At 40.9% G+C, this 126729-nt stretch overlaps 9 protein-coding genes across 13 annotated transcripts in view; 3 read left to right on the forward strand and 6 right to left on the reverse strand.

The window, feature by feature from the left end:
* Positions 1-2416: 2416 nt before the first annotated feature.
* On the reverse strand, positions 2417-3208 carry LOC113160030 (transmembrane protein 271-like). The gene has a single exon (XM_026357054.1). It carries the CDS (start codon positions 3206-3208, stop codon positions 2417-2419), a length of 792 nt encoding a protein of 263 aa, XP_026212839.1.
* A 5748-nt stretch (positions 3209-8956) lies between these two features.
* Positions 8957-12967, reverse strand: fnta (farnesyltransferase, CAAX box, alpha). Its single transcript, XM_026358680.1, has 9 exons — positions 12793-12967; positions 12273-12358; positions 11915-12029; positions 11402-11506; positions 11137-11263; positions 10743-10891; positions 10400-10462; positions 10002-10194; positions 8957-9905 (listed from the first exon to the last, which is right to left on the reverse strand). The coding sequence occupies exons 1-9, from the start codon at positions 12918-12920 to the stop codon at positions 9750-9752; spliced, it is 1122 nt and encodes a 373-aa protein (XP_026214465.1). The 5' UTR covers positions 12921-12967; the 3' UTR covers positions 8957-9749.
* Positions 12968-13735: 768 nt separating this feature from the next.
* On the reverse strand, positions 13736-21561 carry aup1 (AUP1 lipid droplet regulating VLDL assembly factor). Its single transcript, XM_026358477.2, has 12 exons — positions 21285-21561; positions 19951-20088; positions 18818-18968; positions 17991-18178; positions 17212-17284; positions 16559-16632; positions 16111-16177; positions 15892-15994; positions 15642-15779; positions 15303-15439; positions 14991-15079; positions 13736-14117 (listed from the first exon to the last, which is right to left on the reverse strand). The coding sequence occupies exons 1-12, from the start codon at positions 21323-21325 to the stop codon at positions 14072-14074; spliced, it is 1245 nt and encodes a 414-aa protein (XP_026214262.1). The 5' UTR covers positions 21326-21561; the 3' UTR covers positions 13736-14071.
* A 913-nt stretch (positions 21562-22474) lies between these two features.
* ctsf (cathepsin F) lies at positions 22475-28393 on the forward strand. Its single transcript, XM_026358407.1, has 14 exons — positions 22475-22852; positions 23569-23679; positions 24271-24352; positions 25143-25204; positions 25333-25405; positions 25603-25716; positions 25842-25990; positions 26126-26222; positions 26345-26425; positions 26611-26730; positions 27010-27074; positions 27240-27330; positions 27484-27542; positions 27747-28393. The coding sequence occupies exons 1-14, from the start codon at positions 22604-22606 to the stop codon at positions 27819-27821; spliced, it is 1428 nt and encodes a 475-aa protein (XP_026214192.1). The 5' UTR covers positions 22475-22603; the 3' UTR covers positions 27822-28393.
* Positions 28394-28835: 442 nt separating this feature from the next.
* eif1ad (eukaryotic translation initiation factor 1A domain containing) lies at positions 28836-31906 on the forward strand. Of its 3 annotated transcripts, none has more exons than XM_026357074.1 (5): positions 28836-28987; positions 29341-29459; positions 29576-29684; positions 30134-30242; positions 30330-31906. In XM_026357074.1, the coding sequence occupies exons 2-5, from the start codon at positions 29370-29372 to the stop codon at positions 30547-30549; spliced, it is 528 nt and encodes a 175-aa protein (XP_026212859.1). In that variant the 5' UTR covers positions 28836-28987; positions 29341-29369; the 3' UTR covers positions 30550-31906. The 3 variants fall into 3 exon arrangements, with proteins under 3 accessions (XP_026212859.1, XP_026212858.1, XP_026212860.1); XM_026357073.1 differs by having other exon boundaries at positions 28836-29008; positions 30330-31905; XM_026357075.1 differs by lacking the exon at positions 28836-28987 and adding an exon at positions 29006-29126.
* A 2185-nt stretch (positions 31907-34091) lies between these two features.
* On the reverse strand, positions 34092-38266 carry LOC113160147 (N-acetyllactosaminide beta-1,3-N-acetylglucosaminyltransferase 2). Its single transcript, XM_026357220.1, has 3 exons — positions 38158-38266; positions 37751-38031; positions 34092-35615 (listed from the first exon to the last, which is right to left on the reverse strand). The coding sequence occupies exon 3, from the start codon at positions 35609-35611 to the stop codon at positions 34211-34213; it is 1401 nt and encodes a 466-aa protein (XP_026213005.1). The 5' UTR covers positions 35612-35615; positions 37751-38031; positions 38158-38266; the 3' UTR covers positions 34092-34210.
* A 3923-nt stretch (positions 38267-42189) lies between these two features.
* nrg2b (neuregulin 2b) lies at positions 42190-80682 on the reverse strand. 2 transcript variants are annotated; one of them, XM_026357021.1, is made up of 12 exons: positions 80261-80682; positions 60533-60695; positions 59709-59827; positions 59432-59555; positions 52997-53055; positions 50446-50469; positions 48102-48204; positions 47513-47642; positions 46743-46870; positions 45128-45343; positions 43147-43330; positions 42190-42781 (listed from the first exon to the last, which is right to left on the reverse strand). In XM_026357021.1, exons 1-12 carry the CDS (start codon positions 80670-80672, stop codon positions 42305-42307), a joined length of 2139 nt encoding a protein of 712 aa, XP_026212806.1. In that variant the 5' UTR covers positions 80673-80682; the 3' UTR covers positions 42190-42304. The 2 variants fall into 2 exon arrangements, with proteins under 2 accessions (XP_026212806.1, XP_026212807.1); XM_026357022.1 differs by lacking the exon at positions 50446-50469.
* A 3661-nt stretch (positions 80683-84343) lies between these two features.
* On the forward strand, positions 84344-87459 carry purab (purine-rich element binding protein Ab). The gene has a single exon (XM_026357775.1). It carries the CDS (start codon positions 84443-84445, stop codon positions 85286-85288), a length of 846 nt encoding a protein of 281 aa, XP_026213560.1. The 5' UTR covers positions 84344-84442; the 3' UTR covers positions 85289-87459.
* Positions 87460-96349: 8890 nt separating this feature from the next.
* Positions 96350-126729, reverse strand: part of psd2 (pleckstrin and Sec7 domain containing 2) — a 32053-nt gene continuing 1673 nt past the window's right edge. The window contains exons 2-15 of one of the 2 annotated variants that reach the window (XM_026358163.1): positions 120599-121179; positions 118740-119507; positions 106744-106941; positions 105567-105647; positions 104833-104945; positions 104154-104212; positions 102505-102594; positions 102341-102384; positions 102006-102196; positions 101798-101868; positions 101235-101392; positions 100045-100189; positions 99509-99652; positions 96350-99133 (exon numbers count right to left, since the gene is read on the reverse strand). In XM_026358163.1, the coding sequence (XP_026213948.1) occupies positions 98903-99133; positions 99509-99652; positions 100045-100189; positions 101235-101392; positions 101798-101868; positions 102006-102196; positions 102341-102384; positions 102505-102594; positions 104154-104212; positions 104833-104945; positions 105567-105647; positions 106744-106941; positions 118740-119507; positions 120599-121095 (2790 nt within the window). In that variant the 5' untranslated portion in view covers positions 121096-121179 and the 3' untranslated portion in view covers positions 96350-98902. Of the gene's footprint in view, positions 99134-99508; positions 99653-100044; positions 100190-101234; positions 101393-101797; positions 101869-102005; positions 102197-102340; positions 102385-102504; positions 102595-104153; positions 104213-104832; positions 104946-105566; positions 105648-106743; positions 106942-110960; positions 111268-118739; positions 119508-120598; positions 121180-126729 lie in introns of those variants that run through there. The other variant, XM_026358164.1, reaches the window with a different exon arrangement.

Consider the following 126729-nt stretch of genomic DNA (forward strand, 5'->3'; position numbering starts at 1 on the left):
TTAACCAGACTTGAAAATGGAAAACATCTCTACTCCTACAACCCTAAATCCAAACAAAACCAATGAGGAAGATCCAGTCATTTAAAGAAGGCACCGTTGTACCATCAGACAGCAGCTTCATCTGGAGTTTATTTCACCACATGAATTTGGGGTTTACATTAGGTTCAGTCTACTACAGATCCTATTAAAAAGCAGTGGTACAAAACTAAATAATATCTATTTACCTCCACTTTTTCCAATCTTGTTTGGACTATAGCTATTTAATGTTGGGTCATTTTTCATAGGTAATAAGCTTTATGGACGTAAGGAAGTGAAGACGCACTGCTTCACTGCACCCGCTCTCTGACATTTTACTACGTTTAGAGGCATTAAGAGCGAAGTCGCAGGGCAGCAAACATTTTCAAACTACTTTGTGTCAAGATAAAGGAAAAAATCTGAAATAAAAAAGCTAACCCGTTACACCTGGTGTGGTACAGCTGACTGGGGCACCGGTGCTCCAGGTTGAAGACTTGCTTCTGGCAAGGGCACGCACCTTTACATGTGCTGCTGGGTTTGCCCTTTTGCTTTGAAACGGTCTGAACCTAAAGTCTTGTTTTCTGTCAGAGGACACAACCACAGCAGGTGACTTTTACAGAGCCTTTACCATTAGCTTGGTTTGGGCCCTACTCCACAAAACTTTCAGGACAGCAGCTCCTTGAGGACCTCTTTGCATCACTCATCAGATGCTGAGTTAATCTTAGGTCATAGCTGTTTTTTTACACGCTATTTCTAATTTTAGGAGAAAGACAGGAGCAGGGTTTGTTTTTTCTTCTCTATCTGGCATTCAGCTCTGGCACACACATCCCAGGCTAAGTAGAATGAGTAAGTAGAAAGCATCATCACACAGTTTGACAAGGATAAGAGGAGGATTATTACATTGACATATTGAGTACTTTTTAAGGTTTTTCTGTCTAAATGCCCCAGGAGAGACATTTGGCTGTGGTCGATCATTTGAGATCTTCGGGATAGTTTCCCTTCAATTTACAACAGAGCAGAATTGTCTAAAGGTGGACGCATAATGACAACAGCCAAATCTATCATCTTCCTCTGTCACTGTTCTAGCTGCTAAGTGAAATTAGTAACAGTGAGGCTGAAAAGGTTTTGCCGGTCCAGGGAGGATCCATGCTGGGAAGTGATGTGGTTATTTGTGTGTGGTGGAGTTATTTCCAGTCAACTCAAATGGAACAATATGAGAAGCAGAGCTGCACAGTTTGAATCTTTTAAATTGGAAACAGTGCAGGGCCACTACAGGTCTGTATCACAGCCGGTCAGCCTCCAACGTCAGCCGGTGCATTAAAGGACTTCCAAGAATATGGATTTTGTATCATTATCTTTCCTGCTCCTTTAAAGCAAATGCATTTCGGTGTGTTCAGGTACAGGCTGTCCCTCTGCTTCCTCCTAAGCCCCGAACACTCATTATCTTTAATAACAGCTATATGAATCTCAGCAGTTTTACAGGGCTATCTTTCACTTGCTGTGTGACTTTGACAAAACTGAAACTCAGTCTTCCAACTTTACTCATCAACTTCACTACTTGTTATGTGGACTCTGTCTGAACAGTTGAATGGTGTCAGCTCTCCAGAACTAAACTCCCTGATAATGGTCGCAGACCACAGAGCTGTTTATGGTTTAGAAGCTAAGGATGCCTGCAGACCAGGCGAGGGACACTAATGGTGGTATCAAGTTGCATGGTGGATAATGTAGGATCTCATGTTTGTGCAGCTTGAACCCTAACAGGGACTAATCACGTTTGGCTTAGTTTATGTTAACTTTATAAAAGTGCAGCATGTATCAGGACAGTGTGTCTTTAAAGTGGACACCACACACACGCGCTGATCATTTCACTGTCTGCCTTGATTTATGGAGTAAAGAGAACTGATGGATCGGTGAATTGATGGATGATACAGCAGCAGTCACACTCCATAATACCAACGATTTGACTGAACCCTCACAAATGAAGTTTAGACCGACCACAGCATCACTAGAATCTCTAAACTAGACGTCAGATGAGGTTAAATACAGTTTTTATTCACAAGTAAAAATGTTCACAGCAAACATTCAGAACACAAACTCTGCTTTAGTTATACTAGCAAGCTGTTGCGTTTATGGGCCTTGATCTGGCTGCACTGTCTGGGCCTGCATCACTTTGATCTGTTCCTTCACATCAGTCTGACTGATGGCAAGCTACCAGGAAGAGTATGAGAAAATATCAGCATGAGAAAGAATGAAACCCCTCTTCTGCTGCTGCTGTCCTCCTGTGTAACTTACTGGTTTTTGGTGGGAGTGTTGGAGGAGTGGGAGAAGCGGGGTTTGTTTAAGCACAAAGTCACTGATTGTCACAGCAGAGGGAGGCGCTGCTGGAGCTGCTCCAGAGCGGCTATGTGTTGCATGCCTCAGCGGGGAAAATGTCCTCGTATGCGGGCGGTAGTTCACTGGGGAGCGGGTATGAGAACGGGAAGCAAAGGTTGAGCTCCAGGTCCGTGGGCGAGTATCCCGGCAGCTCGATGGACGGATGTCCCCCGCACTGCACTTCTGCACCTGTCTCGTCCAACACGTTAAAAACCCCCAGATTGATGTAAGACACCGGCTGGAAATCCGCCGATGAGCAGTCCCGCTCCTCGCTGAAGATGATGGCCCCGGCGCTCCGCCTCTGACACTGTCTGCTCCTGGACAGCTGCTCCGTTTTGTACCTTTTGATGATCACCAGGTTGATGAGCCCGAGCAGGCACTCCAAGGTGCTGAGAACAGTGGAGACCACCAGACTCCGCTGGTAGTCCCTCAGCTGTTCGCACGCAGGGTTCACAACCACAGAGTGGAAGCAGTAATGGGAATATTTCCTCTCCACCAAAGAAGCAGTGTCCCCGTCCACCACCGCGCCGGAGAAGGCGGTGAGGACCCCCAACAAGAAGACCACAACACCGAGGAGAAAGAAATTCCTGCAGCCGGGTTTCTCCATGCAACAGAGCAGCGCGGAGCCCAGCAGGACCTGCCCGATCCCCACAAGTAGCCCGGAGTAGAAAGCTCCGGCCGCGGTGCCAAGATGGAAATGCGCTTTCACCGTAGATCCCAGCGAGACGCATCTTAATCCAACGACAACTTCGCTCAGGGCGCACACGAAGAGGAGGGTGCTGGAGAACACGGTGCACAGTCCTTTCCCACTCAACTTCATTATATTCCGCCTCTGCCGCTCTCGAGCCCTCTCCCCACTTCTTCATCCTCCTTCGTCCTGTCCTTCGTCTCCTCTGGAAGCACTCTCACATTGGGACATCATCTGCCGGTGACTCCTCCGGTTCAGAGCGGGCGATCCACGCCGCTGTGGCGTCTCTCTCGCATCCCCGCCGCTTCACAGGAATATATAAATAATTAATGGCAGGAACGCACTTATCGATCATCCATAGCCCACACGACTGATGATCACTTCAGCTCCTGATCACCCAGCCGCCCATTAGCCTCCTGAAGCACTCTCCTCACCAAACTTTTCCTTTTTTCCTCCTCCTGAGAACAGTCTCATCTGCAGTCCTCCAAGTCGCCGGGTTGAATGGCGTGGGGCGTTTTTGTGGCAGAGTAGGAGGCGGCTGCTACATCCTGAGGTGCCTGAGGGTCCTGTGGACCAATGACCAGTGACCCACGGGCCCTCCAATGACTGCAACACACCTACAGAGGCTCTAATGCGTCGAAAGGTGCCCTGTAGTGAGGTTAAATGGAAAGGTGGGACAACGACCTCATCTTAACGGACACATTAACACAGGCTTTTAGGGATATTAACGACCCCCAACCCAGAAACTCTACTCTACTACTAATAAAAGACTGTAAATACCGGCTTATATCATCCCTGTATAACTGTTTGAGTCGAGTCTGATTGGTCTGGAAATCATAAAGCAGAGCAGCTCTGCTGAGGCTGTGCGCTGTCCGTGGTGCTGAAACCACCCGGACTGGATCCTCAACATCTTTCCTCCCAGCGAGTCCTAAAAAATCCACCAGGCGTTTGTAGTAGAAACTCTCCTCGTCACAGATTCAATAACCTGCTATGTTAGTGGGGACACACAGTAACTGGTGGTGGGGGGTGTATTTTGGTGACCTTGGCTAAGAGAAGCAAAAGACAGGCAGAGGAATCTAAAGGAGCATTAGGTATGATCCGGCAACTTGTGCTCTGTTATTTTCTCCCCCTAAAATAAACCCAGAAGGACACGCGTGACTCATCCAAAGTCCAAGCTGGAACATGGCTGATGCAGCCCACAGTCTAAAAGTAAGCGCCTGAGTGTGAAGTCCAATATGGTTCCTATTAAAAGACAGCAACAAGCAGATGAATGGGATTTTCCTTCATTTGCTGTGTTGAAAGCGTTTAAAGAGAACGATTCCAAAATACAGAGATGGTGCGTCTTTAGTCTTTATGTGAAGTTAAAACAGCTGAGATGAGACTCAGAATACAACTGTATGACACATGCTTTGAGCTAAATGTTGCAATCTGTCCTCTAGTTGTTCAGCCACTTCAGTCTGGATCAACATTGTCATCTTTAAAAGTAAAGGTGTGTCAGGGAACCAGAGCTGAGAACATTAGAAAAATGACTAAATGAGTTTCCAACTTAAGAGGCACCCAACTGAAAAACAGTTCAAGGATGTGTAAAATGACTCCAAAGCGTGACCTGCTGGCAGAATATTGTAGGCCGTCACGTTCAAGTTGTTTCCAATTCATTTACCCTGGATGTGAAATCGTTTAGAGGACGGGTTTTTGACTTAATGAACCAAACACTGATGACTGCAGGTGAGAGAATTACACCAGGGAAAGCCCTCGTCCAACCATTCATCAAAATGAGCCACCTCATTGACTGTACCAGTACAGCTGCCAGTAAGTGCGTGTGTGTGTGTGAGTCTAATCAGGTCTTAACTACTTACTCCATAGGTCTGTAGATAAGAGAAGTGAATGATGAGTTGATGATTTGTTGATTGGCACAGTTGCTGCCAGTTCATTGGTGGATCTGCACATGTCAATATCATCACCATCACTGACTGGAACCAACACTTCACGTCATTTTGACCCAAACACACCAGGCTTCAGCGGTGGGGGGAAAAAACCACAGCTCTGAGTCCCATCCTTCTGGTACAGTATTGTATAATGTCCACGCTTTGCTGATTAGCAAATTTGTTGTTTCATAATGTGGGCGTAGAACTGAAGCTGTGATTAAGAGCTATACAAAAAAAACTTGGACCAGGCCAGCTCAGAAAATGTCTTTAGTTAACTCACAGTGGGAGCAGTCACAGGTACGCAGCACGCATTTTAATCTCAGAGACAACTGCTGAATTCAATCGTCCGACAAATTTGATGAAGCAGAAGTTGTTAACAGCATATGTCTTTCATGGGGGTACAAGGAGAGACCTGCTCACCTCCATAACACAGACTATTTCCCTGTCATGGTCACAAACCTGGATGATGCTGCCACTGAAGAGGAAAGTAATTCCCATCCTAATAGGTAAGATCACCCCTCACACACAAGGCTACAAGGGCGGAAGGCCGTCAACCACGGTAGAATTAAAAGTGATGTCATTTCAATGTGGACGACATTCCCAGCAGCAGAATGTAAAACAGTCTAAGCAGTCACATAGTGAACAATGCAGATACTGTAGTGTGGTAAAATAGCTTTTTTAACCTAAATCACAAGTCACTGTGTGTGTGTGTGTGTGTGTGTGTGTGTGTGGCTCCGCTCTGCCAAGAGTCAGCTGTGAAAGGACTGCTCCGGCATCTGAGATGCAGTTTTACAGCAGCAGTTACAACAGCGGTGACAGGTCAGCCTGTAAAGTCCTGTGTTAGCCTATAAATATTAATGAGTCTAAAGCAGTCTGAACTGCTGTTGGCTGGACCTGGGAGGGACTCAAACAATGTTTATCCCAACGAGGAACTGACTTAGAACTGTACAGAATCAATAGAAAGGCAGAAGACCTGTCTGGCCTGTAGAAGTCCAGAGACAGGGTCTGGCAAACGCACCGGACTGTGAGGAAAATGAACAAAGAAGCACGGCGGTCTGGAGGCATGAGTATTATTTAAAGATGCACCAATCAATGTCTGATATCAACAATGGATCAAATGATATGAACGTGGAGGTGTTGGGTGTAGTGACTAACCCACAGAAATTCATCACCGCAGTCTGAAGTTTTCCTCAGAGCTTTTAGCCCCTTTTAGCTAATTGTTTTAACTTTCTAGCCCACAGTGTTTGATCTCGTCGGTTTCATTTACAGACACAACAGGTGCTGTACAAAGCAAAATAAGCAATAAACCCACTGAACACTATGTGAATGATGATGTGAAGAGAAAAGACGTAATATGTCAGTTCCAATCTTTTGAGCTTGCTCTGCTGCCCTCTTGTGGCCACAAATAAATGAAAGCAGCTTTAAATGAGCTATTGGGATAATTTGGCCGAGTTGGGTTAAATATAATCACTGATAATGTTTTTATGGTCAAAGTCCTCATTTAATGGACTAATGTAATTTATTTATTTAAGTATCGCATATACAACAGTTTCTAAACTGGGTTCAGTGGAGCATCAATAGTAAAGTAACTGTTGCTGTTTGAAAGGTGGATTCACATTAATAACACATCAAATCTTTGCAGCTTTTGTTTTAAAATAAAATATATTTTGTGCTGCGTCTGTTGATTCATCCTATTCATTTTATTTTGTTACGTTACAAATGATCAAGTCAACTGCAAACTGTCCGTCAGACACTCACAGCAGATGCAAGAAGTTGATTAATATATTTTTTTCCACATTCATCATTGTTTTGATTGTTTCTACAACATGTTCAAGAAGATTCATTGTGGGATTTGTTTAACAGATATCCATGTGGTTTTTGTAACTTTATTTTTCTTATTGCTTTCCACAGTAGTGCTGGGATGATGATGATGATGATGATCAGACTATTACAACAGTTCAGTAGTGAGCTATGATGACGATCACGTGTGTGACACATGTAATTTTCAGCCCTGTTTGAGGTGCTCTGTCTTTATGCCACTGGTTCTTCCCACAAATGTGAAGCTTTTAAAATGAAGCAGATTTTTTTCTTTATAAAAGCCCCGATCATTTCCTTCAACAGCAGAGAACTGCAGATTTTGGCAATCATCATTTGCTGGGGACTTTTTAAAGACATGGATTCATTCACATTTGAAGCCCCGTGTGCAACTGGCTTTAAACTGTGCGGCACAATAATGGGTTTTTAATAGTTTGGAACAAAAATGGAGGTACATGCTGTCGAACTTTGGTTGCAGAGACAATTCGTGTAAAACATGTTCAAATAAACAAGGGCCAAATTACTTGTTTATCCAATATCCAGCATTTAATTTAATGTACTAATAATTGTATGGAACATTTATTTTTCTTGTAGAACTTTTTGCTTTGTTATACAAAGGATGAGAGGAGAAGCCACTCTGAATCTGTTGTAATGTTGCAGTAGTGTTGAACTGTTTGGAATTTTTTAATTATACCATCAACCTTATTTTTGATAAAGCAGGGTCTAGCTCCATACCCATACACAGGATCTTATTTTTTTCAGATGTTCAGGCTGCTGGAGAAGAGGATGGGGAAAATCAATTCACTCCTGTCTTTCAAATGTGTTGGTTTGTTTGAGTGAAACATGGGAGTCACGAGTCAGTTCCTGCTTCTGCCAAACAAACCTGCTGGTTCCCTCCCTGTGAGCTTCTACTGGTTTCTGTGTTGAACTGCAGTGTGGAAATACAGTATTTATACAATTATGCGCCCCTTTAAAAAATCATATTTGCTGCTGTTGTTCTGGCACCTCTGCTGACGTGTGGCTGACTCTATGATAAATGGAGAGACAGCAGAAACCCACACAGGATTAGTTGCCTTCTCCACCATTTACAAGAAACAGATGTCTCAGAATTAAACTGGATTTTGTCCAGGACTTAACACAGATACACCGGTCTCTTGTTAATCCACTGGGTCTGTGTATGCATCTTTAAAAAGTAGCCTGTGGCACCACAGAGCTTCATCATAACTGCAGCTGTGAACATCACATATGGACACCTGAACAGAAGACAGGTTTTTGGCTTCCGTCTGCCACCTTCACCTGTATTTAATAACTTCCCCAGCCTGCAGACTGCAAGTGAGCCTGAGTGGATTGTTTGTGGACTTGTGCAGGGTTTAATTAGTATTTTAATTATAAACTGTCTGACACCCTTTGTTTTTTGTTTTTTTTTTTGTTCTGGGTTAAACCACTAGGGCGCACTGCCCTCCAAACAATGCTGGAAGTGATGCAGTTACCTGGTCTGTTTAGTTTAATAAGTTCAAACAGTCGTCGCACTCGCACAGCAGCCTGCTGTTATGTTTTACGATACAGATGACTCCTGATCATTCACACTGACACACTGCATTTGCTGACGTTGCGGTGTCATGTGGCCTTCGTGCTCAGGGATGTCATAGCTGCTGATGACGTGCCCGTGCACATCACAGCGACCTCCACTTTAACGAGGAAAAGCGGAGAAGAGCGAGCTTTGCTACATTAATGTGAAGGATCCAGGGAAGCTGTAATTACACACTGCTGGCACTCTGGCTGCTTGGTTAGAAACTGGAGGGGATGGATTGTGTTGTAGTGTCAGCAGAAGTAGGACCAGCTGCATCTAGTGCAGCAAATCAATTTCCCAGCTCCAAGGGAGTCCAGGACATAAGGCTCTGTGTCAATACATGTGCTGTATGCACAGCAGCTTGTTAGTTCAGTTTTGCCCTGGCAGCACAGGTCAAAGGACCAAACAGGACAAACCCTGGCCAACAGCAAGAATGTGGCCCTTTTACCGTCACTGATATAGATTTTGAGGGGTGGAGAGTTGATGCTGTGTAGCTCATTGATCAGAATGCAGCAGTAAACTGTACCGCTGCGTTTTATCTGTCATCTGCTTATCACTGCTAACAAATGGTTGTACAAACCGCTCTCAGTTTTTATTTAGATGTTTCATTATTTCGCTGCATCAAAGCAGTGAATTCTCAGCCAGCATCACCAAACAATAAGAAAATGTTCCAGGATTTACATGCACATAATACTCCATTTACAGTCTGATTCAGAGTCACTGATTCATGTCCATACAAACATAAATATACACTTATAAACAAAACACATTAAGGATTTAACATGTCAGAACGCTCCTGGTTGAATAGAGATTTATTCTCTAATCAGATATTGTGCATGATGTGCGCCTGCCATTACTGAAAGACTAGAAACTGGTTATTAATGTGCATGGAAATACACTCACTGCAGTGTTACCAGTACCTAAAGCATGAGACCTGCTGTCATACCCAGCTCAATACATGTAGAAGAGAACATGGTTGATATATTCAGATACAAAGAAATGGAGTAAGAAAAGCCACTCTAATAAATCTAAAGGGTGCTGATAAACTGGTTACATGGTTTTAAATTCCTGACATTTGACACTGACTGGTGTGTGATTATCTGGTCAAACGGGAGTTTTAATGTTTAGAACGGAAAGCAACTTATCCTTTGTTTAAACCATCTGATGCAACTCTTGCTTAGATCTTAGATTTTAGTACAAGGGAAAATGTCTGATGTCACTCTCAGTGCCTTTCCCTAACCGACTTTAAGAAAAACCTCAGCAATATACATTATAGCAATTTACAGTAATATCAAACACTGCGAGTTACAGATGTTACGGATGAAGCAGGCTGGGAGTGGAAACGGCACTCGTCTGCTCAAGTCTAGCTCATCTCCTGCTGTCCAGATACCGGGGACGAAGGCTCAGGGTTGTCTGGCAAAGGCTCGTTAGAGCCATATCTGCTCTTTAAAGATCGTGCTAAAAACAGCCAGTACTCTTTACGGATCACGTCCTTCTCCTGCGCCAGGCTGTCACAGATCTTCATGGAGGGATAAGAAAACAACAAACGCAAAGTCAGAATCACAAACAATGTCTAGAGTTGTATTTAACAAAACAGAACAGTTAGAGCACTTACTTCTAGGGCCTTTCTCAAAATGTCCTTTTGTTCCTGTTTGTCCACATTTTCCTTTTGGCTGCTGTTCTCCAACGCATCCTCGTAGCAATCATACAGAAATGCTAGAAGGTAAGGTGAACAGTGTGTCTCCTTCAGATCCAGGATTCTCTCCAGCAGCCCAGGCTGAGACGACAGACCTCTGTCTTGCAGCATGCTTAGGAAAAAAAAAAAAACAGGGATATTGTCAGGGAGCTTTTCTATTTTTAATAACCAAGTCTCCAATTGCTTTTTTCCCCGAAAGCATATTATATATTGAGAACGTCTCCATGAGGGCACTGCACATAAAAGATGAACATGTTATTCTGTTATTCACTCCTTCCAGCTCTCCTACGTACATAAAGGTACGCTTTACATCTTACCCTTTGAGATAGTTCCATACACTTTCATTGTGAGGAGCCTTCTTGATCTGATTCAGACAATACCTTGTAAAAAAAAAAAAAAAAAAAAAGAAAAAAGAAAATAAGTCACCTACATTGAACATATGCAGTATGAGCAGAATAAAGACATACAGCACAGTACAATACATACTCACTTTGGTAAGCATTCATAAGAAAGGCTCTTCTCCATTTATCATTAAAGCACTGTATTCTCTCAACACTTAAAACATTTCTTATAAAACATCCAGAGATAAACTGTTTATAGTGAAAAATGTTCACATGCACTTAAAAAAAGATGCATATTAACTGTGTCCAAACTACTCACTGAATCTCTCTTTCCACTATGGCTGCATCAGAGAAGCCTGTAGTGTGAGAAATTACAAAATGCCTCTGGTTCCATGCAGAATTATTCCTCACATCTTCTTCCAAAAGACTCTCCACAAACTCCAGCTCGTTGTCCCACAGTTTGTACTCCTGAACATTGAGCAAAATCAACGTTGGCAACAAATCTGTTTATGTAATCATGCTGTGTCTTTATTGGTGGCCCTGTAATGCTTAGAACAAATACTGACTAAAGACGCACTGAAACAACACACCAACAAAGCAACCAAATCAAGAAATAAAGGAGCCAGCCTGGCAGAGTGGCTCACTGTGGGCAGAAAACTGGATCTCAGTCCTCCATTTTGAAGCCAGACTCTGCTCAAAACTCAAACACCTACCTGGATGACCCACTGTCTGTGCTGCCAGGCATGGTAGTTCTTTGCATCTTGGCTGAGAATGTCTGCAATAAACTCCAACTCCTCTGAGGGGTCATTCAACCACTCTACCACCATACGTCTGTGGTGCCTGGAAGACAAGTTTGGAAACCCAACCTCGTTTTTGACATTTTCACTAAACTGCACTGTCTTTTCTCTACGTTTTTAAATTGTGATCTTTAATTTAACAGATAAAGATGTGACCTGGAATTTATTTGACAGCACTCACCAGACTTGATAGTTTTTGGGCTGGTCTTCGATGATGGCAGTAATGTACTTCATCTCCTCCCTCAGGTCCTTTGATAAAGCTTGCAATAGTACGCGCCTATAGTGCCTGCACATTCCCACCCCCAAGAACTGTTAGACAGAGGATACTGACACGTGTAAGCACAACAAACAGATGCACTAGTGCTTCTCTTTTTTATTCAGAGGGCACATTAGACATCATTAAAGTCCAAATACACAGTGAGCATTTGTTCATTAAGGCAGCCCTATCCAGACACCTCCTGAGAACCAAAGATAAAACGTTTGACTGAGGAGCTGCAGCTTTTATGAGCCACAGCCCAGCATTAGTAGGAGGAATTACTCTTATTTCAATTTTCCAAAAATACAATTTTGATAGGCTACTATGTTTTTTTTAACTGAAAATAAACTTTCCTGTTTAGGTTCCACACCATCATATGAAAATGAGACATTAGCAAACTTGAAAACAGTACTTTTCCCCACATTAAAATGTGCTCACCACACTGTGTAGTTGGCAGCATTAAGCTCAATGGCCTCAGCTGTCAAGGCGAAGGCCCTCTCACTTCTTTCATCTTTCTTCAGGAGTGCACGGAAATAATCGTAAACATCTGAGACTGTTAGAAGACATATATGCACATTTATTAAAATTTGGCCAGGACATGTCTGTGGTATGCAGAATATAGCCTGCGTGACATCTAGCACCTGGTTATTGGTGTTTCTGGTGTGTATATAGCTGTTTGCTAAAAACAACAATTAACAAGAATTAAACATATGTTCTGCTCATTTTAAGTATTTTCTGTAGTGTCTTCTAATACTTTTTAACTCTAATTACTTAGTATTAATTATAACAAGCTTACACTTATCGGAGTAGGCGATCTTCACCACAGGATTTGGTCCATCATCCTGCGGGACAGGCTCCAGGTCAGCCCACTCCTTTCTGTCTCTGAAACACAAAACACAGCAGCTGATTCACCTGCAGTCCCGCCTGAAGGTGTCTAATGTGGTAATAGCATCACGGTGCTAAACACTGCAGTACAGCCATAAACATTATTTTCTATTACAGTATTATTAATATTGTATTGCAGTGATCACAAGAGGTGTAACACTGAGTCAGCACACTGCATTTGTACATTTATTTCTTACATTGGCCCATTTGTGGGTGTGGATGGAAAACTTACTTTACTATTTAATTAACACAGAACTAGTTCAGCAAATAGGCATCAACAATTGCATATTGTTTGATAATGTTGTGCAAAAATAATTCAGTAAGTAAATAAACGGGTATTAGGGTGAGATTTAAAAGAAAACTAAAGTTAGCAAGCTAGCTACCGTTAAAGCAAGCTAGCTATCTAAACATTGAAAATAACTAGACGCTACCTGTAAAATATATATCGAGTATGATCGACAACAAAGCCATCCCCGAGGTGGTCTTCAGCCTCTACATCAAACTCTGTGTCTTCTTTAACTTCTACGGATTCACTTGAAGTTTCTTCGACACCTGACATTGCTAATTTGCTAGCTTGACTCAATCGCGTTTCCGTTTGTGAGCGGAAGAAAGAAAACGTAACATCCGGTGTGGCTAAAAGCTGCCTTCAGGGACTGCGGGAAATATTGGTTTTAATTAACGATTGACGTTTTCTTTGGAAAATAGTCATTAAAATATAAAATTACTGGCAGAACAAAGCATTGGTAAAATTTCATATTTTCTCTAATAAGGAAATAAGGGTGAGTTATATTATATATTCTTATACCATTCTGTATTTAGCAGAGTTTGTCACACATTTGTTTAGAAATGACCTTGGGAAATGTATTTAGGCTGTTCTAGAGAAAAGCACTTAAAACCAATAGAGATTACCTATATACAGTAGTAGTTGGATTTTTAGCCATAGCACTGATAAGGCTGTTTTCCAGGACTACGCAACCCTCTAAAACTGTGTCTGTGCTGGAATGACTCAATGTTAAGCTTCACATTTCTACATTTAACAATTTCATATAATCGAAGAGAGTCGACCTTACACACCAGTAGCAAATCTTGTGTTTGTGTTCATTTCTTGTAACACTAGAGAGAAAAGACAGGACCCCAGCCTATTTTTCTCAACAACTGCTGTGGGACTACTAATCTTCAGTGATACAAATGACTTGCTGGCTCCATCTGATGGCAGAATTTAGTAGTGCTGCAACTAGGGAAAGAGGAAAACGTGTACTGCAACAGATCTATTCAAATACTATCAAATGCAACTGAAATGTAAAACCTTTCTTGCAAAAGCCAGTTACTCCAATGCCAAAACTGTGTGAAAACAAAAACCTTACGTGTTGGAAATAATGTTTTGAAGGCAAGACCAAGCTGTACTTTATTTTCATCAACGGGTCTGGACATTATAAAAATAAATAGATGATTCACAGTCAGGGGATCGTAATACAAACTGTTATCAAAATTATGTACCAGCCAGAATGAAGAATTTAACACATGCATAATAACAATTTCATCAACTTATACATGTTTTGAATACTTGTCTCCATTATTTGCAAATAACAAAATCTGTTTTATAACAGAACTTGTCGACAGAATATAAAATCACCATTCAAATTAGACTGCTATGCAAGTTGAATATGCTTCCTTCTGACCAGTTGTCAATGACGGCGTGAAAAAGTTTTTTCAGTGACTTTCTTCTTGATCCAGTCCGTGTTTTTCAATGTAGCGTCTGTTAGAGGAAAGCAGGTAAAACAAACAGTCAGTGTTCACTGCATTTTTAGTTAGACAAGTTAATACTGATACAGTTTGCATAGATGGTGAATATCAATCTGATTGTGGACATTTACGTCTCAATGAACTTTAAAATGAAACTGTCCCACAGGGTTATATTAGTCATGTAAATGATCATTTTAATGCTGCGGTGAAACATGAACATTTCTGCACTTAGGACAACCCCAGCGCTTTGTCATGAGTGTTTAGCAATGTGCAATCCAAATTTTCATATGCAGCAGTACACAGAATGAGCCAAGTCAAATATTCACTTTTAAATTGATTTAATCTATCACTAAATCCAGACACAAGTTTAGTTGCAGACTGTTCACTAGGTCCCAGCTGTTGATCTGTCCTGTACACGACCCACTGAACGTGCCCGGTTGCTGAACAACTTCAGAAAAAAAGCGGAGTATGTTGGTTCATCATGAGCGTCACTTTACAATGGCTGCCCACTGTTAATCTTATATTGATTGTCACTAAATGTACTCTGTCTATCTTTGTCCAGTCTCGTGTAATGGGTATAGATCAATAACGTGTGAACTTCACTCTGGATAACGTCAGTGTTCTGTACTATCCCACTGACAGTGCTTTTCAGTTGCTGCAAAACTGCTTCTTTATGAGGCGTCTTTTTTAGCATAAACTGAACAGATGGAGTTTTCTCAATGAGTCCAGAAACATTTTACCACAACAAATGAGACTAACAGAAAGTTTTACTGCATCACATATGGCCGATCTTTCTGCCACTTTCGCTGTAATATTAACATTAATGCAGGTTTCAAATAATACAATTTTTTTATGAGAGGCAATTGCTAATACTTGAAAATCTCACCTTCTTGCAAAATTATACAGGGCTTCTTTTCTCTCTTGCAGAGACAAATGTCTGTCAGCTGGTGATTTCCCAAAACATTTGGCAGCAGGCTGTAGATGGGGGAAAAAATAGACTGAACTTAGTGAAACATGCTTGTGTTGCACAAATTAATTACTTCCTATGACAACAGGAAGTGATGCTACCCTCAAATTCCCTAAAATTTCATTTATGAATCCCAGGTTATCTGGTGAAAGTAAATTTAATGTTTTCACAGAAAAGTAATGGTAACTTATAAATTCCCCATATGAAGAGCTCAGACACAGTAGCAATAACCTTTATGGTGGGAGCAGAACCAGAAGAGCAGGAGCTGATCTTAGACCCAAATGTAGATGTCCCAGTTGCTTCCATTGGAGTTTCCTCCTTGTTCTCTAACAGATTTGTTATAGTGGTGTCAACACAATTGGTTTTCACTGTCAACAATGAGGAGAGAGATTTTTAAGTGCACAGCAACTTAGACAATCATCAGGTTTGTGACAGATAGGTTTAAAATACTTTTAAATACCCTGTTGAGAAAGATTGTATAGTCAGAGATGTGGTAGAGCAGAGGGCAGAGTGGCAGTACTTTATGGAAATGGTGTCCAAATGTAAATGTTTGGTGAAACTGTGCCCTACCTAGGTCCTTTGTGATGACATTCAGTGGAATATGAGGCAGCACATCCTTCACTTGTTGAGCCATTTTAGCGATTCTATGGTCGTCTGAGCCCAGACTCTGGACCATGAAACCAAGTCCAATAGAGCCAGGCCTGACACCTAGGGTGAGAAAAAAAACAAAAAACTGACATCTCCAAAACTCAAAAACAATTACGTGGAATCTGTAGATTTAGCGAACCAGATGTGTTGTGGGTTTATGTAATTTACTCACCTGTAGATGTTTGTGGTACAGTGTGTCTTTTCCTTTTGATGTGCTCTGCCTTATCAGCCTTAGTGACCTTTGTAGAGACCAAGCCGAGTTCACCTGCTAGTAGCTGTAAGCGGAGGAAATTATAAAGCTGATTATCAACTTTTATCTACTATTATTATTATTATTATGACTTGTCAGTTGATTCCATTTCACTAGCAAGGAGGGCTGACTGGATTTTACCTCCTGGACTTTGTTGGCAAACTCCTGTGTGGATTCGCTATCTTGTTTGGACACTGTTGGGAGCCAACTGGGGTGCAAAGAAAAAAGCAAAAAATGTTAACAAGCAACAATTTTGGCAACAGAAATGTTCAAAATCAACAAAACACTACTAAAAAACTGAAGTTGGAACATGAGAACGTTAAAAAATTACTTACAAAAGCAATTTTGTTTAAAAACTACTGAAACTTCTGCTCCTTAATTAACACCCTGCTGGTTAGAGAAAATGAGCCTGGAGTTGTTACTTGCGCTAAAGCAAGTATTATTATTTTGTACTTAGCTGATCTAGTTTACATAACCTACATCTCTACAAAACTAACCTCATGTTTGCTAACAGAAAATATTGGCTTAATATGGCAGAATAAGATGGTGATAAGTGCTGATAGAAATAATGATAGAAGTTATTTAGTACCTTACATGATACACTGTACATGGAGCAAAAAATGTCCACAACAGCTCTATCAGCCAACTGGACTCTGGTGTGCTCTGTGAACAGACAAAACACAATAAACTCAACTATACTGATATAATACAGTGCAGTGTGAAATGCCCTAAATTCTGTCTGCAAGGACAGTCACAGACAGGATATGGACAATAATAGCTGTAGTGGTGACCCAAACAATCCAGTAACTAATTAAAAATATCTCCATTGTAAAGGACCAACATTAGCCACTGCTGCTCACAGCAACACCAGAGCAAATCATTCTTAGCTGGATTGGATTTAACCCATATACACTAATCAGCTTTTGCTGCCTCAAGGAGATTTTACCCATTTTCAGTTTTCATAGCCTGGAAATGGTACATAAAATGCAATTTACACTATGAACACTATTATTTCTCCACATTGTTTTCAAAATCTACATTTTGTATGCAAATCTAGTTAAGTGATTCTTTTTAGTTTGTCACTACCAACCACACCAATGAATCTAGTCACTATAGTTGTTTTATACATAAAAAACTATAAAAACACAGATAGAGTATATGTGGTTAATACAACAAATAATCAACAATGTGATAATGATATGTGTCTTTCTTGTTTAATCAGTCAAGTTCAAATGACATTACCAAAGCAACCAACGGTCTGGTTACCCTTAAGGCCACAGGCTGAATGGAATCTGTCAGTGAGAAAGGCCAGGAACTGAAAGTAAAAACAAATAAAATATATACATACTACATTAGTTAGAAAGCAAAAACACATATGAATAAGCAAAACCGGACTTAAAGAACAGAATTATGTCCAATTATTGGACACGTGTATTTTATTAAAAGTATGTAAGTAACTACATCATTAAGAAGACACAAAGAAATATATGTCAGTGAAGATTCTCAGTCATCCAAGTAACTTCTTCAGTCTGAAGGAGCTACTTATATGAGTAGTGAAACGTTTCGACCTAACAAGAAGGAAGTCAAGTTGCCACGTCTCAACTTTCAGCGAGAGAAACATAAACACCCACAGAGCTGGTGGCATGTTCTGTACATTGCACCAGTATTGTGTAGTGAAAAAGCTCAGTTTCCTTTGCATCTCCAGGAGACTTCAGCTGAAGATGCAGCACACTTGGTTCTGAACTACTCAAACAAACTGTAGAAGTGAGTCACGTTTGCAGCTGTTTTCACTTCCTTACACCAATTTCCTCATAGAAGTCTAGAGGGAAATTAGTAGGGAGAAACAACCGCCAAAGTAATTCCTCTCAATCTGAAAGCGTTGTGGAAGAGGGACGATAATTTGTGGCTGCCTTGATTAAATGAGTTTCTTTTTTACAACCACAGTCATAAGTATGAGGCCTTATCAGATGGATCCTAAACTGCAGTGTAATGTATCCTAGAAGGAAAATGTCTGAACTAACCTGAACTTGAGCAGGCCTGCACGGCCGTTTGTGGTGTCCTCCTCAGGAAACAGGAGCAAAGGTGGGGTGCCTTCAGATGTGCAATATCTCTGAAGAGTCTCTTCTATTGCTCCCTGGCCAGATGCCGCATGGATTTCCATAAAGCCTCTGGCCCAGCACACAAAGCCTTTGGAGCCCTCTAGTTGAGGCTAATAAGCAGAGAGAAAGACCAAGCTCACTTACCAGTGCATTTGTTGTATTTAACAGTAAAATACACTGCCCGTCAAAAAAACAAACAAACAAAAAAACAGCACACTAATATTTCCTTGGACCACCTTTAGCTTTGATTACGGCACTTGGCAGTGGTATCACTTCGATAGATTTCTGCAATATCACAACATTTATTCCTGTCCAGAGTTGCATTGATTTTTCACCAAGATTGTATTGATGATAGGAGAGTCCGACCACTGCTCAAAGTCTTCTCCAGCCTGTGCCATCAGGGAAAAAAATATCCATTGATGGAATAACCTGGTCATTCAGTATATTCAGGTAGTCAGCTGACCTCATTCTTTGGACACATAACGTTGCTGAACCTAGACCAACTGCAGCAACCCCAGATCATAGCACTGCCCCCCACAGGCTTGTACGGTAGGCACTAGGCATGATGGGTGCATCAACGTTAAATTTAGGTGGTGACTTTTTTGTGGTCGGGCAGTGTACAATATGCTGCATTGGTTTAACAAAAATAGGCAAAAGTAATAGACACACAGAAAAAGAGTTTTGTCACAGGGATGTTCACAATTATATTAAATCGTTCATTATATTACAAGATTATGTCAACTACTTACAGTATTGCAGGGTGTAAGGAGGTTGATTATGTTGTGGTCAAACTCTGTCACATGATTGCATATGTACAGCTTTGTGTTTTTGTCTCTGGAACGAGGGTTTTTCTGTCTCACGTGCATCCCCAGGACTGAGCACATAACCCTCACAATAAATCTGAAAGCCAACAAAAAGGAAAGTGGATGTAAACAAGAAAAATAGTTGCTTACAAGGAAGTCACTACAGTTGTGAAAAGCTCAACATTTTAAGATAACAAGCAAAATGGTATATAGCACATTTTCAAAACCACGCCTTGCACATAAATTAATTATTTATAATTATATGTAGTCAGCCGTTCTCAATAAAAGAATTTTGTTATATTATTTATTAATTAATTGGATTATATTCTTTTATAGAGCACCAAATAACAACAAAAATAATATTGGTTAAGTTATATTCTCACTACAGTATTTGTAACAACAATAAGTTACAATTCAGGCTGAAGAATTAGTCATTTTCAATCACTGTCACAATTTAACAGAACAGAATTTTTAAATCACAAGCTGCAATTAAAAATAATTGTATTTTGAACCCCAGTGGGGGAACTAGACTGCCTATCAGCGTGCAGGCATCACTGGCCGAAGTGTTCAATAGTCACTCTCCATACAAATGCAAATCAAAACACAGGTGGGAAATTATTTGGGCAATAGACGAGTTTAAAAAGACATGACACCCCTTAAAACACTGATAAAAGTCTATAGTGAGCAAGAGCTACAGACAATACAGGAGCTGCATGTAGATCATAATGAATACTAAATGTTTATTATTGTGTTTATATAAATGTATGTTAACATAAAAATTACCCGAGTAAGGTCACATTTACAGGACATCACTGTGTAAAAGATGTCTACAATCAATTGTTCTAAACAGCCATTTATCTTAATAATATTTAATGGGGTGCCTGAGTTTAACACTTCATAGTAGATGAAGGTTATTTTTATGGGATAATTTGTGTTAGGAGTAACTGTCAACACCACCACTACTACTATAACTACCACTACTGTTAGTTATTAACTACTGTTTGTAATTAATTCATTATTAATGAATTAATGCAAATAATCTAGATTCCTATAGACAGTTAAGAAAAAATTATACTTACCTTCTCACAAAACTTTCTGGAAGTGCACAGCTGACCAAGAACACGTGAACACCAATAAAAATCCGTATAAACATCAAACAAATGCCCACTGGAAAGTAAATCAGCAACATAAGGAGAACAACTACATCTTTGGGGAGCCTGCAAAAGGAAAGAATCAGACTTGTAAACATCATTTTAAATGCAACTGTTTCATATCAAAAGGTAAATGTTAATGCTGGTGAGCTCCTGCCTGAGCACCTAAGTCACACTAATAAACAAACTTTACTTGAGCAACAGAATAAAAAAATCTAAATAAGCTAAACGTGTACCACATTCCTTGTTGCTTTAAGTAAGCATGGGTGGATTAGTGAACAGGCAGTTGCAGTTAATTTGAACTTACAATACTAGTCAATCAATACTAGTGCTTCTATGTGGATGTGAATCACTTTGAATTGCAGAATTTTCTAAACTGACTTGACTCAGTAAAGAAACATGTTTGAGTATCAATGTACTGCTGGACATCATCATACTTCTCTCTTGGTGAATAAACTACTGGAGTAATTAATGACTCCCCACCTGCATGTGCCCTGCATCTTCTGGAAAACTCCTGAATTATTAATGTCTCAAGTAATTACAATTCAACAGAAATACCACTCACTTAACGATAGAGTGAGTGTGCAAGTTTCTGTCTTGTCTTTATACACAGTCACCAACTTTATTACACGTGTCACTCTGAGATTGATTCATAAATTATGAGCTGGAGAACATCTGGGGATGATCAGGAGAGTTGCATCTATAGGTCTCCCACACGTGAGATAGTCTTGTAGCATGTGACGGAGGCTTAAGTGTCCACATCTGAGGTTAACAGTAAATGTTTTTACTCCACATTCACAGAGATATTTACGTTACCTCAGTTTCAATAAGTTAGCTTTAACGTTATTAAAACCAATATGAGCCGTCTAGAGGAATGTGCTTTTGTGCTGATGTTTTAACACGTAAAGCTCAACAATCGTCCAAGGTTGGGCTAGTTAGACTCAACACATAACGTCTGTTAGTTACAGCTGATGACACAGCAATGTGTACACTAAAATTAGCATTGCACAAGGTTGCATAATAAATGTTAGCAAGGCAGCGTTTACGTTGACATCCCCACCAGACAACTAGGTTAGCTAACTGTATGTTTTCTAAAAATGTCTGCTACTCCTTCATGTGGCAGCGCACAGCAGCTAAAAATGACACTGGTAACATTAGACTGCATGTGTTGAACGCGCAGGATAGCTGTGGCTAATTAACATTAGCTAAGCTAACTGCTAACTGCTAACCGCTAACTGGAAAGCAGTCGTTAGCTGACTTACCGACGAAAGTCAAACATGTCTTCAATCCCCCGAGTCTCCATGTCTGCCTGTCAGACCTTTGCTCGCAGGCTAATGCTAAGAACACAAACTTACTTCTAAAAATAAATAAGTCATAACGTGCACAACAGCAAATTTGTCATCCGGTTAATAAATTGAGAGCTTGGGTTACTGTTCATCCGATGAAAACGTTTTGTGGCTGCAAGTTTTGAATGTTAGCAACAATCTGCCCGCGGTGCTAACTGCGCTAGGCTAGCTCCTACAACAGCAACAAGAGCACTTCCGCCCAGGATCCTCGAGAATAAAATGTCTACAGAAGAAGTCAGGTTAGGTAAATGAAAACGAGCAAACAGTATGTCTGTCTGCCTCTTCTGACCTGGGATGATAAAGTCTGCAGCTGTGTACATCTTATATCTTTACATTTGGTAATATGGCCAATTCAGCTTGCTGTAACAAACACAGACTCTATATGTGTACAGAGAGAAGACGGTGATGAAAGTGTTCCCCTCTCCCAGATCTTTTCACTATGTACTTTAAGTGGACAATTACCACCCGGGTATAATAAAGTTGTTATTGATTGATTGATTGGTTGATTGATGTTTGGCCTGTAGAAAGCCCATGTGATAGTGTTTCGTACTTTCAAAATAAAGGTCTATGGGAATAATTACGGTATTCTGTCGCCATCTAGTGGTTGTATGTGATACTTGCACGCGTTTTGTTAGATTTAATGTCAATTAAATTGTTATTCTTAACCAAATTAAAATGTTATTTTATATGTTATATTATTAATACATATAATAAACTAATATACCTGAAAATAGAAAATCTGTTCATACTATAGTGTAGGGTTTTAGTTTGCAAATGAAAACAACTGAGTCTGTGTGTGGGACTGTACTGGAGCAGTAACTTGCACATTTCCAATTTACCACGTTCAGAGGCGTAGAGAGTCTAATATCAACTACTAATCTCACTAATAAAACCGATTCTGATTTTGACCCAGGCTCAGAAAAAAAACGAGCAACAATCCACAACAAATGATGACAAACTACAATATATTCTTTAATTTCTTTTCTTTTTCTTTTTCTTTTTTATTTTGGTTACACTGAAGATTACTAACGTCTGAGCCTCATTAAAGACTGCGATCACACACACACACACACACACACACACACACACACACACTAATTCCTCCAGTCTCCTCCCACAGCCTCATCCCAGCAGCAGCAGCACTGTAACGTTGCCTCTTGTATAATCGAAAAACAAACACCCCCTCTTTAAAGCGAGCTCAGACCAGACAGCATCCCTCTGTCCTTCGGGCCAACATGGAGACTGGATCCCGCTGTTGTCCGGTAGTCCTGTGCCTGGCCCTGGTCGCCGTGCTGAGCCCGGTTCTCGGGCTCGGTGAGGACCTCGACCGGCCTCTGTTCGGGCCTCCCGGCAGTCCTGTCCCGCTGCATGACTCCGACCCCGGCCTGAAGAAGGCTCTGGAGTTCGCCGAGGAGCGATACAACCGGGGCTCGAACAGCATGCACCTCCGCAGAGTCAGCAGATTCATCTCCGCAACCAAACAGGTACAATAAACAGACTTTAAACAGGACTTTATTTATTCACAGTGTTGTCTTATCTTATTTTGCCGCATCGCACTGGCATGACTGCAGACTGTGGGTTAATGGACGTTTTATTCCATCCTATTTATTCCAGTAAGAGGGACAGGGGCTCAGTAAACAACAGTGGGACCTGGAGCCATTTAAAGCTGCGTCACGTTAGCAGGTGTTAGACAAACAGAGACCGGAACACTGGCGACAAGCCTTCAAAATAATGGCACAAATAATCACTGCAATGTTAAAAAGTGGCACGCAGTAAAGATAGCCGAGTCGAGATATAAACCTATTGGATTATGTTGGCACTTTCTAAAAGGCTTACAAAATGTTACAGGCAGCACATTGCTTTTTAGGTGTTCCTTGTGTGTGCCTTTTCACGATGGCCGGAAGTGTTTGTCCTCACGTGTAACCTGGCTTGACACGATCATTACATAGTCTCAGTGCATTCATCCATTCATCAAACAACACATTAAGATTCCAAACAGGTTTAGTCTAAGTCATTCAGTGCCATTCAAATACATGTAAATACATGTAAGAGTATCTAGTATACCACTGTATACTATATACTAATATATACTATACTACACAGCAACAAGATTAGAATTAAAATATGCTTTAAAGTGGGCATGATTTCCTGTTTGCACATTTGAAATTGTTAATGTGGCCTGTGTGTGTTTGTTTTTCAGCTAGTAAAGGGGATCCGCTACACTATAACAGTGGAGCTGAGTAACACCCAGTGTAAGAAGTCTTCCATGCTCAGGACATGTGACTTCTATCCCGAGTCACAAAAACTCAAGGTATGGTGTGTATGAGACAGAGACAGAGCAAGAACATAGAGCAATTATAATAGTGATTTCATTTAATACTGTGACATATGCCAACATGGGAACGTGCTAGAGTGTTTATCTAACTGTGCATCAATTTTGCAGCAGTGTAGTTCTGTTTGCGCAGCACAGATGTAACCTGTCATCTGATCTTGTGACTTGAGCACCAGGCACACATTTAGCTGACGCACACGCTTCTCTTTTGTTGTTGTTGTTGATTCTGTGCTTTTCTGTTATAAGACCTATTTACAGTTGAAAAAAAAAAAAACGTTTGTATCTAAGCGAAGGAATCGAAAGATACTCAATATTGAGCAGTGTAATTCCTGTAAATGTAAAAATATACAAGAATCCTAAACAACATGTCTACTTCCTGACTTAGATTGGTTGCTTGCTTTGAACCATACTTGTAGGTCATTTTGTATAAAGGTGTCTGCCAAATGACTAAAATTACACATTATTCATCTTCTTGAACACACCACATTTATATTGGTAATGTAATCAGGCAAATAAAACATTTCTAATTAAAATCCCTCTCTCTCTTTCTGTATGTTTTTGTCGTGTCAGACGGAGGTGTGCGTGTTCGAAGTGTGGGACATTCCTTGGCAGGGAACTTCAACTCTGCTGAAACAGAAGTGCCAGCCCAGAGGTCAGTCATGCGACAAAAACATTAAACATCTAACATGCATGGTCTTCTTGTTAAACCTGTAAATCCTTTTGGATACATGAGGACACAGTGACTGACTTGAGTTCTAGTTCACTTGTATACCTGTTACCCCAGAGGTCCAGATGAAATCTAATCACCTCTGACCTCTAGTTTATGTGGTTTCAGTGCTCTCCCATGATAGTTTGCTTTCTCTCCAATAGCAGCAGTATTTTCCAGGATCATGCTGGCCTCATCAAACTAGTTAACACCATGTATATCTAGAAACTGATCTTTAAAATGGTTATTACACCATAGTTGTACTGAATAAGTACCAAGTTAGTGCATGAACTCAATATCTTGTTGAGTTTGGATGTTGAAATACAAATTGCATGTGGCCAGAAAAAGTTCCAGACTTTGACCTTTATTTCTTGTTTATTATGTAATGGCAGTATTTACTAACCTGGTTGATAAGTAATACATTATACCAAAAAGAGAATTAAGGTAAAAAGTTAAATACCCAAAAATACGTGATTTTTCCTGGAAAAACCTGTTTATACTAGTATATTGTGTCTCTGTTGCACCTCCACAGTCTGTAATAAGTCAGATATAAGATGTTTATTTCTTATGCTGAGGCAGTAATGTTAGAATTGCTCTATACATTGTATGTATTTCTATTTGCTTGGCTTACTTAAAAGCTGACAGTCAGTGCATACAGTATTTGAAAACATGAAACATGAATCAAAGTGTTTGCACGTTGACACGTAACACGTTTTTCTGAATATTTTCTCTGCAGCTGAACCTCACGTAGAAGAAACTGCTAAGTCGGGGGAGCCATCCACCAGCCAGCCTGTGGAGGTAAAAATAACAATAAAAAAAGCTTGCTATAGCCTTTAACAGGACTGAATTAATTTAAACTTGAACACTGAGCTTGGTTAGGGTTTGTGGTATTGATTGTGTGTGTTTGTCTCCTCTTTATCTGACAGGAACCGGTGGAGCTGCTGGGCCAGTTTAAAGAGTTCATGGTTAAATACAATAAGGTTTACAGCAGCCAGGAGGGTGAGTGACTGATGTGTGTATTCACAGGGTACATACCAAACATGTAGGTGCATTGTGTGTTGAATTCCTTTCTTTACACACTGTGATCACACAAAATCAGTGCTTACGTGTTGGTTTACATTCAAGATTACGCATTCCTTTAAACACACAGTAATGAGCAGTAATACAGTGTTAACAAATGTGACTTGACCCCGCAGAGGCAAATCGTCGTTTGCGGATCTTCCACGAGAACCTCAAGACTGCTGAGAAGCTCCAGGCTTTGGATCAGGGTTCAGCTGAATATGGAGTCACGAAGTTCAGTGACCTAACTGGTGCGTTTCTGTGGCTGTTGTGTGCTAATTCCAAACAGTTTCCTGTGTAGAAACACGTGTTCTGCTTTTCACTGTTTCTTCAAAAAATCAAAAAGTTGAACCGTTCTCTTTCTCTCTTTGTCCAGAGGAAGAGTTTCGCTCTGCATACCTCAACCCGCTGCTGAGTCAGTGGACTCTCTATCGACCAATGAAACCTGCATCCCTTGCCAGAGGTCCCGCCCCTGCCAGCTGGGATTGGCGCGATCATGGCGCTGTCAGTTCTGTTAAAGACCAGGTACCAAAAGACAGAGTTAATTAAACTGAGTCAAATGATTCCTACTGCTTACTTCATGTCAGCTCTGTCTCTGTGTGTGTGTGTGTGTGTGTGTGTGTGTGTGTGTGTGTGTGTGTGTGTGTGTATTTCTTGCAGGGAATGTGTGGCTCCTGCTGGGCATTTTCTGTTACAGGCAATATTGAAGGCCAGTGGTTCCTGAAAAATGGAAGCTTGCTATCACTTTCTGAACAAGGTAACAGAGACACAGTTACCATCAAAAAACAGATAATTCAGTAACATTGTCCTACAGAAAATATCACTTTAATCAGAAACAGACAAAAGCCATGATTTCACTGGTGTATTTGTCGCTCACAGAGCTGGTTGACTGTGACGGGCTGGACCAGGCATGCAGAGGAGGACTGCCATCAAATGCTTACGAAGCCATTGAGAAGCTGGGTGAGAATTAAATGAGTGGAATAAGAACACTAGGACTTTTTGCATCCAATCCAAAGAAATAACAGCTATTTTTTATAAAGATTGTATAGATGTGCATATGTTTTGAGTTATGCTGTTAAAGTATGTGGATTGAAAACATGGGCAAGCTTTCACTTTTTAATTCTTATCTCTCATGTGTTGTAAAGGTGGTCTGGAGACAGAGACTGACTACTCTTACACCGGTCGCAAGGACAAGTGTGATTTCACCTCCAGGAAGGTGGCAGCCTACATCAACAGCTCTGTGGAACTCTCCAAAGACGAGAAGGGTGAGTGAGCTGGATGAGAGGGGTTGAAGAAGAAAGGCCAAGTATATGTCAACAGAAAATCCACTTAAGCAACACACAGGTCTGTATGTGAAAGTGACAATACAGAAATTAGCTATGAGATTAGCTATAAGGAATGACAGAACGAGATAATTGCAGTTGGTTTTCATTTTCCATCCACAATAAATGCTGCTTTTCCGGGTGCATTTATTGGATGTGGAAGAGTCAGTGTGAGTCAGTCAGTCTTAAACTGAGGGCTGAATTTAATTTTCTTTGCCTCAGAAATTGCAGCCTGGCTAGCTGAGAATGGACCAATCTCTGTTGCTCTAAATGCCTTTGCCATGCAGGTAAGCACCAGTGCTGTTATTGAAAGTGAACATACATAACTATCACCTCTGTGTGTCATCAAAAGATAATAACAGGTATTGTGTCAAAATACTTATTATTTCTTCTAGAGTTGAATCATCAGCTTACATCCATATTAAATTCAGCTCTCTTTTGAATTTGTGTAGTTCTACAGAAAGGGTGTGTCTCACCCTTTTAAGATCTTCTGCAACCCCTGGATGATCGACCACGCGGTGCTGTTGGTGGGATACGGAGAGCGTAAGTGTTTTTGTCCTCTCGTTGTTCACTCAGTTCCTACTTAGAATCAAAACAGACACATGTTTGTTCTCTTTATCAGGACAATCCGATGATAATTATGTGAATCAACATTTCAACACACACTGTTATTGAATTTATACTTTATGTTTTCAGGTAAAGGTATCCCATACTGGGCCATCAAAAATAGCTGGGGAGAGGATTATGGAGAGCAGGTAAGCACAGTATCATAAGCGATGTTACATCTCAGTGCTCAAAGGTCCACAGTGGAGTTTTTGGTTTGTCCAATACTGTAATAAAGAACTAGTATTTTGTATCATATTGACTCATGGTAAAAGTAACTTTATTGTTTCCCATATAAAGTTATCTGTACATGTGCATTTTTACAGTCTTTTTTTACTTTACTTTCTGTCATACAGGGTTACTACTACTTATACAGGGGGTCCAATGCGTGTGGGATCAACCGGATGTGCTCTTCTGCTGTAGTCAACTGAACCAATAACAACATGTTCACAAACACACACACACAAACACCATCATAATACATATACCATAGCTGACCCCATCTCCATACTAGTCTGACACACACATTTGCTCCACAATGCATTAAGATCAATCAAAGTCAAACACAAAATAAGTCCTGCTGATGTTAATTCACTGTTAAACCAAACTAGTGTTCTACCTTCATACCTATATCCACTTGGTGTCAATTTACCAAACTATACCAGCTCTACTAAAGCTAGCTTTGCTCAGAAAATTTAAAGTAATTTATGATTTTATGTGTGAATTTAATAATTGCTGTGTTTTAGCAATATTGCTTTTAACTTTAACAGTAACTGAGCCCATGTTTGACAAATGCTGTGCACTAATAGCCGTTATATTCAAGCTTGTCAGTTTTCTCAGCATTACCTGTGTTTGTTCTAGTGTCGTCTAATAGCTGAGAGTGGTTTTTCAAAAAATGTTTGCCATATTGGTCTGACAAAACTACATAAATGCAATACAATTGAAATAATTGTTGTGAGACAGTGAGGAATGAGTGAAGGGTGAATAAAATGGTGGAAACCTATTCTTTGTTTGTGGTGTTTTTTTTTACTGAAACAGATCAAAATAACAGAACTAAACTGTATCAAATGAAACATGAAAGATCCAACATTGTCTTATGTTTATATTTAATCATATACCACAACGAAAGCTAAACTATTATTTCATAGTGACCTCTATGAACAATTTCATTAAAACACACGTCTGCTGAACACGAGCTATCTTGAATGCAACTTAGAATGAGCGACAGCAAACTCTATTTCCCACAATGCGACAGTTCTGCTACGGAAGCAGTAAACTGTGACGCGGTGGTAGACATTAACAAACAAATGTATGTTTCATACATGTATTAATTAATAATAAAATCTGACCCTCTGATACTCCTCTCTCCTCTTTATGTGAATTGTAGGCTCTTACTAGAGACCTTTTTCAGGTAAAAAAAAAAAAGATGGACCACTTGACACCGGAAGTCAATGTTTGCTGTCGCTGGAGTTTTTCAGAAAACACGAACGCATGTGCTTCGTATTTACTTACAAAACAACTCTTCGTGTCTTTTCCCACTGGATTCTTAGTTGCTGTCAAGCTGTTTAGAAACATATTCTGCTTCGTCGAGACACAAGTACTTTCACTTTTCTTCAAGGTAGTTATGTAACATGTCTTGGAAAACCACTGGGCTACTACCAAATAGCATTGGACCTGTTAGCGTTAGCTAGCGCTAACTCACTGCTAATTGTGAAGAAACTGTCTGTTAGCGTAGAGTAAGTATACTGAGGGGATGTGAAGTGTTGTCATTCGTCCAGCATTCACTGAAATGTCAGAGTTACGGAGTTAGTTTAACATATTAAAGATGCGAACTGGTGATTCACAGACTTCTCGAGCATAGCTAATTTGCTGTGGTGGCACAAACCTCCCAGTTGTGCAGCATTGATTGAATTTCTGCACTTTGACTCTTTGATTCTCTTTGTTTCTCAGCTGGCGAAGAAAACTGAAGTTCACCGTTTATGATGTCGCAGGCCACTAAACGCAAACACGTTGTTAAGGAGGTCCTCGGAGACTTCGTCACTCCCACAGAAAACCAGCAGATTGTGAAGGTCAGCTGAACCCCCCCCCCTGTGCCACTCCCCAGTGGGATTCAACAGCACATGCTGCAGTAAACAGCGTGACACCTTCCTGACTCTGTCTCCATCCTCACTCTGTGCACTTGCAGGTTATCAGCAGCCGTGGTAACAACCTTCATGAGGCTGTCACGGCTCAGGGGGAGACCTTCCTGGTGAGCATGCCCACCAAGTTCCGCAAGAACATCTGGATCAAAAGAGGTAAGAGTGTGACATGGAGGTTGAATAGATGTTGAAAGTGCAAAGATTGTGTAAATGTGATGTGTATGCAGTGAGATGATGTATCTGTGAAAAGCTGCGTCTACGAATGTGAAGCAATTTCAGAATAATGTTCTTTAATGGAAAATTACAAAGACTTTAAATATAATATCATCTACAGTTCAGAGACTCTGGAGAAATCTCTGTAAATCTCTTGTAGACAGGCTCTAGCCCAGCGTTTTTAAGATGTGTTTCTGCGATCAGTTTCAAAGTGGCCTTATCAAATTTGTATCTGAGGAAATGTACTATTTGGGGGGGGGGTTCTTTTGTTAATAAAATGTGGGTGTCTGAGATTTGCTAATCATTACATTCTGTTGTTATGCAGATTTTACACAGCCTCCAAACTATTTGGAAATCGGGGTTGTAAGATTGTCTGTTTTCTGATTCTCCAGGTGATTTTGTGATTGTGGATCCTATTGAGGAAGGAGAGAAGGTGAAGGCAGAGATCAGCTTTATTCTCTACAAACATCACATTCAGTACCTGCAAAAAGAAAAGCTCTGGTGAGTAAAGGCACACACAGAAACACAATAAGCATCATTTTGTGTGTAACAAAGAGTGTATTGTGCTAATGCCTTCACTTCCTCCAGGCCAGAGGGTTTTATAGAGGACAAGACAAACAAACAGCAGGAAACGGAAGAGAGAGATGAGCAGGAGGAAGTTAGTGACTCTGAAGATGATGAGAGCGACCTCTTTGTGAACACCAACCGCTGTAACTACCAGTACAGTGAGAGTGAGGAGGAGGAGGATGAGGATGACAGTGAGGAAGAAGATGAGGACAAAGAGGGAAGGACAGAAAATGGTTCATAGGGAAGAACACTGACCTGGGCAATAGAGACATTGTGCACTATTGTGCTTCTATTATCACAGATGGGATGAGGTTTTGAAATGATGGCCTTCATGAACTACCTTCTTCTGCAGTTTTTGTTGGATAACGGCTGAAGTCGCTGAGTGACACTGATTCCAGAAAAACCTGTACACATCTGTTGACACTTGACTGAACCTGATTTAGACTCCAGTGATTTCTCAAGTCTGGTTGAAATTCTCTGTGATAAATTTATGCCTTCTTCTCTGTGACTCACCACAAAGTCAAGCATGAGTTTCTACTGACCTCTAGTGGAGCCAGCACTATAATTACATCAAATACAGTCTTGTCATGTTTGATTTGTTTTCTGATAATGTCTTAAATGTTTTCATTTCACACCCAAACATCTGTCTTCAGGCAATAACTGTGCAATAGAGATATACAGTAATAAAAATAAATGCATTCCAACTAGCTTATGTCTAAATTCCTATGAAGTGAGAGAGCAGCTTTTCCTGCCAATGGAACCAGTTCTACAAAAACTCTTGCTCGAGCACAAAAGTGTGAGGGAAACTTACCAACTAAGTGACTGCTTATGTTTTTAGGCAAGAGGTTTGTATGTCTTTAAAGCCAATAATGCTTTGAAATAATTTGATTGAAGTAATTTCGATTTATCATTTGTGATTTTTAAAAAGATTGAAGGTTTGTGATGGTGCTACCAAGTTTCTACAAACTCTAAAAAGTAATGTGAAATGTTTATAATCCCTACTCAACAATTAGATGGATTACATGTGGTTTCTACGGTGCCCACAAGGAGAAAGTGGTAGAAAAAATGTTTTGGTGGCATGGTAGAAAAAAAGGTGATGTTCACAAATAAAACGGGTACGGGATGTAAAACATGACGAGGACCTGCAGCTATTATAAACCTAACGCATACAAGTAACTATTCACATCTAGAGGCGTTTTAGAGTCACCAGTCACCTAGCATGTTTGTCTTTGGGCTGTGGGAGGAAGCTGGAGGAACCGAAGCAGACTCCTCACAGAAAGGCACCCATCTGTATTGTATTGTAATGCAATGTGAATTCATATATATAGTCTGTTGGCCAATGTCCACCTCAGGGCTGTCTCTCCAGCCTGTTCAGTGTGTACGCAGGAACTGACGCCTATTCCACTAAATATTTATTTCTAGCGTGTGAACCCTAGGGGGCTGTGTAGGTTTCAGTGGACAATCAAACAAAGATTTTCCTGAAAATTGTTAATATATTATACCTCCTATATAGTTTGTTCCATTTAAATATCATGTACCTATAGTCAGTGATTTAGGAAAACATGTACTTTCTATCAGCTTTAAACTTGACATTTTATATCTAACTGTTAAAGGCTGTGGTTATTAATAAAAAAATAAATAAACTAAACCTTACACACTCTTCATTCTCTGAGAGCACTTTATACTGTTCGCATATGTGGATGAAGGCTGGTTTGCCTTTATATTAGTACTAGGTGCTTTACTCTATTCTGTTTGCAGTAAAATGCCTGGAGTAAGGAATGTAGAAATGGACAAAGTATGTATGTTGAGAATTTATCACAAGATTGATTGATTGTCAGGTTGTTTTCTGTAACAAGTGTAACTGGAGCGCAGCATTTCCAACCTAACACAACACTGACGAACGTCATAGTGGAGACAGGGAATTTCAGCACTGCAAAACTGGCTCAACAACAGACGCTACTTTTAACAGTTGCTTTATTAATATACTGTTTACCTTGACTTAAAAAACATACAAACGTAAATTGATGGATATATATCATAGCTAACATTTAAAGCAAGACCGGCAACCCCTTTGCTGCTTCAGCTGTTCCAGTATGACCATGAGTTCTGTAGCCAATGTTAGGCTAACTTTAGGTAAATGTGTCTGTTTATAAAGATTCATTGTGTTAGGTCTTAAACTGTGAAGTTTACCTTTGCTGTGATTTGGCTCTACATAAACAAACTGAATTGAATTGTATAACTCAAACTATTAAGACACAAGATGCCCCAAGGGACTGTAGTATATTTTGATGTATACTTATATACTATATGTATATATATATATAATGTGTACAAATATGTAAAATATACAATAGGGTGTGGTATGAACATAAAAGTATAGCCTTCCAAATAGCGTTCGGGACTCAGACACAGTCTCAGTGTTTAAGTCTAGGCTGAAAACCTACCTATTTAGTCAAGCATTTGAGTAAATAGATCTGGGAAGGACTCATGGACGTAGAGCATTATGGTGAACTGGTATGTTTAGATGCTGTCTTCCCAACTCTCACTGATCACTCGGGTTTGTTGATGGTGAAGTGTTTGGTTGCTCTACATCCCAGTGCGCCCTCATGTCTGTGTTTTCTTCTGAACCCACCCTTTTAGTTAGGCTGTCAAAAATAGTCCTGCCGGAGTCCCTGCTGCACTACACTAAATATACATTCACCTCAAACTTTATCTGACTGTGAATACAACTAACTGCAATCTCTCCTCTTCTCTCTCTGTCCCTCTCCCTCTCTCTTTTCCCTCTTCCTGTCTCTCTGTCGAGCTACACGTCATTCCACCCTTTGCCCTCTGGACCTGTCTGACTCGTCCTGATGCCCAACTTCTGGCTGGAGATCTCGTCGCCTGGATCCACCGTTTGCCCTTTGGGATGCGTTTGGAGACTGGATTGGTCACAAGCTACTATGATGTCGGTCCCGGCCTCGGCGGACGTCGGAAGCTGTTTCTTGGAGGTCTCGACTCAACGCTCGATAGTCAAGGAATGGAACTAGTCTGCCTGCAATAACTAACTGGACTCCATATTAACTTAAAAGACTTTAACTGTTATCCTGGACTGCTGCCTACACAGCATGTAATCACCCATATGAGGATGGGTTCCCTGTTGAGTCTGGTTCCTCTCAAGGTTTCTTCCTGTTGCCTTCTCAGGGAGTTTTTCCTTGCCACTGTCGCCCTCGGCTTGCTCATCAGGGACAATCACATTATTATGACTCATACACATACACTGTTCATGTACTGTTCTTTGGTTGTGTAAAGCTGCTTTGTGACAATGTCAATTGTAAAAAGCGCTCTACAAATAAAATTGAATTGAATTGAATTGAATTGAAAAGTAAATACAGTTCAAAATTGTACTTTTTTAATTTGTGAAAAACTTCATTTAAGACCATTCCTTTCAGCCTCATGTGACAGTAATCTTGCACACATGAAACTTGCATGCATGCAGTTCATATGCTATCATGCTATGGAGTTACAGTAGACTGAGTCAGATAACATCATGGTGATCATGGGTTACAATCTTTAGTCTCTGCAGGTTTTTTCCATAGCACAATGAATGACAATCAATGGCTTGAATAAAAACACATTTAAAAGTACAAAATAACTAGTTGTAGTTGTAGTAAAGTAATGACATTGTTTGTGTCTTTTCTGAGCATGTTTAATTTGAAGTCAATGGACCAAAACATCCTTTAAAATATTGTGCAATATGTATGATTAACGGAGGTTAATCATACATATTGCAAAAACTAAACACTGTTTAGTGTAATGAAATATAATACAAATATAATAAGCAAATAAATACAGACATTAGTTTGACCCATCACCATTGTGCAGCTCTGACAGCAGCTGATCACGGAAAAAAAAATCTTTACTTAAATCTCTGGGGATAGTTCTTCAGGCTTGACTTCTTCTTTCTCGTCTGTATCCTTCAGAGTCACGTTCCAGCACTGTGCCTGTGTCTCTTTCAAGTCAGCCCACAGTTGAATCACCTGGCTGGGGCTTCGTTTGTGGACCAGCAAGATTGTGTGGTACGAACACAGCTCCTTGGCTTCCTTTTCAGAAAAGTCAAACGTAAGGAAGGCATAGTGGTGGATGGGGAAGGCGTTAAGCCGAACCATACACATCCCCACATAAACATCATCAATAGGGAACAGGTGAACCCTTTTAGACATATTGTGTAGGCGTTTGGCCAAAAGGCCTGAGTACACCACCCCTCCCCCACCTGCATATGCAGGATACAGACCCTTGTAGAAGCTCTCTGGGATAAAATACTTGGAGTTGTTGAGACGGCTGGGTGTTGCTGCACCAATGACCTCTCCAATCATAAAGCTGTTCATGGTCTTTTCTGCTTCTGGATTCTTTAGCTGGTCCTGGAGGTAAGTTATCATCTTTGGGGTGTTGACAAAGACGTCATCGTCTCCTTTAAAGACAAAGTGAGTCTGGCCACAGAAGCGTGAGAACCAACTCCAGAAGAGCACATCCTTCAAAGTGAGGTTGAAAAATGTGTCCTTGAAGTCCCACTGCAGAATGTCTCCATAATGTTTACTCTCCAACTGCAGTAACTCAGAGAATTTCACTTGCTGATTGTCATGGTTTTCTGTACCTAGCAGGAACACCCTGCGGATGTACCCTCCGCTGCTGCTGCCTTCCTGCCCTGCTACCCATCCTGTCTGGCCCCAAGTGTGACGAATGGCCTGCCTGTTCTCAAAGTTCAGCTCCGTTGTCTTGATGGCCAGAAGAAGCAGAGGAGGCTCTTTCTCATCTTTTGCCCCAGCTCCACACACCAAATCTGGCTGGATAAGGGTTGGGTAGTCCCTCCTATCCATGTGACTGACAAAGTCTTGTATCTGCTTAGGTAGTTTGTCAAAGTTAGTTCTCCTGCTCTCCAGGTCAGTGACCTTAGAGAAACTTTGTCTCAGTAGGGACTCAGAAAATCTAGTATTGCTAAATTCTTTCTTTTTCTTGTTGAGGTGCAGTATGGGGCTGAAATAGTGGTCGATGGGCAGCTGGAGACTATTCCAAAAGGCATCCCCATTTTGGTGTAACTCCCAGAATTTCTTAGGTATAGAGGCAAAGCTTTTATTCCTTAAAGTTCCTGGGGCCACAAAATGAGTTGTTTCAGTTGTCGGAACAGCCACAGATGATTTGGCATTCATCCTCATACACACCACGAGACCTGCGTAAAGAAATAGCAGGGCCATGATGATGCACGGGCTGCACAAACAGATGCACACAGTACGCCAACGCCAGCGACGACAGCGACATGATGCCATTGAGCTGCAAATACACAAACCCAGAGTTAGTGTGTAAATACTGTGACACACAGAGTCATGAGAGAAAGACGAGGGTGGGGGAACAAGATTGACAGAGAACAAGACTATATTTGAAAATTTACAACAAAATCTTATGGAAAGTTGACTTGTACAGTTGCAGCTGTCGTGGAGGAAATCTGAATATGTTTCACGACAACTAAACTAACTCCATCTACTATATAAGACTGTGTAAATTGACTAAAACCACCAGATCAACCACTCAGTGGACCTGGCCAGCAATTGCAGTAATAAGCATTAACTCACAGGTAAATAAAGTTAACTGATGAATCTACTAAACATTTACCAAATGTTAATTATGGTATTACTTTATACATTAATGTTTTAACACCCACTAATAGCCTTACTTAATGTAGTTAATGTAGTGATAGTGATTGTTAAAAACATTTTAGAAATGCCAAAGGGAGACAAACATATTCCTCCAGGGATTCAAGAGGATCTCAGTGTGTCAGTAGTAATTCCCTATCACACTAATCTATATCTGCATAACTAAGAGATGGTTCAGAGTCATCGGAGCCATCTCTAACTATAAGCTTTATAAAAAAGGAAAGTTTTAAGTCTCCCTGAACTGGGAGCTGGTTCCACAGGAGAGGAGCTTGATAGCGAAAGGCTCTGCCTCCTATTCTACATCTGGAAAATATGGAACTATGAGTTCTTTAAAATAAGGTGGAGCCTGATTATTAAGTGCTTTATATGTGAGGAGAAATATTTTAAACTCTATTCTGGATTATACAGGGAGCCAATGGAGAGAAGCTAATATCATAGAATAATATGGCTGGGCATCATCTGCATAGCAATGGAAATTGCTAGAGTGTTTCCTAATAATATTGCCTAAAGGGGACATATATAGTGTGAAAAGAATCGGCCCAAACACAGAACCATGTGGAACTCTGTAACTAACATTTGTGTGCATAGAAGACGCATCATTAACATTTACATTTACGATATAATCTATCTGATAGATAGATAGAGATAAGTGCTTTGTTGGATGCTAATAAAAGATCGTTATTGACCTTTAGTGGAATTTTTTCTGAGGTGAAGTAATTTTCAGTGCAGTAAATGGAGTCTAATAGTGAATTAAATGCAGTGTTGAGGCCGTTATTATCAACATAAATATATTAAAATCAGGCACTATAATGACTTTATCTGCACTAAGAACTAAATCAGAAAGATAGTCTGAGAATTTAGTTAAAAACTTAGAGAAAGGGACAGGAGGACGGTACACAATAACTAATAAGACTCAATAAGCTCTCAATAAGCTCTCAAATAAATTCCAACTATGTTTAGGTCTGGGGTTGATTAATAAGCTTGAGTGAAAGATTGCTGCTACTCCTCCACTCCTGTGCTTCTAGGAACATGATTAAGTTATATTAATTAATATTAATATGACTTGGAGGTCATATTAATATTAATTAATTCATATGAGTTGGGGGGGAGGGGTTTGACTCATTCAGATGGAGCCAGGTTTCAGTAAGACAAAATAAATCTATTTGATGGTTACGTATCAAATGATGATTACTAAGGATAATTTAGGTGGTCGGCGAGCAGACCTGTCTCTATGTGGTTTTGGTAGTTTTTGGGGGGGTGATGGCCTTAAGGAAACTGCAGAGAGGTGTGTAAGACTTCGTCCTGGCTCCACTCTGAGGTGTGAGGGTTTAGGTCGTCTAGCTAACTCAACCAAGCCATATTTCTACACGGTAATGCTGCAAAGTGAGATATCTGCCATCTCTTCTAATCAGGTTTTCCCTAAAATGTTTTCCAATTGTCAAATAATAAACAAGCGAATGATTGTCAAAAAGTAATGTAGAAATGAACCTTAGTTTTTTTAATAATGAATGAATACTTTATTAACTTTATTAACCTGTTTGTTAAAGCGAATTACTGTGATAAGGCTAATTACTGTACCCTTTTGTGTTACCCAATTTTTCTGGATATAGTTATACTCAGGTAAAATTAGCATTTTAATAATAACAATAATAACAGTAATAACATACAATAGCCCCACACTATATTACAGTAATAACAGACATCCTCTGATCATTTTAGAGCAGGCTACTGAAATACCAACAAAGGCTTGCTTACCTGTTTTAAGTGAGAGCTGACTGATTCACTGGATCCTGTTTTTTGTTTTGTTTGTTTTCTTATAAGCAGATACGGTGCTCCATGTTAGTACATTTTAACTTCTTCCTTAGTAAAATGGTAAGCATGGATGCTCTGTTCTAGCTGATGAGACAACAGTACTTCCTAGAGGTTGAATGAACAGTGGCACAAACATGTCCAGAGATGTTTGGTAACGGGACACACCCAAGACCAGGTAGGAAACAACAATGGCATGCTCACTGCTCACTGGTATTGCTTCATCCCTGATGAAAGAAGAGATCAACAATGAGTGTACATTTACATTAAAATACAAATATAAGAAAAAGTTATAACCTTCATTATTTGTTATTACCTTTTCAAGTTGACATCAATACATTTGATCATCTTACCTAGCAGTTGTACATTTAGCAAAGCAGACGTCTTTCTTCATGTACCATCCTTAATACAGTAGCTGTGCTGAGTGAAACTGGTCTAGTGACAGATGTGTCTGTCAAACGCCCTTTCAAACTTGAACTGTTTATGATGCTAATGCCATCAGGTCAAACAGGAAAAGTGAGAAAGTCCTCGTGCTTACACAGCATGTGGCGTATTCTTGCAACACTTGTAACAATGCGAACCATGAACCCCACAGGGGGGGTTACAAGCAACAAACACTCTTTTGGCGAAAGACGCCACTTTCTGTGTTTTGAGTTCAACCTGCTCCACCCATCAGGAAGAAATGTGCCAGCAGCAGCAGTGTTACCTTCTGTGTTCTTTGTCACTTCGGAGTGACTACAAAAATTATTTCATTGGGAAAATATATGAACATGTGATCATATTTGTATTAATAATAATTATGAATACTTTATTGATCCTCTTGGGGAAATTGTGGTTGGAAAGCTGCAAGACAGTACATGTTGGTGCTACTACTGGGTTTCAATGTCTTGTTCTAGGACACCTCAGCAAGTAGCCAGGAGAAACTGGGAATCAAACCCTGGGCTTCGTAGACTACTGATCTACCCCCTGAGCTACTGCCGCCTAAAATAGAGGTTTTGAACTCAGGGCGGCACAGTGGTGTAGAGGTTAGCACTGGTACTTCCTCTTACCATCCAAAGACACTCATGTTGTTTCTTGTTTTGTTTATGATAATCTGGCCAGAAAGTACCCAACCTTTCGCCCAATTCCAGTTGGGATAGGCTCCAGCACTCCCGTGACCTAAACAGGCTGTACTCAGGTTATTATTGTTACCATAGTGGTAACAACAGTCATGTAGGGATACATAAACCTAAATGTAAAGACTCTGAATGGTGTGTTTCAGATACCCTAGTGGCCTAGTGAGCTGAGGCGCTGACTATTCCAACTATATTATAGTATATATGGATTCTGATGTGTCATAGGAAGAAAATCACAAGTGTAGTTAATAATTGCTAGAGGCCCAAGAAGACATAAAGACAAATTAGTCTGTACTTACTGTAACATTATGTCAAATTATATGACCATACAGATGTTCCCATTATTCATATTGATGCTGCCATCTAGTGTTCCTCTCTGTGCAACTCGGACACATCTGTACTTACTTTACATTTGGATTTATTACCTGTACATAAAAAAAAACAAACAAGAAATGGTTGGTTACAAAGATGACAGGACTGTTTCAAAATGGTAGGAATAAAGTTTTATTTTTCATATGAAGGGGTGGTTTTTGGATTTTTCTTCTTTTACAAGTAGTATGTTTTTGATAAAACTTGCAAAAAATCTTCTAGCATATTCCAAGAATGATGGACATGAAGAGAAGGGGACTTATTGCTGAATGTTAAAATGAAGACACATTTTTATTTTTTCACCCAATGGAAAAACGATTTGCTTGCTGCTTTTTCCATGCACCCAACTACCAGTACCACTAGGACATGCAGGGGAGGGATGGGGGTCAGGGGGTGAGAGAGAGGAGAAGGGGGAGGTTGGAGGGGTGGGGGAGAAGGGGAGAGGAGTGAGGGAATCGGTAGGTAAAAAAGACGAAAGGCAAACTGCTTGACAAACACAAACATGGAAGGGCTTTGTGAGTCAGTGTGTGACATGACGGTTTGTGTTTGTGTGTGTGTGTGTGTGTGTGCGTGTGCGTGTCTCATTGTGTGCTTCATTATGTGTGACGTCAGCATGTATGTGTGACATGTGTGTGCGTATATAAAGGGCAAGGGGGAGTGCAGGGTGAGGAGAAAGAGGGTGGGGGGTGTTAACAATTCAACTAGCTCTAGAAGCACACTACCCTCACTTGCAGTATTTCCGCATTGCAAATCCCAGATTGATTACAGTTATAGTAAGACAAAACTAGCCAGACCTTTGGGTCACGAACCCAAATAATATTTTTATATATTTCTAGTATGATTCCCCTGGATCTGTGGGGGTCTTTGTCATTTTTAAGATACTTTCTATATCTGTGATCCATGCAGCTCTTGTGTGAACAAAACAAACAAGCAAAAAACAGAAAGATCAACTCTACGTATTGGAAATTGACTCTAATAGGGACACGAGTTGCCAGACACAGTGGAAGCCTACTGTTAGTTAGCTGTTTAGTATTCTTGTCCGGGGATGGGGCCTAAATTCATCCACTAGTTGCTTCTGAAGGTCAGTAAGGGGACAAAAAAGATGTGAAGGTGAGGGGTGAAGTGGGGTGGAAGGGGCCAGACAGAGACAGACACATATGTAACAGATCATTCAGTCAATATGACCAATCAAAAAAAGTTCAATTAAGAAAAATATAGGAATGCAAATCAAGGATGCAGTTATCAGTGTAATCATATACCACCGGTTTGGCTGTCAGCTAAAGAAAAAGTTGAATCATACTCTGCAACTCGCTTTCTAGCAGTATGAACCTAGACACGGAAACTCACAAGCATTTTTTTTCCCCCAACGGAGCAGTACCATCGCTAGTGGGGTGAAAAGAGTTGGTGATCCTAGAAGCCCACAGCTGGACAGGGCTCGTACAGTTTCCAGTAGGATTAAATTAATAACCAACAAGGAAACCCAGAGTGATATCCTCCTCTCGGGGGCCTCAGAAATCCTAGCTACACCCCTGCATCAGAGCAAACAGATGTGGTCTCTGGGCAATTTTTTTTGTTGTTTTTCATCATATTTATCGTGACCCACGCAAAATGACATACATGCTCACGTACACACATACACACTACCTTGGAAGTGAATGAAAGCAACTTAATCTCCCTCCTGATTTCAAGATGTTCCACCCACACTCCCTTCATCACGGGGGACCACAAGTGAACGCAACAAACCTGACATGGACAAAAAAGAGAGTGAGGGGATGTGGATCTGGCCTGCGGACTGAACTGTGACTGAGGTGACATGCTCTCGCTGCTTTGAGTCTTTTGGCTGTGATGTGATGGGGAAGTCCTGAGACACAGTGCGGCTCTAAGCTGCTGGCATAGGAAACGGGCGGGCTGGGCAGTCCACGGGAGGCCAGAGTCAGGCTGGATTACAACTGGATTGGTTAGGTTCGGTTTGGATTGGCAGCTCCCTGGCCAATGACTGCTCACGGAGGGAGGTTCTTACAGTGCAATGGAGCTTCTGGCAGCGTGAGGATTGGTGTGAGGAGCATGTCAGTCAAACGAGAAACCACAACCTCCAAAGTGAACGAAGGCGCCAACCAAACAAGACTTCATGAGGTTTAGATAGAGGCATGCACACGCACAGACACACACGCACACACACACACACACACACACACATGCTGCAACCACCACCAGTGTCATGGCAGCACCCTGAACACCTACACAGGAATTTGGAGTCACTTTCCCTCAACAACTCCCTAACACTTTTTCACTTTTCACAGAAATAACAACAAATGACTAACAGGTAGCGAACGAGGACATAAATGGCCGATGTGTGTTCATTTGGAAAGATTCACCCAAAAATCATCTGAGAAAACTTCACTATCCATCTGGTTGCGTAAGTGGCTAAATGTCCCTGTGAAACGAGCACATTGTGTGAATCATACTCATGTAAACAGACACCTTTTACACAGGAGGAATCGATATTGCATGATGACATAATCAGATCACAGTTCAAAAAGAGGAAGATCCCAAATCAGAGAAAAAACCAAAGCAAAAGGAAGGAAGAGGGTTGGTCTCTATAAAAACGAGGAGTCTTTATAAGAAAGGCTACAAAAACTCAATGGGACCTCCGACTTCAGCATACAGCAAAAGGCACCACAATATTATTCTATTTATCTAACTCGTGAAAAAATTGGCACGTAATTCTCTTATTTTTTCATCTCTCATAATGCTGTAAATCAAAAAACTTTACATATAAATATTTCCCCCCGTTATAAAAAAAGTCTTTGCTGTTAGCTAGTAGACAATTTTTGCTGAAATGAAAATAAATATTTCATTTGTTTAGAATATCTGTCTGTTATACAAAATAAAAATATTTCTCCTAGGTGCAGGTCTCTAGTCCACTGGTTGTGTGTAGGAGGAGGGGGAGTGTGTGATGTGGAGGGGGTGGGAGGTGGCAGAGGTGTATGGGTGGCTGCTGGGGGCAGGTCAGGTCTTAAAGGGGCATGTTGTCAGCCTTGGAGCGCTGTGACTGGGAACCACGGCTCTGCCCGTTGCTGCGTGTTCCCGGCCGACTCAGCCCGCGGTGAGTCCGTGTGTCCGCACCGGATGACGAACGGAACCCTGGGATGGTTAAGGGCGGGTCCACGTTCATGTTCTGCATACTAAGGAAAGGTGTGCTCTCCCCGTGAGCGTCCTCTTCCTCCTCCTCTTCTTCTTCCTCCTCTGACTGGCTGAAGCTCTGTGAGCTGTAGTCCCGTAGGCCCGCTGAACGCTGGGAGATGTGTCCATTGAGGCGGTTGCGTCTCGGGCGACGCCTGCTCCGGATGGGTTCCCGTGATGAGGCGTACTCCTGTGTGGTCTCGTAGGCCTCTTCGTCAGGGAGATGGTAGGGGCTGGATGGTAGGCTTCCTGTGCTCTCCGTCAGGTAGGGTCGCCTCGGACGACGCGGCTGCCTGTATAAACTTCCATCCTATAGTGAAAAATAGAGTGGAGGAATTGTTCAGCAATCACCACCATCACACTCAATTGTGTTTATGTTGAGTGTGTATGTTTGCTTAAAGGAACTCCAGGAGAGATTACCCTATTATATGCTATAGTTTGCTTATTGTGACCAAATCCCAAGAAAAGAACCAGCAGCACATAATGTTTATTGATTCACAGCAACAAAGGCAGTGCTTATTCCTGTCTGACAAATATTAACTAAAAACTGCACAGCCATGCTGTTGGGAGAAATGATTTAGGCCTTTAATATTGACCAGTAGTATAAATTTACGAGCAGTTTTCGAAGATTTCTGCCTTTAGTCATGTGTGAGTATGTAAAGTACTGTGACGTACATCAGGGCATCGTAGCAGCGGCTGGTCGTCATCTGTGTGGTAGGCAGCAGCAGCGGGGGGAAGGGAAAGCGCGTGGCTTGTGTTGGGCGAGGTGATTTGGAAGGTGGGCACCTGGGGTGGCAGAGGGGGGTAGTGGAACTCTACTGGAGACAGACGCGCCGGAGTAGTCAGCGCTGACACGTACCTGGGTGGAAAAGATGACAACTGATTATTAGAGTGTCTGCACTAGAAGAATTAACAAATAATTTAATACACTAACACTAACTGCACTCACAACACTGTACAGTAGGTCAGTAAGTGATGAATTTACTGTTCAGCTACTGTGTTACTGTTTACCACCAAAGTATGATAAAGGAAAATGAATGAGTGTCAGAACACAGGTAAAAGTCTGCATTTCACATGTTTTTCAATTTTGCTCTAAGGTATGGCACTTTGAATACCACAGACTTTTCTGTACACCTAAAATAAATCACTGTGGCCAAAAGTGGGGGATGGGATGCACCTCTGTGATGCAGACATATTTTATGTGATAGCAGTAGCTAGTATGTGTCAGACATTGTCAGTGAGTCCCATCCATCAGTTTTCTAAACCACTTGTCGTCTTCAGAGCCAGGGGATTGGAGCCTACCCAGCAAGCACTGGGCAAGAGGAGGGGAAATGGACATGTCGTCAGTCAGTCACAGGGTTAACACACATATACTGTAGGTAAAAAACTACACTGACAAGTCCTGCAAGTTTAGTGTTTCCAGTCCACCTGACCTGCATGTCTTTGAACTGTGGGAGAGGCGCTGAAACTCAAGACGTGAACAAAAACACTGCAGCCAATTGGCTCAGGCTCACATACAGAACACTCAGTCACTCCTTCAGTCCAGTCAGTCATAGGAATTTCAGAAACATCGTTGTACAAGAGTGTACGACTGCTGCACCTCTGTAGCTTGTCTTAGTTCTAAATAAACAATGTCTCTCCACAGCAGCGACTGACTGTTTAGTACCACAATTATTTCATATCATCATAAATGACATACTTGTTGCATTCAAATCTTCTCAAAGGAAACTTTAAATTACTTTGAGGTAAGTTACAACAGGAACACACAAAACAGACTGGGTTGAATCAAACACTAAGTTTTGTTACAAGAGTAAAGAAAAGTACTCTTTAACCTCTGACCTTCACATATAGCAACAGCAGCAGCTATAATACCTATAATATATATATATATATATATATATATATATATATATATATATATATATATATATATATATATATATATATATATATAATATATGATTACTGTGTACTGTGGCCATACCACACACAGGGCCAGGAGCCTGAGAGGTCATTAGGGCCCTGAGACAGAGCATCTTTATGAAGTGAGTGTTCAAAAATCTTTTGTTTTAAAGTTACATAGCTCAGTTAAAGAATAGAAAATAACAAAAAATAGACAGTAAATGACATAAATATACCTAAATGTATTGCTTAGATGTTAAAAACAATTAAAACAAACAAAACAAGATTCAAACCCACCAAAACAGATGCCAAGCCAAACAACAGCGAGAAAAAAAACACGCACAGATGTAAAACTACCAGATAGAGACACAGACGAGGACTGAAAATAAATGCACAATGAACTAGACACAAAAAGAGCAACAAGACACATACAACTACATAAACTCTGTCAGTCAGGGCGTTCTGGAGGGGTGGGCCTGTCTGTGTCTAGGGGCCCATTTTCTCATAATCAGCCCATGCATTTACGTGCCAGGACGACATTGATTTATAAATTCACATCTCAGTCAACAGTGTCTAGGTGATGAAGTCCTTAACACATAAAAAAATATTAAACACTCAAACTGCCACTTGGTGTCGCCAAAGAGTAAAGCAGCCTGGTGTGACCAAAAACAATAGAGCAAGTGTTGCAAAGTCATGGGCAAAGAGGCAGAGTTTAGCACCTTCCTCCCCGCCGGTCACCATCACAATCACCTACCTGTCACTGTGAGGTGAGTCTCTTAGAGAGTCGTAGGATTCCCCGTACTGCAATCCCGGTCCAGACGTGTCGGTACAGCCCCAGTGAGCGGCCCTCCTCGCCATGCATGCTGGACTGCTGCACTTACTGGTTCCCACAGAGCTGGACAGGCCTCCTGACTGGCAGTCTGAGTTCATACTCTCTGTTCGCTCCATGCTCCACGTCTGCTCCTCGTGTCTGCAGTGTGGGGGTTAGCAGAACAAGTGTAAGGGTAACAGCAGCACTGAGTGAATGCTGGGTAAAGAAACTCTGTGTCAAAAGCACACACATGTCATTTTCATATAAATAAATAGCTGAAGGGCCATCAAAGGATCATTTTAGTAGGGATGCATAATCCTGCATGCTGAATCTGTATTGATGGGAATGTTGACCCTATTAACTGGCTTGTGTATTATGCATGATGTGGCTGATCCAGATTGAATCCATTTTCTGTGTCAATGTCATTATAGTGTTTCCATCATTCAATCACAGCAGGCCACCAACACCAACTTTTAGAAACAAGCAACCCACAGACAAATGTTAGCTTAAATAAAAATGATTCACAGGGTTACACAGTGAAATGCGGGAAAGGAAAACACTGGTATTAGACCAGTACTCGTCATCAGCTGATCCAATAAGATAAAGTTACTGAAACTGGTATATAGAGCGCAAAGGTCGAGTAGCTGCATGTCTCCTTTTTTAAAACCAATGTTAGTTGGATTCATTGCAGGACCATCACAGCCACAACTAACTTTACTTTACTTTATTGGGTCAAATTTGTGTGCAACACATCAAGGCTGGGATGGCTCACAAGAACCTGTCTCTATGTCTACATAGGCTCCATCTATTGCTAAATGTTCTTGATTGGCTCCCTTTTTTGATTTTGCACTGTCTCTTGTCTCCAAGTCAAATCAGTACGCATTGCTAAGCAACCTGAGTCCGCCATGCTTGGTCGCAACCAGCCAACAACACCAAAGCAAGCGGCCATGTTGTCGGATGAGAATGTTTTTCCTTCTAAAATCAGAAAATAGCTCCACCATTGCTGTATAGTGTAAAATACTGCAGACAAATCTGAGAAATCATCTACAAGTAGTTCAATAGTAAGTAGTGTTCTCTGCCTCAAAAGTGAGATTTACTCGTTTAAAGCTTTGTTGCCCAGTTTAAAACATTTGTTTGAAAAGTAACGTGTTACCTTAGTTGAGATAATTCAAATAGTTACATTATTCATTACATTTTAGCAGCATAACTAGCAATCTACAGTATAAAAATAAATTACATTTCTAAAGTAACCTCCCAACACTGGTCGACAAACAAACATGTCAACGTGACAGCCCATCATTAAATTAACATGAGTATATATTTCTTAACATTTGTGGAAATATTAGCCACACTAAAAGAAGTTGTACTACTCTGACAACAAAATGACAGCAGCTTACTGGAGGGTTTTATTTACCCATGTTACAAAAACACATTTTCCGACTTTGCCTTGGTAAAATCGAACAGCTTTAATCATGTCTGATATACTGTATCTCCCACCGAAAAACCAAATTGTGTCTGTGAGATCTTTAAAGTGTGTGTGTGTGTGTGTTAGGTCTACCTGGAAGCATGTGAGGCAGTGGTAGAGTGGTGGGATCGGGTCGACATTCGGCTGCCTGCATAATTGCCTGCACCCTCAGCTCCGTGGCTGATCACGCACTCTGTTGTGGGGACACTTTTGGAGATGTACTGCAATAAACACACATAGAAACACATTTTAATTCTCTCACTGGGTTCTTTTAAAACAACATATGAATTATGGACACAGTATACATAAACGTAAGTCTAAACAAATTAATCAAGACACCCCACTTTAAGTGGCATGACCCGGCCGAGGTTCAGGTTCTGGGAACTGTTTATTAATGAATATCTGAGGTGATTCTGAACACTTTATAGGACAGTAACATTTTATTAAGAGCACTGATAAATCAGTCTTTATTTCAGCAGCACTTTTCAGAATTACTATCTTGGTACTTATTGTCATTGTCAGATATCAGAGGCTGAAACAAAATCACAAATATTTGCCTCCAGTGCAGCTTGGAAACTGACCAGCAGCCACCAACTTTATGCTTGACCAGCATCTCTACTATAAAAACATATTAGTATAAAACCTGTCCCTCTTGTCAATAACTGACATTTTTCCTATTTTTACCTTTATTCTGGTCAGTTAGTATTTATATTTTTTTAAATTGTGGTTCCTTTTTTTTGCCTTTACAGCAGCTCTACCTCTGAGAAAGACAGGGGCGTGTCGTCATGTTGCAGGGGATCAACTTTACTTTACTTTATCTCCTGCACCAGTTTGAGCTGTGTGTTTCTACTGTCTGGACTCACATCGACCATGGGGATCTCTTCAGGACCGGGCCCGGAGTGGTTGGGTCCGTTGGCCAGCATGCGGTTGGGTTGTTCCACACACTGATTCTGGTTCTGGTGTAGGTGATTCTGCATTTTCTTTCTCTGCTTCCTGGACAGAATGTCACGATCAAGAAACAATAAGTCATGTGGGGAACAGTGACTGATTTTTACAGCTTTACATTTATCAATTCAAAAATAATGTTTTTCTGTCAACATAAACTAATCAGCAGTTACATAGTCCCATACGCAGTCCATTGATGTGACTGAACTAACCATGTATGTATGTAAACAAACAACTTTTTTTTTTCACTCACAGCAAATGGTAGAAAAGTATTTAATGCAACTGCATCTACACAAGAATTGTACTTAGAAATAGTGTGGCCTTTTGATTAAATAATACTCCACAACTTCCCTCCACTACATATACTTAACAACAATAATTACTAAAGTAAAGATTATTAAATACAACACATCGTTAGATGTTAAAGTGGTTTTAGTGGTTTGTCTGGTTGTTTTTCGTTAAACATCATTGATTATCTTTGATTAACTATTCCTCAAAGACACGTACTTGGTTTTGCAGTAGGCCACCACACAAACGATGCCAACCACCAGCAACGCCACGCAGATGCCCGTGATCGTCAGCACTCGCCTCTGATAGAGCTCCTCAGCCTCTGAGGATGGAAACACGTGCACATACAAACACGCACATGTTCAGGTGCACGCACACATTCATGATTTGCAGTCATACACACAAAACAGACAAAAATACACACACATACATCATGAGCGCTACTCCTTTGATGGTAACTACAAAACACAGTTTTCTCACTATTATCTACTGCCCTCTTATCCCCTGCTCTGCATGTACAAGTCCTGCGCTATCATCAAACTAACTTTCAGTATTATCTATACTGCAGTTATATTGTTCAATTACATATAGATGTGTACTTCTACAAGCTCATGTAAAAAAGCAGAAATGTGAACCTACATCCTGACATACACTTCCTGCTGTCCCTATACAAGTGTAATTACAGTGGCCATGAGGATGTAATGCTACAGGTGACAGGGCTCCTAATGCATCATGCCTGTACAGATGGAATAAAGAAAGACAAGTTGTGCAGATGAAAAAAACAGTGTTAACACCACAGTGATTTGGAAGAAAAAGTTAAAGTTTAGTGTTCACAAAGCTCACCACAACTGTCACTAAATTTAAAGATTTAAAGATCGAGATGTGCTTTTTTTTAAATTCATGTTTTATTTCAAGGTTGTTCAACCAACCTAAAATACACAATTAAATTACTTCAAAGTAGAGTTAAGCATATTTTTACTTTGCAAATCTATAAACAACCTTTTTGTATAAACAACCTTTTTTGACATACGTTCACAAAGGAACTTGTTTTAAATGTATGTCACACTTCACCACATGAAACACATTACATTTGAACAGGTTTGCGGTGAGGCCATGTGAAAACTACACCACCTAATGAAGGTGAATACAGACTGGAGGAGTGCTGTGGTGTAACACTGTCAGAACTGCAAATGCAACGACACAGTGACAGAGGGAGCAACAAACAGATCAGGACATGAGGGGACGAGGGAGGAAATAAAAAGGGATAAGCAAAGTAGTGAGGAAGGAAGAGCCACATAGACAGAGGGAGAGGAATTGGGCTGAGAGGGAAGCAGGGACGTGTCCAGGAAAAGGCCTGGGGAGAAACTAGTCCCCAGAAACCAAAGACGGGCCTGACTGTCCCCTTATCAATTATAACTGGATTATAGGAGTCCTTGGATCGTTAGTTATGGCCAAATTAAACTCCATACTGGCTAATAATAGCTTTTCAATGTCATATACTTTGTCAAAGACAGATATTTGTTACTTTTAATGTTTGTTGGTAATTTGTACAAAACTTGGAGCAGTACACCTACTAACAATGAACAATCTGTAAGGAAAATTATCTGTGCATTTCAGATGTCCAAGTTTATTGGTAACATTTCGGAAATGTTATCAGAGTGAAAAAGGGGGCTGATAAATCAAAGCCTGTCCTAATTCTACACCTCACCTTTCCCCCTCTTTCCTCCCTTGAAAAGCTCTAGACACGCCACTGAGCAGGAGGGAAGGGGGGTCGCGGGAGGGGACGGGAGAGGACGGGAGAGGGAGCGTTTCTAAATAAAGGGCCTCTGTAGGGATTGACAAGCCTACGAGAGCCTTGGCCCGGCAATTGTGTGTGTGTCACAGGGTGCTGATACAGAAAGGCAAAGGGAAATGGGAAGGCGAGCTCGCTGGCACAGTGGAGCCAACAGCAATCGTGATTTAGGACAGGCGAGCTCTTGACTCTGACACTGAGTCAATCAAGGGCAGAATAATAAGCACAGACTATGTGGTCAGGCCTTTTGCTGTTTTTTGGCAATGCTCTGCAAGAATACTCGCAGCTTGCATGTTTTTATTCGACAGGCTGCTGAAGCTAATATGCACACTGCCAAAGCCCAGAGGACGAGCCAGATACTTGTATTTATCGATGATGTGAAACATTCACTGATTTTTGGACAAAGACAGGAGCTTTCGCCCCAAAATGCTGTCCAAATAAACACAACTTTGATTTGTATCAAGGCCCATTAGACTGTGAACTAATGCACCTCTGCACTTTCTTTCATTAATAGTGTTAATCAGTTAATTTGTCTCTTTCTTCCGTACCTACATGTATCATCCCAAATTCGTCAGAGTAAAAGAAGAGAGCATGCAGAGGGGGGGAGGTTACATGTCTTAAAACCAGGTTAGTGGGCAGGGGAAAAAGAAGGACAGGTTGAGAGAGACCCAGTTGTTGGTTTTAGAAAAAAGATGGCACAATAATGTGTGACTGTGAGAGGATCTTGGCAAACCCTTTAAGCACAGCAAAATAAATAATAATGTTCCATACCCATAAATTCAATTCTGAGAAGCTCTGCCAGCGCAGAAAGTTGTCGAGGTAAAAGGAAAGAGACACATAGGGTCAGGTGTAATGTCCACTTTGGAGCAGATGTATTATTTTCATGTCCTGTATACACTTAACCAGGATATAAGTTAATTAGTGTTGTCAGTCAAAGCGATTGATATGTATACGTCCAGTAACAGACATACAACTCAGACAGCCTCAGCTCCGTGACCCCCAGATATGACAGGGAAACAAAAACAACCCATACCCAACAGAATCAAAAGCGAAAGGGAGAAAATGAACCAAAAGGCAGTAGGAAGAAGCCAGCAGGCAGGAAAAGGCATGCAGAGACAGACGGACAAAGACAGCAAGACAAGAAGCCACATCACTTACTGCTATATTTACTAGACCTCATTTCTGGAGTAAACAACATTGGACAGAAATATAAAATGAGAAAAAAAAAACAAGACAAAAAAGAAAAAAAAAAACAAGAAAACAAAAGATAAAAAGCAGTGAGTTACTCTCCAACATAAAAACACAGTACAGTCGATGAGGCTGGCACAGCAAATGGGGGTGAGTGCTGTAACTCGTTTGACTAATGGCAATTGTGTGCCTTTGTATTGATTACAGCATACCTCTTGTAATGCACTTTGTCCCACTACTGCTGCATACGGCTATTATAACCTTTCATATGATTTACACAGAAATCATCTCAGCATCCCCAGTTTCCATGGCTTTGCATGCATTACTGGCCATGAAGAGGAGGAGAAGTCAGCCAATCTCCTGTCCAGCCTAACTTTAACTGCCCTACATTAACAGTGCTTTATGTTTGGATCATTAGAGAAGCAGGCGGTCACAAATCAACATGGACTTAGAACAACAGAAGGCGTTTCTTCAACTGAGTGCCAGAGAGCATCACGACGCAAAATAAAATCACACAAATTCAGCGAGGAGACAAGACTTGATGATGGGGTCAAAAATAAGCAGACATTACACTTCTGAGGATGGAAAATCTGTTGTAGGTATGAGTTTGACATTATTCTTCGTGGAAACATCCACAACAGACAAACAGCAAAGCAAGACGACATGTAGCAACAGTGTTTAACCCCTGGAAACAAGAAGAACAGGGTCATTTTCATCCCTCTGTTTTATTCTCTGTGATTGCCAGGACAGTAGTGTGATGTGGCCGATGGAGAGAGGTACAAAAGTAGCAGATCCAAACAAACTCTGGTGCATTGCCACATTTTTATGCACGTTTCCTGTGATTTTCATCCAACAGTGCCAGTAGTGACTGAATGTGTTTCAGTGTCGCTGCCAACGCAATCACAGATAACAAAACATATCTACTTTGCAGAATTTAAAGGAGCAGTTTGACATTTTGGAACAACTGAAACCTCCAGGTGGATTTAATGTTGTGGCTGATCAGTGCACTAACCAGCAAGTAAATATATTTCGCCCAAATGTCAAACTAGTCCTTTTAATGCAATACTTCTGTGATGAGAAGCAAAACAAGCGGCATCACTGTGGAACATATTAGAAGTCAACTTTAAAAGATTTTAAGAAGCATTTAGACACATGCCACAATGAGAGCATTTATCAGATGATCCATGGATGCTCAGAGCTTAAAAGAAAAAATAAATAAGAAAAACAGGTTATTGCATTCACAACAGTGGGTTTCATCCTGATCACTTTATGTCAAGAAACTCAATTTAAATGAGAATCAATATGACAAAGGTACTGACCCTCCGATGAATAACCATGAGTGATGCTTTCAAATCTCATTACCTTAAGAACTGAAATGTTGAACACAGTCAAACACTAAATCTTATTCCCATTCACTTGCCAAATTACGTGGATCTTGGACACACTGTAGCTTCTAGTAATGACTGGCAGTTGTTCAAAACAATGTCAGAAGGACTTATATTGTTCTCCATATAAAGCATTCAATTGTCTCTACTCCAAAAAGTTAAATCAGTGAACAGCACAGCCCAGAGTAAGGACTTAAAACCTTGTATTAATTGTTTCTATCCACATAGCTTTGCCACGATCATTTGTTTACTGTTCAAAAACTAAGCAGCATCCATGGACCATCTACAAAGAAGTGTGACAAGTGTTGCAAAAAAGTTGAATTTTGTGTGCTGCTTATCTCTGTCTCCTCTGTTTCTTTTTGTGCATTTCTCTGGATGAAACTGCAACAGAAAGGTTTGATGTGCAATTACCAGCTTAAAAATAAACACCTTAAGAATTTTGCTGCTTTCCAGATCTAGAAAATTTCAAGCAGACGAAGCAGTGTGATAAAGATCTTACGTGAAAAATTAGTTTACCAGAGGAGCACCACAGGGGAACCAGCGGAGACAGGGAGAAGAAGGGGTGGACACAGAAGCAAGCCAACTCGCTCACATACACACATACTGTATGTTACCTTACAAGAAACTCTTCAAAGAAAGTCTGCACACACTCAAACACACACACACACACACAGCCCACACACCAACGCTTCCAATGTAGCATGCAGCACCTCGGTGGAAAGGAGACAGACAAGAGCAAATGGACATACTGTAGAAACCGGCCATGACGGAGTTTTGACAGCGGTCCCCCGTATAGTCATTGGGACACCTGATGAAGGGAAAACAAGACACAGAGGGGGGGAAAAGGGGGTGGGGGGTGTTGGTTAAAGATACAGAGGGAAGAGAGAGGATAAAACAAGAGGAAAGAGAGGAGAGGTACACAGAGACAGAGGGAGGGAGAGAGGAAGGGAAGGAGGGAGACATAAGAGAGCAGAGAGATGAGGGATTAGAAACAGCACAGTCCACCAACTACAGAGAGAGAGATGACCTGCATACCGTGACATCACCGCCATCAATATGACATCACTGCTACAATTAACAGACGTTATCACAGTCATGAGGGTCATGTGATGGTGGTGCAGAGAGTAGGAGGGGTCAAACAGCTGTTGACCTCCAGCCTCTCTCACGCACAAAAACACAGATGTACACACACACACACACACACACACACACACACACACACACACACACACACACACACACAATTGTCTTTTTGTAGATTCTAGACTCTCTCATAGTGCATCCATTTATTGATCTCATCAAACGCATGATTAAACAGAAGTGGTATGTAGCAAAGGGTATATTTGTGAGTGCATATTCAAATTGTCTTTCTGTCCTGTTGGTGATCTTTTTTAGCCAAGTGGGAGAAATGCAACAAGTTGTAAACACAGCATTTCCATATTAATACTTTTTTTAAGCATGTCATTAGGAATTCATTTAGAGTTACAGTATGTGCAACTAGAATACAAGTTGAATATTTACTCTTCCTTTAGCTTTTAGTCCAACACCTGGAAAAAAAAACTGTAACTTTTCCGGTTTATTACCAAAAAAATGCAGGGGAAAAAACTCAGCAAACATTGTGTGTGTAATGATTTGTTTAGATTCAAGATTCATGATTTATACTGGCTGACAAGCCGTCACAAACTTTTAACTACCAAAAGGCCTAAATCACCTGTAGTCTTAATATTTATTTAAATTTATACTAAACACATGTAAAACTGGCAACTTTTTTACAATGATAAAAGTAAAAGAGTATGCACACACACACACACACACACACACACACACATACACATACACATACACAAACACACACACAGCCCTCCACAGTGTGTGAGCATGAAAATGGTTGGAATAGGTTAGAGTATTTCTAGGGCATCAACAACAGCAGTAGTTTACATGCAGCTGCAGAATGTGATGTTTTGTTTCCGGATGGGTGGCGAACTGTCAGCGATACCACAGGCTGAATATGATTCATATTCTGGCATCAGCCATCAAGCTCACAAGACTGAAACTAACAAGTCTGCTCCTCACTACATCCTAGCACAACTTGAAAACTAATCCACATACATAATCAAGTATATAGTCATAAACAGCGTGTTTTTTAGTACTTTAGTCTGCATTTCCAACATGCATTTCAGCTAAGCAGTTCATCTCACCTCCAAAAGCCTCTCTCACCAACAAAACACATCATACATGTCTCTAAATAAGCTGATTCCTCCCCAACACTGGCAACAAGTCTCACGCAGGATTCAAACACTAATGCTCTCAGTACACTGAACTACAAAAAACTAACAGAGAGCATTACATAAACTATATTTTATCTTCAAAGATTTCCATATATCCATATTTCTAAAAAACAAAAAACAAAACATTCAAAAGCCATCCCCTTATCTGCTTGCTAATCAGTCAAACACGATGTCAATATTTTTGATATCATTTTCTGTAGATTTCAGTGTGTTGTTGTTGTTGATTTTTTGTTGTCTGCAGTTCTTTTCTCTCTCCTCTTTCCACTCATTCTAACCAGTTGAGGCAGATGGCCGCCCACCCTGAGCCTGGTTCTGCTGGAGATTTTTCCTCTCTCTGTCGCTGAGTACTGATCAGTACTGCTCAGTACTGTTATATAAATAAACTGAATTCATTTGAAATCTGTTTTGTTTTGTACAAAGCATGCATTTGAAAAATGTTCTGTAAAAGTATAGTGTTTTGCAGGAGGTGGTCTCTGACTGAGAAAAGAGTTCATGAATTTTGGTAACTGTGGTCACTGAATGCATTTTGCATAGAAGCAATGAAAATGGATTCACAGTTTGCTCCACATGAACTTCTGTTTTGCTGGTTGTATAAAGAGTTTTGACAATGTCACTTCAGTTTGGACCAATGCTTGATAGCAAAAAAAAAAAAGAAACTGTAATTCTTATCAGCTCTTTAAATGAAATACTGTACAACCTCATTTTAACTGAGAAAAAAAACGTTTTTAAGAGAGAGGTTCCAATTCTGAAATGTCTTAAGTTGTGTGTTATATTGGGTGTCACAGCTTTTACCCTGCCAAGCACAATTGATTTAATCTTTTTATTGCTATAATTGATAGTAGATCGGCTTTTACTGCAGTCAAATGAAAAATAGGCATGTTACAGAAAATCTGATCCAACTGCAGTGCACGTTATACTGTAGATGAATCACAGCAATTGATGGACCACAGTTTTATGCTCCTATGGGAGTGGCCCCATTACCATCATTATAGGACAACAGAAGCTCTCTGGCTTTAATAAGCACTATCGATTTATTACAGTGATCTAGTTTCTGGTCAACACATTTGTCCAGTTTAAAAAGTAAGGACCTTCGTCTTACCTAAGGTACCATCTTGTAACTGACTGGGTATCCTTTTCTCCTCTTTCTCACCACTAAAGAGACAACTTGCATTTTGAATCAATTACCGCAAAAACCCTCGGAAGAGCCCACTCAGCAATTTCCCATAGAGTTATAAATAGAGCAGAAGGAGAGAGAGAGAGAGAGAGAGAGAGAGAGGTGGGAGACACTCGGAGCAGAAGCAGCCCTATGCCGGCAGAGCTTTTACTGTATATCATTTCTTTTCTTTTCTTTCGTCTTCTCTCTCCCTGCTTCTCATTTACCCTCTTCTCTCCAGCCTCTCTTAATCTGCTCATGCTTCTTTCCCTTTTTTTTTTCCTGACTGTACTGTTCTCTCAGTCCTGGGAACAAGCACAGAAAGGGAGGGAAATAAGGCAGCACACCTTTTGTTCTAAGCATTTGAATGAAAGCAAAGCCTGCAATTCATTTTGTTATATTCATTATACAAAAGCAAATCAGCATCAAATTTAAGAGAAATGAAAACACAGACAGCCACAGACATTCTGTGCAGGCATCAATACTACCCTGAACTCATGGCATTTCTAGATTAGATCAGATTAAATTAACTTTATTGATCCATGAGGGTAAGTTTGGCATTTTCAGCCTATAGCTGGGAATACAGGGGCTAATGTTTTCTGGTGGCTGTCAGACTGGACTTCACTAACGATGAGCAGATAAATCAGACTCAAAGAGATACTGCATCTGCAACTCAGAAGAGAAAACTGTAACAGGTTGAGAGAAACACAGAGGAAAAGGGGAATATCTGTACGTGTTTTTCTCAACTTCAACCTACAGGATCTATTTTAAAAATAGCGTTACTTACCCCTTTTTATTGCCTGATTATTTGTTTCTGTGGATGGAAAAGGGCTCGCAAACACCACCTCTAATTTCAGGGATATCATCAATGATTGCTGCCCGCCAGTGCCAAACAGTTCACTGGTTTGGATCCGTGTGTGTGAGGGACTGGTTGTGGTGGTCGGGGTCTACATATCTCTGAAATGAACAAGCGGCGCAGACAGTCTACAGACAGCAGTCTTATTTACATCCTGTTATTCACTGGCCCCAACAGACAGGCCAACAAAGGATGACAAAGCTGAGAAGCTACAGTAACTCTCTGGGCCCTGCTGGCCAGTCTACTGCTACCTTACTGTAGTTTCTTTACTGATAACAGCGTGTTCATATGTAACATAAGGATGCACACAAGGTTGTACAATCCTGTACCCCTAAACTGCTACACACACAGCTTATAAAGTCTATAGTATATGCACCCTTGCAAACAAAGTTTTCTGCTTGTCAGCACCATGAAAAAAAAGTCCTGATTTATCCTTCAGAAATGACCGGAAAGGTTCATCAGATGCGAGACAAAGAGAAAGGTAGAGAGAGTGGAGGAGGGGGAAGAAAGAGACAGAAATGCTGAGAGAGAGTGAGAGAGATGGAAATAAGGAAACAAAGAAACAAAGAGTTCAGATCCGGAACAGACGCCAAAGGATCTAAGGATGGATCTCTAGCAGATACATCTAATTGTACAGGAAGCATAACAACAAAGCTCTTGATCAAGCATGGCTATATACGCCATCTGTTATCTACAGTGTCACGGGGAGTGTTTGTTACACATCTACAAAATGACCCAGTGTGCAGGCCAGTGCAGCGAATATACATTTCACTAAGTGGAAATCAAAGCTAAATTCTTAGCTTAGGTTAGCTCAAAGACTTTGGTGGAAAACACTGCATTAACCTTCAAGTCACACTGTACCATTACACATATATAAGAGATGCATATTCACCAGATAGTTTCTACTTCTACTCCCCTAACATGAGACGCTCAGCGCTAAAAGTTGTCTAATATCACTTTGCCAATATGTTGACTTGTATTTGCAATATCAGCTATTAATCATGACATAAGGATAATTGTTTTATTAGATTTGTTGTAAACTGTAACTTGTGACATTTCCATATCAATAACTACCTGATTTTTTCCTCTCTCCGAAATTAGTTGATGTAACACAAACGTGATTCATCTACAGTATCATCCAGTTCATAGAAATGTGTGTACTTGTTGTTCTAAACACCTACCAGTCTGGAAGCTCTTTCCTGGGGAAAAAAAAAAAACAAAAACGTCTTCCCACTCACAGGAAGTGATGCATTTATGTTTACAGATTATTTCAAACGAGCACAAAAAGAAGAGCTGGAGATTCAGCATGAGCAGTGGACTGTTTTCATCACTCCACGTCTAGAAGCAAAACTACAGCAACACTGCTATTATATTTCAGATCCAGCTGGCCATGAATGGACCATTAGTTTGTCAAGCTGCTCGTCCTGTCTCCTCCCTACTGGGACAACACAAAACAAGGTGACACACACAGTCACAGAGGAAAGAAGAAAATGAGGAATAAAAGGGAAGGAGACAACTGAATAACTAATGTTTGTCGAGGCCTGAGCTCTGTATGTACTCAAACTACTGTACGTGTGAGGGAAACCAAGGTGCTGATAAACTTTTCTAGAGTAATAAAAAGACACATACACACATATAGTAGGCTGCTCTGTGTTTGTGTGATGTGTTCATGCACTCGTCTAAGCTCGTGACACCCAAAGCAAACAACACGGCAATTACACAGTGTGTTGTCAGAGCGAAGAAGCTGGAAAACAAATAATATGATACTGTACTGTACTGTACTGTATTGTGAAAGCGGTGAGAATTGTTACAGAGAAGGGGACACTAAGCGGACTGTACCTTCATAATGTTTTCAGTAGCGCCTGAAGGAGAGAACTTCAAAAAATGTGGAGAATGCATTAAACATGTTTCCTTCTGATTGTGCCTTAGTCAATAAAACCTATGCTGTTGCAACACTGGAAGATGGTGAAGGCTTCAGCTTCCTCCACAATCCCCTGCATACAGTCAACTTGGAAAGACACGTCAGTCTATTTATGGAAATCCACTGGCTGCATTGGCTCCATTTGGACTTTACACTGTTCAATATATTAGTATCAACAGTTTATCAGTTAAACTAGGGACCAGTTTTATTATAGTACGACAAAACAGTTCAGCTTCAAATCTGTTGTTTCCTTCGTTTTACTGAGTGAACTCAACATGCAAGTGTTTTGTGTCCACATAGACAATAGTGTGTCTGATGACTTCCTGCTCAACTTTTAATTCTAAATCTATATGATAAAATTGGGCTTTCATGATGAGAATGAGAATGTTTCAGATAGCACATTGGTAACAGCATGTAAAACAATTACAGGTTAAATAAATAAAAAAAGTAAAGGAATTTACAGTCAGATTTGATTTATATAATTTAAGCCAACATGCACTACAATTTAAATTTCATCTCTGTTTTGAAATTTGTCTTTGTACAAAAGACTTGTTACTGAAAGCGTTTTCTGAAGCAAACCTCACTTAATGCAAACAAATACGATTTTTCCAAAATAAAATGTATTTATATATTTAAGTGTATTTGGACCAATCAGCCACAACATTAAAACTACCAGGTAGTTTTAATGTTGTGGCTGATCAGTGAATATATATGCAGAACCCCTTTTTGTTCTGGTAACAACTGACAGCAACCAGCCCTCAGAGTGCATGGATAGGTGGGCGGTAGGTGTATGTATGTGGGGAGGGAACAACCAGGGAACAGAAGACAAGGTAGTGCATTGACCAGAGACTCTGAGACCAGAGAGAGGGAGACAGAGACAGAGGGAGAGAGGGAGGGAGGAGAGACAGGGGGAGTCATACACAGTGATGACTGAGGGGATGGGGACCGGCCGAGCAATCAACTTACTTGCAAGACAGCTGGTTAATACCATGTATGAAGTAACAGTCTCCTCCATTGACGCAGTAGGCCTTTTCTGAATCGTTGCAGCGCCTGGCGTGACTCACACCCGGAGACGGGGTGGTGGTGGTCACTACAATGAGTAAAAACAGGAAATAGAAAATACTCTCACCGCTTTGTTAACCTAATAAGGTGTGCAAATGGTACTGGCCATTTTACTGCATATCAAAGCACAATGATGTAATGTAAAATGTGTAGATCGGTCGATAGATGTGTCGTGTCTCACAGATCTGCACGCTGATTATGCTCGTGGCGTTTTCTTGTCCTAGTGAGTTTTCAGCCACACAGGTGTAGTTGCCGGAGTCTTCCACACGGACACGACTGATCTGCACTTTTGAGTTTTTTCTTCAGTGAGGGGGAAGAGAGCAGCAGAGGCAGAAGAGAGGAAGAGAGAGTGATACAGGGCAGATAAAAAGACAGCCAGTTATTGTTTCAAAGATGCAGCAGACTTTTCTTTGACCCAACAACAACTGTCTTTTTAATGTCTCAACACCACACTCTACACATAAACTACACAGTGAAAATCAACTGATCCCTTACAAATACAGCAGGAAATAGTGGACAGCATTCAGTCCATGTGCAAAAGATGTAAAAGAAGTTCAGCTAATATAAGGTTTCAGCTACTAGATGAGTGAATGCACTGGATCTATCCTAGTATTATCTGTGTTTTGGCCCCTTTAGCTTCTCTATGTGAAGCTTCCATGATGTATCTGCAATGGCTCAGCAAGTATCAGTTTAAGGTGGAATAAAAATTGTGTACTTTGTAATAGAAAAATCTTTGTGACTTTATGAAACACCCAGTTGATTTGGGATAACTTAGTCGTCTGAAGCCTGATACTAGCTTTGACTTTCCAGCTGTCTTGCAGAAAGAGGAAAGTGTCTTTTACTCGTCTCTTACAGTGTAGCTGTAACACACCTCTCATTAAAGGGAGTTAATTGATTGATCCTTACTATAAAAACATGTTTACAACTTTAACTTGTGGGTTAACTCACTGTTGGTGTATGGTGCAGCTCTACCAACAGCCACTGTAGGAGGTGTAACACACTCACTTGTTGGTCTTTATTTTGAGGTCTCTGCCTTTCTGGAGCTCGTGTCCATCTTTGTACCAGCGGAAGGAAGGGCTTGGATTCCCTGACGCCTCGCACTTCAAGTACAGCTTGTCTCCTTCGATCAGCGATTGGCCTCGCATCTGCCGCAGCTTAGGAGCAGAAGCTGAGCAGGAAGAGCAACAGAGAGATGGAAAGAGAGAGAAAGAGAGAGAGAAAAAATCAAAGCTTGCATTATTGAAAGTGACTAGAGACATTCAATTAATATATCTATTTAGTTGTGTATGCATATGTGTGTTTATGTGGACTGCATGTGAATCTGTGAGTGACAGTTCAACACTGGTGTCAAAAACCTGAACCAACAGGTCAGAGTTCACATCAGATGTAACAATAGAATGAAGAATCAATGATATTTAATATATAAACACACACACACACACACACACACACACACACACACACACACACACACACACACACACACACACACACACACACGTACAAAGTCTAAATCCTGAAATGCAAAGACAAACTGAAAGGTTATAGGGAAAAAAATCTTCCTTCAGAAACTCTCTGCAGTAGATTTTCACTCTGGAGTAGCATGTGTGTGTGTGTGTGTGTGTGTGTGTGTGTGTGTGTGTGTGTGTGTGTGTGTGTGTTCATGCGTGTGTGTGTGCGTGCATGTGCTTTATCAGTCTCAGGAGAGTTTCACTCTCTCTCTTCACAACTTAAAAACTACAACAGACTGCATCACTGACACCAGCGCAGGCAACACAAGCACCCAGAAGCTAAAGCAAAGAGACAAGTCAGCACCAGCTAGCACCACACCACCACACACACACGCACAGCCAATGAGACACACAGCGTGCACTCTAACACAGCTGCCTATGTGCAAAATGTGGGCCTAAAACCTGCATGTGAACACACACATACACACACACAGTATTGTAGATATAGGGTATGCTTAAGCCCATGTTGTATAGGCCCATAGCTCCTCATAGCACTGCTGCATCTTCCATTTACACCTCATAGATGTATACTAGATACTGTACATATGTGGCCTCATGCATTTATATAAGACACAGTGAATGTCATGTGTTGTCAACCTGTCAGAACGTTGTAGCTCAGATTTTAGATCTGTATAAAATTTAGTTACGTCTTACAATCACATAGAACATTCGAGACATAAAACACAAATTTTAACAGATTTGTGAGATGATCAGCAAAAGAAAACAGGAATTAATGGATTTTTCTATTCAACACTGTTATGCAAATTGTAGGAGTTGGTTCATTGACAGTTAGTGGCACTCATTTTCCATTTGGGTGCCATTAAACCACTTCAGTAGAGGACACATCGAGATGACTTAATGAAAAGTATGTCAGTCAAATCATAACAATGTAAACAATGTAAGGAAACAGACAATGAAATACATAATTAAAATATGCATTAAAACATAATGCAGTGGTTTGCAAATACTCTCAAAAGACACAGGTTGGAATCTCATAACTTTAACATAAGTTGCAGTTAGTTTAACTGGTAACAGGTCAGTAACATAATCACCACTCAGTGAAGTAAAAATGTAGTAAAAGTCTAGTATCAGTCCAGTTTCAATCAAATATAGGTCTTGAATCACAGAAATAGGTTGTTTTGAATCAGTCTCACATACAGCATCCTGTATACATGTATACTTTTATTCTTTCTTTATTTAATACAGCACTTGAATATCTTAGAAAATGAAGTTCCCCTTTTAAAAAAATCAACATATTCATTAGGAACTAAAAGGCTTTAGAAAAGCTACAGACAGAAAAGTAAAGTCAGAATATTACAGTACAAGTCAGTGGAGGAAAAACAATACAAACACGCAATGGAGCTTAAAAGAAGAACCTCCATGAAGTGCTCTCCAAACAGCTTGCAGTTATGTAAGTAGGATTTAAGTATGATTTTTAGACTCATAACAGAGCAAGTAGTACATCCTTAAATCCAGTTCTCGCAATTGAGAGAATTGTGAGATTTAGGTTTGTCACAGACTACAAACTAGAAACACAGTGGGGATGTCTGATTCCATGTCACGCCAAAGTAAGGAATCTCAGCATCACTGCTCCTCCTGGCTTGTAATAAGTTATAATAAAGAACAATAATTTAAATTTATCCACTATAACTGTGTCCATGAAAAGACATGTGTGGTCGGACAACAAACTGACCAAACCAGTGCTGTACTCCTGTTTTATATAACTGTCATCTCACTCATCAGGTGGACAGTGCACATACTGTCTTTTCTAGTTTAGTTTCCTTTATTTAACGAGGCAAAATCTTATTGAGATTGCAAATAGGATTTTCAAGGGAGGCCTGGCAGACCTGGCAGCATCAACATCATAGTTACAAGATGATCACATATTCACTTTGGCTTAGCTGTACTGACTAAAATAATTATTATCATGTGAATGTATATGTAAAATACCTACTGTCTAGTAAATTTAGTGAATGCAGTATTAAACCTTTGTGTCTGGTTCAGAAGGACAGTGCTAGCTAGAAGGCATTACATGAAACCTTCTGTGTGTAACTCACTTTAAAAACAACCACGAGTTAGCAGAGTCCTTTATTATTTTAGCAAAAATGCAGAAAATCAGACCTCGCCACTTAACTACACTCATGACAAATAGTTTTTTATAGGACAATCAGCAGCCTGCTCGCTGTTTTCATCCATAATTTTGCTTTGGATATTCTGCAGGAGACAATGAGGAAATCAGGGGAACTGTAATCTAATAACAATGTACCACATGTGGAAAAGAGATGAGATTTCATTGTGGGAGGGGGGGGACTTAAGAGCAATTCCAGCGGTACAGATTTGACATTTAGACGCACAATGACAAAACACCCTTGAGAATAATAATCTGTGTTTGTATTACACTTTTCAAAAGCTCACAAAAGTTACAAAGTGCTTCACAGTCAGTAAATACATTAGAAATAATCTACGGCACATTAACTGGACTTGCTACCAAATAAATTGCAGAAAAAATAACAGGAGAACAAAAATAATATAGCAGGATTTGCACATATAAAGTCCTGTAAAGATATTGATTTTGCCTAATTTTAAGGAACTTCTTCAGCATCATTGGTAAAACCTTCATTTTAAAGGTTGTGCTACAAAGTTGCTCTACACGAACTGCAGCTGTTAACATATTTGGATCTTTTCACTGTCGCAAGGTGGCAAACCAAAGAAAAAAACACAGACAGTATGATAACTGTGACTTCTGCAAAACCAGAGAGTTCGTTTAGTGTATGTGTGGGAGAAAGAAAGAGCAGTGTTAAAATGAAATTCAAGCACACACACAGCACACACAAGGAGGAGGTTAAAATACACAGAAGAGAAGCAGAGGACGGCCAGTTTGTTCATAAATCCAGTGTTAAATGACAGTCAATCCTTCTGTCAATCTATTAATCAATGCCTGCAAACTACCACAACCGGTCAATACAATCACATTTGCAGGAGCACTCCAGCTTCTCTTACTCACTGCTGCTCGCACTGCACCGACACAGCTGTGCATTAGGCCAAGGTTTACGTCGACACTTTGGGAAATGCTCTTGTGTTTCTTGCTGAGAGTTACATGAAGAGATTGATATGTCTCCCGTGTCTCTTTGATAAGTACTCACCTAGAGCGAGTTGACTATTAGCCTAGCTTAGCATAAAGACTGGAAGCAGAGGGAAATAGCTAGCCTATCTCAGTCCAAAGCTAAGAAGCAGATTTACAAACACTTTAAACCTCAGTTTATTTGTTACATACAGTTTTGTTTATTGCAAACTGAAAAATAAATGTAAAATATTAACATGAGATTTATTAAGGTTTATCAAGATATGACAAGATCTGCATCGGGGAAAGTTTGTTAAACGGAGTTACTTTTAACAAAAAGGTCCAGTAAAAATATTAGAACCTGATAGATTAGACCTGAAAAATCTGAAGATGTTTTTTTCCAAATAGATCTGTAGATGGTGCATAAAGCAGTAGAGAAGGCACGATAAACATTTTTAAAGGATTATGTTTAGGCACTCAAAGCAGTTGGTAGGGAAAGATGCTGCGATTTCCAAAGCACAGCTCATACCCCAGCCCCTGTTTCGCAGGGTGCAATGTAGCCTAATGTTTCTGAAGTGTCACGTCTTCTTCGACTGCATCAACTAACAAACAACTGTTTCACGTGATCCACATATTTAGCAAATTGGCAAATAGAACTGTAACTCTAGTGTCACCACTTTTAAACACAACATTATTCCCTTTCTAGAGCTATTGACTAGTTTGTCTGTTGTGGGCTAGTGTAGAAAAATGGCAACCTCTACGAAAGGGAACCTGCTTTGTAGATATAAAAGACTCAATCTGAGCTAAATAATATACAATCTCTGATATTTTTCCAGGTCAAACACTAATCCCAACATATTTAAGAGCGCTATATTTAGTTTCTGCTGATGCCTTCAAATCTTCCACACTGAACCGTTTAGATTTGGGTAATTCTGAAGAAGTAAATAAAAGGTTTGGAACAAGACAGTCACAGAATTGTCAGTAGATTGTTTAGTGCAGATCCAACATGGTGACCCATAAAGAACTAAAGTCTGACATTTACTGTTCAACTATGTTTTAGGTAGCTGAAATATTTTCTGCTATTAAATCCCATTATAATACAAGAAGCACCTATAGCGACACTTTGACCAACAGGTATTCGGGAAATAAATGTCCTGTGGCTTTTCCATCTTCAAAACACATTATAATCTATCAGTATATGAAACAAATAAAAACCTTTGATATACATGTATATTGTTTTAATATCAAATTCTTTTTCTACCTGTCGAAGAAGACTAATCATTTCACTAGTATTTTGGAAAATCCTTGAATCAAGGTGATTATTTAACTCTGCTGCCACATTTTTGTTTTAAGAATAATAAGACTGCTAGCCTATATTTCTTTAAAATCACAACTCCTCCAGCAGCTCCACTTAACCACAATCCAGATGAGACTTGTCTCCTGATGTGTCTGAGGTGAGACAGTCGGGCTTTTATGCAGGTGAGTGTGGAAATGAGTAGTAGAAGTCAGCCTGAAGCAGCTGTGAGTGGTGAACATGGTTACCAATGAGCTCATCCCTCCCTGGGACGCTCTCCTCAGGCAACATAAAGGTTTCGTCAGCCCGGGAATGTAAGCTGAAAACCAGCAGGAAATTACCCTTCATGGATGTGACATCCACATTTCATGGGTGTGACAGTGTCGGATTGATTGATTCAAATCCCCGCCCGAGTTTTAGCTAATTTTAAGCATCTGACTAATTCTTTATGTCACTCTGGGTATTCAAACATCCTTGTGAGTATATGCCTTATATGTTTATTGTAAGGTTACTGTATTTTAATAAGGCATCACCACAGACCTTGTAGTCTAATGTCCATGTGCATTAATCTGAATTTACATTGAAAGATGACTGATCAGTACATGTATTTCAATCAATACATAAATAAACAGGTAAATTATTATGGTGGACTCTTTAATTACTCATAGATTTAAAGAAGTAAAACATATAAACAGCCTTTCTGCTCACTCCACTGATGTTGCTTTATGTTCCAAATACTGAGGAGGAGTATTTCAATTTGATTAATATTTTCATCCAGCCTCATTAGACCCTCGTCTTTACTGCATACCACTGCAGGATTGTATCTACTGATTAATTGTAGAATAGTTTGTATTATTAGAAAATACTTACTGTATAAATAATTTACATGTTCCTAGGTTGCTATCCCCTTATTCTCCAAACTTTGCACTTTGCTACCAGTTACACAGTTACACCATTATTTCAAAAAGTTACCCTGTACAGTAGATTTGACTTAATTACTCAGTATGTCATGGGCTGTAATCTAAAGCGTTACCAAAATATGATAATATCCCAGTGTTAATTTAGACATCTTTATAAAAAGTTTTAAAAATGGACAAAAGAAAACCATTCAAACAAATCTGGAATTAACTGCTGTGTGTTGTTTTGTCAACTGTATAAACAGGGTTTTCATGGTACACTAGTAAATACCTAATATTCGTATTATGGAAATATAGATATACAGTCTTGTATCCACTTTAAAAAAGTAATAATATCCAAAAGAACTATTTACTTTCTCCTTTATGTGACTTACCTGTTATGTGATCTGCAAATAGACTGAACATCCAAGGTAGCTAAGGAATTCTGCAGACCCTGACAAAACCCTTTCTAAGAGCTCACAAGAAAAACTATTTTTAGAAGAGCTGTTTGCAACCATGTACAGGTTTTTTTTTTTAAATATTACAAATACAACAGATTTTGACTTGCCTTAATTTGGGAATGTTGCTGCTGAGATTTAGTTTCATAAGAAATTATTCTTATGACTGTGAACATAAAAAAGCAAAACCCGCACATTCGTTCTCAGTTCAAAAGAGTGAGCAAGAGACAGGGAGAATCTGAAATACATGTGCATGAACATAATTAGAGTACATTCACACAACCCACACAGCGCAGGCACCAAGCAAACCATAACAAGCCTAATTCTGCAGCTGCAATTTACGCACAGAGATTTTCCACGGCCCTGTGAACGTGTATGAATGTGTGTGAGAGAGTATACATGTGAACACAAGGGAGGCACACGTGCTTTTCATTCACCGCACTGATGGTTACATGAGAATGTGCATTCAATCAGTGTGTGTGTCTATATATGTGTGCTGGGTAAGTTGCTGATCCAAGCCTTCTGTATCACTGAGTGATGGGAGAATTCCTCAGTGGGGGCAAAGAGGGGTGGGGAGGGGGGCAGGGGAGCCACAAATGGACAGCAGAGTCTGGCCAATAGCCTGTGACCGGCATGTTCCACTAACCAATCACATGTGACCAGGGCTCACCGTCCATCAAGAGGTCCTTCTTTCAAGGTCAGCTGATGCTCCCTCTCTCCTCTCATCTCTCTCTCCATCCAGCAAAGCAGGCATCAACAAAATTGATCTAATTTCTTGCTAAGCATGATCCAATAACAGAGAGCGATACGGAAGCCAAACCAATTACGTGTGTTCACAGACAGGTATGACACCCCAGGAAGGCAGGGCCGGCAACATGCCTGCACACATGTGCTGAATGCGCGTGTGTTTGTGCGAGTCAGCTGACACACTAGTGAGACGGTGAGCGAGGAGGCCTAGTACATTCATAAAATGTACGACGACATATGGAGAGGAAGCTGGTGTGTGTGTCATAATGGAGGAATCTGCAAATGTACTCAAATGTATTACATTTGTAGTGTGTGTGTGTGTGTGTGTGTGTGTGTGTGTGTGTGTGTGCATGTGCGAAACAACGTGCCGGCGTGTGTGTTCATGTATAAAAGAGATGCTCCTTCTATCTCATTCTCCAATCAGTGTGATTTCTGCAGCGCACAGCTGTCACCATGGTAACCAGGGAGGAAGCAGGAGATACAGAGAGAGAGGATGTACAGCAGAAAAAAAAAGGGGAAAATAAAATTGAGAAAGAGTAGAAGAGAGAGTATATGTGTGTGAGAGGGAAGAAATGGGGGAAAGGGGCATAGAGAGCGAGAGACAAACATTGGTTGTTGAATGGCCGCAGCCACAACAGGCCTTCATGCAGCATCACACAGTTAACCTCTGCACAGCAGCTATACCATGCCCAGGGCAGCCCCCTGTGTGTGTGTGTGTGTGTGTGTGTGTGTGTGTGTGTGTGTGTTGCAATCAGGGAACACTTGACAATGTGAGTTTGTGTGTGTTTTCCAGTCGCATCCACATTTGATGGAGAAAATCATGCAGTATGTGAATGTGTGTGTGTGTGTGTGTGTGGTTGCAAGAGTGAGCGTCGATAAATCATTCCCTTCCTCCCCGTTCTGTTTTTGTTGTCACACAAACACACACACACACACACACACACACTGACTTGACCTTGTCTCTCATCACTGGTGGTGTGCATTGTTCATTTGGCTGCAGTAAGATCTATTTAAGTATAAATACACCCTTCAGATTCAACAGAATTCAGTAGAAACACACACACAACTGCACACACAGAGAGGCTGTCTTCTGCTCTAGATGTACAGTCAAGGCTTTTGTAAGAGATAGAGAGAGAAGGGAGTGGGTGTGAGAAAGCCAGGAAGAGGGAAAGAAAGATTCGGAGAGGTTTCACTGAGAGAAGTGTAGAAATTGAGAAATAGAAAGAAACTGAGAAGATACGTATGGAGAAAGATAATAGATAGATAGATAGATAGATAGATAGATAGATAGATAGATAGACAGATAGATAGATAGATAGATAGATAGATAGATAGATAGATAGATAGATAGATAGATAGATAGATAGAATGTGCAGAGTTGGTAATGAATAGTTAATGAAGGGCTTGCGGGCATAACGGTGGGGAAAAGCAATTCTTTGTCTCTCTTTTCCTCTCTTTCTTTTTGAGTACTGGCAGTCGTGTGCTAGCATTCTGCTCCCCACCTGTCCACCATCTATCTTTTTTCTTCGCCCTCTCTTCCTGCCCCCTCTAAGACTTTCTATTCTTTCACTCCTCTCTCCCCTCCTCTAATCCATCCGTCTTCCCTCTTCTCCTTCTCACCTCAGCCTCCTCTTCCTGTTTTCATCCATCCTGCTCTCTCGTGTCTCCCTCCTCCATCTCTTACTCTCCAACTCATCCCTGGCCCCACCGTTTCTCACCTCTCATCTCTCCCATCAACACCTTGCCTCCCCCCAACATGCACTCACACCATTAGCTGCAGACTTGTAAAGCAGACTAACAGACACAGTTCACCTGATAAGGGGATTGAAGCATTGATCACATCCAGCCTCCATGAAGAGCTAAAGATTCTATACAAGAAAGATGTCCCACTGCCCTTTCAGAGCAAAACAGAGATGCTGTCAGAAGAAGATGCCCTTCTGCAGCTTTGAAAGTCAGGACAATGATGGTGAGATTTATTCTTGTGGTGTACTGCAGGGTTCTGTCTTTGGTCCCATTGTCTTTGTCTGTAAATACTGCCATTAGTTTGCAATTATTTGTTAATATAACGGTTTCTATGCACGTGCACATTTCTTATAAACAGCTGAATTACATCTATTGAAGGTCAGTCCAAGAGCCACGATAAACTGAAACCCAAAATATGACACATACTATCTGACTGTTTGTGTTTTTGTCACCTTGTCCCCTTTTTTAAAGATGCCAGTGTGCTCCTGAGCAATTACTGTGCTATGCACAGGATTATTACAACTGATAGAACACATGGCACAACTAGTTATTCTTTTTTAATATTTCGAGTGCTTTGTGCCTTTACTAGTTGACAACAGAGAGATAGGAAATGACATGCAACAGGCGCCTCTGCTAGGAGTTTAGTAAGTAAGCTGAAAACAACTTGTTCAGATGGGCTTTGATTCCACAGTGTTTACTGGTCAATTCATTTAATAATGGAAGTCAGAGTTGTGTCTGTGGTATGCTCAACATTGCTTGCTACCGAATATGATACAAAAGTACGTGCACACGTGTGAGATCTTCTCTGTGTAAGTACATTCATTTGTTGTGTTTGATGAATCTTGTGAAGGAAGCAATATGCTTACTCCTGCAGGAAGTGTAACAGTAGTTTATGTTTACTTCACATACTACATACCAGCTTCAACAAGGAGAAGAAGCTACTGTTTACAGTAGTGGGCCCATGTACAGCAGGTGTATTTGAATTTCCTTTCTTGTTTTGTGGGGCAGACAAGTCTCTTTTGTGTGTACATATGGCACAAAATTACACATAATATTTGAAAAAGAAATTAAAGTCTCACTAGCCTCTTGGCCTTTTGTTTGACTAGAACTACTGCGCACAGAACTCCCACTGGCTTTTCCACATCCACTAAAACGTACGCAGTGCACTGACAAAGGTTTACTGAGGATTAAATCTGTACTTGGCATCTTTGAATGTTGGCAGCACTAAAGAGCAGCGAGAGAAAACAGTTTTTAATGTTTGAAGCTGATTTCCCAGAAATCCTGTAATGTAACCTCAGTAAACTAATCACTGGACGCTCTTTTATCAGCCGGTCAGCGTGTGACGCTTTTTACCAAAGAGACAAGCACAACAAAAGATTTGCTGCGAGTGAGCCCAGTGTTGAATGGATGGGCTGCTCATTTACTACTGCTGAAGAGACAGTTTGTATCTGACTTTTAAACTGTGTTTGGTCGTTTCAAATAGAGCATACTGGGCACTTTCTTTTTAACAAATAAAACACATCACAGGAATATAAAACAAGAAGTGATTGAGGCTGAGATCTTGTATTTTTACATACAGGTTTGGACTAGGTCAGGTTTGGAATATGCTTCACAGAAGAAAGGCGACATTTGACTTTAGCCTTAATCTTGGTCCTGGTCAGACGAAATTAGGTACAATTATGCAATATTAATGAAAATGATAAACTTTTAGCAATAACAGAATTGGAACAAGAAAATAGACATCTAATTTCCAAACATGATTATTATTTGGATAATTGAAATACAGTCATGAATGCAGTCAGGGGAGCAGAAGCAACCCACATCTACAGACTGAAATGTATGCTGTGGTTTCCAGGTTGACACGTGACAGATAAATGGTTGACACTAATGAAGACGGACAGTGGACCTCAGTGAATGAGGTTAATCAGAGTATTGACATCATAGACCACTGAGAAAAAAGGACGACAAGAGCAGAATAAATTATCATATGCACCCTAAACTCCATGCTTTCAAACCCTGGCTGCACAATTTTGTCATAAAGTCATATTGCAATTATTGTAGACAATATTGTGATTAGCAAAATAATAAACAGACAGTATAATGAAACTTGCTTGGTATCAATGAAAATACACACATTTATGAAAATTTGATATAATGTGAACTATAATTAATATATTGAATCCAAATACTGGAAGGAGCTCACACTACTAAACGCTGTGTTTTTAGAAAAAATAAATTAAAGCTAAATAGACACGTAAAACTGTAATTTTATTTAAGTAAGAACAAAACAAAACAAAGGGGAAGCAGGTTTACAAGGACAAAACAATGGGGATAAATGATTGGTCATTATGGTCAATTCACAGCTCAAGACCTATGCTTCATTCTGGCTGCTGCTTTCCTCCACGCGACTCCTCAAGGAGTCGCAGCCACAGATTTTAGCAACTCACCTCAAGGAAATCCTGGAAATCCTGTAAAATGCAGAATATTATGGTTTTAGAAAAATTCGATATGCACAGACCTAGAAATCCAATCATCACTGTTCATTGTTACTGTGTTTTGTTTGCCGAACTAACAACTTTAATTAGCATGTATTCTTGTTGGCCTTGGTCTTAACAGCTTTACCATACTAACTATGACTGACTTTTTATAACAACTGTATGTATTTTTACATTACAATTACATTATTTTCTGTAGTAATAGTTTTCTGTATCTATGTATATATTTTTGATAATATTTGACTTATTCCCTCCTACTTCCTGATGTACGTATGGACATCAGTCAACTATTCGCATTCTTTAAGTTAGATAGGATTCAGCTAGGATTCTTAGTGGCTGGATAGTGTAATGGTAATAGCACTGCCTTCCATGCAAGAGACTGGGGTTTGAATCCCAGCCATGGCCTACCTCCAATAGGCGTCCTTAGGCCTTTTTCTGTCATGTTTATAGTTCTTAATTTTATATTTCATCTTGGTTATTTATGCAGTTGTTAGATGGAGACATGTTGGACTGTAAGTGCGGTTGGTTGCACCATGGTACATCTTGTTCAGCTCAAGATTGTATATTGTGGTTTGATAAGTGCTTCAATGAAGTGCTGTTTAAGAGGTCTCACTGCTTTTTTTTCCTGAGTTAACCACAGCTTACTCCAATATATAGAATGTGGGTGTAAAAATGACAAATAATATGACAAAATATTGTGGCATAAATGTAAATGAAAATGATTTATCTTTGTTTTAACTGTATGTTGACTGTTATATGCTGTTAAAAGATGGAAAATTCATTATAAAACAACAGCTTACTGTACTATAACTTCCTTTTTCTATTTTGTTCGTATTACTTTGGACTAACTGTATCATATTCATAAAATGTTCCTGGTGTAAATCTACTGCAGTTTTACCTCCGTGCATGATAAAACTGAGACTAAATCAGAGAACTGTTGGATTTGTCCTAATAACAAATAAAAAAGCATCGATATCGTGAAGCAAGTTGGCAAGAAAGACTGAAATATCACTTCATAAATTAGAATTAGGCAATGGATTGACAGCATCTTCTCAATTAATGAGGAGAAAATCTCAAAGGCAAACACTTTTATTTCAGTATAATAAAAGACATGCACACACAGTGGCATAAACAGATGCCACAACAACCATATCAAAGTATCTACCACAATCCTATAATAGTCCACAATAACATAAAGAGAGGCAGAGGAGGACATCTGGAAGACAGATAAAGAGACTATATTTGTCACCATCAAACATCGCCACAAACACGAGAGATAAAGATAGCCCACCTTTCTGAGCGGAAGATAGTCCGATATAGAACCAAAGAGATGTTTTAACCCTTTTCTTTCCAAAGAAGTGTTTGCAGAGCATCTCTCTCTGTTTCAGCAAAACTACTCCTCAGGTTTATAAGAAAATCAACAGCCACAGTGTCACAACGGAGACAGATTTCATTAATGAAATGCCTTGCTCAAAAGCAGTTAGAAAGAAGGAAAGAGAGCAGCTTACGAAGTGTTACCCACAGTAATAGTCAAAAATGTTTTATTACAACTTTGTGAATATTAGGCGTTCACAGACTGCATGCCAAACCCTGACAGTCTGGCACAGCAGGACAAGTTATGGAAAAGAATGCCAAAGATTCAAATGGCTTTCCAAGAAAAGAGTAAGACGTCTCGGATTTATCAAAACAGTGGCAAACTTTTAATGTTTAAATGTTTTATCTGGAATACCAACTGACAAGTTCTTGGCATAAACATTTCTAATTATTCAAATCTGAATCTGATGTCTGATCTAATTCTGTGGAAAAATTATCTTAACTGAGAAACCGAGAGAGCATCAGCCAAATCCATCCTGTCTGAAACAGGCACTTTGCTGATGCAGTGAGGAGGGTGTGTGCAGTTGCAGCAGCATGAGTGTGTGGGTGGTGTGTGCAGTACATCTCCATGTGTGTGCTTGTGTATGTTTCTCTATGCCTGTGTGTGTGTGTGTGTGTGTGTTTCAGTGGGTTACACAAAGAACTCTCTCATTCTCAAACCGAGCCAAGTGGCACTGGTCTGGTCCCTTTAAGCGGCATGTGTTGGAGTTTTCTACTCAGGCTGACTGCTGGAAAAGATGAGTGCTGATATATTATTCACAAGCAAGGACACACACACACACACTGTCTCTCTCTCTCTCTCTCACACGCTACATAACTGAAGGACATGTACAAGAGTTAGGCAGTCGTGAGTGAGCTGAGGCACAGAGAAGTGCGCTAATACACACATCGATGAGCATAGATGAATAGTGTAATGTCAGGAGAACATAAAAGAGCGCTCACATGGCCTATACATCCTCCCACCACACACACACACACACATATACACAAGCAGGCAGTAGAGGGGAGAAATCCTCTGCCTTCTGTTATTCAGCGTACATAATTTATAGCAGCCCCAGATCTCCCTGCTAATGACAGCACACTGGGGCATCTGCAGCACAGCAGCAACAGCAACAGCTAACTGGTATGGCTGTGTGTATGTGTGTGTGTGTGTGCGTGTGTACAGAAGTATAATGCTCTGTTGAGACAAGGACACTGAGAGACAGAAGGAGAGAAACTGGATTGAAAAAGACGCACAGAGGGTGTCTGAAATAGACACAGATAACACAACAAAGAGGGGGAAAGGATGAGACAGACAAGTGAGAGACCTATCACAACACACACAATCACTGATTCAACCAGTGAGTCTCCCTTGATGCATATTCATATTAACCAACAGTATCTACATCAGCCTGAGTTCTGCCTTTACTCTGGCTGAAGGTGGAACACACCTTAATTAAAAATTCACAATGCATTGTTCACTGTGCAAACAGCGTGAGCATGTGGTTCACGTGCACTGAAGAAACAGAGAATCTTCAAACACATTGCTCTCTCAGTTAGTTATCACCGACTAGCAGAAACAATTGTTCGGTGTGGAGCTGAACGTGTTAGAGCACCAAACAAGGCCATAATGACTGCATAAATTCACTAGGATTGGTTTAACGACCCATTCAAGGGTGTGGCCTTGGATGCGTTTCCTGTTGCAAGGATTGTTTGGACGTCCTGCCCCAGAGCAAAAAATCTCCTAATTCTGGGATTTGGAGATCAATGCCACAGTAGTTGTGCCCTCCAGCTGCTGTATGGCGCTGAAGTGAACCTCCGCTCAGAGACAGCAGAGCATGCCAGCTAAAAGAAATTATACTGCTGCTGATGAAGTGTTATTGCTGCGTGTGTTATGTGACACACGTGCAAACATAATCTTACATTGACAGCTCAGACAGTCATTAGTCTCCTATGCATTATAACACTGTACACAAAGATAACTGCATTTATCTACTTCTACTTATCTATTAGAGTTGCTTTTCCACTCCAGTGTATGTGTGTGTGTGAAATAAAGGATACATCCATCAGTGAGTGACAGTTTTTTATTTTAACTTTGACCACCAAACATCTGTACGTCTTTACACTGAGCTCAACTGACCAGTTTCTAGTTATCCTGATGCACAGTCATCCTGTTATTCCATTATTTGAAAAAAAATCTGACTTAGCTTGTTCGAAAACAAATCTGGGTCAAAAAGATCCCATTTGGAGTCGGTCAGCTTGTACTACGAAAGCAGCCATAGCTCTTTTTTAACTTTCAATCAGGTAAAGATGCCCAGGCTATCACTGGAGGTTTTACAGTATGCATTATTGCAGCATCTATTTGTAACCACAAAGCTAAAGATCTCTCCATCTCCTCCCTCCCTCCCGCTCTGTTTCTCTCCTCCTCTGCGTCGCTGACTGACAGGAGGGCAGGCATAAGCTGAACCACACACTTCAGCTACAGTCAGCTACAGCAGGAAGACAGAGGCGGAGAGGAGGGAGAGAGAGAGAGAGAGAGTGAGAGCATGAGACTGGAGGTATGCAGCACTAGATACACCATCAGTGACAGGAGCATGTTTGGGCATCAGATAAAGCTATTTTAGGATAAAAACTGTCAATGTATCTCAAAAGGCATGCCAACAGCAATGATCACAGAAGACCTACATTGCACATCTGACAGCCTGGGACGTGAGATACAGTGGAAGATTGGTTTTGTACTTTTTAACAGGGGGAGTGCGAGCAGTCCACACACTTAAGCTATTTTCACAGTTGAACAGAGAGAGAGTAGTGAGGGGATACAGTGAAGAACTGTTCAGCTCAGTAGGAGACATGCACGCAATTTCAACTGCGCAGGACAGAACAAAGGTTTCTCAGCAATTACTCAACTCCTATAACCTTAAATACTGGTTTCTGTTCTAACCCATGGTTTCTCTTACGCCAAGAAGTCTGTGCTTCTCTATGTCGCTATAAATGTCAATATATAGTGGCCAGAAAAAGTATGTGAACCTTTTGGAATTTCATAGTTTTCTGCATTAATTTGTAATAAAATGTGATCTGATCTTCATCTACGTCAAGACTAAGAACAAATACAATGTGCCTAAAATAATAACAAAAAAAAGTCTGTTTCGTTTATGCATATGTTGAGAACAACCACAATGGAATTAATAACTGGTTGACTCCCCTTAGCACCAAAAACCTCAACCAGGTGCTTCCTGTAGCTGTTGATCAGACCTGCACATTGTTCAGGAGGAATTTTAGCCCATTCTTCCTGCAGAACTGCCCTAGCTCTGTCATATAATTTGGACGTCTTATGTGTGTGGCTGTCTTCAAGTTGTTCCATAGCATCTCTATTGGGTTGAGATTTGGTCTCTGACTTTTGTCCCGCTTCTGAGTTTTAGCTGACGTATAGGCGTTTTCATATTATCCTCAAGAATTTTATGATACACTTGGGAATTCATCTTCCCTCCAGTCACTGCAAGCTGGCCAGGGCATGATGCAGCAAAGCAGGCCCAAATCATGATGTTTCCTCCACCATACTTTACGACTGGGATGATGTTTTCAAGATGATATGCAGTGCCCTTTTTATGCCAAATGTGTGTTCTTAACAAATAGTTCAATAAAGTTTTATCAGTCAGCCAATACAGCTGTGCAGTGTCGTACTCTTTAGCAAACTTCAGGCGTGCAGCAATGTTCTTTTTAGTCAGCAGCAGCTTCCTTTGTGGTGTCCTGTCATAGACACCCTGCTAGTTTAATGTTTTACCTACTGTAGACTCATGAACACAGATGTTAACTAGTTCCAATGATGCCTTCAAATCTTTAGCTGTCACTCTGGGGTGTTTCTTTGTTGCCTTAACTGGCTGCCCACTTCTTGGTAGAGTAGCCACCTTCCCAAAGTGTCTCCAATTGTAGATTGTTTGCCAACTGTAGACTGGTGAGTCTTTGACATCACTTAACCCTTTCCAGCTTTATGTAAATCAACCATTCTTGATCATAGATCCTCTGAAAGCTCCTTTTGGCGAGACATTCTTCTTGTGTGGAGCAAACTCAAAATGTTAGTGGTTTTTGTCACTTGAACTTTCACTACCACTATCAGGTTTTTATTTTTGTTCTCAATAAAAACATGAGCAGAATCCTACTGTTATTATTTTAGACTTATTATATTTATTAATACTCTCGACTTATAAAGATCAGATTATATATTCTGACAAATTAATGTAGAAAATAATGAAATTCCAAAAGGTTTACATACTTTTTCTTGCCTGTACACTGGCAGGAAGTCTGGATTGAACCTTGAAACACAATATTATACCCAGTTTAAACAATTATAATGCACCATATTTTCATCAGGATTAAAGTTAACAAACATAGGTCTCTGTCAGAGCAGCAGTACAGCTACTCTTATTTATTATTAGTTATTTTTAAAGTGATTCATATCAAGTAGTGATATTTTACAACAATAAACACAATAGATGGTAGCACTATCTTGAGGCTCACTGTAATGTATAATGCTCCTTATGTTTGTCATTCTTGTCTTGCTGTAGCAAATGTTTGAGTGTATCCAAGGTTTTGTGGACTGTATTATTGTCATGGTGGAATAAAGTCAGACTGACTTTGTCAATGTGCTGTGTGCTGTTCATTTGGGAAATGCACAGCTGCATCCTCTCCCCCCATTCATTTAAGCATTTAACATCAAAGTCTACTTTGCTGGGTTATCAAAGTGCGTGGGAGCAGACAGGTGTACCTTCAGTCATCCAGCAACATAAAGCAGCATTCAAAGAACAATGATCTGTTAACAGTCACAGCTAATCTTAGCTATGAACTTGTGCTGTATTCTCCCAAACACAGCAGAATAAAACTGATAAAAGAGATCAGATATAGGTAACTACTGTAACGGCCAATTGTCCTGTAGAGAGAAATGTTTTCTCAGACAATCACAACCACTGGGGTTAAGATCGGTTAGGCTCAGGGTGTGTGTCTGCTGACACATGCGTTACCAACCTATCTATGAGCTGCAGTTACTTCTATCTATCAATGCAGCCTGTTCACTGGGCAGAAATCCTGCTTACAAGTAACTCATTCACCTGCTACTCTGACATTATTGCATCCAACCAATGAAAAGATAAACTGAGTGAGCTACAAAGCAAGAATATTGACCAATAAACCTTTTGCACTGTATAATACATTGTTGAAAGTGCATGAGCTGACATGTGAGTTGCAGAGTACTCTAAGATATTCATATTGTTTTTCTTAAACCATGTACCTCAACTTACAACTAACATCATAGCAGAGGAAAAGAGAGAAAGGCATTTTAATAAAGCAATAAAAGATACTAGATGCAAATATTTGTTAATAGATTTGATTTAGTTTTATATAGTAAATATTTTGGGGTGGAATGCTGCTTTAACATCATCACTGGTTCTGGATATTTACATTTAGTTGAGGGTTACGACGATGGTACGATGACAGTCAGAGGCTAGTAGTGCCACAGTGCATCTATTGTGTCTCCACACACAGTAAATCGTGTGAATAGGCTGTGTTTCTCCTCGCATGTAAGCTTCAGGTGAATCCGTTCAGAAATGGGTATCGCCCATCCTGAGCTCATCTCTGCCTGGAAAAAAAGGTTTTACACTGAAGCCTGATCGCAACAGCACTGTCATAAATAAATGACTTGATAATTTTAGCTTGTCACAGAGGTAAAAATAGAACGTCACGTTGTTAGCACAAATGCTGGATGAACCCTTTGTTAAGACATCTGAGTTACTTCCTACTAGGATTTAACACTTTCTTGACACCGTTGGCTTGAAGATTATGAAAATTATGTTCAGTCTGGATTTAAAGAAAATAAAATCTTTGAATAATCACACTTGTCTCTCATTTGTGCAGAAAGAAAAACTACTTCCTGTCGGTGTTCTTCACTTCTCAGGTTTACTACATGACAAACAGGAGATTTAGTAGTAGATGCAACTAAATTTCAAAAGTGTTCTAGCCCTTTAAATGAGGATGACATACAGATAATACCTGCAGGGAGTGCAGCTGAGACACCTAAGTAGCAGACTGAATAATATACAATCACATAAATCACAAGGTCTCTATAGTTTGTTCAGGGTGAACAACTGAACTGTCCCTGAGAAATGAAGAAGATATGAAACAGACAAAGACTCCAGATTGCTTATCTTAAAACTACAGTGTCTAGGTCTTTTGTGTGTGTGTGTGTGTGTGTGTGTGTGTGTGTGTGTCATGTTGAGTCCGTTGCATTTACATAAAAAGCCTTTCTAAAAAAGCTTTCGTTAAACTCTTTCTCAGGCCTGGCCGGTTGCTGCACACAGTTTTAGCTACTTCTCACTGAAATGTGCCACTTAAAAACCAGGAAGTGCTACAGGACTTTCTGTCACTGGCATACTGAAAAGGACAATTTCAGATATCCATGCTGGAAACTGGCAACAATTTGAAGTGTTACCACCACCCACAGACTGTCACTGTAGTCAACACTGGCACAGGACTTTGCCACAATTTCTGATATGAAACACCAGTGGATCCGACATCTAATACTGGCTGGAGGCAATAATATAAAGTTTGGAAAGGAGGTTACTTGAAGACGGGGTTGCTGTCCCTGATTCCCCTCACATGCTTGGCCTAACTCTCTCTCTCTCTCTCTCTTACTGACACAGTCACAGGAGCTGCTGCCTTCAGCTTTGTCACCACCTTTAGACTCCACATGCAGGCTACTTTACTGTAATGATGTGATGATGCAGATCCTGCTGGAATCCAAGCTCCTCTGAAGTTTCAGCCCTCAGTAATCACTGGGATAAAGTCTGCTGTGTGGCTTAGGCTGAGATATTGAAACACATACAGTATATCTCTTTCTTTCGTACGCACACGGATTCACATGACACACACACACACGCGCGCGCACACACACACTTTTACTGCCACGCTTTCATTTCATTATGGGTGACCGGGTTACAGAGGATAGAGTATCAATCGGCTGGAGCGCACGCACATGTGTCTGCACACTGACACAGTGTATAGACTACTGAGGTGCACGCGCAGCCAGAGAGCGGTGACTGTCTCCTTACATCACCGTGGCAGCTCCAGTGGCCCTTATAGTGCAGTGTGAGTGTATGGCAGGTATAACGGAGCAGCCTTAAACTTACCGCAGTCCTCGCACAACACTCTCTCCACATCCTTCTTCAGCTCCGGCTCGCTGGCGTCCACAGGGGCGTGCGATGCCTTGAATACCAAGGGTTCGGCGGTCGGGTCCATGAAAAAGATATATCTGTGGTCTTTCTCCACCGTGGTGCACGGGGCCTCGGAACCGAAGTCCCCGACGGTCACGAGCTGCTCCCTCTCGAGGCCGCCGCTGTTGACGGGCCACACGTCCAGCACTTTGACATTCACACTGTAGGGCTCCCTGGAGGAGACGTTCTCCGGGGAGGAGCGCACCTCGCCCTCGATGACCACGGCTGATCTGTACGCCTGGTCCTGGAGGGAGTTGAGACTCGGGGCGTAACAGGCAAAGGAGACCCCGATGACCAGCATGGAGAAATGCACTGGATCAAGCCTCATGCCGTCAGCCTGTGCTGTGCTGCAGTGCTGCTGGGCGGCGGAGCGAGCTGGAAGAGAGAGACGGTGGAGAACGGGCTCCGGCAGAGCAGGCAGGGCAGAGCGGCAGACCTTGTGGAAGTGTCCATGCCATCTGTGTCTGCCGCTGCTTTCCCCATACGGCTGCTGGCCTCGGATGGGGGAACACACCAGCCTAGGAACCGGAGACGGCCCGCTTCTGCATGCTTAAAAATGTGATTGCTGCATTCTCCTTCACCAACCACCCTCCCCCTCTTATCACCCCTTTTTCCTGAAAGGCAAAACAAGACTCGTAAATTAGCCTCTTCTCGAATCCAGGGCTGAAACCCTCTCTCTCTCTCTCTCTCTCTCTCTCTCTCTCTTCAGCTAATAGGCTAGCATCGCATGGGTGGGCGCATTGCCTCTCTAGAAGGAAAAAAAGCAGCTTGCGCGTACAGGGGAAGCACAAGAAATGATACGCACACGCACACGCAAGGTCGGGTCCTTTATCCAGTTATTTCGTCAAAACAGTCCCGCTCCTGCAAATCCGGGAGTCGGTAAGCAAAATAAGAAAGAGAACATAAGACCGTAGAGGTACAGACTGACAGGATGAGATAGCAGCGGTTATCCGGTGAGGCGATGCAACAGTAGCGCGCACCCTCCAGCCGCGTCCCCTGCGCCCCTCATCAAACGCGAGCGGCTTACGTGAGCAAACATCACCTGCCCGGTCACTGGCGTCGGCTCGCCACGTCCTGCGCAAACACCCTAATGACCCGGGCACCCACAGGCACACCGCCACCGACCCAGCCGGCATGTGACCATGCCGGTCGACTGTGTTAAACCTCTGCGGGTGGGAGCCGGAGAAATCACGCGCGCAGTGCACAGACACACATAGAGTGCGTCTGTAGCCAAGCCCTGCACGGCGCCCACTGTGGATCTCAAGTGCAAGAGGTGCAAGAGAGGCTATAGGCGCCTACAACACACACTGCGGATAGTTGTTGCGATGACTAACGCTGCGAAATTCTCTCAATGGGTTCATCAGAATGGAGAAGCGGGCAGGGACTTTGGAGACTTCACCGGCCTCAGACATTCATCCCGCTGCACGCTACAGGAGATCACACCCAAATCCTGACATTTTCTAAATATTATGCAAGTTGGTGCAGTTCAGTGATACTGACTAACTACTGTACTGCAACACGTGGACGAATCGGTATCATGTTGAAAAGGCACTCTACCCAAATGTGTTGCCACTTCTACTCAGTTAGCTATTTAAACTTTTTTTTAATGAACACATCTCCCATATTTAAGCAGGAGCTTTTCACAATATGCTTAGGATTTTTATGGTGAGCACAAATGTCCCCCATCTTCTCTCCAACAGCAAAGTAGTCCCTACCTCCATCTCTGTATCCATCAATCAAACCATTCATAAAATTTGCCTCTCCCTCCCTGTCAGGAGCTGTGCGCCCTTTGCTAGAGGCCTCATTGTTCATCCCAAGAAAGAAAGTTTGTTTTATCCCAATATGCACCCGGGTTTTGACGTCATCCACCTCTTTTACAATCAACAGGGTCAAATCAGGGACTGGTCTCTGTCCATGGTGCTGAAAGTCTTGACAGGTTTAGTGCACTGTCCCAACAGGCCAATCACATGAGACCTCATATGGACTGGAGGACTCACTGTGTGCACCCTGTGGTATATTAGCCTAAGATCCAAAGAGCCAGCTGCTTTTACTTGGAATTCAGTTGTGTATGCTGTCCATGGAGCTAAATGCTGTAAAATGTGCAGGTTTGATCTTTTCACATGTTGATGTTTCCATGTTACAGGGAGTGTATTTCTTGTTCAGGGATCTCCACCGGATTTCAGGACAAACATACATCCCTTCAGAGTCTGTGATCCTTTCAGTGACCCACCCTTACCGCCCACTTCCCACCCATTCACTGATCTGTCTCTGCTTTATTCATTTAACCACTCATGCGTTCATTAAAGCCTCCATTCACAACCCTCACACACAATGTAAGAATTTCCAAATTAGCTTTAAAAGCAAATCACTTGTTGACAAAGAGAAGGGGAGTTAAAACCAATTCCTGCTGACTGACCCAGGGAAGACTGTCACCAGTTGCTTCCTGATTCGTGTCGACCCTGTGGGAATCATCACAGGGTCCAGACCATCAGTATCTCAGCAGGGTGCTGATGAGGGACGGCTTCTAGTGACACATTTTCTGGCTACTTAGCTCTACTGTCCAGGTATACTCTCTTTCCGAGGTGCTAAAATATGCTGGTCTCAGAGACACAGCACAGTTCTGCGTTTTTACACCTGACCTACATTTGGTCTTTGCCGTCTGTCAAACTACAATAAATCAACTTTCAATTCCAGGTTATCATCACTGCTTTTATCAACAATTCATTCAAAATCAAACTTTATATTTGGGGTTAAACTGATGTTAGGACATGTAGTTACAGTTCACATAATGTATGTGACTTATACATGCCACAAATTTCAAATGCGTAATAAAAGAACATGGTTCCGGCCTACTTTTTTAGATTTGGTCTATTGTATATTAATAATAGTCCACGGCTCTCCAATTTCATTAAGCATACAGGTTTCCGGAGGGCAGCTCAGGAAGGCTGCTGCTGCTAAAACTTCATTATGTCCTCTGGGATGTTTGGTAGTTCCTCTGATCAAAAATTACCTTTAAATTGAGGGATTTAGTTGTTTGACTGTGTGAATCCATATGAAGCAGATATTCCCAGATGATGCCTTTAAATGCGTTTAATGCAAAACCCCTAAATGTCCTGTTTACAATTCTACAACACAGACAAGCAACAAATGGTCTCACCACAAAAGTGTAGGTCTACTGTAATTTATAAAAGATTGTCAGGATAGCTGCCAGCTCTGTAACTAATAAAAAACTAGATCAATATCCCAGCTGTTGCATGTTAATTGTATAAAAATGATACACAATAAAGCATTGTTTTGTCATTTAAATGCACATTTAAGTGGTTTTCTACCTTAATGGCCTTAAGCCAAACTTCTTCAGATATTATTTTAATAGCTGCAGTTTTTCTTTAGTTCTGACAACTTGTCCAAGATGAGTTTTTTAATTCTTTCCACTGATGAACCTTTTCCAGCCCATCAACAGTTTCCCATTGAGAAACAGTGACACACACAAGCAAGTCCAATCACAGGGTAATGATTCATGATGCTTCACAGTGTACTGGCCCCCTCCCTTAGACTTCCTCACAGCCATCATCTACTGTTCATTCACAAATTTCTTCCCCATAGCTCTCTCTGTCTCTCTGTCTGCTTTCACAAGGACTGTCCAGTTCAGTGTCTGTGGTGCTGAAAACCGCCACCAACTGTCCATGGTGCTGAAACACCCAAACCCACAACCAGCAGGTATGACTTCCATCCTGTCAGACCTGCTTCACTGGCTTTCAGTGTGCAGTCTAGCCTCTATGTGCGTTGGGTCCATCTGTTTATCTGTCTGTGTATGCTGATGTTAGTACTGCAGTGTTTCACTATCACAGAGGTGGGGGCAACTTTCGCTTGCAGTATAAAGGCTTGAGCACAATTCGTGGGACACGTTGTAAAAACAGTGCGAGTGTCTTGAACGCAGCCCGCTCTGAGTACTACAGTAACACAAACTACAGTTACTTTCATTTTTTCATCCTCTTCTCCTCTCACGTCTCGCGATAGAGCGGCGGAGTGCTTTGACGGGCAGTCGAGGTTGCAGCAGGCAGAGGGAGACGGTGGAAGGTAAAGCAGGGAGGCAGCATCATGGCGGACAGAGACAGTGGCAGTGACCACGGAGGGCCCACTGCAGGCCCCGGCTCGCTGCCCCCGGGCGCGATGGGCGCCATGTCCCGGCTGCAGCATGACACCGAGGAGCTCGCCTCCAAGCGCGTCGACATCCAGAACAAGCGCTTCTACCTTGACGTGAAGCAGAATGTGAAAGGCCGCTTCCTAAAGATAGCCGAGGTCGGCGCTGGGGGAAACAAGAGCCGCCTCACTCTCTCCATGTCGGTGGCCGTGGAGTTCCGCGATTATCTCGGGGACTTTATCGAACATTACGCCCAGCTGGGCCCGACCAACCCAGACATGGTGCAGGATGAGCCCCGGCGGGCGCTGAAGAGCGAATTCCTGGTGCGGGAGAATCGGAAATATTACATGGATCTGAAAGAGAACCAGAGGGGGCGGTTCCTGAGGATCCGACAGACCGTTAATCGGGGGCCCGGATTGGGAAGCGCACAAGGCCAGACCATCGCTCTGCCGGCGCAGGGTCTCATCGAGTTCCGCGACGCTTTGGCTAAACTCATAGACGACTACGGGGTGGACGAGGAGCCGGCGGAGCTCCCGGAGGGCACCTCGCTCACGGTCGACAACAAGCGCTTCTTCTTCGACGTGGGCTCCAATAAGTACGGGGTCTTCATGCGGGTCAGCGAGGTGAAGCCTACGTACCGGAACTCCATTACGGTTCCCTGCAAAGTGTGGTCCAAATTCGGCAACACCTTCTGTAAATACGCGGAGGAGATGAGAAAGATCCAGGAGAGGAGTAGAGAGAAACGGGCCTCCGAACTGCTACCTGAGGGCCCGCACGGCGGAGACGACGGCGACGACGACTGACGCGGATTTTAGGGGAGCAGGAACGAAACAACCAAGACTAAACTGAACTCTGAGGCAAACCGAGACTTGTAACTGTAAATTAGAAAGAGAGTTTCCAAGGGAAATCACCCCACACACACAACCTCCACAGACATGGCAGCACCCCCGCTGTCTCCTCGCTCATTTTACTGGATGTCACCCCACTTACCACCCATGTAACAGTAAGCCGCTGCTATCAAGGATTGAACTGTAAGATATGAACTGTTTCCTACTTGATTTAAATGACAATGAACAGAGTGTTTATATCTCTATCGATGACAGATTTTGCACACATCAAAGCTATTTCGAAAAACAAATGTTTAAATGTTTTCAAACTGGTAATATACTAAGATTTAATCAAAAATAAAACGAGAGGTCTATTATATTAAATGGCAGTCTTCATGTAGAACGAATATTTGACATCAGCACAAACAGAATATATTATGGACTCTATGAAACCAAAACCTGACACCAGATGTATAGTTTATTAGAAAGGTACGCAGAATAAACATGAGAGCGCGCAAAAAGTGTATGAACGCAGCCAAACAGGCCTGTAAACACCTGTCAGCATGCGTGTGAAGTTTGGCAAAGTAGGCTGTAGTCTTTAATTTGACCTAAAACGTAGTAGGCTAATGAAAACATTTCTATCATGCCATTATGGAGAAGTTAACACTCAAAGGTTATTAGCCTATTTTGTGCGCCTCAAACCAACGGGATAAATCTATCTCTGAGCTACTATATTGAATATCAACCCTCTTGCACCATGTCCATATAAACCTAAATGAAAAAAGTGCTAACTTAGATGTACTAATTATGATTTTGTGAATCAGCTGTAAAAAAAAATCCTTATTAAGATACCCACGTTTTCAGTGGGTTAGGTTTTTCGTTGTTATTCTGTTGTTTTGGTTTTTTTTTTCCTCTGGGGGGGGGGGGTGGGGATGCAAGAAGATATGGTCCACTTATGGGAGCGCGAGGCGCGTAAACAACAACAACAAAACAAAACAAACAAAAAAAAAAGATAAAAGACGCGTCAGCGCAGCGCGCGGTGAGGCAACGCATCCTCTCTGACGTCATTACGACCCGTGCCTTATACACTCCACTCGTTTACGTGTTCTCACGTGGATGGTCTGTGACCTCGACCGCTGTACGTTTTCATTTACGAGTGCTGTTATGTAGGCATAAATATATATATACTCACCAGAGCTGCGGGATTTACACCCCCGCAGTGCGTGGAACATGGGTGGCAACACCTAAAGTAAGATGAGAGGCTGCTGGGAGCCTGGGGGGGGGGCCAACAGTGGTAGTGGGCAGCAACAGAAAGAGTGGGCCCTTTAGAAAAATGGGTGCTGCTGTGTGCATGCTTTGGAAAACGTGGGTGGGGTGGGCGCAAGTGTGTCATGGCACCCTGGAGCCTAGAATCACTAGCAGCACCCATGGCTGCACGGCGGCCTCTAGCAGAACAGAGAGGTGTCTCCCTGGAACAGGAGACTGACCCGGGACGTACTGCCTGTGGCAGCACTGGGTGTGAGCATGGAGATTCAGCTTGGAGATGTTAACGGGTGGCTCTGCACACCATATGCACCATGATGTTTAAAAAAAAAACAAAACAAAACAAAAAAAAAGCAGCAACAAAAAAAGAAAAAACGAAACCAGGAGAGGCTGGACGAGGCTGTTTGTCAGAGCAAAGATGGATGCTGTTAAAGAGCCAGGCAAGCCGGGCCGGCCAGTCCCATGCAGTCAGTCTGAGTGCAGTCCAGTGGATGTATAGGCCTACAGTGCAGGGCCGAGGCAGTATCTATCTCTTTATGGTGCTACAGCCCCTCGATCGCACCTTGGGGGCCTCGCCACTCAGAATACGTCACCTTTGCATTATTGTTATTCTCGTGCTCCTTTTTCATCGAAGTTTTTTCTCCACATTATCTTGTCCGAAACATGTCAGGGTTTCTCCCTTTTCTCGTGGGAGGCCACTGACTAGTGTAGTACTTTTCATCTTAGTGTGCAATATTGTATGCGTGCCAATCACGGCATTGTATCACGTGTATAGACTATTAAAAGACGAAACGCAAAATGGATAGTAGATGTATGAAAGCATGACAATGAGGTTGATCTGCATTATGTTTCTGAAATGTGAAATCTTTTTTCTCACTCACCTGCTCCAAGTGGAAAAAAGTCAGACCAGTAGTGAGGTATTTTTCCTGTCACTTTCTGTAAACCAGTAGGCTGCTTTGTCTGTCTTTCAGTGCGCATAGACTAGTTGGTGTGTTTTACGTCCCTCTGCGGACTCACTCCAGACGAAACATTTTCCCTCCTCGTTCCTCCCTTAAAACACGCCGGCAACACAGTCACAACCTCTTACTGTCTCCATGTGAGCCCCTCTACAGTGGAGGGGCTGACATGGAGAAGCTGAATAGTGTCATGGGGCTTCGGGCCAGGGGTGACTGACACACACACACATCTACATACACAGTGTGCCCCTGTTGAGGCCTCTTGTTGCTATCTGAGTGTTGGGGAGGCCTCTTAAGTATTTTGAATGGTCTTTGGAGCTGCACAAGGCCTCCTGTCATTAGAAGCCAGAAGAGTGTGTGTTGCTCGCCTGGGTGTGCTGATCGCAGGACAGGTGAAGTACAATTTGACTGTGGCTTATCTGTCTGTGGTTTCACCTGAGCGAGGCGATAGTGATTGGCCGCAGCAGACCCCGAGGACAGAGGATTGTTGTTTTTACTATGAGGATCCCTCTCTCTGATGTGGAAAGGTTTGATCCCGGGTCTGATCCTCTTTCCCAGCTCAAGACTGGCTGTGTAAGAAAGGTCCTGGCTCACTGTCCATGCAGCAAAACTTGTCCAAATGCCTCTATCAGACACAGAGTCCGTTCCTTCTTTAGGCCTCAAAGCTTACACTGAAGTGCTGTTTAACAATCCACATGCTTCGAGCGGTTATTTCACCATTCAGTTTTATTTAGGGCTGAGTGGTACATGACAGAGCTCGGTCACAGGCCCTGTCAGTGTGGCGTGCCACCTAGCTGGCATGAAGGGGAAACACAGACTGCATGGATTGCAGCTTTAGAGGCCTCAGCTGGATAAAAGCTGCTAATGTAGTTAGAGCCTGGGCCTGCCAGACATGTGCGGTAGCTCGGGATAAATTGAGGCAGAACAGGCCAAAGCCTACCTGGGCTCAAAGGTATAAAGGTATAAAGGACGTCCTATAGAATACTTACCCACAGATGATCTGCCTTTGATGTTTGATCTTTGGTTATGGTTGGAGCAACAGAGCCAAGAGAAACATGTCAGAAGAAGCCGTCTGAACCTTGTCAGACTTTTCAACCCAGGCTTGAGTGTGAGTGTTGGTGAAAGGCCTGATGAAGCCTGGCACTGCACCGTAGAGGCTTACCAGCAGCAGCCGATGATGACCTACTGACCTGGCTGTCAGACACATCCAGTTAGGATTTGTCTCTTGGTTTAGGAGAACAGTGAATTTATTTCCCCTCTCGTGGAGATGATTATATTTCCTTACACTGCCCTGACAATTAAAAAAAAGCCCATTTCTATCGAACGCAGTTACAAGCCACCTATGTGCCCAGGCAAGCACACCTAAGGTCAATCTGAGTTCATCTCGAGTTCGACACGACTACGGACTCTGTTGTGTTACACCACATATTCCCCAAAGTGTTCTAGCTTTAGTTGAATTCAATTCAGGCCTCCAGGAGGCTCATGCTAAATGAAGACTGGAAATACAGCACTTCCTTCTTCTATCTCTCTCTCTAATGGCCAAATGTAAGGAGAGGCCGAACCTTCTCATCGAGTTCACTCTGTGAAACGCACACTGTTTTTTTTTTTTTTAAGCCGTGTCATCCTGTTTTGTTACAGACGGTAATCACCAGTTGCTACTGGGTCAGTAGTGCTTCTGGTGCAGATTGATTCTGTTGTGAAACACGACTTGGAGTTACAGCAGAGGAGGAGGGGGGGGCATTGTGATTTTGCTGAAAACAATGTGATCAAAAATCGGACTTCTTACTTTATGAACGCTCTCCTAGTGTCATAGCAAAACCTGGAGTGACCTTACAGCCAAGTTGCACTCACGCTACACAGGGGGGGGGAACCCATTTCTGGAACTCAAATGCAAAATGGTGGGCAGGTATTTTTTTGTGTTGTTTTCTGTATGAAGTGTCAGTGGTCTGCTGTGTGCTGCCCTCAGTGGCTCTGGCTAAGTTCAGCGCACCGGCACCGACGGTGCACTGAAGTTGACGAGAATGATGCTTTTGATTTATTGTACAGAGGTAGCCACCATAGCAATCCCTAGCCATGATGTTGTCCTGCCTTTTGTCTGTTACTATGCCAGTGTACGTTTCGTGTCATCTTATTTAAAAAGAACTTATTTTTGTTGCACAAACAACAGGCGAACAGACCATTCCTTATGTACATGCTTCAGCAGACGGAACTAGAAGAAACATTTACCTGTAGACTTAACTCCCAAATGCAGCAGTAGCGCCTTGTTGCATGTACTCAGATTGCTATGATGGCTCAAGCTGTAGGTGCTTCTTCTTTCTTGTTCCTCTAGTCCAACAGGGAGATTATTATTAATGTACATGATTTATTAACAGCAAACTTCCACAAATGAGATGTGGGTGGTGGCTGCCAGCCGCCACCAAAATGTACATGTACTGAGTGAAAACCGACTGAACTTCCATAAGGTATTCCAGACAACCAAATCTGCTCTGTTCCTGGTTTCAGTGTTGTAGTCTTTCATTGGCCATTCAGAGTTCTTGGTTAATCACACAGCCAATCACAGCCTCTGGTCAAAGCCAAGCACTATATGACTCATCACAAACCACTGAGGAGCTCATTCAGCACGTCTTCTGTTTGCTCACGCACTTAGTAGGGTCCGTCATGTTCGCAGACTGTATAGGCTACTGTTGTGTATAGTTACAAAGATGTTCTTTCAGATGTTTTGAAGATGCTGGGAAAATGGATCCTGGATTTTAAGGGGTGGGATCAATGCACAATGAACATATCCCATGTCATGTTTGGTCTAAATCCCTTTACCATCCCCATATGAGAAGATGTGTTGTATCTTTCAGAAATATGTTATCTGTGGCGTGCGTGAGTGAGTGTGTGTGTGTGTGTGTGTGTGTGTGTGTGTGTGTGTGTGTGTGTGTATATATACATATATATATATATGGTTTGTTATATATGATGCTCCTTTCAGAAAAATATAACATGTAAACAGGAAAAACATTGCTGTTTTTTTCCTTTGTATTTTATACTTACAGAAAGCATTGAATAAAGATGGATAAATACTTGCACTTTAGATCTATTAAGAAAAATAAAAATCTGCATATTATTTTTGATAGGGATCTCACACTCAAAGAGTATAAATTACAAGCTTTGTGACTATTGCTGGACAGAGATGTATTGAGTTCTACTTATTGAAGTATATTTTGTCTGTGTGTCAGAAGGTTTACTAAAGTAAATTGCATGATAAAGTAGTGCTACACGAATATTGTTCTTTTTTTTTTTTAGTTGGTAAAAATGTCTGAAAACTGTGATAAAAACCCTCTTGTATCATATTTAACCTCTCCTCACCCCTTCTAAAATATTTCTTACTGAAATATGGCCTTTCCTGACTACATGACGATGGTGCTTACTTTAGCTTTGACATCAAGCTCATCCTATACATCTCAACATCATCATAACTCGCGTCCTCACACTTCATTTCTTTCTGTTATGTACTCTCACTACCTTATTAAATTTCCGTTGATGGCAAAAAAAAAAAAAGTGTGCTGTTTTGTACATTGCTGTTTGTTTCAGTGTTGGGGGCAGCCTTGTTGTCTGAAAAATGACTAATCACGCAATAAAAAGTCATTCCACGTGTCCCTGTCTCTGCACAACTGTCTCAGCACTCCATCCATTTTTAGCAGGGCTGGGCTCAATATGTTAAATTATACAGTAACTCCTGGATGAATAGTACATACTGTACTGTTTGATTATTACCTATAAAGCCAATATACATGTGATAATGAGGTGTCAGTTATGAGTTTATTTCATTTATCATGGCTGCTAACTGCCAGTGATCACAGGATGCAGCTCCCTCCATCAGCTATCCTTTGAATCCATTTTTATGGATTAGTGAATAAAAGATGCACAAACGCAATATGTGGGTAACTACAGCAGATGAATACAAAGAGCGGATATTCCCCAGTGCTCCAGACATCTGCACTGACGTCCATGTAGAAATGAAAGCGTGTTTCCCAGATTGTTGCCACAGTAGGAAAGACAGCACGCTGTTGACAAGGCAGCATTAACTCTCATCAGTCAGGGGGAGATTTTGCAGTGTGCAGCAGGCAACAGGTCAGTGCACCAGAAGCAATAAAACATTAATCCCAGGTATTATGAACCCAATGTTATAAGAAGCAGATTGTGTGGCAACAGCAAGAGCTGCTGGAGAAAATATTTTTTAACTAACAAAAGTTCAAATGGAACCATGTCATGAAGGAACTAATCCTTCCATTAACTAGACACTGCTCAGTAATCAACGTGTTTTATGGGGATTCTTTTCTGACCTTCTGTGAACATAGACGTTTCAAGGTGTGACTGGTTTGACATATAACATGCTGACATACACTCACAGGCCACTTTATTAGGTACACCTGTACTATCTAATATAATCCCGTACAGCAGCTCAGCCATAAATTTGACCTTTAGGTTCTAATTTCTCAGCTTTTGTTAAAGGTGTCAGAAAGGTGATAATTCAACTTTATGTTTATTGTTGAGGTCATAGTGGGTGTTGGGGTCGTATTGGAGTGCATTACTTCACGAGGTGTTTCTAATGTTTTGGCCGCCCTATTTACATTTAAATGAGGAGGAACATGTTATAAACCTTCCTTACAGTTTCAATAAAACTGAGAAATTATAACCTTGAAAAGTAGAATTCCTATAATAACCATCTTAACAACAGCTATGATTTACAAAACCCCCACATCTACATTCAGTACTTAAACTTTTATACAAAACCTTTAAACTAATTCCAATAAAAATTAAAAATATTAAATTTAGGAATTTGTACAGCAGAGCTGGTGGGAACTAAATTGTATGTGGTGCAGACGTGAAAATCCAGCAGAAGCTAGGAACCTGCTCAGATGATATCTACTTTAACAGGGTCAATCTTATGGAGGCTATATTAAATAAAATCATTTTTTTAAGTATTCAGTAACCGTAAGACGCTTATTCAAGTGCGTCATAGCTTTGCATTTGCTATACTGAGCTGCAGCTTCTCGTCTTGGCCAAACACATTTCTACCAGAATTATATTTTGGGCAACATTACAGAATTTGTTTAAACATATTTTTTGAGCCAGCTAGTGTTTGTTTGGTTTGTTTTAGGTGTGGGGCATGATAATAATAACACTAATAATTAGTATTATTACTAGTATTTATCTGGCACTTAAAGCAGTGGTGCAGAATAAATCAAATATGACAAAATGACCCACCCAAATCCTAAGAGGGCACAGTTAATGATTGTAAAAGCATAATGTTTAATCCTTTAAATCAACTTGTTCTCTGTATTGAGTTGCATCTCCAAGCTAACTAATAGGCCAAGCTAACTTCCACCATTATTATTATTATTGTTGTGCAATTGCCTGGGACCCCCAACATAGAGGATGCTCAGATATAATACACCAAAATGCTTTCTTCTTCTTCTTATTATTCTTCTTATTATTATTATTATATATATATTATTATTATTATTATTATTCTATTTCCTATACATTACAGGATGAATGGACTACTCCTCTGACACCACTGTTGGCTTCCGCTGCTGGTATTTCATATGGCCACCTGAGCAGAGTCCGCTTTACAGACTGTAAATGGTAACAGCCTCCCTGTGTCTGTTTGCACCCCTACTTTTCCTGCTGTGAGCAATAAAACTGATACACCCCCACCAGTGCCTCAAATATGATGTCTTGTTGAGTATCTTATTTGTAATCTTGGTAACATACAGCTTACATATTCCATAAGCTCTGCCTCACAACCAGCCAAGCACTGTGTTGTTTACTCAGCGTTAGCAGCTGCACATTAACAATGAACTGTACGAGTTTGTTTTACTACGACCTTCTCTATATACCTTCACTGAGCTGAGTCTCAGCTTAACATTATCGGAGCTGCAAGAGCTGACTGGCGGCAGCTTGAGCCAAATTCTGGTCAATGGATTGGTAAACTGTACCACCAGGGAGAGGCCTCCAAGTGGAAAGAAACTGAGCCAAGTGACATGTAAGTTTGTGCAGCTGATTGTTCACCAACGTTTCTAACCCAGTGATTTTTACAATACTGGACACTTGAAGGTCTGTGAACCAAAAAATGAAAAATGATCAGCCTCGGATTTAACACCATGGATGTTTAGGGAGGATGAGTGAATATTGCCTAGTTTAAGGTAAGACAGCCCAGTCGGGCCATCTGATCAGTGATGGATGGATATGAGGTCTTACATACATAGTTATATGATCTCAGCAGGTTGACAGCTGCTAATCACGATTAAGTCTGATACCAGGTTCACCTGGCATGGCCAAGTGCGCCGTAAAGCACAGAATCATCCCATAACTAAAACACCTCTTCTCTACCCAATCAGTACAGGAAAGGCTCTTAAAGTAAATGTTCAGTGGCAAGAAAAAGTATGTGAATCTTTTGAAATGTAATGGTTTTCTGCATTCATTTCTCATATATATAGTTAACAAATCTAATGTGTCTAAAATAATATCACAAAGCATATTTTGATCTGTCGTGTATTTGTTGAGAACAACTTCATAGTGCTAGTGGAAAAAGTATGTGAACCCTTAGATTGGAGTCAGGTATTAGTGTGGATTAGAGCTTCTTTAACTGACAATAACGACTTTAACTTTTTGAGTTTGCTCTGCACAAGAAGAATACGCTTATGAGAGCCATGCCTGCCAAAAGGAGCTTTCAGAGCATCTATGATCATGAATTGTTGACTTTTGAAAGTATAAATGACTGCAGTGGACAAGCATCACTGTGTTGTTCAGAAAGTTGACTTCAGATTAGTTAGCCCTTACCGTTTCACCATTTAACTGTTGGCATCTTTTATGTTTTTTCCAGCACTGATGTGGTCACATGATATCATCACTCCAAGGGCGTCTGATGTCACGATCAACACTATATATACAGCATTTTCTCTCTCACACCTATTTTTATTTCACTTTCACAGTTTTTTAAATCTCCTCCATTACTACAAATACTTTTTTTTTCTTTTTGGCTTATGAGTAATGAATGCTCATTATTAAAGCTTCTCTACCACAAATGACAGTAAAAGATATTCTGCGGTGAATGATGTCAGAGTGAACCCTAACAGAACATTTACAAAATTCATATCCCACCTGACGAGCTGATGAGCTGACAGTTGAAAGACCATTTGATAAAGTGTTTGTCAGCATTGTAAAATGATATTACACTAAACATAGGGTGACTTTTGTTTACGTCGTGCCTGCTTATTGTGCTGAGAACAGTCGGTATTAAAAGGGTTCCAGTATAATTATAGATCAGTTGTTTCAGTCAAAACAGCTCATAAATAACCCTGTCTACTTGACCCTGTGGGTTCATCAGTCAGTATCATAAGTTAAAAAATGCAATCAGCATTCTGCAGCTGCTGTAGCTGAACTTCTCCAGCATGTATGCTGATGCAGGTAAAACACTTCAAGACACCCGAGGTAAAGATTTTAAGTGGTGAAGAAGGTGGTTAAGATTTGAGGCTGTTTAAGGAAATGGGGAGACGACACAGCACATTGTTACACTGGAAGCTGCTCCACACACTGTGTCTCATATGCAATATGAATGCTGCACATACTAAGGCTTTTAAATCCCTGCTAAATAGATACAGCAGGATACTGTAAAAGTCTAACAATAACTGCTCCCGGGATAGATAAAGTATATTCATCACCATATCCCACAGTGTATTCTCTTATAAACTAGCAATTTGTTATCTGTAATCATTCAGTACTTGAACACTTATGGCTGCAGAAGACTAACAGCTGTTTTATAGTGGATCAAACTTACTTCTTGACTGCAGACTATATACATTAACAAGCTTCTTCTTCTTCTTAAAAAAAAAAACTGCATTAACCTATTATGAATATTCTGTGTGGTGTTTAAGTTAAAAATAAACTGCCCGTCCAAAAAAAGAAGTCATCACCTTGATTTAACTAAGCAATAGGTGAGAACTTCTCATTGGATAATTACTGCATGGATGATTATGTTTCAGATGGCAACAAGATATTTAACCCTAACTGATGCAGTGAGCAGCTTCTCATTTCTTAAATAACCATGTCAGAGCACACATCCTGTGGTCTTGGATCAGCTCAGACAATATGTTTATCTGTTTCAGAAGGGTCAAATTGTTGGTAAATTGAGATTGATGAAACTACTAAAACTGGGTTAAGAACTGTTAAATGGAAGAAGATCTGATGAGTCCAGATTTATCCTGTTACAGAGTGATGGGAGCATCAGAATAAGAAGAGAGGAGGGTGAAGTGATGCCTGCGGGGGCAGTGCTATGATCTGGGGTTGCTGCAGTTGGTCAGGTCTAGGTTCAGCAACATTATATGCCCAAAGAATGAGGTCAGCTGACTACCTGAATATACTGAATGACCAGGTTATTATATCAATAGATTGATGACAATACCAGGATTCATCGAGGCTCAAATAGTGAAAGAGTGGTTCAGGGAGCATGACACATTATTTTCACACATGGACTGGCCGCCACAGAGTCCAGACCTTAACCTCATTGAAAATCTTTGAGATGTGCTGGAGAAGACTGTGCAGCAGTTCAACGTTCTCATCAATAATACAAGATCTTGGGAGAAAAATGCTTAACGAAACAATGCCACAGTGAATGCGTGAGTGTGTGACTTTTTTTGACGAGCAGTGTACGTTGAAATGTTACACATAATCTCATATCCAACACATAAGTGTCACACAGATGAGTAACCTGCTGTAAACCTTAACAAGCCCAATAAATCACAACCACAGTCATCTGTATAAAAGCTTATTTTATGAAGCACAGACTAAATATTCAGTAAATATGTCCTTTACATAGTTTGAGCATCCTGTCAAAAACAGTTCAGATATACAAACGAATCTAACAAAAAGACAGATTGAATGCTGACATCAAAGTGCCGAAGTCATCATTTTTTAAATAAAACATAACAATCAACAAATGTTTTTTGTCACAATCCTATATTACAGCACAGGCCTAACCTAGAACATTGGAGAACAATAGTTAGCACAACAGCCAAAGTGACTATAAGGGGAAGTCTCCCTGTAAGAAAGCAGTTATTCGTCCTAATACAGCTTTTATAAAATGGTACTTCCTCTCTGAAAACTCAACGCTCCGTTTTAACATTTTGGTCTGTACAATGATCCGGTTCCAGGATTCCAGGTTTCCAGCCAAGCCTCAGAAGGATCTCAGATCCCAGTCAGTTACTATTAATGTGATATTCAAAGCAGTGTTGTGTCCAAGGCCAAAGATAAGATTGTTCATAGTGTCTATATCCACAGCTCTGGTTATGTCAACATGCTTCTGTGCCACACTGAGGCTGAGTGAGGGGGCACCAAGCTCACTGATCTACAGTTGTGTCATAAGCAAGTTGTGTAGAAAGAGGAAAAATGTTTGTGTTTGGGTGGGTAAGGATCAATTAAGGTGCTCACAAATAGCAGTACCACATCCTGTCCCACCACATCCCCACCTCCTCCTACATTACACAAGCCCTCCTTCCATGAGAAACAGGTTTAATATGTTGTCTTTGTCTTACTATGTGTGCTGGATGTCTGTTTTTCCCGTTCTTGGCTGGCAGTCGTGGTCTTACTTAGAAAACTAAACCAGTCTCTTCTCAGAAAACACGTCTCTCCTCCTCTTCCTCGTCCTCGCCCACGTGGAGGCTGTTTTGATGGCTACTCTGCTGGTGGAGTTGTTTTGCTGCTGTTACCCTCCCCTTTCCAGTTTGCTGACAGGTATGCTAAGCCGGAGCAGTCCTGCTGCTACACTCTCCAATCAGCCACTCTCTGTCTATGATAGGCCAGGACCTGCTTTCTCAAAAACATCTTCATCTGGTGGAAATGACTGCACTGGGAGGAATGAATCAGTATACATCAGTATTGGTTCTTGTCTAGTACAAAGCAATACAAGCTATGATAGGTCCATATGACATGTTATAAATCAGAGCAGGGTTCAGTAAAAAGTTTTGCTTTTAAGGGGTAAAGCTACATCTTTTCTAACCAGGATGATGACTGCCTGTCTGTGATGGCAGTTTTATTCAGCAGAAGGCCATTGGATTGTTTCTTTCCACAAATGCTCAATAAATTCTTCATACAAAAACATGACCCTGCTATATTTACTTCTCCCTGTTGCTTACAGCTTCAACTTCTCAACTGGAACCACTTAAAAAGCATGCCACACACACACACACACACACACACACACACACACACACACACACACACACACACACACACACACACACACACACACACCTTCCTGTTCAGTCTTCAGAAACCTGACATCCAACCACATATCAGCTCAGTGCACTCTGTCATAACTTAAGAGCAGTAAAGGGGTGACACAGAACGTGTTACTCACTTTCATTCTGTCACATACTGTTAACCTTCTTTACTTTATATAAACAAACAGAATAACTGAATACAAGTCGTTTTTTGGGGGAAGCTTTGGGCAGCTTTAAAATCATAGAAACAGATTGAGATTTCTTGGACTCACAACTGCGTAATTTCCTTAAAATCCCTCAACAGCTAGTGTTGAGGTGCCCTTGAATAAGGCACTCAACCCCCAGTTCCTCTGGTGGAGCAGTTAAGTGAAAACTATGGTTCCACCTGGAAGGTCCCTTGTACAGGTTAATGAACTTTAATGTTTATTCAATAAATAAATAAATATGACATATATAGCAGGGACTTGATCCTTCCGAGATAGTTTTGAGAACCTCTGTTAACTCAGACAGATATGTTCTATTTCCATACACATGCTGTGAGTGGCTGTGTGTGTAAACATGAGTGTAAAAAAGCCAAAATGCTACAGTAGTACCATCTTCACCTTGTGCATTTCAGTTTCTGTCTGACAAGGACAGAACTGAGAGGACGAGGGGAAACCAGTCTGTGTCTCTTTCTGGCATTAAACTAATACATTATAAACTAGTCAATGTTTTGCTCATGACTAAAAACAAATTTCAACTAAAGACAACTGCACAGAGTTCTCAGAATAATACTGATGATGTGGTTATAAACAGCGATCACAGTTATGATCATTTAATGTGCAACAATAAAAGTTCAAAGAACTGAGGTTTGGCAGGGTCACTTGTTAAGGATCAGGGGCAGGATCTTCATCTTCTTCATCTATTGCTCAAGGACAGAATCTTATCACGAGGGTTGATAAATTCTGGGAAAGGTTTAAACTGAGATTTCTCTTGTTGCTGCCCAAAAAACAAAGAAAAAAACACTAACAAAAAGCCCAAAAACGAGTTGGAGGATTAAACTAGTTTGGCCTGAAGGGATGCCATTATGTGGGCTGTGGTCTCTGGTTCTCCCTCCTCCCCTAGCTCCTCTGTCCTGGGGCAGTGCATCCAGTAGCCTTCCCGTTCAGCCCACCGTGTGCCTGGCTGATGGACGGGGAGGACTGCGTCTTGCGGAGGTGGCACTCGCGGCCGCCTAGGCCTCCTTCCATGATAAGACCACCCATTACGCTGGCCTCAATCTTCTCAAGGTCGTCTGTCTCTGCACGAATTTTGGCCTGCAGCAGACTGATGTACGTCTCATACCGAGACTTCTGCTCAGAGAGAGGATGAGAAAGGGAGAGATGGATGTGTTAGGACAGAGAAAGCCCAAAGAACCTGAATCAGAAACAAAAACAGACTAAAGACTGACGCCCTGATCTGACAAGTTTGGGAGTGCTGTTATATCAGTTCACTTGGAAACATAAGACCTATCTCTAAGAACCATCTATTTTTAATTTGGACTGATATCGATTTAAAGACAAGCAGTTTCACAGACTTGGAAATATAAGACTTATCCTTTGAGGCAGCAGGTTAATAAATGTTTTTATAAGGCTTTAGAAAATACAATGTATATGAACAGAAAACAGCTGTCATAATTCTTGCTATCTCGTGCTTTAAAAATTAATAAAAATGTCCAAAGCCTGAACCTCATATGTGAGGTAGTGCTCTTTGAGCCGGTACTCCTCCCACTCCCGGGTTTTGGGGTCGGCTGAGGGCGGGTTTTTCCGGTGCTCCTCCAGCTCCAGGCTCATCTGCTTCAGCTTGCTCTCGTGACTCAGCAGCTGGTCCTCCTGCACCAATCACAGCAAAGAAAAAAAACCAGAAGACCCCCACAGCAGCCAATCAGATGTGAGCGGACACAAATAGAATATGTAAAAATGCCCAACCCTATGTGAAGGTTTTTCAATGTAGAACAATTGAGCGTGCTGCTGTGACATACTGGATACCAGGCAAAAAGCACTGGACAAAACAAGTATTTATTTTAGTACTGAGAATCATATTTCACTGTATATACCTCACTTGTAAGTCGCTTTGGATAAAAGCGTCTGCCAAGTGACTAAATGTAAATGTCATGTATCTGTAGAGACAAGCAAAATAAAAGCCAGTATAGTGAGTGTGATAGCTGCTCTTGGTCCTAATCTTCTGTGTGTGTGTGTGTGTGTGTGTGTGTGTGTGTGTGTACCTGTTTAAGTCTGGTGGATGAGGATGGCAGAATGGGTCGACAGAATTTCTTCATGGAGCCGATGGCAGCAGGAAAGGCCGGGGCTGAGAACAGTGCTGCCACCAGGTTTATCCGGAAGATCCAAGACATCATCTCCTCCTCACTCCTGAGAGAGATGAAGGTGAGATTACAGAGTGAAAAATCATGTTGTGACATGACACACTGACACAGGTACTACAAGGTTCATGAACAAGTGTGGTGAATCAGCAGTGAATGGATCACTAATGAATGGATGTATATTAAACCCATTTCATATACAGCTGATATCATCTTTAAAAATATTTAAATATATGTACATTCTATACATTTCTAATGAATTTAAAAGCTAGCAATGTTTATGTTATGTAAGTCTTTTAAACTTTGATTTTGAATGTTGTCTGTTCACTGCAGATGTGGGGCATTCAGGGACCATAGAGAATATAGCTCAGTTGTGTTTTACCATGGAATGGTGTACAGTAGATCAATCACTGCTAATCTCCAAACTAAACCCCCATCCTGCCAATGAGTGTCTCATGAAAATTAATATTCAAGGGTGTGACGTGAGAGGAATGATTTTGAACTAGTTAATTTTCTGTGTCTGCAAACAAAATTCTCAATAGAAAACTATGACTGTTACAGTACTTAGTTCAATTTAATCTGAGCGAACAAATAGCGAACCTAAATTTCAGCTACATAACACCTGCTACTGACAAACTAGCAATCAAACCAGATGAGTCTGTATGACCTTTGTGATTTGTTTGACTAATGGTGTTGAACTTGCAAATTAGATTTCAGCAAAATGACATAACAAATGTGTCAACAGCATAGATTGAAATGCAAGATGCAAAATGACGGATGAATGATGATGATGAATCTAACCTTCATCACATCATATTCTATAGGCTATTAAACCAGTTGTTTTAAAGTGTCTTAATGAAAATTTGTAGCTTTTTTTCTATAATACAAGAGTAAAAAAAAAAAAATAATAATTCTACACTGAAATATGATCAATAGAAACACTTTATGATCATCATTCATCCTTTTGCGCCACTTGCTTATCCTTTTGCTGTAAGACTGCTAACAGCATACATTAGATTGTTTCATGGTATCTGGTAGATGTTAAACTTGAACTCCGTTTTGTTTTTGGTTGTGTGATATTGAGAGTGACTCACGGGGCCTGCAGCAAATAGACCCTCCAGTCTGAGGTCTTAAGTTTCAGTACGTTGGCTCTCTTGCTGTAGTCAGTAGCACGGGTGGCTAAAGCATGGTGGATCCGCACTGCATTCTTCAGGTCGACCTCTGAGATGTCAGCATCTGGCTTATATTCATCCTAGTTGAGTAAAAAAAACAGGTAGACTGAAATCACAGGTATTATGTTGCTTGTATATATTGTTTTTTTTCAGTCTTTCAAAGAATTCTCCATAAGATCAACAAGTCATAACAGTGATACAGTTTCTGTGACAAGCAGTGTAACAGAAACAGGACCACCGTCATTTCCTGTTGGTGCATCCCATTTACCAGCAGGGGGAGACAAACACTGGCGCAACCCTGCCTTCTCTCATCTCCTTATGCTACCTCACGCTTTCTCTCTCTCTCTCTCTTTCTCAAATACACACATAGTGGTACACACACACACAAACACACACACACACAGTAGCTAGCAGCATCCACCACCGCAGTGACATTGGTGGATGTGTGTTTCTATGGTAACAGAGCAGAGGACGACATGCGGTACCTTCTGGAGATACAAGATCATCCCCTTAAGAACTGCATAGAACTTCTTCCAACCTCGGCGACCCCTCGGAGCTGTGACAGTGAAAAGTACAAAAAAAAAACTTTTGTGTTCTTTTTCTTTTCTCGTTTCTTTTTCTATCAGGAATTTAGATACTTTAGCCAAACCTGTGTGTGGGAGTGTGTGAGAGTGTGTGTAGACGGGGACTCACTGCGCTTGCCGTCCATGTCAGCATGGCTCTTGCGGGTCAACACACCGTGTTTGTAAGTGACAGCATTGAGAAGGATGGGAATGGCGATGAAAGGGTTACTGCCATCCGTTACCCTGGCAACACGCTTACTCCCGCCCTCACACTGCTCCTCCACCAGCTCTGACAGACTCTTCCTCAGCTCCTCCTCCTCACTGCACAGGCACACAAACACATGCAGACACACACAAACGCCCATTTAGATGAATCTGAGTAGCACATATTCAAGTATACCTACTTTTAAAATAACACGCATAGATACATTTTTTTGTTTTGATAAACATAAAATGCATACTCACACTGCCCACTCAAGCTTCTCATTTTTGATTGAATTATACAAGACCTGTGTGGGCAAAGCAATGAAAGACTGAATATGTAAACACTTACTTTTTTGATTATTTTTCATTTGTCAATCTGTGACTGATTTTGCTGTAGATGTTTGCTCTTAAGAGAAGATCTGTACCTTTAATAAGTCTTTGGGAAAGTCTTTGCCATTGTTGAGGCCATCTAGATTACTGATAAACTGTTGGCAAGACATCTTCTTCCCAATGTTCTAAAGACAAACAGACAAATAGACAGAAATCAACACAGGGATTAAAGTTTCTGATTGATTTAAACATTTAGCCTATAGTTGTTGTTTTGGTCCATCCTTCTCAGCTCAGTATTCACAGAAGATTGCAAATAGTTAACTTTCATAGCAGCTGATGTGTCAACCCAATTTTATGAAGCAAGCTAAATAAAGATTTGCAACAGCCCACTGGGTGGCAGTGTTATATCACTGGACTTCTACTAGTAGAAGTGGTGAGTGTCACTCTATTAGAGCCAGTGCTGTACCAGTTTCTCGTACCTTTCCCAGTGTTTAACCTCTAATGATTATGGCATCATTAGGGAAGGAAAACATGGGGAGGCGCTTGTGTGACTGGTCCTTTCTGCCTGAATCAAGCTGCAACTGGTTACCTAAGCAAATACAGATGTGGAACTAAAACTGATTTGACTCATTGCTGTTACAAAAAGAAATATTTAGTTTGGGTTGTGGCATTTTATTCACATTTTCCTTTGTGAAGGCCATGTAACAGACAAGACAACCCTGTTCCCTTTTCTAAGAAAAGCACATAATATTCCGGATGGGATGTAACATGCGTCACAAAATGTTTTCTGCTCCATTTATTCATAATATCCAGTTTATCCTCGCAAATAGGTAACATGTTGTAATTCACAGACACAATCCAGCTTGATGAACTACTCGGTCTCCAAATGAAGCATTCATGTAAAGCTTAAACGACAGAGCACTCTCTTTGAATCAAAGCCTCATAGTACTGTAAAAAGGAGGGATCGTAAAGTCTATTACATAAAGAAGCTGCTCACTTCATCACTCACTTAATCTTGAAACTGCACAGTAAAAGGGAGGGATAAGTTAACATTTTCACTTGCTAATATCAACATTGCATTTTATTTTAAATGGAAAACTGTCAGCCAAATGTGTGCTGACACATAGTTTAGCATCATTGAATTAAATAACTAAATAGAATAAGTTGTGATTTTAAAATTATGACCTTAATTCCACTGTTAGTTGACGGGTAGGACAATTATATGTCAGTAAGGACAGTTCTAATACTATAAGTATACTTACCACCTGCAGTGGCAGAGAGAGACCAGGGGGACCAGATTTGATTAGCAGGGGAAGGATTTAAAAAGGAGGGAGAGGAAATTGAAAAGAGAGAAATTATATTAGTTAGAAGAGGGATATTCACTACAAGTACTATTAGCAGGGACTAAGTGGGGTTCAGCAAGAGTATCGAGGAAAAGCAAAAGCAGAGGACCTATGATACTGAGGGGTGTTATGTTGCACACAACACAGTGTTCCAGTTTCAAACTGAACAGATGAGACTATTTGAGGACAGGAGAGACAGAAACAGGTCAGAAAGTAGGCCGTGCAGGGCAAACAGAGAGAGGGAGAATGAAATGGGTAGACAAGAGAAACAGAGAAAAAACAAGAAATATATCCAAAAGCAGGTTGAGGACATGCCATATCTGACATTAGGATGTGTTCTACAGGAAGATTAAAAGCATGGGAATCCTGCAGAACCAGTAAGATCCAGCTTCAGTACATACATGTCCATGTAGATCGGTGTTAAGCAGCATGAGGGCACAGGTTAAAGTGTGGGCTCCATCTGCAACAGGACCACACTGAAGGTCAGCCAAGGTCAGCAAAATGTGACAAATGAATGTGAATGGAATATCATGTATTCTATGTACATGTACATCACACATATATTTCCAGAGCTGCAAAGTGCATTAAGTGCATGTCATCACTAGTAGCATACTTGCTAAGCTATACGATTAGCTGGTGCTGCAGTCAAAATTCTTTATATATTTTCAAGATTCAAAGATTCAAAAAAGATTCAGAAAACGTATTGATCCCACAGGCAAATGTTTGTTGCAATTGCTCTCAGTTTAAATTGTGTGTCATATTTTAAGATTTATGCAAATAGCATAAACATTGCTGGTGTTAGTGTTGTCATTGCTGCTCTGATTGTCCATAACATGTTGTTTCTCCTAGGTTTTCTCTTGTACAGAGCTCTTGAATTTGTGGGTTATGATTTTTCTGATACTGATACTTTTCATTTGATTTGAACTAGGATCAATATGCATCTTACAAAATGTTTTATGTTTTCATCAAATAAAATCAAATACAAGTATAAGAATGTTTAAGGTGTGTCAATTAGTAAATGTAAGATTTTTTGCATTCATAAAACTGACACCCTTGTTACATCACGCTCATAGCGCTAACCTTCAGAGGTGGGTGTCTGTGGGTTGCAGTGGCAGAAGCGTCTGGAGAAATGAACAAGGACCCGCTCTCTCTCCTGGGTCTCTCCCATTAGTGGGAAAGCCTTTAAGAAGTTCCTGTCACATAAACACCAATAGTAATACATCACTGTAACAGTAATTCAGGATAATATTAATCATTTATTATGTTTTGTACTAATAATCTAAATCTACAAAATAATTAAAAACTTGTTTTTGAGATTAAAAAAAAAGTCAAAAAATAGCAGTGAGCTAAATGTAGAAAGTAGAAGTAAACAGAAATACTCAATGTAAAGTACAAGTACCTAAAACTGTACATGTTTGTAGTTTAGCACGGGTGTACAGATCTAATTGTTGGCTGTTTTTTGTATTAACCTTAAAAAGAACTAAAGTAATGTGAGTACATTAAAAAATGCTAAGATCCAAACAATGCCAGGGCTGTAAGTAGGTTGAATAGCATGCTAATCAGGCCGAGACTGAAGTGCACAGAACTGTACTGAAGGCAGCAGTTTGAGACAGCAACATGTCAGGTATAAGGCAACGATTTACTCCACAGCTGTCAGCTACACTGGCTAACTGTACTCAACATGACAGCTTGATTAACACAAAGCTAATGCCTTGTGAAGAGGCAATGGAAGACTATACATACACACACAAAGACATGTCACAACATCCACAACAACACACACTCATCAAGTTCAAGCGCTGACTGTGCTTTACCTCAGGGCTCGATCCAGTGACAGGCCAGAGAAATCAAAATAACTCAGATACTCTGACGCCACCAACTGGCTGAACTCATTACTGCAGACAAAAAGAATGAGAGCACATCAGCAAATCAACATAGTACTGAAAAGGTACATAAGTATGTGTTATATAAATGTTTCCTTGATGCCACAGCGTTGGAAAATATCATTTTATTAATACACTGCCCATCCAATAAAATGTCACAACATTTATTCCCGTCCAGAGTTGCATTAACTTTTCTCCCAAGATCTTGTAGGGAGAATCAGACCGCTGCACAAAGTCTTCTTCAACACATGCCAAAGATTCTCAATGGGGTTAAGGTCTGGACTCTGTGGTAGCCAATCCATGTGTGAAAATGATGTGTCATGCTCTGTGAACCACTCTTTCACAATTTGAGCTCGATGAATCCTGGTATTGTCATAAATACACTGATGGAATAACCTGGTCATCAGTATATTCAGATAGTCAGCTAACCTCATTCTTTGGACACATAACGTTGCTGAACCTAGACCTGACCAACAGCAGCAACCCCAGATCATAGCACTACCCCCACTTGGACTTGTACAGTACAGTAGATACGAGGCATGATGGGTGCATCACTTCATCTGACTCTCTTCTGACCCTGATGTTCCCTCCCATCACTCTAGAACAGGGTAAATCTGGACTCAATAGACCACATGACCTTTTTCTATTGGACAGTTCTTAATCCAGTTTTAGTAGTTTCAACAATCTCCCTAGATGTTTCCCTTGCTTGCTGCCAATAATTTGACAGACTAACATCTTTTCCAGGACCACAGGATGTGTCTTCCAACATTGTTGTTTAAGGTTACTCACTGCATCAGTTAGGGTTAAATAACTTGTTGCCAGCTGAAAAATAATCATCCATGCAGTAATTATCCAATGGGAGGCTCTTACCTATTTCCTTATCCAGGTGGTGACTTTTTTTTTGGACGGGCAGTGTATATTAAGCATGCTTGTACATCACTCATCTATTTTGACGTGCATCAAGCCATATCTTATGTCTTTGTGCCACACAAACTGAACAGATGTAACAAAGTAAACATGTTTTCCTCAGTTTCTGGTGATTTATCAGTCTGTCGGCAGCATGTGTTTGCATGTGGAACTGTGTGAGTGCATGTGTGTGTGTGCTTACTTCTTGCCCAGGTGTCTGGCCACATCACAGCGTTTGAAGCCCTCGAGGTGAAAGAGGCGCTTGGCCAGCCTCTTGGCGGCCTCAGAGTCGGCTCGACAGCCATTGGCCAGAGTGTCGGTGCTGCCGCGCTCCAAACGCTCCAGACTGCCCAACTCGCACTCCTCTGAGTCAGACAGCACGTCTGTGAGGTTGGCATCGCTGTAGGGGGATGAGAACATACGCGTATGTACACACAAACACAAACAGAGACACGCAAGTCATGCCCAGGTTAATGAATGGGATACAAGTCAAAACAAAACTAGACAGAGGAAACTCAACTGCAGAGCATAAAACTCAATTACATAAACATATGTTCCCATACACACACACAAAAATCTAACAAGGGTCAAATTACTTGTTATGACCCACCTACTTTCACAGTCACGTAATGTCCTACTTTAATGCAGTGGATCTAAAGGCTGATTATAACACTGAAGCAGATTTCACCTGCCTCATTCTTTTCTAAAAAGCTCCACTAATCTCAGACTGTTAACCCCTGACACAGTTTGAATTAAAGTACTGCGATATGAAAAACTAATAGCTCCATGCTTCCTCTGTTTCAGGCAAACCAAGATGAGAAGTTAGCTAGAAAAGCTACGCAGCTGTAGCTGAAGTAGAAGTGAACAATTTATTCTTTCTCTGTCCACAACTCCCATCCACTTCCCCTTGAGCAAAATGCCCCATCTCAAACTGAACTAGTAAATTGTCCATCTCATGCTCCTTGTCTATCACCAGGATGGCTATTTCAACTGTGAAAGGGCGTATCTGTGCGAGAGTAAAGCTAAGTGAGTTTCTTCCAAAGAATGAATGTACTCGATCACCCCTGCAGGAGTAGTTAAAAAAAAAAAAAAAAAATCAGACAGTTGGAGACAAGCTTCCATTTCCAAGCAATGACTTGCAGAGTCTGCATGAATGGCAGATGTTTTTGAACACTATGTGCCTTGTCTCAAGATATAATGTCTCACTTTATCACAGAACTACTAATACTGCACAGCATATATATATATACACACATACACATATATAGGTTTGATTATATCCTGGCACTTGTATAAATTTGAAGATCTCACCAGGGTCAAAATCAAACCACACTATTTTCCATGGGTTCCATGAGTAGTAATTCTTGTGACAAGCATACTAACCTTTATGTTTAACATTGAGACAAGCAGCCATCACTGCAGGATGCAGTATGTCACTAAGGACACAATTTGATGAACTGCCTTGGCCTCAAGGCCTTGTATTGTCTTTAACAGTTATCAAGAGAACGGAGTAAATCGTTTTATTAATTAGTGCCTGTTTATTTATGACTGACTGACTGAAGCAAGATATTGAGCAGTATCCAGTGTACTGCAGTCACTTCACACTTATGAAACCAAGCAACATTTGTAGGCCTGATTGATTAACGCATCTAATCAAAATACCTTAATCACCACCTTATTTACCATGTCCGTGACACATCCATCCTACACATACTCATTAGAAATATCATAAAACATTCAGGGAAATCAAATTGACGTTAAAATAGAGAAACTATTTATGATGAATCTCTTAAGAAAGAGCATGCACGTTCACATGCAGACTACACTGCATTTCCTGTCTCCGTGTGCATTTACGTGACACCTTCAGCATTCTCGCCAGATGATTCAGATGTTTTTTGCATAATCTGATCAGCCCAATTGCATTACCCTCACAAATTGAATGCATTATGCACTGTTGTTGTAAGGGATTTGTTGGTTGCCATGGATACAGCGGAAGCAAAATGTCCTGTGTTACAAGAAAATGAATCAGGGTAGATAACCTTAAGGCTCTCTGTTATGGACTAATACACAAAACACATAGTTTCCATAGCCCGGAGTCAGTCTCCTGCTTTCATCTGTTGAATGGTTGACTATGTACTACACCCCTACAGCTGACCTCCTCGAAGAGCCTTGATTTCCCTGCTGTAGTCCAGGTTACACGTTTCTGTGATGGCTGATTCGTTAGGCTCTTAGAATTACTCTGCATCTGGCCCCTAACCTTGAACCAATTTGCACTGAGAGCCCCCACAAGAAGCCACTGCCCTCAAGCAACACAGTTGCCAGGGTCCCAGGGACAAAGAAACCCCTCCTCCGCAATGAGGTGGGTTATGCAAACATCTCTACATTATCTTGCTGGAGCATCGCTGCCCAGAATGACGCTGAAATTGCAGATACAGTCGGGTAAAAGAAGCTTCATTCGCAGGGTTCCAGGACTCATCCTTGGGGACAGGGTGGGGAGCTTATTCTCTATATCCGGGAGCAGTAAAACCACTGGCCTTTCATGTGGAGAGGGAGTCAGCTGAGGTGGTTTGGGATCTGATTATTATACTAATCTCACTTATATATACATACTTGTCCTGTTTGGCTCCCTCTGGAGTTATTCTGAAACTGTCCAATTGGGAGAAACCCCTGGTAAATGGTCTACATATCCTACTGAATCTGAGAAAGTTGCATGATTCCTCTTAAGACACAGACAAGTGAAAATGTGAAAATTGATGGATGGGCATATGTACATATGAGACAAATGTTTGCAGACACATTAACACAGACGCGGACTCACAAAAAATAATATGAGTCTGTGGTCAATTCTAAACAATATCTAGCTGTGAGTTTGTGCTGAAATTGCTTCCACTTGTCTGACCATCTTAATTCACCAGACTCAGAGACACTTCATAAATCATTCAAAACTCGTATCAGTCATGGGACTACAAACATGCCGAGCTCCCCCCACTGCAATGTTGTCTGGCAATAACAGAACCAACACCTACACTCATAAACACAAACACAAAACGATAGTGAAATTGACACAATATGAAGTGTCAAATATCAAGTACAGGCTTTTTTTGCCAAGACACTTGGTGTTATAACCTATTTGTCTATCTGAAGGCACAATTCTGTATCCCCAGGCCACACAAATTCACTCACTGTCACCGCCACTCAGTCTGTGTGTGAGAGTGTGTCAGAGATAGAGAGCATGATGGTGCATGCCAGTGACTCACATGCTTAATCTCTGTGGCTGTGAACCACCCATACCCACACCTATAAGACGTATCAGCACGGAAGGTGTATGAGTGGGTGTGAGTGGAGGGAAGAGGATGGTCTTACTGAAATTTTCTCTAAGCCTAATCATGAATTATTGGATTAAGAAATTCAGTTGTTTACAGTAGGCATACAGTAGAAAATACACACAGATGAGCTTTTTGTCCATGCTTGTATATGTGTGTCAGCCAGGCTGGGGCTTGTAGATAAAATCTCAGCAAAAAAAAAACCCTGTTGCAATACAGGAATTTTGAATGTAAAACAAGCAGCAGAGGCACCTCCAGTCAACAAAAACAGACCTTATGTACATCCATCTATTGGACTAGTAACTGCACTAAATCGTGCTGTTAACAGTAACAGACTGTTGAAAGTCAACATACGTTGAATCTCATTCACTTCATATGCATTGTGTACAAAGTATTGTTGACAGTGATGGGACATCAAGTAGGGCCATGAGAAATAAAGAATACATGTTTCATATCGACTTTGCAAAAACTGCTGGTTGTAAATTAAATAAAAGGTCAGGCATTAAAAAACAACAGTACAGCTACAAATTATACAAATAAATGTATTACAATTGAAACAACACATAGATCAACAGAGTTACTGTTGGTTGAACATAAAAAATATCTCTGAAGAAGTCATCTTGATCTCTGAGATATTGTGAAGGGATTTTTCAGATGTTTTATTAACTAAACAAATGGATTTATTGATAATGAAAATAAAATTCCAGTTGCAGTCCTAATGTCTACATGACATTTCACTGTAGGAAGTGATGTCTGACTTATGGGAAAACAACCACAGCTAATTACGCGACTTATTACTAAAATCTATTTAAATTAAATGACTCTCTAAATACTCTAAATCTACTGCATAATGTTATATTTGCAGTCCTTATAGCAAACGTAATAATACAAAATACACCTTTAAACTTATTTTTCCCACTTTTAACAGCACAGATAAGTCCCAGTAGGAATATTAGAGTGAGTTTTCATCAGGGTAAAGTTACACTACTGCTACCTCACTATTTCCATTTTGCCACGCAGCATAACGTTAATGTTCCCACCCATTCAGACGTAGAAGCTTAAAGCAATCCGTGATGTGCAGAAATATTAAACTTACAGGAGTTGCAGCAGAAAATCGAAGTGAACATCATATTCCTCTTTCCACATCGTCTCTGGGATCTTGGAAATCATCGGTTAAAGGCGCGCTATGGTCCAACCGCCTCATCATCCAGCAGTCGCTAAAATCTGCATCGGCCCGGTTTGTTATTTAACTTCAAGTCCAATCTAATTTCCCCCAAGCGGAAGTCAGGTTATATATGATTCCAGCCTGTTCGGAGTTGGTTATTATTAGTTATTGTGCTGCTGCGTTCTTCCACTATAGTGTCGTGGAGGGTGTTACTTTTTCCCTTGAAGCTTCTTGGCAGTCTGACCGCTCCTCACAGGAGAGGATGTTGGGGGCGGACCCAGCCGCCGCACTTTTCCTGATAAATGACACCGTTCCTGCTCCGGGCTTCACAATGGCTCTGTGTGTCCCAGCCAACACAACTTCCTCTGCATTACATTGAATGGGGGCCCTTGCAGATCGGTTCAATATCTGTGCTACATCCTGCCTGTGGACTTTTTAAGTCCACTAAGCAGTTAACTTTTACTTTCCAACATGTCCTCACTGCATGTGGTTTCTTTTCCTCACTCTTCTAGTGTGTTGCTTCAGGGTGGCTAACACCCAGAAATCCAAGACAGGATCCAGTTACCTAACTTTGCACTAAAACAAAGTTTAATATAACCTATTTAAACAGTGGTTAGGTCTGTAGTGCAAGAGATGACCACTGATCCTATTTTAATGTCAAATGAGGATGTCAAAATAGATGTTGAGCTCATGTGTGATACTGTAAGCTATGATCTGCACCAATGTAACTCTCCATCAGTGTAAATACAGTAATTTGAGAGTAGGCTACACAGATAATTATTATGCACACTATACAAACACACACAGATACATATACAATACACACCAACACGTCCCCGCATGCCAACCTCAACGTCTAAAACCATCCTTCCTCTTTCTAATACGATGGAAAGAAGAACAATAGAAAAAGCAGATGAGAGAGATGCAGCTGTGCGGTCAGAAGTACAAAATATGGGGGATGAGCTGTTTTATGAAAAAAGAGACAATGTTTGACTGTTACTAGGCCAGACCTACACTGAGACAATCACTGCAACCAATGTCAGGTACAGAAAACAGCAATGTTGACACTTTCTTGACAGCAACAGCAACACAGATAACAATATCCAGTAAACACTGCATGGAACCATAATACTTTTTTGGACCCAGATGGTGCTGCTGAACACTGTTCACACATCTGTTTTTTTTTTTTTTTTTTATGTGAAGCTCATTGTCATGAGTCATGAACAATCTTTGCCATTTGCACACTGTGGCCTTTTCACACTAAGAATAATTTATAAGCATTTCGTAGCACAAATCTGAAATTCTCTTGGCAGCCAGCATAAGAGTATATGCAAGAAAACACATGCAGCCTATTTAAATTAATTGCAGCACCAATTCAATTCATTCACAATCCATCCATGGCGAATAGTCATTATGTCACTGATATGCTTTGTTGCAGATTAGCAGTGACCATGCACCTCCTGAATGGGTCAACTGTGCACATTAGGAACTGTCCTTTCTATCTTTGTAATGTCTTAAATTAGTTTGTTATAACTGACTGAACATGAATTCTCTTATTGACTGAACAGTTTTTGCATACATACATGAATTAATGTTTGCAGTTACTGTCTGTAGTTCATTGTACCTAAGAAGATTGTTGGTTATTTCTTGAAAACCAAGATCATATCAAACTGCAAAATAAGAATGCAACAAATATCTGTCTCCAAAATATCAACTGTAACACTAAAAGTAAATAAGGTGAAACTCCTGCATCTAATTTCCAAAAATATTAAATTTTTCTCATTATTGTTGTGTTACTTTTCTAAATAACACAAATAACATGAAATGTATAGTACTTCTTTTACAGACTTGGCCCCAACATCATGACATGGTTTGTTTTTGATCTCTCATCCCTTCTTTGCACGCACAAACACACACAGAAGACCCGAAACACACTTACTCAGCAGCAGACAATGGACAATGGTGACCTCTTTCGGCTGGGTGAGACTAATTGTTTTCAGGTGTGAGACTGTGTTTGGTCAAACACTGACCACAACAGCTTCATCTGACAACAACAAGAACAAGAACAACAGAGAATTTGAAGTTGTGCATAAAATGTATCACAGAGTCTGCCTTGACTTCCACTGAACACATACAGGAAGTGTTGACAGATGCCTCAGAGGAGTGAAGCCTGTGGTAATAAGAACCTCTTTCAGCCAAAACAGTCATTGGTACAGTGAGACTGTGGGATGTGTCATAAAACATTATGTTGAGCTATAAATAGACAGGGATAAATCTGCTGAAATGATTCAGTTAGTGTGTGTGTGTGTGGTGAGAGAGTGATCGGGATAATTTGTATGTATTATTGCATGTGTTGCAAAAGTGTGTGCTGTCACTGTGTGTGTGTGTGTGTGTGTGTGTGTGTCCATATCACTGCCTGACTGAGAGCCAGGAAAGGATAATCTTCTGGATGTTTTAGCAGTGCTATAGAACCACGCTAAGGGTTTTATTCCCACAGTAACATCCTGAATGATGTGTGTATGTGTGTGTGTTTCTTGATGAGAGAGAGAAACAGAAACAGATCCAGAGTGTTAGTAGATAAGTACGAAGAGCTCTTACAGCATATCTGTGCTGCTGAGTGAGAATATTGCACATTCTTGTTTACGTATGCATGTTGCTGGTGTGTGTGTGTGTGTGTTATTTATGTGTGTGTGCGTTTCTGTGCTCGAGTCCATGCAGCAGAGAGAGAGGGAGACAGAGAGAGAGAGCTGCTTCTCTGATATGGAAACAACCTTGCTTGGCTTTTATCTCCTGTGCTTGGGCTTAGATCTGGTGGGCTCACGAGATGGGGGGGGAGAACACACACTCGCAGCATTTTTCCTCCACACAGAAATGTATGCATGCACATGTGCAGCCAGAGGCACTGCACACATGTACATAAATTTCCAGATACTATATACTTCCCATGCCCTGACTCGTGAAAATTAGCATGTGCCTTATGTGTCTGTGCAATATTGTTCAAAGTGGTGCATGCTTGCCAGTCTGTCCCTTTTTCTCTGTATGTCTGTGTGCATGGACACTACGCCACAGGTGGTATTATCACATAAGCATTCAACTAATTGGCTCCACTGTAAAGCTACTGTAGCTGTTTCCATACAGTATTAGGCTGCTAGGCAGACTGACAGACACACAGAGTGTGTGTTTTTATGGATTTAGCAACCTCTGTGGATTAGGGTTAAGCATTAACCTCAGTGTCGGTCTAACAAGGCACAGAGGGACATGTCTTACGTGAAGTAAGAGACTGACTGACTAACCAGATGAAAATGTGATTGACGGTCTAATCTAAAGCACTACCTGATGGACTGACATTCTGACAAACTACATGATGTACAGCCTGAAATATCTGAGAAGCAACAAGCAGGTTTGCTGACTAAGTGACTGGCACTAAGGCATCACTGCACTGTTTGGAAGAAACCCTTCTCTTTATTTCTATGCACAACATTAGATGGTATGTCTACATCAATGCAGTACTTGCCAGTGTTTCCTATATCCCCATGGTCAGCTGCCTTCTGTATTTCCTTCATCTACTCATAATAATCAGAAGTAGCAGGAACACAATCTACAGGGAGAGTTTGGCGGAGGTAAGATTAGGGTTTCTTTCTCCGCTTGCAGCATTATCAAAGCTCTGTCTGTTATGAAAGTTGAAGCCTGAACTTTGGATGCACCAGAGCTGGAGGAAAATATTAATGCAACGTTTGAAGACCATTGGAATAAAAAGAACATTTAGATTTGATCAAAATCAGTGTTGTGCTAATTGAAAAATCATTGAAGTAAAATCTAATTAGTAGTAAGAATAATTTATGTGATACATGGAGCTTTATTATATCAGTTGCATTTATGAAAGGCATGTTAGACATGTGTACGACTGATGTATGACTCACTAACAGAGTTTCTACAGCATTTTGAGACACATATGGTGATCCAACTGCTTCATGCTGCATGCCAACGTTTTACCAGTTACATACACTCTATCACACATAATAACAAACACTCTTGCAATGTGGCTATGAATCTTAAAAACCAACCATCTTTTGTTCATTAACAGTTACATATTTGTGTCCAGCTTGTAACATAGCAATGTGGCTCTGGGGATGGCAGTGTCCGACTGTGGTCTAGACTGAAATAACTATATTTACCTTTAGTACCACAATAAAGTTCATATTTGCGTTTTTTATTTAATCTCTTGACAAATATTGGACCATGGACCTATCATGAAATTTGTTAGACACATTGTTCTCCCTGTCAAGATGAATTGTAATAACTTCTGTCATAATTCTTCACTAGCGCCATCATCAGGCACATTTTCATTAGACCAGTGCTTTTGTTTATGACCAAATACCTGCGAAGCTAAGGACTTTCCCATCAGCTTCAGCTTTACAGTCAGTAAATGTTAAAATGTTTATTTGCTAAACCAAGGTTGGTGAAATGTACAATACAATTGTGGCTGCTAAACATATGTTGTACAAATGCCATTCTGACCATGTTAGCATGCTGCAGAAAGTACAAATACCTCAGAGCACTGCAGAGTCTAAGTGCAGATTCACAGAGCCACAGTACACACACATTTTTAGCCCTGTTCTCTTATTTTAATATGCTGTGTAGAATGTGAATAGAAATATGACTTGATTAGTTCGATCTTTTGAAAAATTGCTTGATCAAGCTCAAAATATAGTCATAAGTCAATAAGGTCATAGCCAACCAAAGTCAATAAGTGATATAGAGACAATGTGGTTCATAAACACCATGGGGTTGATTATCAGTAAAGAGGTGAACATTTCTTAACGGCAAATTCTGGATAGCAGGTAGAAGAATTGTGACCCATAAAACAACTAAATGTCTGGTAGGATGAATGACTGACTGATTCACTTGCCATTGTTCAGCCACTGCTCTGCAGATGTGCTTTCCTGCAGTGAAAAAGACTGGCTGTCCATGATGCCTGAGGTGCCAAAATGTCTAACTGCGCCGATTCTGTGGCTATCCACCAAAGAAAGATAAGGAGCAGCAGTGGGAGAGTATTGTAGGGGAAATAGACAAGGAGGTGATGCAAAGAATAAAGGAGGAGGACAGCAGGGTGCGTGGAGAGAAATTGAGATAAAATGGGATAAGACAGAAAGAATAGAGAAATGAGTAGAGAGACAGGACATCAGATAGAGCTAACAAAGAGATGGAGTGACACAGTGAAAGAGAGAGAAAAAGAGATACATTAACATATAGACATCAGTCCCCGAGATGTGAATTTTAAAACCAAAACTGTCTGCCTCTCTCTTGCGTATTAGATATGCACCTTTCCACAATAAATAATTTTTTTTTAAACTGCAGTGCTCTGCTGTTTTAGTTATTTGTGTTTAACCATGTTGCTTAAGTAACTTTAATTCAACTGGGCTGAAAAGCATTTCTTAAAAATTATACACCCTTAGAGAATATTATGACAAAACAGACTTAGACTGTGATTTTTTTCAGAGTAATGGCTTTTAAATCCACTAACTTGCACATAAATTGCCAATGCTTGCTACTTCCCCCTTTTAATACTATAAAAAACTATGTTGAATGGACGTCAGGGACTTCTAGTTCATGGCAAATTGGAGACTGTGAGTGTCTTTAAAACTTAAACTATCCCTTTAAGGCTGACTAACAGATGTCTCCACTCTAGATTTAAGTGCTCAAATGTCTGGCAAGCTGGCTGGTATAGAGCAACACTCACTCACTTACACACACACACACATTCACTCTAAGACCCTGCTGGGCAGAGGAAAGCGAAGACGATGATGTCATGACATAAACAATAGCTCATTCAGCCTGGCGCTAGTGGTCAGGAAGCAAGACCGTGCTTAAAGGACAACATCTGTAGACTGGGGGGGAGAAAGATAGAGAAAGGAAAGAGAAGGAGAGCCAACATCCAAAATCATCTGTTCATCCTGCAGCTCATACAGAGCTGAGTAGAACAAATCAGATCATGTCGGGGGTCAGTGCATCTATTTTGTATTCCAGTGTGTTTGTACCTGTAGAAACTGTGCAGGTGGAGGTGGGGGGAGTGATGGAAAACAAGCCACAGTGATTGTATACAGGCCAGCCACCCAGACATAATGTATAGCCATAGTTCAGGTTACATGGATTTTCCCATATGGTTCCTGTTACCACCCCCCTGCAGTTAGTCCTCCTTAGTTGTCTTTCCCTCTTTGTGCTATTATGATAATTAAATGGTAAAAGAGTTGTATCTGCTGTGGAAAGGCTAAGCGTTGTCATAAATGTTAGCTGATACTCTTGTTTCCATCCTGCTCTATAAGGTGTTGATCTCCCATATGAAAAAACACAACACTAGTCCCCAAACTTCAGTTTTCATTCGAAGAAGGTCAACAGTCTTATGTATGAATTGGCAGCAATGAGGTTATCTCTCCCTGCTGTGTGACCATGCTTTAAGCAAGCTGGCAGAAGAAAGCAAATGCCCCAGCCACTCGTGCTTGTCTGCTTCCTGAATTCACTGTCTGGTTTCACCAGGCTCTCAGTCACAACCAACAGGGGAAGAAGCTATTTCATTACAAATGCAACAATCCTGTTTAAGCATTCCCACTGACTCCATTAAAATGTAAAAAAAACTCAGCTTTGAATCTCTCAGCTTTGCTTTTTTGACTTGTTGCTGTTTAAGCCAGTTGTGCAAATGTAGTATTCATACTCAAGCACACAAAGCCAACCAACTGTGTACACTAACAGTTTCTCTCACTTTGCAACGATCTGACCACACAGTGTGTTTTCTTCTGAGTGGCTTGATAAGACTTTGTCTAGAAAGTGAGTTTGCAAGTATGGACAAAATACTGCCCTTTAAACAGTGAGACCACCACATTCATCCACAACCATCCATCCTGCCTCTTACATAAACTTAGCGTCCACAGCTGGGCCTCACCATGCTCACGCCTCCTGCTGGTTAAGCTGCAGTCAAATCAAAAGTTCCTACTGTCTTTGTGCAACAGGACACCCTCTGTGATTAGTCATCAGTAATCTAGACATTCCTCTAAAGGTAGACGAATAAAACACAGTTACTAGAGTTGTTCAAAACACGCTCACTTTGCCGTGTGGGAACAATTGCTAATATGCCACTGTGAAAGCTATTTACCCATAAAAGTGTAACCAAAGCAAAATCTAGATGCTATTAGCTCAACAATATAGACATTTCACATTGCTATGCTTTTGATTTCAAGTATCTATGTATGACTAATTGTGTAGGTGATGTTTGTTGGAGGATGTAGTGGAACTATTAATTGAGTTTAGAGTTCTGGCCAAGAAATATGACTAATTGCTTTGTATTGCCAATTTGCAAGAAAACTGTGAAACAACATTTAAATTAGGCCAGTGAACACTTCAGTGACAAATAATGAAATAAATAAATAATTTTAATACCTACCACCACATCACTTTTATTCATGATCAATCTCTTAACTTTTTCCTAAATTAGATTTATTATTATTAATTTAGATCCTAGCAGGGTTTAGTTGGAAAACAAATCCTGTGTAAGATTCTAACATTTATGATTTTAATTATTAAGAATACATAAAAACACATTGTAAACTGAAAATAAATCTTATTCCCTTGATGGATCTGACTAGAATAAGGTTAAGAATGCTATTATTACATAAATACTGAAACGTAATTATAACCTAATCTAGGCCTCTTTCTTACCTAACAGAGTTGATCATGGCTCCACAACCCTCCATGGCTCCTTGGGAGTCTGTGTGGTATCCATTAGGGATGGCCCAGCGTCCAGGCTGGCTCAGTACAAACTCTGACCTGCTCCCCGGGATGGTGGTCCTGAGTGGACTTCCGCCTACTCCAGCCACAGCTCCAGCTCCACAGACAGTGCTCTTCTCAGCATTCAGGTCACCACCTGGGCCGTCTGGTCCAGCCTCGGCCCCTTCTTGTTCCTGAACTGTTGCCAGTTCGAGTTCCAGAGGTTCAGGTCCTTGTATCAGCGCCCTCTGTTGGATGAGTGGAGTCAGTGGTGCCTCAAAGCTGACACAGCTGTCTGTCTCATCTGTAAGTGACAGGACGTCCAGGGAGTCCAGGCTGCTGTAGCAGGTCCCGCCCCTCAAAAGGGCAGACTCTACAATGCGCTCAAATGTAGAGCTGAAGCCATCTTTGTTGTCCACCCTACCTTTCTCCTGCTCCTCCTCCAGTTCCCTCTCCTCTTCCTCCTCTTCATCCTCCTGAGCATCCACCTGCTCAACAATCTGCTCAAATGCAGAGCTGAAACTGTCCTGGTTTTCTCTCCCATCCTCTTCTTTTTGGACCTCCTCCTCCTCTTCCTCCACCTCTGTGTCGGCCTGCTCTACAGTCGTCTCAAAGTTAGAGCTGAAGGCATCCAACTGTGTATGAGTTTGCCCTTCATCTCCTCCCTCGTCCTCCTCACCGGCTTCCTCATCTTCATTCCCACCTATACCATTCGCCAGTCTATATCAACAGGAAGAAAAAGAAAGTAAGAAATTATCTTTGGCATTTTCACTTAAACATACAGCAGTTTCTTTCTTGAGACTGGGGCACATATATAGCAGATTATTCATATTCATTGCTGAAACCATTTTCATTCAGGATAAGTACACACAAAGGGCAAATATTTCAGCTTGAATAGCCACACTGACAATTGAAGCAAGATGAAAAAGCACTGTCCAATTTGTTACTTTATGAATAGATGGAAGCTCATTTTGCCAAGTCTGTCAACCTCCACTATTTCATTTATTTTAGTTAAGGAACTATGACTGTATTGCTGAGCAGTGTTTGCTGCTGATAGACAGAAATAAGCCATAAAATTAGTTAAATGAAATACAGCTTCATTTACATGTATGTGTCAACTGTATTTGTGTTATGGTTTGTATTTCTGTGGGAAGAAAATGCAGCAGAACAAGCAGCACCAAAGTGTAATTTTCTTACTATTATGTATTTTATTTTGTCTATGAAAGGACTAATTGGATATGGTCTGCTAACACATTCTGAACTTTTCACTTACTGCCCCACAACACCCTCTATCTTTTTGAGAGACAGTTTGCTTTTCTTTTAGCCCAGTTATTTGGGTTGAACTTTTGTATTACTTATTTTGTAAAATGCAAGTGAAGCATATTAGACTAATCATGTACCAGAAAAACACACACAAATGTATTTGCTATTAAAAATTGTGCAACATGAAAATGTGGCTCTTTATTGCAGCATCACTGTAAAACACACACACAGACCACAAAAGATACTTTAAGTTCCTCAGTCAAATTAAGTAAGTGAGTCTGTTTTCAAAATAAAAGCTAAATAACTGCTGATTAACAGCTCGTGCTGCTGTATTTTATCGTGTGAATGCTCGACCAAGACACATTCAGTGTTGATATTTCTCATGTAAACACACAACCAAGCAGCAAAAGGTGAAAGTGAATGGTAAATTACACTTTGCAGCTTCAGTTGTATATTATAATGTCTGTGATACTCATAGCTTAAAACATGTAGTTAAAATATTCTGACAGTGTGTGAGTGCAACAGTAAAGATGATTTAGTCAACTAACCCCTCAGCTCGTGGAGAGTGAGTGGCTTCCTTCTCTGTAGATGGTTGCATCGCTTCATTTTTCTTCTCCTCCTCTTTCTCTTTCATCTCCTCCACCTCATGTGTTGCCTCCTCCCCCACTGTACTTACCTCCACATTTTTACATCCCTCCCCTCTCATGCCTTCCCTCTCTCCCTCCGCCCCTCCATCTGTCTTTTGATCCACATCTTCACTGCCATCTATCTTCTCCTCTTGAAGCTCACCCTCTCCTCCTGCATCCTTGACATCCCTCCCAGCTCCTTCCCCACACGCCTCGCCCTGTGCCTCCTCCTCTCCCCCTCTGATCTCTTCTTGTTGTTTGCACTCCTCTATTTCATCCTTTGCTCTTGACCCTAGCTTGTCCTGTTCTGTCTGGTTGTTTGTATCTGTGAGTAGATCGGTAGCAGTGGTTGATGTATTGAGCTCCACTGGGTTTTCTGGTGGGGTGGGAGAGGGCAAAGCCTGCCCCTCCTGGGTCATGGTGCTCCTCACTGAGGGGGGCTACTGTCCACTCCTGTCGGAGATGAGGACCAGAGCTTTTGATCAGCAACCGGAGAGGGCCCTCTTTAGAAAAAAAGACAGAGGAAAAGAAAGAATTATCAGCCTGAGAGATGCCTGTGTTAAAAAATGAGTACATTAACAGTGGAAGATACTGATACACTCATTTGATTATTTCTAGTCTTAATTGTCACAGAGGTCACTTTTAACAAAGGAACTACTGTGGATCCTGTGTGTGTATAATGTAGTGTGTTTTTAGGCATGTATGTGAGTGTTACAGAGGGAGAGAGATGCATATATCTGGAACACTTTGTCCTTAGCACCACATGATCCCAAAACAGCTCTGAAAGGAGGGCATGAAAAGGTAGATAAAGTAGAAAGCATGAGGAACAGAGACAGGCAGGCAGGCACAGAGAGAGATTTATTTAATAAACCCAATATATTCCTGTCAAAACGATCCTGCTAGCTCATCCTCTCTGTCTATGTGGAGATTTCACAGCTGAATAACTTGTTTCTAGCCCTGCTGTATCTGTGCATTGTGTAAGTGTATGATAGTAACCTAAGATTTGAAAATGTGCCTTATGGTACTGCTACTCTCATTTGCGCCGTGCTGTTGGCTGAGCAGACCAGACCTCTGTACAGCAGGTCTTCCTCTGACCTTACTGAGGCTCAAGGGCAAATGCTAATGAGCAGCTCTTAATTATGGTTCTGCAGAGCTGGTGATGTGTGAAATATTGCAGACTTTCAATACAATTCTTTTACTGAAATAAGATTTATGTAGTAGGGATAAAAGTGAAATTAGTCTTTTTCACATTATTTTTTAAATGAACTGTGTGAGACATTTGGTTTGTATTAAATAATTATTCTAGTCGCTGACAGAAAATCCATACATTTTATTACTGAACTGACCATTTTAATCTGATCCAAGCAAACTTACATCTAACATATATAAACATCTACTCAATAGTTGCACAAAAGTAAATTGTGACGAGCTCATCTTCAACTGTGTCAGGTATTTACACTATTTTTCTATAAATCAAATTATCAAAAAAAGAGAAATCGACTGACACTTTTTTTGTTGTTTTCAGTAGCTGTTCTGCTTTAGTGACCATGGACAAACTTAGATACAAACATTAACAATTCGATAACCAAATATCATTGGCTGAAGTAGATTGTGTATATATATATATATATATATATATATATATATAATCAAAAGCTCCATAAACAGTTATTAATGAGCCTTGATGTGAAATTGTTCGCTTTTTCCAATGTAAAAAATTGACTTTTAGTTTCAATCAAGTGGAATATTGTTATATCTTTTCACATATATGTCCCATAGCATGCTATGATATCATAAAGATATAAAGTTGTTTATTTCAATTATAAGAACACATTTTTTCATAGTTCAGAGTTTTAGCAAAACTGATGACCCACTTTTTAATCATATGTAGATGAGGAAGGTGTTTGAATTCAAAATTTGTTGCAGAGTGCTGCCAGGAAACAACCTTGTCAGCCTGATACAGACAGAGTCTTCAGACACACTAGATCTCTGTGCTGCTGAATCATCCACAGCAGGGGACCTACAGCATAACTGCAGTAAAATCTTTACCGGGAGCTTTTCTGATGGCATGCAGATGCAGGTAAAGACCTAGTTATGCTGAAATAAACATCTTGAATCCTGCCAACAAAACTCTGCAGTTTCTCAGGAGGAAATTTCTTGCATTTTTGCTTAATTTTCATATCCAACTGAAAACTGGGATCATGGTAAATAGGAAAGATGTGCAGCGGGCCAGGAGGTGAGCCAAATTTGTATATATGATATTGCAGACGCTTTGGCTTAGCCCCTGAGCATAAGGACACCACAGCCTCACTAAATGTTTCATCAGAGCTGTAGAAGGATGACGCAAATTATGCAGAACCAAAGAAGTCAGGCAAATTGCCTCCTTATTTCAGTCGAAGGGCACCTCGTCTTATGGATCATCATTAACTACCGTGTGACATATGTCAGAAAATGCCAATAAATATGTATTGCCCTAAGTGTAGTGATTAATCAGAGCTCAAGTAGTGACAAACCTGGCTACTGAATATTTGAAATAAATTTCCATCTGGGTCACTTCAGCTCATATTCACGCATCTACATACGCATGTACTAGCCAATTGCAAACAAGCATAATTTGAATCCATTTATGTGATTACACAAAGATGCATTTGCACATATTAGCAAACAGTTAAACCCACGTAGGCACACGCGCAAACAGTGACACATCTCCATAAATGGAAACAGCTAACAGTTATGAAACCAGACACGGAAAGTGGGAATTCTTTCTCTCTCCCTCTCTCAGAGTGTCTCCTGTGTCCTGTTTTTCTCCCACTCTCTCCTCCTCATCTGTTCTACATTATGTTTCTGCTATCTCACAGACTAATTCCGCTCTCTCTTTTCTCTGTCTCTGCCTCTCATTTTGCAGTAATTGAGGTAAATGGGTCTGAGCTAGCAGAAAAAATAGGACAGTGGAAGTGAGCAACACTATGAACCTGGCTGTTGAGACGAGAGAAGGAGGAGACGTGCTTAGACACCCCACATGGATGGATGTAGAAAACACCGCCAATGATAGCATAATGGTGTGTTGAGCTGTGAGACTATGTGTGTGAATGTGTGTGTGTGTGTGTGTCTGACTCTTTATGTAACATCTGTTTGTACACAATGGCTATCAGGAAAGATTTTTTGCATTCCACATTTGTCAGCAGAACACTGGAGCTCTTAAGCCTTATCAATGTCCTTTAATTGCAATCAGACCATCTGCCAATCAGGTGAACAACACACTAACACACACATCTGAAATGAGGCCCACCTAGGCATGTAAACCACCAATCCAGTAAGAAAGATGTTGCACCAAGTTGCCATTAAATAGGTCTTTCATGACTCTTGTGCCTTTCTCCATCCGTCTTGCCTTTCGGTTCCACTCAGACACACATTCACACACTAAAACACACACAAACAAGAAAGAAGATACAGAGACACACACACGATAGTGTAATTTATTGATCCATGAGACACAGAGCTGCAGTCCACTGGAAGTCTCCAGCAATAAGCATAATTACTCTCTAAAGGTAGAAAAAATGCCAGAGAAACACTGTAAAGGTAATCAGACTAGAGTCTTTGCTAATAAAATAACAAACATCATATAAAGTCTATGCGGCTTTTGTATTGCATCCTTACATTCAAATTTCAGCAATAAGGCTGAGAGGCAGACAAATGTTCAAAATCAAAGCAGATATCCTGCCAGCTTAAAGTAATCTTTAAAGGATTGCTCCTGTTTCCCATGGTGCAGCTGATAGTTCAGTATTACACTCAGGTGATAAGCAGCCAAGTCAGATAAAACATTACCATCAGCCTCCTAGTTGTAATTCTGAGTCAGAAAATGTCTAACTTCTGAGAGTTATCCCCACATCTTAGTAAAACAACTAAATTCAACTAAACTCTTGGTAAAGTAGATCCAGAGTCACCATTGCTGAGAGTTGCATTTAGATAACAATATTAACCCTAACACAAATAATTCAGCTAATGTGAAAGATGCTCACAAATGGTATCAAATGTAACACAGCAAAAGCAGCTATTTAGGCTACATAGATGGTATGACAGTAAGGTTAGTAGCGTGGGGTAACCAGCTTGAAATAACACATGAACAGGAAGTTTTCCTGTCTTTCTTCTGGTGGCATTATGTGAACGCAGCATTAGATCATACACTGGTCTGGACAAAGGTCCACATGGAAAACCTCAATACTGACGATGATAGACGGGTGTCAAAACACCCAGCGCATCACAGACTTTCAGTGTCCATGCTGACCCCATTCCACCACAGCATTATAACCACCATGTGAATAAAGTTGCTGTTAAGTATTCAGGTTGTAATGCAGGTTCTCTGACCTTTCCAAGTGGAGCTGCACCATGACCAAATGTTACGGACAGTGACTGAATGTAACATGGTGCAGTGTAGCAGACTACCCAGAATTCTCTGAGAGGACAGCGGAGCTGCACAATAAACAGGATCCATCTTTGCTCAGATTTGCCTTGCCATTTTCACTTAAACTTAAACATTTGTGCAGCTCTTTTGTTTGTGCTGCCTGTAGCTCAGAGGGTTCCTTACTGAAAGTGACTACCACAGCAATGACAAGTGCCGTGAAGGACATAGTGTTGGAGCTTGACTCACTGCGATCACTGACATTGAGTTAATTACCTCATCTTGTAAAATGTAAATCATATTATAAATATATAAAGTTTTTATTAATACTTCTTCAGCAGAGAAAGTAAATTAGTTTTCAAACCTCATTAGGGGTAATAATAGACAACTAAGACCAACAGGACAACCCCCTAAATAGTTTTCATAAAGAGCTAATTGGTAATCAAAATTAATTTATGAAGCTATCAGCTGAACACTGATGGATGCTATCAAATCTGCATACTAAGAACACAGGAATAGCTCCTCTCTCTCTAACAGAGAGACTTGCTCAAAAATTCACTGCAGTCTCATACTATAAATGACCTACTGACCCTGTTCATAATACGCAGGCTGGGCGCAGCACTAGCACTGCAGCATACACATGCAAACACACACACACACACACAGTGCAGATATAGAGTCACCTTTCAAAAATGCTGTTGTGTTACAAGCACAGATGCAGACAGAGAGGAAGACAAATCATTTCCTGGTGTTTATAGCCTGGGATGGGAAAGCAGGAAAATATGGGCTGGGAAGTAGTCCAGGGTGTTTTCCTAGCCAGCTCACAAGTCACACCAGCCTGACCGCAGAGACTCCAGCTAGCCACACCAACCTACTGGAGCGTAACAATCAGCCAGCTCCCCCAAATCACCCCAATATGTCACTTCTATGCTGTCAAGGTCAACCATGCGCATTTTGACATTCTAAACGCTTACATCTAAATACACGTTCACAGTAATGTGGTGATTTATCTTGTTTTGACCTAACTGATGTTAGGGGCACATAAATTTTTGTGTAAAATGCTTCTACTAGGTTTTTTAAAATGCTGCATCCTAAAAGGGTTTGGGATATCAACTGTCTAATAAAGTTATTAGATGGATGATAGCAAAAAGGCAACAAGAGAGTGAGAAGAAGCGAAAGAGACAGTTTTGTCTGGAGCTGCTGCTGGTGTGTCTGGATGTCTGACACCTTGAGTTCAAGATAAATATATACATAGAGAGAGCGGCACCTTTCCCTGGGAGAGCCCATAGTGGTATTGGGGGAATGAATAACGGTGGATCTAGACTAGACATGTAAATGTCTGTAATTAAGATAATAGCGACTTTGCTTTCGGGATGAAAAATAAGCTGCTATCAAGCACCTGTTTTAAAGAAGCCACCCACATCCTGAAGAAGAAAAAGATAAACCTGGTCCCGAAGCTCTGTTTTCACTTCAAAAATCACTATATTCCGATAATAGTTGTGTATACAGAGGCTGAGACTGCCTGGACTGGTTTTTACTGATTTTAATTTCCTCTAAGGCATTTTATGTAATCTGTTATCAGAAGGCTAAATAACTCCTGTGAGGATACTGGGTTGCATTGCTTCCAAGAGTGCATAGCATAGGTTACTATGTG

This window comes from Anabas testudineus, chromosome 10 (assembly GCF_900324465.2).
Source record: "Anabas testudineus chromosome 10, fAnaTes1.2, whole genome shotgun sequence".
NCBI classification, from domain to species: Eukaryota; Metazoa; Chordata; class Actinopteri; order Anabantiformes; family Anabantidae; genus Anabas; species Anabas testudineus.

What these genes read in the sequence shown, in the direction of transcription:
- eif1ad (XM_026357074.1), top strand. Translation starts at nt 29,370, where the DNA reads ATGATGTCGCAGGCCACTAAACGCAAACACGTTGTTAAGGAGGTCCTC. An exon ending in GAACATCTGGATCAAAAGAG is followed by an intron (nt 29,685 to 30,133) that starts GTAAGAGTGTGA and finishes CTGATTCTCCAG; the next exon opens with GTGATTTTGTGATTGTGGAT. An exon ending in CTGCAAAAAGAAAAGCTCTG is followed by an intron (nt 30,243 to 30,329) that starts GTGAGTAAAGGC and finishes CACTTCCTCCAG; the next exon opens with GCCAGAGGGTTTTATAGAGG.
- fnta (XM_026358680.1), bottom strand. Translation starts at nt 12,920, where the DNA reads ATGTCAGGTGTCGAAGAAACTTCAAGTGAATCCGTAGAAGTTAAAGAA. An exon ending in CCCAAAAACTATCAAGTCTG is followed by an intron (nt 11,264 to 11,401) that starts GTGAGTGCTGTC and finishes CTTGTCTTCCAG; the next exon opens with GCACCACAGACGTATGGTGG. An exon ending in ATAGTGGAAAGAGAGATTCA is followed by an intron (nt 10,463 to 10,742) that starts GTGAGTAGTTTG and finishes TTTTTTTACAAG; the next exon opens with GTATTGTCTGAATCAGATCA.
- aup1 (XM_026358477.2), bottom strand. Translation starts at nt 21,325, where the DNA reads ATGGAGACTCGGGGGATTGAAGACATGTTTGACTTTCGTCG. An exon ending in CCAGACCGTTGGTTGCTTTG is followed by an intron (nt 16,633 to 17,211) that starts GTAATGTCATTT and finishes GTCTGTTCACAG; the next exon opens with AGCACACCAGAGTCCAGTTG. An exon ending in TTGCCAACAAAGTCCAGGAG is followed by an intron (nt 15,995 to 16,110) that starts GTAAAATCCAGT and finishes CTCCGCTTACAG; the next exon opens with CTACTAGCAGGTGAACTCGG.
- ctsf (XM_026358407.1), top strand. Translation starts at nt 22,604, where the DNA reads ATGGAGACTGGATCCCGCTGTTGTCCGGTAGTCCTGTGCCTGGCCCTG. An exon ending in GAAGTTCAGTGACCTAACTG is followed by an intron (nt 25,717 to 25,841) that starts GTGCGTTTCTGT and finishes CTCTTTGTCCAG; the next exon opens with AGGAAGAGTTTCGCTCTGCA. An exon ending in CGAAGCCATTGAGAAGCTGG is followed by an intron (nt 26,426 to 26,610) that starts GTGAGAATTAAA and finishes TGTGTTGTAAAG; the next exon opens with GTGGTCTGGAGACAGAGACT.
- nrg2b (XM_026357021.1), bottom strand. Translation starts at nt 80,672, where the DNA reads ATGAGGCTTGATCCAGTGCATTTCTCCATGCTGGTCATCGGGGTCTCC. An exon ending in AGTGTTGTGCGAGGACTGCG is followed by an intron (nt 60,696 to 80,260) that starts GTAAGTTTAAGG and finishes CTTCCTGCTCAG; the next exon opens with CTTCTGCTCCTAAGCTGCGG. An exon ending in TCTCAGAATTGAATTTATGG is followed by an intron (nt 48,205 to 50,445) that starts GTATGGAACATT and finishes TTCCATCCTCAG; the next exon opens with AGGCTGAGGAGCTCTATCAG.
- LOC113160147 (XM_026357220.1), bottom strand. Translation starts at nt 35,611, where the DNA reads ATGGCATCATGTCGCTGTCGTCGCTGGCGTTGGCGTACTGTGTGCATC.
- LOC113160030 (XM_026357054.1), bottom strand. Translation starts at nt 3,208, where the DNA reads ATGAAGTTGAGTGGGAAAGGACTGTGCACCGTGTTCTCCAGCACCCTC.
- purab (XM_026357775.1), top strand. Translation starts at nt 84,443, where the DNA reads ATGGCGGACAGAGACAGTGGCAGTGACCACGGAGGGCCCACTGCAGGC.